This window comes from Heterodontus francisci, chromosome 6, assembly GCF_036365525.1.
Source record: "Heterodontus francisci isolate sHetFra1 chromosome 6, sHetFra1.hap1, whole genome shotgun sequence".
Lineage (NCBI taxonomy): Eukaryota > Metazoa > Chordata > Chondrichthyes > Heterodontiformes > Heterodontidae > Heterodontus > Heterodontus francisci.
The window spans coordinates 10,115,658-10,259,836 of NC_090376.1; the positions used below are offsets into that span (position 1 = coordinate 10,115,658).

Below are 144,179 nucleotides of genomic sequence, written 5' to 3' on the forward strand. Positions count from 1 at the left end.
TCCCATAGACTGGAGGGTATTTTACATATATATAGAACATCCCATAGACTGGAGGATGTTTCATACATATTGAACATCCCATAGACTGGAGGGTGTTTTATATATATGGAACATCCCATAGACTGGAGGGTGTTTTATATATATAGAACATCCCATTGACTGGAGGGTGTTTTATATATATGGAACATCCCATAGACTGGAGTGTGTTTTATATATATGGAACATCCCATAGACTGGAGGGTGTTTTATATATACAGAACATCCCATAGACTGGAGGATGTTTTATATATATAGAACATCCCATAGACTGGAGGGTGTTTTATATAAATAGAACATTCCATAAACTGGAGGGTGTTTTATATATATAGAACATTCCATAGACTGGAGGGTGTTTTACATATATAGAACATCCCATCGACTGGAGGATGTTTTATATATATAGATCATCCCATAGACTGGAGGGTGTTTTATATAAATAGAACATCCCACAGACTGGAGGGTGTTTTATATAAAGAGAACATCCCACAGATTGGAGGGTGTTTTATATATATAGAACATCCCACAGACTGGAGGGTGTTTTATATATATAGAACATCCCATAGACTGGAGGGTGTTTTATAGATATAGAACATTCAATAGACTGGAGGGTGTTTTATATATATAGAACATCCCCTGGACTGGAGGGTGTTTTATATATATAGAACATCCCCTGGACTGGAGGGTGTTTTATATATATAGAACATCCCATAGACTGGAGGGTATTTTATATATATAGATCATCCCCTGGACTGGAGGGTGTTTTATATATATAGAACATCCCATAGACTGGAGGGTGTTTTATATATATAGAACATCCCCTGGACTGGAGGGTGTTTTATATGTATAGAACATTCAATAGAATGGACGGTGTTTTATATATACAGAACATCCCATAGACTGGAGGGTGTTTTATATATATAGAACATCCCCTGGACTGGAGGGTGTTTTATATATATAGAACATCCCATAGACTGGAGGGTGTTTTATATATATAGAACATCCCATAGACTGGAGGGTGTTTTATATATATAGAACATTCCATAGACTGGAGGGTGTTTTATATATATAGAACATCCTCTGGACTGGAGGGTGTTTTATATATATAGAACATCCCATAGACTGGAGGGTGTTTTATATATATAGAACATTCAATAGACTGGAGGGTGTTTTATATATATAGAACATCCCATAGACTGGAGGGTGTTTTATATATATAGAACATTCAATAGACTGGAGGGTGTTTTATATATATAGAACATCCCCTGGACTGGAGGGTGTTTTATATATATAGAACATCCCATAGACTGGAGGGTGTTTTATATATATTGAACTACCCACAGCCTGGAGGGTGTTTTATATATATAGAACATCCCATAGACTGGAGGGTGTTTTATATATATAGAACATTCAATAGACTGGAGGGTGTTTTATATATATAGAACATCCCATAGACTGGAGGGTGTTTTATATATATAGAACATCCCATAGACTGGAGGGTGTTTTATATATATAGAACATCCCATAGACTGGAGGGTGTTTTATATATATAGAACATTCAATAGACTGGAGGGTGTTTTATATATATAGAACATCCCATAGACTGGAGGGTGTTTTATATATATAGAACATTCAATCGACTGGAGGGTGTTTTATATATATAGAACATTCAATAGACTGGAGGGTGTTTTATATATATAGAACATCCCATAGACTGGAGGGTGTTTTATATATATAGAACATCCCATAGACTGGAGGGTGTTTTATATATATAGAACATTCAATAGACTGGAGGGTGTTTTATATATATAGAACATTCAATAGACTGGAGGGTGTTTTATATATATAGAACATCCCCTGGACTGGAGGGTGTTTTATATATATAGAACATCCCCTGGACTGGAAGGTGTTTTATATATATAGAACATTCAATAGACTGGAGGGTGTTTTATATATATAGAACATCTCACAGAATGGAGGGTTTTTCATCTCGATAGAACATCCCACAGACTGGAGGGTGTTTTAGATATATCGGACATCCCACAGACTGGAGGGTGTTTTATATAAAGGGGACATCCCACAGACTGGAGGGTTTTTTATATATGTGGAACATCCCACAGACTGGAGGTGTTATAGATATATAGAACATCCCACAGACTGGAGGCTGTTTTATATATTTGGAACATCCCACAGACTGGAGGGTGTTTTATATATATTGAACTACCCACAGCCTGGAGGGTGTTTTATATATAGAGAACATCCCACAGACTGGAGGGTGTTTTATATAGATAGAACATCCCACAGACGGGAGGGTGTTTTATATATATAGGAAATCCCCTGGACTGGAGGATGTTTTATATATATAGAACAGCCAGAGACTGGAGGGTGTTTTATATATATAGAACATCCCACAGACGGGAGGGTGTTTTATATATATAGGAAATCCCCTGGACTGGAGGATGTTTTATATATAGAGAACATCCCACAAACTGGAGGGTGTTTTATATATATTAAACTACCCACAGCCTGGAGGGTGTTTTCTATATAGAAAACATCCCATAGACTGGAGGATGTTTTATATATATGGAACATCCCATAGACTGGAGGCTGTTTTATATATATGGAACATCCCATAGACTGGAGGGTGTTTTATATATATAGAACATCCCATTGACTGGAGGGTGTTTTATATATATGGAACATCCCCTAGACTGGAGGGTGTTTTATATATATGGAACATCCCATAGACTGGAGGCTGTTTTATATATATGGAACATCCCATAGACTGGAGGGTGTTTTATATATATAGAACATCCCATTGACTGGAGGGTGTTTTATATATATGGAACATCCCATAGACTGGAGGGTGTTTTATATATATGGAACATCCCATAGACTGGAGGGTGTTTTATATATACAGAACATCCCATAGACTGGAGGGTGTTTTACATATATATAGAACATCCCATAGACTGGAGGATGTTTCATACATATTGAACATCCCATAGACTGGAGGGTGTTTTATATATATGGAACATCCCAAAGACTGGAGGGTGTTTTATATATATAGAACATCCCATTGACTGGAGGGTGTTTTATATATATGGAACATCCCATAGACTGGAGGGTGTTTTATATATATGGAACATCCCAAAGACTGGAGGGTGTTTTATATATACAGAAAATCCCATAGACTGGAGGGTGTTTTATATATATTGACATCCCATAGACACGAGGGTGTTTTATATAAATAGAACATTCCATAAACTGGAGGGTGTTTTATATATATAGAACATTCAATAGACTGGAGGGTGTTTTATATATATAGAACATCCCATAGACTGGAGGGTGTTTTATATATATAGAACATCCCATAGACTGGAGGGTGTTTTATATATATAGAACATTCAATAGACTGGAGGGTGTTTTATATATATAGAACATCCCATAGACTGGAGGGTGTTTTATATATATAGAACATCCCATAGACTGGAGGGTGTTTTATATATATAGAACATCCCCTGGACTGGAGGGTGTTTTATATGTATAGAACATCCCATAGACTGGAGGGTGTTTTATATATATTGAACTACCCACAGCCTGGAGGGTGTTTTATATATATAGAACATCCCATAGACTGGAGGGTGTTTTATATATATAGAACATTCAATAGACTGGAGGGTGTTTTATATATATAGAACATCCCATAGACTGGAGGGTGTTTTATATATATAGAACATCCCCTGGACTGGAGGGTGTTTTATATATATAGAACATCCCATAGACTGGAGGGTGTTTTATATATATAGAACATCCCATAGACTGGAGGGTGTTTTATATATATAGAACATTCAATAGACTGGAGGGTGTTTTATATATATAGAACATCCCATAGACTGGAGGGTGTTTTATATATATAGAACATTCAATAGACTGGAGTGTGTTTTATATATATAGAACATCCCATAGACTGGAGGGTGTTTTATATATATAGAACATCCCATAGACTGGAGGGTGTTTTATATATATAGAACATTCAATAGACTGGAGGGTGTTTTATATATATAGATCATCCCCTGGACTGGAGGGTGTTTTATATATATAGAACATCCCATAGACTGGAGGGTGTTTTATATATATAGAACATCCCATAGACTGGAGGGTGTTTTATATATATAGAACATTCAATAGACTGGAGGGTGTTTTATATATATAGATCATCCCCTGGACTGGAGGGTGTTTTATATATATAGAACATCCCCTGGACTGGAGGGTGTTTTATATATATAGAACATCCCATAGACTGGAGGGTGTTTTATATATATTGAACTACCCACAGCCTGGAGGGTGTTTTATATATATAGAACATCCCATAGACTGGAGGGTGTTTTATATATATAGAACATTCAATAGACTGGAGGGTGTTTTATATCTATAGAACATCCCATAGACTGGAGGGTGTTTTATATATATAGAACATCCCATAGACTGGAGGGTGTTTTATATATATAGAACATCCCATAGACTGGAGGGTGTTTTATATATATAGAACATTCAATAGACTGGAGGGTGTTTTATATATATGGAACATCCCATAGACTGGAGGGTGTTTTATATATATAGAACATTCAATAGACTGGAGGGTGTTTTATATATATAGAACATTCAATAGACTGGAGGGTGTTTTATATATATAGAACATCCCATAGACTGGAGGGTGTTTTATATGTATAGAACATCCCATAGACTGGAGGGTGTTTTATATACATAGAACATTCAATAGACTGGAGGGTGTTTTATATATATAGAACATCCCCTGGACTGGAGGGTGTTTTATATATATAGAACATCCCCTGGACTGGAAGGTGTTTTATATATATAGAACATTCAATAGACTGGAGGGTGTTTTATACATATAGAACATCTCACAGAATGGAGGGTTTTTCATCTCGATAGAACATCCCACAGACTGGAGGGTGTTTTAGATATATCGGACATCCCACAGACTGGAGGCTGTTTTATATATTTGGAACATCCCACAGACTGGAGGGTGTTTTATATATATTGAACTACCCACAGCCTGGAGGGTGTTTTATATATAGAGAACATCCCACAGACTGGAGGGTGTTTTATATAGATAGAACATCCCACAGACGGGAGGGTGTTTTATATATATAGGAAATCCTCTGGACTGGAGGGTGTTTTATATATATAGAACATCCCACAGACGGGAGGGTGTTTTATATATATAGGAAATCCCCTGGACTGGAGGATGTTTTATATATATAGAACATCCCATAGACTGGAGGGTGTTTTCTATATATAGAACATCCCATAGACTGGAGGGTGTTTTATATACATAGAACATTCAATAGACTGGAGGGTGTTTTATATATATAGAACATCCCCTGGACTGGAGGGTGTTTTATATATATAGAACATCCCCTGGACTGGAAGGTGTTTTATATATATAGAACATTCAATAGACTGGAGGGTGTTTTATATATATAGAACATCTCACAGAATGGAGGGTTTTTCATCTCGATAGAACATCCCACAGACTGGAGGGTGTTTTAGATATATCGGACATCCCACAGACTGGAGGGTGTTTTATATAAAGGGGACATCCCACAGACTGGAGGGTTTTTTATATATGTGGAACATCCCACAGACTGGAGGTGTTATAGATATATAGAACATCCCACAGACTGGAGGCTGTTTTATATATTTGGAACATCCCACAGACTGGAGGGTGTTTTATATATATTGAACTACCCACAGCCTGGAGGGTGTTTTATATATAGAGAACATCCCACAGACTGGAGGGTGTTTTATATAGATAGAACATCCCACAGACGGGAGGGTGTTTTATATATATAGGAAATCCTCTGGACTGGAGGGTGTTTTATATATATAGAACATCCCACAGACGGGAGGGTGTTTTATATATATAGGAAATCCCCTGGACTGGAGGATGTTTTATATATAGAGAACATCCCACAAACTGGAGGGTGTTTTATATATATTGAACTACCCACAGCCTGGAGGGTGTTTTCTATATAGAAAACATCCCACAGACTGGAGGGTGGTTTATATGTATTGAACTACCCACAGCCTGGAGGGTGTTTTCTATATAGAAAACATCCCATAGACTGGAGGATGTTTTATATATATGGAACATCCCATAGACTGGAGGCTGTTTTATATATATGGAACATCCCATAGACTGGAGGGTGTTTTATATATATAGAACATCCCATTGACTGGAGGGTGTTTTATATATATGGAACATCCCATAGACTGGAGGGTGTTTTATATATATGGAACATCCCATAGACTGGAGGGTGTTTTATATATACAGAACATCCCATAGACTGGAGGATGTTTTATATATATAGAACATCCCATAGACTGGAGGGTGTTTTATATAAATAGAACATTCCATAAACTGGAGGGTGTTTTATATATATAGAACATTCCATAGACTGGAGGGTGTTTTACATATATAGAACATCCCATCGACTGGAGGATGTTTTATATATATAGAACATCCCATAGACTGGAGGGTGTTTTATATAAATAGAACGTCCCACAGACTGGAGGGTGTTTTATATAAAGAGAACATCCCACAGATTGGAGGATGTTTTATATATATAGAACATCCCACAGACTGGAGGGTGTTTTATATATATAGAACATCCCATAGACTGGAGGGTGTTTTATAGATATAGAACATTCAATAGACTGGAGGGTGTTTTATATATATAGAACATCCCCTGGACTGGAGGGTGTTTTATATATATAGAACATCCCCTGGACTGGAGGGTGTTTTATATATATAGAACATCCCATAGACTGGAGGGTATTTTATATATATAGATCATCCCCTGGACTGGAGGGTGTTTTATATATATAGAACATCCCATAGACTGGAGGGTGTTTTATATATATAGAACATCCCCTGGACTGGAGGGTGTTTTATATATATAGAACATTCAATAGAATGGACGGTGTTTTATATATACAGAACATCCCATAGACTGGAGGGTGTTTTATATATATAGAACATCCCCTGGACTGGAGGGTGTTTTATATATATAGAACATCCCATAGACTGGAGGGTGTTTTATATATATGGAACATCCCATAGACTGGAGGGTGTTTTATATATATAGAACATTCCATAGACTGGAGGGTGTTTTATATATATAGAACATCCCCTGGACTGGAGGGTGTTTTATATATATAGAACATCCCATAGACTGGAGGGTGTTTTATATATATAGAACATTCAATAGACTGGAGGGTGTTTTATATATATAGAACATCCCATAGACTGGAGGGTGTTTTATATATATAGAACATTCAATAGACTGGAGGGTGTTTTATATATATAGAACATCCCCTGGACTGGAGGGTGTTTTATATATATAGAACATCCCATAGACTGGAGGGTGTTTTATATATATTGAACTACCCACAGCCTGGAGGGTGTTTTATATATATAGAACATCCCATAGACTGGAGGGTGTTTTATATATATAGAACATTCAATAGACTGGAGGGTGTTTTATATATATAGAACATCCCATAGACTGGAGGGTGTTTTATATATATAGAACATCCCATAGACTGGAGGGTGTTTTTTATATATAGAACATCCCATAGACTGGAGGGTGTTTTATATATATAGAACATTCAATAGACTGGAGGGTGTTTTATATATATAGAACATCCCATAGACTGGAGGGTGTTTTATATATATAGAACATCCCATAGACTGGAGGGTGTTTTATATATATAGAACATTCAATAGACTGGAGGGTGTTTTATATATATAGAACATCCCATAGACTGGAGGGTGTTTTATATATATAGAACATCCCATAGACTGGAGGGTGTTTTATATATATAGAACATTCAATAGACTGGAGGGTGTTTTATATATATAGAACATTCAATAGACTGGAGGGTGTTTTATATATATAGAACATCCCCTGGACTGGAGCGTGTTTTATATATATAGAACATCCCCTGGACTGGAAGGTGTTTTATATATATAGAACATTCAATAGACTGGAGGGTGTTTTATATATTTAGAACATCTCACAGAATGGAGGGTTTTTCATCTCGATAGAACATCCCACAGACTGGAGGGTGTTTTAGATATATCGGACATCCCACAGACTGGAGGGTGTTTTATATAAAGGGGACATCCCACAGACTGGAGGGTTTTTTATATATGTGGAACATCCCACAGACTGGAGGTGTTATAGATATATAGAACATCCCACAGACTGGAGGCTGTTTTATATATTTGGAACATCCCACAGACTGGAGGGTGTTTTATATATATTGAACTACCCACAGCCTGGAGGGTGTTTTATATATAGAGAACATCCCACAGACTGGAGGGTGTTTTATATAGATAGAACATCCCACAGACGGGAGGGTGTTTTATATATATAGGAAATCCCCTGGACTGGAGGATGTTTTATATATATAGAACAGCCAGAGACTGGAGGGTGTTTTATATATATAGAACATCCCACAGACGGGAGGGTGTTTTATATATATAGGAAATCCCCTGGACTGGAGGATGTTTTATATATAGAGAACATCCCACAAACTGGAGGGTGTTTTATATATATTAAACTACCCACAGCCTGGAGGGTGTTTTCTATATAGAAAACATCCCATAGACTGGAGGATGTTTTATATATATGGAACATCCCATAGACTGGAGGCTGTTTTATATATATGGAACATCCCATAGACTGGAGGGTGTTTTATATATATAGAACATCCCATTGACTGGAGGGTGTTTTATATATATGGAACATCCCCTAGACTGGAGGGTGTTTTATATATATGGAACATCCCATAGACTGGAGGCTGTTTTATATATATGGAACATCCCATAGACTGGAGGGTGTTTTATATATATAGAACATCCCATTGACTGGAGGGTGTTTTATATATATGGAACATCCCATAGACTGGAGGGTGTTTTATATATATGGAACATCCCATAGACTGGAGGGTGTTTTATATATACAGAACATCCCATAGACTGGAGGGTGTTTTACATATATATAGATCATCCCATAGACTGGAGGATGTTTCATACATATTGAACATCCCATAGACTGGAGGGTGTTTTATATATATGGAACATCCCAAAGACTGGAGGGTGTTTTATATATATAGAACATCCCATTGACTGGAGGGTGTTTTATATATATGGAACATCCCATAGACTGGAGGGTGTTTTATATATATGGAACATCCCAAAGACTGGAGGGTGTTTTATATATACAGAAAATCCCATAGACTGGAGGGTGTTTTATATATATTGACATCCCATAGACACGAGGGTGTTTTATATAAATAGAACATTCCATAAACTGGAGGGTGTTTTATATATATAGAACATTCAATAGACTGGAGGGTGTTTTATATATATAGAACATCCCATACACTGGAGGGTGTTTTATATATATAGAACATCCCATAGACTGGAGGGTGTTTTATATATATAGAACATTCAATAGACTGGAGGGTGTTTTATATATATAGAACATCCCATAGACTGGAGGGTGTTTTATATATATAGAACATCCCATAGACTGGAGGGTGTTTTATATATATAGAACATCCCCTGGACTGGAGGGTGTTTTATATGTATAGAACATCCCATAGACTGGAGGGTGTTTTATATATATTGAACTACCCACAGCCTGGAGGGTGTTTTATATATATAGAACATCCCATAGACTGGAGGGTGTTTTATATATATAGAACATCCCATAGACTGGAGGGTGTTTTATATATATAGAACATTCAATAGACTGGAGGGTGTTTTATATATATAGAACATCCCATAGACTGGAGGGTGTTTTATATATATAGAACATTCAATAGACTGGAGTGTGTTTTATATATATAGAACATCCCATAGACTGGAGGGTGTTTTATATATATAGAACATCCCATAGACTGGAGGGTGTTTTATATATATAGAACATTCAATAGACTGGAGGGTGTTTTATATATATAGATCATCCCCTGGACTGGAGGGTGTTTTATATATATAGAACATCCCATAGACTGGAGGGTGTTTTATATATATAGAACATCCCATAGACTGGAGGGTGTTTTATATATATAGAACATTCAATAGACTGGAGGGTGTTTTATATATATAGATCATCCCCTGGACTGGAGGGTGTTTTATATATATAGAACATCCCCTGGACTGGAGGGTGTTTTATATATATAGAACATCCCATAGACTGGAGGGTGTTTTATATATATTGAACTACCCACAGCCTGGAGGGTGTTTTATATATATAGAACATCCCATAGACTGGAGGGTGTTTTATATATATAGAACATTCAATAGACTGGAGGGTGTTTTATATCTATAGAACATCCCATAGACTGGAGGGTGTTTTATATATATAGAACATCCCATAGACTGGAGGGTGTTTTATATATATAGAACATCCCATAGACTGGAGGGTGTTTTATATATATAGAACATTCAATAGACTGGAGGGTGTTTTATATATATGGAACATCCCATAGACTGGAGGGTGTTTTATATATATAGAACATTCAATAGACTGGAGGGTGTTTTATATATATAGAACATTCAATAGACTGGAGGGTGTTTTATATATATAGAACATCCCATAGACTGGAGGGTGTTTTATATGTATAGAACATCCCATAGACTGGAGGGTGTTTTATATACATAGAACATTCAATAGACTGGAGGGTGTTTTATATATATAGAACATCCCCTGGACTGGAGGGTGTTTTATATATATAGAACATCCCCTGGACTGGAAGGTGTTTTATATATATAGAACATTCAATAGACTGGAGGGTGTTTTATATATATAGAACATCTCACAGAATGGAGGGTTTTTCATCTCGATAGAACATCCCACAGACTGGAGGGTGTTTTAGATATATCGGACATCCCACAGACTGGAGGCTGTTTTATATATTTGGAACATCCCACAGACTGGAGGGTGTTTTATATATATTGAACTACCCACAGCCTGGAGGGTGTTTTATATATAGAGAACATCCCACAGACTGGAGGGTGTTTTATATAGATAGAACATCCCACAGACGGGAGGGTGTTTTATATATATAGGAAATCCTCTGGACTGGAGGGTGTTTTATATATATAGAACATCCCACAGACGGGAGGGTGTTTTATATATATAGGAAATCCCCTGGACTGGAGGATGTTTTATATATATAGAACATCCCATAGACTGGAGGGTGTTTTATATATATAGAACATCCCATAGACTGGAGGGTGTTTTATATACATAGAACATTCAATAGACTGGAGGGTGTTTTATATATATAGAACATCCCCTGGACTGGAGGGTGTTTTATATATATAGAACATCCCCTGGACTGGAAGGTGTTTTATATATATAGAACATTCAATAGACTGGAGGGTGTTTTATATATATAGAACATCTCACAGAATGGAGGGTTTTTCATCTCGATAGAACATCCCACAGACTGGAGGGTGTTTTAGATATATCGGACATCCCACAGACTGGAGGGTGTTTTATATAAAGGGGACATCCCACAGACTGGAGGGTTTTTTATATATGTGGAACATCCCACAGACTGGAGGTGTTATAGATATATAGAACATCCCACAGACTGGAGGCTGTTTTATATATTTGGAACATCCCACAGACTGGAGGGTGTTTTATATATATTGAACTACCCACAGCCTGGAGGGTGTTTTATATATAGAGAACATCCCACAGACTGGAGGGTGTTTTATATAGATAGAACATCCCACAGACGGGAGGGTGTTTTATATATATAGGAAATCCTCTGGACTGGAGGGTGTTTTATATATATAGAACATCCCACAGACGGGAGGGTGTTTTATATATATAGGAAATCCCCTGGACTGGAGGATGTTTTATATATAGAGAACATCCCACAAACTGGAGGGTGTTTTATATATATTGAACTACCCACAGCCTGGAGGGTGTTTTCTATATAGAAAACATCCCACAGACTGGAGGGTGGTTTATATGTATTGAACTACCCACAGCCTGGAGGGTGTTTTCTATATAGAAAACATCCCATAGACTGGAGGATGTTTTATATATATGGAACATCCCATAGACTGGAGGCTGTTTTATATATATGGAACATCCCATAGACTGGAGGGTGTTTTATATATATAGAACATCCCATTGACTGGAGGGTGTTTTATATATATGGAACATCCCATAGACTGGAGGGTGTTTTATATATATGGAACATCCCATAGACTGGAGGATGTTTTATATTTTCAGAACATCCCATAGACTGGAGGGTGTTTTACATATATATAGAACATCCCATAGACTGGAGGATGTTTCATACATATTGAACATCCCATAGACTGGAGGGTGTTTTATATATATGGAACATCCCAAAGACTGGAGGGTGTTTTATATATATAGAACATCCCATTGACTGGAGGGTGTTTTATATATATGGAACATCCCATAGACTGGAGGGTGTTTTATATATATGGAACATCCCATAGACTGGAGGGTGTTTTATATATACAGAACATCCCATAGACTGGAGGGTGTTTTACATATATATAGAACATCCCATAGACTGGAGGGTGTTTTATATATATTGACATCCCATAGACACGAGGGTGTTTTATATATATAGAACATCCCATAGACTGGAGGATGTTTTATATATATAGAACATCCCATAGACTGGAGGGTGTTTTATATAAATAGAACATTCCATAAACTGGAGGGTGTTTTATATATATAGAACATTCCATAGACTGGAGGGTGTTTTATATATATAGAACATCCCATCGACTGGAAGATGTTTTATATATATAGAACATCCCATAGACTGGAGGGTGTTTTATATAAATAGAGCATCCCACAGACTGGAGGGTGTTTTATATAAAGAGAACATCCCACAGATTGGAGGGTGTTTTATATATATAGAACATCCCATTGACTGGAGGGTGTTTTATATATATGGAACATCCCATAGACTGGAGGGTGTTTTATATATATGGAACATCCCATAGACTGGAGGGTGTTTTATATATATAGAACATCCCACAGACTGGAAGGTGTTTTATATATATAGATCATCCCATAGACTGGAGGGTGTTTTATATATATAGAACATTCAATAGACTGGAGGGTGTTTTATATATATAGAACATCCCCTGGACTGGAGGGTGTTTTATATATATAGAACATCCCAAAGACTGGAGGGTGTTTTATATATATAGAACATCCCCTGGACTGGAGGGTGTTTTATATATATAGATCATCCCCTGGACTGGAGGGTGTTTTATATATATAGAACATCCCCTGGACTGGAGGGTGTTTTATATATATAGAACATCCCATAGACTGGAGGGTGTTTTATATATATTGAACTACCCACAGCCTGGAGGGTGTTTTATATATATAGAACATCCCATAGACTGGAGGGTGTTTTATATATATAGAACATTCAATAGACTGGAGGGTGTTTTATATATATAGAACATCCCATAGACTGGAGGGTGTTTTATATATATAGAACATCCCATAGACTGGAGGGTGTTTTATATATATAGAACATCCCATAGACTGGAGGGTGTTTTATATATATAGAACATTCAATAGACTGGAGGGTGTTTTATATATATAGAACATCCCATAGACTGGAGGGTGTTTTATATATATAGAACATTCAATAGACTGGAGGGTGTTTTATATATATAGAACATTCAATAGACTGGAGGGTGTTTTATATATATAGAACATCCCATAGACTGGAGGGTGTTTTATATATATAGAACATCCCATAGACTGGAGGGTGTTTTATATATATAGAACATTCAATAGACTGGAGGGTGTTTTATATATATAGAACATCCCCTGGACTGGAGGGTGTTTTATATATATAGAACATCCTTTGGACTGGAAGTTGTTTTATATATATAGAACATTCAATAGACTGGAGGGTGTTTTTTATATATATAGAACATCTCACAGAATGGAGGGTTTTTCATCTCGATAGAACATCCCACAGACTGGAGGGTGTTTTAGATATATCGGACATCCCACAGACTGGAGGGTGTTTTATATAAAGGGGACATCCCACAGACTGGAGGGTTTTTTATATATGTGGAACATCCCACAGACTGGAGGTGTTATAGATATATAGAACATCCCACAGACTGGAGGCTGTTTTATATATTTGTAACATCCCACAGACTGGAGGGTGTTTTATATATATTGAACTACCCACAGCCTGGAGGGTGTTTTATATATAGAGAACATCCCACAGACTGGAGGGTGTTTTATATAGATAGAACATCCCACAGACGGGAGGGTGTTTTATATATATAGGAAATCCCCTGGACTGGAGGATGTTTTATATATATAGAACAGCCAGAGACTGGAGGGTGTTTTATATATATAGAACATCCCACAGACGGGAGGGTGTTTTATATATATAGGAAATCCCCTGGACTGGAGGATGTTTTATATATAGAGAACATCCCACAAACTGGAGGGTGTTTTATATATATTGAACTACCCACAGCCTGGAGGGTGTTTTCTATATAGAAAACATCCCACAGACTGGAGGGTGGTTTATATGTATTGAACTACCCACAGCCTGGAGGGTGTTTTCTATATAGAAAACATCCCATAGACTGGAGGATGTTTTATATATATGGAACATCCCATAGACTGGAGGCTGTTTTATATATATGGAACATCCCCTAGACTGGAGGGTGTTTTATATATATAGAACATCCCATAGACTGGTTGGTATTTTATATATATACATATGGAGAGAGAGAGAGAAAATCCCATAGCCTGGAGGATGGTTTATATCTCTTGAACATCCCATAGACTGGAGGGTGTTTTATATAAATATATGGAGCGAGAGAGAGAGAGAACATCCCATAGACTGGAGGATGTCTTCTATCTCTTGAACATCCCATCGACTGGAGGGTGTTTTATATATATAGAACTACCCACAGACTGGACGTTGTTTTATATATAGAGAACATCCCAAAGACGGGAGGGTGTTTTATATATATAGGAAATCCCCTGGACTGGAGGATGTTTTATATATATAGAACAGCCAGAGACTGGAGGGTGTTTTATATATATAGAACATCCCACAGACGGGAGGGTGTTTTATATATATAGGAAATCCCCTGGACTGGAGGATGTTTTATATATATAGAACAGCCAGAGACTGGAGGGTGTTTTATATATATAGAACATCCCACAGACGGGAGGATGTTTTATATATATAGGAAATCCCCTGGACTGGAGGATGTTTTATATATAGAGAACATCCCAAAGACTGGAGGGTGTTTTATATATATAGAACATCTCATAGGCTGGAGGGTGTTTTATATATATAGAACATCCCAAAGACTGGAGGGTGTTTTATATATTTAGGACATCCCCTCGACTGGAGGGTGTTTTATATATATAGAACATCCCATTGACTGGAGGGTGTTTTATATATATGGAACATCCCATAGACTGGAGGGTGTTTTATATATATGGAACATCCCAAAGACTGGAGGGTGTTTTATATATACAGAAAATCCCATAGACTGGAGGGTGTTTTATATATATTGACATCCCATAGACACGAGGGTGTTTTATATAAATAGAACATTCCATAAACTGGAGGGTGTTTTATATATATAGAACATTCAATAGACTGGAGGGTGTTTTATATATATAGAACATCCCATAGACTGGAGGGTGTTTTATATATATAGAACATCCCATAGACTGGAGGGTGTTTTATATATATAGAACATTCAATAGACTGGAGGGTGTTTTATATATATAGAACATCCCATAGACTGGAGGGTGTTTTATATATATAGAACATCCCATAGACTGGAGGGTGTTTTATATATATAGAACATCCCCTGGACTGGAGGGTGTTTTATATGTATAGAACATCCCATAGACTGGAGGGTGTTTTATATATATTGAACTACCCACAGCCTGGAGGGTGTTTTATATATATAGAACATCCCATAGACTGGAGGGTGTTTTATATATATAGAACATCCCATAGACTGGAGGGTGTTTTATATATATAGAACATTCAATAGACTGGAGGCTGTTTTATATATATAGAACATCCCATAGACTGGAGGGTGTTTTATATATATAGAACATTCAATAGACTGGAGTGTGTTTTATATATATAGAACATCCCATAGACTGGAGGGTGTTTTATATATATAGAACATCCCATAGACTGGAGGGTGTTTTATATATATAGAACATTCAATAGACTGGAGGGTGTTTTATATATATAGATCATCCCCTGGACTGGAGGGTGTTTTATATATATAGAACATCCCATAGACTGGAGGGTGTTTTATATATATAGAACATCCCATAGACTGGAGGGTGTTTTATATATATAGAACATTCAATAGACTGGAGGGTGTTTTATATATATAGATCATCCCCTGGACTGGAGGGTGTTTTATATATATAGAACATCCCCTGGACTGGAGGGTGTTTTATATATATAGAACATCCCATAGACTGGAGGGTGTTTTATATATATTGAACTACCCACAGCCTGGAGGGTGTTTTATATATATAGAACATCCCATAGACTGGAGGGTGTTTTATATATATAGAACATTCAATAGACTGGAGGGTGTTTTATATCTATAGAACATCCCATAGACTGGAGGGTGTTTTATATATATAGAACATCCCATAGACTGGAGGGTGTTTTATATATATAGAACATCCCATAGACTGGAGGGTGTTTTATATATATAGAACATTCAATAGACTGGAGGGTGTTTTATATATATGGAACATCCCATAGACTGGAGGGTGTTTTATATATATAGAACATTCAATAGACTGGAGGGTGTTTTATATATATAGAACATTCAATAGACTGGAGGGTGTTTTATATATATAGAACATCCCATAGACTGGAGGGTGTTTTATATGTATAGAACATCCCATAGACTGGAGGGTGTTTTATATACATAGAACATTCAATAGACTGGAGGGTGTTTTATATATATAGAACATCCCCTGGACTGGAGGGTGTTTTATATATATAGAACATCCCCTGGACTGGAAGGTGTTTTATATATATAGAACATTCAATAGACTGGAGGGTGTTTTATATATATAGAACATCTCACAGAATGGAGGGTTTTTCATCTCGATAGAACATCCCACAGACTGGAGGGTGTTTTAGATATATCGGACATCCCACAGACTGGAGGCTGTTTTATATATTTGGAACATCCCACAGACTGGAGGGTGTTTTATATATATTGAACTACCCACAGCCTGGAGGGTGTTTTATATATAGAGAACATCCCACAGACTGGAGGGTGTTTTATATAGATAGAACATCCCACAGACGGGAGGGTGTTTTATATATATAGGAAATCCTCTGGACTGGAGGGTGTTTTATATATATAGAACATCCCACAGACGGGAGGGTGTTTTATATATATAGGAAATCCCCTGGACTGGAGGATGTTTTATATATATAGAACATCCCATAGACTGGAGGGTGTTTTATATATATAGAACATCCCATAGACTGGAGGGTGTTTTATATACATAGAACATTCAATAGACTGGAGGGTGTTTTATATATATAGAACATCCCCTGGACTGGAGGGTGTTTTATATATATAGAACATCCCCTGGACTGGAAGGTGTTTTATATATATAGAACATTCAATAGACTGGAGGGTGTTTTATATATATAGAACATCTCACAGAATGGAGGGTTTTTCATCTCGATAGAACATCCCACAGACTGGAGGGTGTTTTAGATATATCGGACATCCCACAGACTGGAGGGTGTTTTATATAAAGGGGACATCCCACAGACTGGAGGGTTTTTTATATATGTGGAACATCCCACAGACTGGAGGTGTTATAGATATATAGAACATCCCACAGACTGGAGGCTGTTTTATATATTTGGAACATCCCACAGACTGGAGGGTGTTTTATATATATTGAACTACCCACAGCCTGGAGGGTGTTTTATATATAGAGAACATCCCACAGACTGGAGGGTGTTTTATATAGATAGAACATCCCACAGACGGGAGGGTGTTTTATATATATAGGAAATCCTCTGGACTGGAGGGTGTTTTATATATATAGAACATCCCACAGACGGGAGGGTGTTTTATATATATAGGAAATCCCCTGGACTGGAGGATGTTTTATATATAGAGAACATCCCACAAACTGGAGGGTGTTTTATATATATTGAACTACCCACAGCCTGGAGGGTGTTTTCTATATAGAAAACATCCCACAGACTGGAGGGTGGTTTATATGTATTGAACTACCCACAGCCTGGAGGGTGTTTTCTATATAGAAAACATCCCATAGACTGGAGGATGTTTTATATATATGGAACATCCCATAGACTGGAGGCTGTTTTATATATATGGAACATCCCATAGACTGGAGGGTGTTTTATATATATAGAACATCCCATTGACTGGAGGGTGTTTTATATATATGGAACATCCCATAGACTGGAGGGTGTTTTATATATATGGAACATCCCATAGACTGGAGGATGTTTTATATTTTCAGAACATCCCATAGACTGGAGGGTGTTTTACATATATATAGAACATCCCATAGACTGGAGGATGTTTCATACATATTGAACATCCCATAGACTGGAGGGTGTTTTATATATATGGAACATCCCAAAGACTGGAGGGTGTTTTATATATATAGAACATCCCATTGACTGGAGGGTGTTTTATATATATGGAACATCCCATAGACTGGAGGGTGTTTTATATATATGGAACATCCCATAGACTGGAGGGTGTTTTATATATACAGAACATCCCATAGACTGGAGGGTGTTTTACATATATATAGAACATCCCATAGACTGGAGGGTGTTTTATATATATTGACATCCCATAGACACGAGGGTGTTTTATATATATAGAACATCCCATAGACTGGAGGATGTTTTATATATATAGAACATCCCATAGACTGGAGGGTGTTTTATATAAATAGAACATTCCATAAACTGGAGGGTGTTTTATATATATAGAACATTCCATAGACTGGAGGGTGTTTTATATATATAGAACATCCCATCGACTGGAAGATGTTTTATATATATAGAACATCCCATAGACTGGAGGGTGTTTTATATAAATAGAGCATCCCACAGACTGGAGGGTGTTTTATATAAAGAGAACATCCCACAGATTGGAGGGTGTTTTATATATATAGAACATCCCATTGACTGGAGGGTGTTTTATATATATGGAACATCCCATAGACTGGAGGGTGTTTTATATATATGGAACATCCCATAGACTGGAGGGTGTTTTATATATATAGAACATCCCACAGACTGGAAGGTGTTTTATATATATAGATCATCCCATAGACTGGAGGGTGTTTTATATATATAGAACATTCAATAGACTGGAGGGTGTTTTATATATATAGAACATCCCCTGGACTGGAGGGTGTTTTATATATATAGAACATCCCAAAGACTGGAGGGTGTTTTATATATATAGAACATCCCCTGGACTGGAGGGTGTTTTATATATATAGATCATCCCCTGGACTGGAGGGTGTTTTATATATATAGAACATCCCCTGGACTGGAGGGTGTTTTATATATATAGAACATCCCATAGACTGGAGGGTGTTTTATATATATTGAACTACCCACAGCCTGGAGGGTGTTTTATATATATAGAACATCCCATAGACTGGAGGGTGTTTTATATATATAGAACATTCAATAGACTGGAGGGTGTTTTATATATATAGAACATCCCATAGACTGGAGGGTGTTTTATATATATAGAACATCCCATAGACTGGAGGGTGTTTTATATATATAGAACATCCCATAGACTGGAGGGTGTTTTATATATATAGAACATCCCAAAGACTGGAGGGTGTTTTATATATTTAGGACATCCCCTCGACTGGAGGGTGTTTTATATATATAGAACATCCCATTGACTGGAGGGTGTTTTATATATATGGAACATCCCATAGACTGGAGGGTGTTTTATATATATGGAACATCCCAAAGACTGGAGGGTGTTTTATATATACAGAAAATCCCATAGACTGGAGGGTGTTTTATATATATTGACATCCCATAGACACGAGGGTGTTTTATATAAATAGAACATTCCATAAACTGGAGGGTGTTTTATATATATAGAACATTCAATAGACTGGAGGGTGTTTTATATATATAGAACATCCCATAGACTGGAGGGTGTTTTATATATATAGAACATCCCATAGACTGGAGGGTGTTTTATATATATAGAACATTCAATAGACTGGAGGGTGTTTTATATATATAGAACATCCCATAGACTGGAGGGTGTTTTATATATATAGAACATCCCATAGACTGGAGGGTGTTTTATATATATAGAACATCCCCTGGACTGGAGGGTGTTTTATATGTATAGAACATCCCATAGACTGGAGGGTGTTTTATATATATTGAACTACCCACAGCCTGGAGGGTGTTTTATATATATAGAACATCCCATAGACTGGAGGGTGTTTTATATATATAGAACATCCCATAGACTGGAGGGTGTTTTATATATATAGAACATTCAATAGACTGGAGGGTGTTTTATATATATAGAACATCCCATAGACTGGAGGGTGTTTTATATATATAGAACATTCAATAGACTGGAGTGTGTTTTATATATATAGAACATCCCATAGACTGGAGGGTGTTTTATATATATAGAACATCCCATAGACTGGAGGGTGTTTTATATATATAGAACATTCAATAGACTGGAGGGTGTTTTATATATATAGATCATCCCCTGGACTGGAGGGTGTTTTATATATATAGAACATCCCATAGACTGGAGGGTGTTTTATATATATAGAACATCCCATAGACTGGAGGGTGTTTTATATATATAGAACATTCAATAGACTGGAGGGTGTTTTATATATATAGATCATCCCCTGGACTGGAGGGTGTTTTATATATATAGAACATCCCCTGGACTGGAGGGTGTTTTATATATATAGAACATCCCATAGACTGGAGGGTGTTTTATATATATTGAACTACCCACAGCCTGGAGGGTGTTTTATATATATAGAACATCCCATAGACTGGAGGGTGTTTTATATATATAGAACATTCAATAGACTGGAGGGTGTTTTATATCTATAGAACATCCCATAGACTGGAGGGTGTTTTATATATATAGAACATCCCATAGACTGGAGGGTGTTTTATATATATAGAACATCCCATAGACTGGAGGGTGTTTTATATATATAGAACATTCAATAGACTGGAGGGTGTTTTATATATATGGAACATCCCATAGACTGGAGGGTGTTTTATATATATAGAACATTCAATAGACTGGAGGGTGTTTTATATATATAGAACATTCAATAGACTGGAGGGTGTTTTATATATATAGAACATCCCATAGACTGGAGGGTGTTTTATATGTATAGAACATCCCATAGACTGGAGGGTGTTTTATATACATAGAACATTCAATAGACTGGAGGGTGTTTTATATATATAGAACATCCCCTGGACTGGAGGGTGTTTTATATATATAGAACATCCCCTGGACTGGAAGGTGTTTTATATATATAGAACATTCAATAGACTGGAGGGTGTTTTATATATATAGAACATCTCACAGAATGGAGGGTTTTTCATCTCGATAGAACATCCCACAGACTGGAGGGTGTTTTAGATATATCGGACATCCCACAGACTGGAGGCTGTTTTATATATTTGGAACATCCCACAGACTGGAGGGTGTTTTATATATATTGAACTACCCACAGCCTGGAGGGTGTTTTATATATAGAGAACATCCCACAGACTGGAGGGTGTTTTATATAGATAGAACATCCCACAGACGGGAGGGTGTTTTATATATATAGGAAATCCTCTGGACTGGAGGGTGTTTTATATATATAGAACATCCCACAGACGGGAGGGTGTTTTATATATATAGGAAATCCCCTGGACTGGAGGATGTTTTATATATAGAGAACATCCCACAAACTGGAGGGTGTTTTATATATATTGAACTACCCACAGCCTGGAGGGTGTTTTCTATATAGAAAACATCCCACAGACTGGAGGGTGGTTTATATGTATTGAACTACCCACAGCCTGGAGGGTGTTTTCTATATAGAAAACATCCCATAGACTGGAGGATGTTTTATATATATGGAACATCCCATAGACTGGAGGCTGTTTTATATATATGGAACATCCCATAGACTGGAGGGTGTTTTATATATATAGAACATCCCATTGACTGGAGGGTGTTTTATATATATGGAACATCCCATAGACTGGAGGGTGTTTTATATATATGGAACATCCCATAGACTGGAGGATGTTTTATATTTTCAGAACATCCCATAGACTGGAGGGTGTTTTACATATATATAGAACATCCCATAGACTGGAGGATGTTTCATACATATTGAACATCCCATAGACTGGAGGGTGTTTTATATATATGGAACATCCCAAAGACTGGAGGGTGTTTTATATATATAGAACATCCCATTGACTGGAGGGTGTTTTATATATATGGAACATCCCATAGACTGGAGGGTGTTTTATATATATGGAACATCCCATAGACTGGAGGGTGTTTTATATATACAGAACATCCCATAGACTGGAGGGTGTTTTACATATATATAGAACATCCCATAGACTGGAGGGTGTTTTATATATATTGACATCCCATAGACACGAGGGTGTTTTATATATATAGAACATCCCATAGACTGGAGGATGTTTTATATATATAGAACATCCCATAGACTGGAGGGTGTTTTATATAAATAGAACATTCCATAAACTGGAGGGTGTTTTATATATATAGAACATTCCATAGACTGGAGGGTGTTTTATATATATAGAACATCCCATCGACTGGAAGATGTTTTATATATATAGAACATCCCATAGACTGGAGGGTGTTTTATATAAATAGAGCATCCCACAGACTGGAGGGTGTTTTATATAAAGAGAACATCCCACAGATTGGAGGGTGTTTTATATATATAGAACATCCCATTGACTGGAGGGTGTTTTATATATATGGAACATCCCATAGACTGGAGGGTGTTTTATATATATGGAACATCCCATAGACTGGAGGGTGTTTTATATATATAGAACATCCCACAGACTGGAAGGTGTTTTATATATATAGATCATCCCATAGACTGGAGGGTGTTTTATATATATAGAACATTCAATAGACTGGAGGGTGTTTTATATATATAGAACATCCCCTGGACTGGAGGGTGTTTTATATATATAGAACATCCCAAAGACTGGAGGGTGTTTTATATATATAGAACATCCCCTGGACTGGAGGGTGTTTTATATATATAGATCATCCCCTGGACTGGAGGGTGTTTTATATATATAGAACATCCCCTGGACTGGAGGGTGTTTTATATATATAGAACATCCCATAGACTGGAGGGTGTTTTATATATATTGAACTACCCACAGCCTGGAGGGTGTTTTATATATATAGAACATCCCATAGACTGGAGGGTGTTTTATATATATAGAACATTCAATAGACTGGAGGGTGTTTTATATATATAGAACATCCCATAGACTGGAGGGTGTTTTATATATATAGAACATCCCATAGACTGGAGGGTGTTTTATATATATAGAACATCCCATAGACTGGAGGGTGTTTTATATATATAGAACATTCAATAGACTGGAGGGTGTTTTATATATATAGAACATCCCATAGACTGGAGGGTGTTTTATATATATAGAACATTCAATAGACTGGAGGGTGTTTTATATATATAGAACATTCAATAGACTGGAGGGTGTTTTATATATATAGAACATCCCATAGACTGGAGGGTGTTTTATATATATAGAACATCCCATAGACTGGAGGGTGTTTTATATATATAGAACATTCAATAGACTGGAGGGTGTTTTATATATATAGAACATCCCCTGGACTGGAGGGTGTTTTATATATATAGAACATCCTTTGGACTGGAAGTTGTTTTATATATATAGAACATTCAATAGACTGGAGGGTGTTTTTTATATATATAGAACATCTCACAGAATGGAGGGTTTTTCATCTCGATAGAACATCCCACAGACTGGAGGGTGTTTTAGATATATCGGACATCCCACAGACTGGAGGGTGTTTTATATAAAGGGGACATCCCACAGACTGGAGGGTTTTTTATATATGTGGAACATCCCACAGACTGGAGGTGTTATAGATATATAGAACATCCCACAGACTGGAGGCTGTTTTATATATTTGTAACATCCCACAGACTGGAGGGTGTTTTATATATATTGAACTACCCACAGCCTGGAGGGTGTTTTATATATAGAGAACATCCCACAGACTGGAGGGTGTTTTATATAGATAGAACATCCCACAGACGGGAGGGTGTTTTATATATATAGGAAATCCCCTGGACTGGAGGATGTTTTATATATATAGAACAGCCAGAGACTGGAGGGTGTTTTATATATATAGAACATCCCACAGACGGGAGGGTGTTTTATATATATAGGAAATCCCCTGGACTGGAGGATGTTTTATATATAGAGAACATCCCACAAACTGGAGGGTGTTTTATATATATTGAACTACCCACAGCCTGGAGGGTGTTTTCTATATAGAAAACATCCCACAGACTGGAGGGTGGTTTATATGTATTGAACTACCCACAGCCTGGAGGGTGTTTTCTATATAGAAAACATCCCATAGACTGGAGGATGTTTTATATATATGGAACATCCCATAGACTGGAGGCTGTTTTATATATATGGAACATCCCCTAGACTGGAGGGTGTTTTATATATATAGAACATCCCATAGACTGGTTGGTATTTTATATATATACATATGGAGAGAGAGAGAGAAAATCCCATAGCCTGGAGGATGGTTTATATCTCTTGAACATCCCATAGACTGGAGGGTGTTTTATATAAATATATGGAGCGAGAGAGAGAGAGAACATCCCATAGACTGGAGGATGTCTTCTATCTCTTGAACATCCCATCGACTGGAGGGTGTTTTATATATATAGAACTACCCACAGACTGGACGTTGTTTTATATATAGAGAACATCCCAAAGACGGGAGGGTGTTTTATATATATAGGAAATCCCCTGGACTGGAGGATGTTTTATATATATAGAACAGCCAGAGACTGGAGGGTGTTTTATATATATAGAACATCCCACAGACGGGAGGGTGTTTTATATATATAGGAAATCCCCTGGACTGGAGGATGTTTTATATATATAGAACAGCCAGAGACTGGAGGGTGTTTTATATATATAGAACATCCCACAGACGGGAGGATGTTTTATATATATAGGAAATCCCCTGGACTGGAGGATGTTTTATATATAGAGAACATCCCAAAGACTGGAGGGTGTTTTATATATATAGAACATCTCATAGGCTGGAGGGTGTTTTATATATATAGAACATCCCAAAGACTGGAGGGTGTTTTATATATTTAGGACATCCCCTCGACTGGAGGGTGGTTTATGTATATAGAACATCCCACAGACTGGAGGTGAACATCCCACAGTCTGGAGGGTGTTTTATATATATAGAACATCCCACAGACTGGAGGCTGATTTATATAGATATATGGAGAGAGAGAGAACATCCCACAGACTGGAGGGTGTTTTTTTTGTATAGAACTTCCCATAGACTGGAGGGTGATTTCTATAAATGTATGGGACAGAGAGAGAGAACATTGCGTAGACTAGAGTGTTATATCTTCGTGTCTCATAGTTTCTCTTCATGGATGTTAACTATCTCGTAGTTGAAGTTGATCGGGTAACCATGTGTTGGGTGTTGTTAGGAGTGGAGAAGTAAGCTCTGGGGCAAGCAATAAACAGTCTCCTCCAAAGCATTCTCGGGCGGTATTTTACATTCGGTGGACGAAAAATTTAAAGAAAGGAAGAACTGAATTTCTATAGCACTTTTCCTGATTTCAGGAAATCCCAATTACTGCTAATTAAGCATGTTTTTGTAGCTTATTGTAACATAGGAATCACTGCAGCTAATTTGCGCACAGCAACTCCTACGAACAGCATTGCGATAACAACCAGATCATTTTTTTTTCGTGATATAGATTGATGGATTAATATTGTCCAGGACACTGAGGATAACTCTTCTGCTCTTCTATAAGACAGTGCCATGGGATCTTTCGCATTCATCTGAGAGGGCAGGCAGGGCCTTAGTTTAACGTCTCATCCAAAAGACGGCACCTCCGACATTGAAGCATTCCCTCAGTCCTGCACTGGAGTCTCAGCTGAGATTTTTGTGCTCAAGTCTCTGGAGTGGGTCTTGAACCTACAACCTTCTAACTCAGAAGAGAGAGTGGCACACACTGAGCGATGGCTGACACTTTACTTACTCTGGGATGGACAAGCCCCAATTTTCTCTGGTGTGTTTAGTGTATAAGTACTGCAACTTCACACCCTCATGTGTTTCAATGTCGAGTGTCTCAGCCATACACCAATATAACGAAGCTTGTGCATAGGTGGACGCTGGAATTTGCAGTCCAGTTTACTCATTAATAACGGTGAGTGCTGACAGGCTCACTGTTCTTAACGCAAAATCAGGGCCATCATATACGGGATGTCCCACGGGCTGAAGGGCATTACATAGAAAATAATATATAGACCAGAGAGTGTTATATGTCGGATGTCCCATTAACTGAACATCATTCTATATAGGGTGTCCCATGGCTGAAGGGAATTACAGATAGTGTAACATACAGACCAGAGAGTGCTGCTGACAGGTTAACATTGGGCCATTTACTAATACAGGGACATATTGAAGGATTCTGATTCCATCAGAAACCACAAGAATTGTACTGAACTCCTGCCAGCATATGTTTCTGCTCTGAAGCACAAACCAGCCTGAGCTATTCTTTACAACGAATAAAACTGTTTATCATTTTAAAACACATCTGCAACAGGCAGAGTCTATATATGGCAGCAGAGTCTGCGATGGAATCCCCAGAAGCAAAATGATTCGTGATGCATGTTTTAGGTAAACCAAGAATCATTGGGTAAACAGGAGAGCATGAGGCAGGGAGGGGAAAGGCAAATATAAATTCACTATCCAATGGCAGGGAGGGTTAGTAACCAGAGGATACAAATCTAAGATCATTAGTAAAAATACAGGGGAGAAATGAGGTTTTTTTTGCGTAGTAAGTTGTGATCTGGAATGCACTGTCTGAAAAGGCGGTCGAAGCAGATTCAATAGTAACTTTCAAAAGCGAATTGTAAGTGGAAACAATTACAGGCATATGGGGAAAGAACAGAGGAATGGGACTAACTGAATAGCTCTATCAAAGAGCTGGCACAGACACGATGGGCCAAATGGCCTCTTTCTGCGCTGTAAAATTCCATAATTGTTCTTTTAATTTGGTAAACTTTGTTCCACTGCCTTGTGATCTCTTGTATCCCCAGTTGGAATTCAGAAGTGTACCTCCGAGAGTGTTGTAGCCGGCCCTTCACCTCATCTGTGCCAGTAGAGGGACTAGGCAAAGGCTGTGTGGTGGTGATGTTACAGCTGCTGTTCCAAGATCTGTGTTTTTAACAGTTAGAGAACTGCCATGTTCTTTTATTTTTGTAAATATCGGTGGAGGGCATGTTAAAGATTCTGCAAACGGTTGAAATCTGCTGTATTGATATCCCACTACTGTTTACTTTTAACAACAGAAGCAGCTTGTGTTTATATAGCTACTTTAGTGTAATGAAATATGCCAGGGCACTTCACAGGAGCAATTATAAAGCAAGATTTGAGACCGAGCCACATACAAGAGGTATTAGGGCAGTTGATCAAAAGTTTGGTCAAAGAGGTAGGTTTTACGGAGCGCCTTAGAGGAGGAGAGAGAGGCGGAGAGATTTTAAGGAGGGAATTCCAGAAATTGAGCCCAGGCAACTGATGACGGAGCAGTTAAAATCGGGACACTGAAGAGACCAAAACTGGATGAGTGCAGATATCTTGGAGGGTTGTGGGGGTGAAGGAGGTTACTGGGATAAAGAGGAGTGAGGCCACGGAGAAATTTACAAGGATGTGAATCTTAAAATCGATTTGTCATTTATATAGATTAAGTTGACTTATTCAGCAGAATGTTTATTTTTCCGCAGTTCAAAGACTGACGTGATCAGGTCACTGCCTGTTTCACACCCTTCCTGATTTTACGCGATTTTTGCTTTGCATTAAACTCAATGGAAAACAAAATGTTTGGGAAGGAAGGTGTGTAAAACAAGCGACTTTTCCGATCCTATCAGTTCCCGTCAGGAAAGGTGAGGTTAAGTTTATCATTGAGGCTTCTGACCAACCACTAAAAAAAAATCTTCATTCAACAACACCATCCAGGACAAAGTGGCCCGCTTGATTGGCACCCCATCCACCACTTTAAACATTCATTCCCTCCACCACCAACGCATAGTGGCAGCAGTGCGTACCATCTACAAGATGCACTGCAGCAACTCACCAAGGCTCCTTAGACAGCACCTTCCAAACCCGCAACCTCTTCCACCTAGAAGGACAAGGGCAGCAGATGCATGGGAATACCACCACCTGCAAGTTCCCCTCCAAGCCACACACCATCCTGACTTGGAACTATATCGCCGTTCCTTCACTGTCGCTGGGTCAAAATCCTGGAACTCCCTTCCTAACAGCACTGTGGGTGTACCTACACCCCAAAGACTGCAGTGGTTTAGGAAGGTGACTCACCACCACCTTCTCAAGGGCATTTAGGGATGGGTAACAAATTCTGGTAATGTCCATATTGAGAATTTTTGTCAATTAGCAGGTATTGTGCATATAGAGGCACACTCTAGTTTGGAGTGACAGGGTCCATGGGTGGCCCTTGGTTCTGAGCGTGAGAAGGAGATCTGACAAGGTCATGAAAAAAAATGCGCTGACAATTTTATCTTATGTGGTGAACACAACTGATTAAAAATCAATCTCTCACTAGTTCTGTTTATGATAAGCAGGATTAAAAGTGCACAGAAGATTGCAATTGCAGATGGTTGCAAGCAAATGCCGATCTGTTCTGCATGTGTGTTTAGATCCCTCTCACACGTTGGCCATAACACAGATGGAGTCCTGTTTATTAACAGGAAATTTTAAAAAAGAAATAACAGCAAAGAAATGGACAAGAGAAAAACTGGGAGAAACACAGGGCACTTACTCAACTAAATAGCCAAATAAAATTCCCCAGTTGCATTACAACGATGACTGCACTTTGAAAGAGTTGTAAAGCACTTTGGGATGTCCTGTGGTTGTGAAAAGGTGCTTATATAAATGTAAATGTCTTTCTTTTCTCCACTACCTTCCTGAAGGCACAGACTCTTGTCGGGGAATGGCTAACCCAGCAAGCCACCAGTACCTCTTTCAAGTGACTAGTCAACCATGGAGAGCATTAGAACTGAAGCCAGTTTACCCTCCACATAATCTCCACACACACAGGCTGGATAGATCTTGACTGTTGCCATCGTGTAAGGTGCATGATATGGACATAAGAGATAGGAGCAGGAGTAGGCCATTTGCCGAGCCTGCTCCGCCATTCAATAAGATCATGGCTGATCTTCTACCTCAACTCCATCTTCCTGCCCTATCCCATATCCCTTAATTCCCTTAGTACCCAAAAAATCTATCAATCTCTGTCTTGAATATATTCAATAACTGAGCATCCACAGCTCTCTTCGAGTAGAGAATTGCAAAGATTCACAACTCTCTGAGTGAAGATATTTCGCCTCAACTCTCACTCTTATAAACTCCAGAGAACATAGGCCTAGTCTACTCAATCTCTCCTCATAGGACAATCCCCTCATCCCAGGAACCAATCTCGTGAACCTTTGTTCCACTCCCTCTAGGGCAAAAATGACCAGAACTGCACACAGTACACCAGGTGTAGCCTCACCAATGCCCTGTACAATTGTCGTAAGAATAATGATACTGAGTCAGCAGCTGGTATTACATCTCTCCCCACTTTAATTTCCATTGAAGTTAATAGCCAAGGTCTAGCTCACTGAGTGAAGAGAGAGAAATAAACCTCTTACCACTGAGGGTTGTTGGGACGAAGAATGTTTTTGGATGAGACGTTAAATTGAGGCCCCATCTGCTCTGTCAGGTGGACATAAAAGAGCCCATGACACTATTCTGAAGAAGAGCAGGGGAGTTCTCCCTGGTGTCCTGGATTGATATTTATCCCTCAATCAACATCATTAAAAACAGATAATCTGGTCATTATCACATTGCTGTTTGTGGGAGCTTGCTGTGTACAAATAATCTATCATATTTCCTACTTTTCAACACTTGAAAAAGTACGCCATTGGCTGTAAAGCACTTTGGAACGTCCTGAGGTTGTGAAAGGTGCTATATAAATGCAAGCCTGTCTTTCTTCTTTATTTTGCCACAGGGGGTGGTTGAGGCAGAGACAATTGCATCTTTTAAACGCAGAGTGGATGAATATTTGAAGCGGAGGGGAGCGAGCGAGGCAGTAGGATCGCACAAAGTCAGGATCTACCCTCTGCGCTTTCCAACCAAAGCCACTGGATCAGGAATGGGATCACTGGCTGATTTTGTCCTTCCCGATCCATAGAAGTCAGCCAACTCAGCACACTAGAGATTGAAAGGATACAGAGAAAACATTTACCTCTGAGGGACATTTTAAGAATTTGTGCTTGTTTTCATTGGAAAAGTGAGGTGAATTAAATTAAGGTTGGGAAACTGAGTGACGCTAATTCTTCACTAGCATGAAGAATGTACTCCACCTGTGGCCTAACCATTGGCTTGTACAATTTTATTGTTACCTCTTTGGTATTTCAGTTGAGATTTTGGGTGAGAATTTTGCCAAAGCGGGGTGGTTTCGGGATCGTGGGTCCACTCGGGCGGAAGGCAGGACATCCCCACAAGATTGCCAGGAGCAGGCAATTAAGAGCTGGCAGGAGAGGGAGGTGCCAACTAAGGATGGCAGGTGGGCCTTCCACACTGCTGGCCCAGTCAGAGGGTTGGCTGCTGTGGAGCCTCAGCAGCACCACTGAGAGTGATGGCCGCTGCTGAGGCAGAAAGATGAATGCAGAGGTGCCTCAAAATGGAGGCGCTCTCGGAAGGGTGAGCATTATGTACATTTTTGAATGGGCCAAGCAGGCAGGCCCCGGACAATGGAGGGGAAACCCCTTCAGTGTCAGCTTCGGGGCTGCTAGGGTAGACTTTGAAGCCCATAGGTCCCTCCCTGATCTCTATCTCTGATGGTGCCACGCTGCGCAACCCCCCCCCCTCCCCCCCACCAAGGAAGTCGCTGGGACGCTGTCTCCATGCTGGAGTCCTCTCCATGCAGTGGGGGGGAGGGGGGAGAGGAGGGAGTCCCTCCTCCGCTGGCAAAATGCCACTGGCCTGGGAAAATCACCCTTAATCGGTCCTTTAAGTATTCAAGTTGGCTGCCTGTCTCATTTGGTGGGCACTTTTTTTTTATTCTTTCACGGAATATGGGCATCACTGGCAAGGTCAGCATTTGTTGCCCATCCCTAATTGCCATTGACAACTGAATGGCTTGTTAGGCCATTTCAGAGGGCAGTTAAGAGTCAACCACATTGCCGTGGGTCTGGAGTCACATGTAGGCCAGACCAGGTAAGGATTTCCTTCCCTAAAGGACATTAGTGAACCAGATGGGCTTTTTATAACAACTGATGATAGTTACATGGCACCATTACTGAGACCAGCTTTCAATTCCAGATTTTTATTTAATCAATTGAATTTTAAAAAATTAATTAATTGAACTTAAATTCCACCAGCTGCCGTGGTGGGATTTGAACTCAAGTCCCCAGGGCATTAGGCTAGGTGTCTGGATTATTAGTTCAAGCCGCAGCCGTTCCCGGCACTAGGATTTGTCCCTGACAGTGGGACTGGGTCGTGGAGCCATCCTGATGCGGCTCCCTGGCATTTTACCAGCACCCCCCACCTCTGTTCCTGCCACCTAGGGTCCAGTAAAATACTGCCCATTGTGTTTTGGGCAAGAAAGAAACCAGGGGATATGGGGTTGGGAGAGAAAGTGAAGTTGACGTGAAAGATGATGGAGGAGGTTTGAGGGGCCGAATGGCCTACTCATAAAGAAAATAAGACAGACTTGCATATATATAGAGCGCCTCTCATGATTTCAGGTCACCCCAAAGTGCTTTGCAGCCAAAGAAACCACCCCTATTTCATATGAATTTACTAAACCCAGGCTCTGTCAACCCTCCCAAGTAAATGTAAACGATCCCAGGGCACAATCTCGAGGCAGGGTGGGGGGGTTCTCCCTGGTGTCCCGGTCAATATTTATCCATCAACCTACATCAATAAACAAAAAATGATCTAGTCATTACCACACTGCTGTTTGTGGGAGCTTGCTGTGTGCAAATTGGCTGCCGAATTTCCAATACAAAAGTAACAACACTTCAAAAAGAGGTCAATTGGCTGTAAAGAGCTTTGGGATGCCTGGGGTCATGAAAAGCACTATATAAATGGAAGTTCTTTATTCTTTCAGTTTTGGAAGTAAAAGAGGACTGAAGCCCAATTGATTGAATGCCTGGGTGTAAGCAATACCTGCCACACCCCCTCCTTCCCCAGCCAGATCCACTTTAACAGAGCCCTGAAAGCTGCTGGCTTTTCATTAATCTTTGCAGTCTCACATCCTCTCAAGTTATGCAAGAAACCTGAACCTGTCAGTTCAGAGGGATGGTGGGGAGGACCATACCCAGACTCTGCATATCAGGCATTTCTGGGGACATTTGATTTTCTTCCATCAGCTTGGAGCTGCTTGTTTTGAAGGCTGCCTGGTGAAAGATTACCTGTGTTGTGTTACAGGCGTTCACAGATTCCCACACTCTTCAACGTAATTGTAACTCCATCTCCTTGGGCCCTTCTCCTTTCAGTCCCTTCAGTAACAATGGAGCATCTCGCTACTACATACAAGCCTTCCCCATCTGACGTTACATCCTTTCCCACCCACATCTTTAAGAATGGAGGTCCCTAGATTACACGTAGAATCATAGAATGATACAGCACAGGAAAAAGCCATTTGGCCCATTGTCCCTTTGCCAGCCCTTTGAAAGACATTTTAGCCCCACTCCCATACCTTAGTTGTGGCTCAGTTGGTAGCATTCTTGCCTTTGAGCATAAATCACTGGTTAGACCTCAGCGAGCCTATTGTTGTCCAATTTGATACATCACACTTCAGGAAGGGTAGCTAAACTTTAAAGAGGGTGATTTACTAGAACTGTACCAGGGATGAGGGTCTTCAGTTATGTGAGGAGACTGGACAAACTGTATTTGTTCGCCTTACAGCAGAGAAGGTTAAGGGGAAATTTGATAGAGGTGTTCAAAATTATGAAGGGTTTTGATAGGGTAAATAAGGAGAAACTGTTTCCAGTGCCAGGAGGGTTGATAACCAGAGGATACGCATTTAAAATAATAGGGAACATAGAACATAGAACATAGAACATTACAGCGCAGTACAGGCCCTTCAGCCCTCGATGTTGCGCCGACCTGTGAAACCATCTGACCTACACTATTTCATTTTCATCCATATGTCTATCCAATGACCACTTAAATGCCCTTAAAGTTGGCGAGTCTACTACTGTTGCAGGCAGGGCGTTCCACGCCCCTACTACTCTCTGTGTAAAGAAACTACCTCTGACATCTGTCCTATATCTATCACCCCTCAACTTAAAGCTATGTCCCCTCGTGTTTGCCATCACCATCCGAGGAAAAAGGCTCTCACTATCCACCCTGTCCAGCCCTCTGATTATCTTATATGTCTCTATTAAGTCACCTCTTCTCCTCCTTCTCTCTAACGAAAACAACCTCAAGTCCCTCAGCCTTTCCTCGTAAGACCTTCCCTCCATACCAGGCAACATCCTAGTAAATCTCCTCTGCACCTTTTCCAAAGCTTCCACATCCTTCCTATAATGCGGTGACCAGAACTGCACGCAATACTCCAAGTGCGGCTGCACCAGAGTTCTGTACAGCTGCAGCATGACCTCGTGGCTCCTAAACTCGATCCCCCTACTAATAAAAGCTAACACACCATATGCCTTCTTAACAGCTCTATTAACCTGGGTGGCAACTTTCAGGGATTTATGTACCTGGACACCAAGATCTCTCTGCTCATCTACACTACCAAGAATCTTCCCATTAGCCCAGTATTCTGCAATCCTGTTACTCCTTCCGAAGTGAATCACCTCACACTTTTCCGCATTAAACTCCATTTGCCATCTCTCAGCCCAGCTCTGCAGCCTATCTATGTCCCTCTGTAACCTACAACATCCTTCGGCACTATCCACAACTCCACCGACCTTCGTGTCATCCGCAAATTTACTAACCCACCCTTCTACACCCTCTTCCAGGTCATTTATAAAAATGACAAACAGCAGTGGCCCCAAAACAGATCCTTGCGGTACACCACTAGAAACTATACTCCAGGATGAACATTTACCATCAACCACCACCCTCTGTCTTCTTTCAGCCAGCCAATTTCTGATCCAAAGCACTAATTCACCTTCAATCCCATACTTCTGTATTTTCTGCAATAGCCTACCGTGGGGAACTTTATCAAACGCCTTACTGAAATCCATATAGACCACATCCATGGCTTTACCCTCATCCACCTGTTTGGTCACCTTGTCAAAAAGCTCAATAAGGTTTGTGAGGCACGACCTACCCTTCACAAAACCGTGCTGACTATCTCTAATGAACTTATTCTTTTCAAGATGATTATAAATCCTATCTCTTATAACCTTTTCCAACATTTTACCCACAACCGAAGTAAGGCTCACAGGTCTATAATTACCAGGGCTGTCTCTACTCCCCTTCTTGAACAAGGGGACAACATTTGCTATCCTCCAGTCTTCCGGCACTATTTCTGTCGACAATGACGACATAAAAATCAAGGACAAAGGCTCTGCAATCTCCTCCCTGGCTGCCCAGAGAATCCTAGGATAAATCCCATCTGGCCCAGGGGACTTATCTATTTTCACACTTTCCAAAATTGCTAACACCTCCTCCTTGTGAACCTCAATCCCATCTAGCCTAGTAGTCTGTATCTCAGTATTCTCCTCGACAACATTTTCTTTCTCCACTGTAAATACTGACGAAAAATATTCATTTAACACTTCCCCTATCTCCTCCGATTCCACACACAACTTCCCACTACTATCCTTGATTGGCCCTAACCTATCTCTTGTCATTCTTTTATTCCTGATATACCTATAGAAAGCCTTAGGGTTTTCTTTGATCCTATCCGCCAATGACTTCTCGTGTCCTCTCCTTGCTCTTCTTATCTCTCCCTTTAGATCCTTCCTGGCTAGCTTGTAACTCTCAAGCGCCCTAACTGAGCCTTCACGTCTCATCCTAACATAAGCCTTCTTCTTCCTCTTGACAAGCTCTTCAACTTCTTTAGTAAACCACGGCTCCCTCGCTCGACAACTTCCTCCCTGCCTGACAGGTACATACTTATCAAGGACACGCAGTAGCTGCTCCTTGAATAAGCTCCACATTTCGATTGTGCCCATCCCCTGCAGTTTCCTTCCCCATCCTACGCATCCTAAATCTTGCCTAATCGCATCATAATTTCCTTCCCCCCAGCTATAATTCTTGCCCTGCTGTATATGCCTGTCCCTGCCCATCGCTAAGGTAAACCTAACCGAATTGTGATCACTATCACCAAAGTGCTCACCAACTTCTAAATCTAACACCTGGCCGGGTTCATTACCCAGTACCAAATCCAATGTGGCATCGCCCCTGGTTGGCCTGTCTACATACTGTGTCAGAAAACCCTCCTGCACACACTGGACAAAAACAGAACCATCTAAAGTACTCGAACTATAGTATTTCCAGTCAATATTTGGAAAGTTAAATTCCCCCATAACCACTACCCTGTTACTCTCGCTCCTGTCAAGAATCATCTTTGCTGTCCTTTCCTCTACATCTCTGGAACTATTTGGAGGTCTATAGAAAACTCCCAACAGGGTGACCTCTCCTCTCCTGTTTCTAACCTCGGCCCAGACTACCTCAGTAGACGAGTCCTCAAACGTCCTTTCTGCCGCTGTAATACTTTCCTTGATTAACAATGCCACACCCCCCCCTCTTTTACCATCTTCTCTGTTCTTACTGAAACATCTAAATCCCGGAACCCGCAACATCCATTCCTGTCCCTGCTGTACCCATGTCTCTGAAATGGCCACAACATCGAGATCCCAGGTACCAACCCATGCTGCAAGCTCACCCACCTTATTCCGGATGCTCCTGGCGTTGAAGTAGACACATTTTAAACCAAGCTCTTGCTTGCCAGTGCCCTCTTGTGTCCTTATAACCTTATCTCTGCCCTCACTACTCTCAACATCCTGCACACTGGAACTACAATTTAGGTTCCCATCCCCCTGCTGAATTAGTTTAAACCCCCCCGAAGAGCACTAGCAAATCTCCCCCCCCAGGATATTGGTACCCCTCTGGTTCAGGTGAAGACCATCCTGTTTGTAGAGGTCCCACCTACCCCAGAAAGAGCCCCAATTATCCAGGAAACCAAAACCCTCCCTCCTACACCATCCCTGCAGCCACGTGTTCAACTCCTCTCTCTCCCTATTCCTCAGTTCGCTAGCACATGGCACGGGCAACAACCCAGAGATAACAACTCTGTTTGTTCTCGCTCTAAGCTTCCACCCTAGCTCCCTGAATTTCTGCCTTAAATCCCCATCTGTCTTCCTACCTATGTCGTTGGTGCCTATGTGTACCACGACTTGGGGCTGCTCCCCCTCCCCCTTGAGGATCCCAAAAACACGATCCGAGACATCACGTACCCTGGCACCTGGGAGGCAACACACCAACCGTGAGTCTCTCTCATTCCCACAAAACCTCCTATCTGTTCCCCTAACTATGGAGTCCCCACTGTCTAATGCTCTGCTCCTCTTACCCCTTCCCTTCTGAGCAACAGGGACAGACTCTGCGCCAGAGACCTGTATCCCATTGCCTACCCCTGGTAAGTCGTCTCCCCCAAAACGGTATACCTGTTGTTGAGGGAAACGGCCACAGGGGATCCCTGCACTGCCTGCTGGAAAATGAGGAGAATTCTTTTTTTACGTAGCGAGTTGTTGTGATCTGGAATGCACTGCCTGAAAGGGCAGTCGAAGCAAATTCAATAGTAACTATCAGACAGAATTGGATAAAAAAAAAATTTTTAATTCATTCATGTCATGTGGGCATCACTGGCCAGGCCAGAATTTATTGCCCATCCCTAATTGCCCTTGAGAAGGTGGTGGTGAGCTGTCTTCTTGAATTGCTGCAGTCCATGTGGGGTAGGTACACCCACAGTGCTGTTAAGAAGGGAGTTCCAGGATTTTGTCCCAGCAACAGTGAAGGAACGGCGATATAGTTCCAAGTCAGGATGGTGTGTGACTTGGAGGGGAACTTGCAGATGGTGGTGTTCCCAACCATTTGCTGCCCTTGTCCTTAGGTGATAGAGGTCACGGGTTTGCAAGGTGCTGTCTAAGGAGCCTTGGTGAGTTGCTGCTGTGCATCTTGCAGGTGGTAAACACTGCTGCCACTTTGAGTGGAAGGAGTGAATGTTTGGTGGATGGGGTGCCAATCAAGCGGGCTGCTTTGTCCTGGATGGTGTCGAGCTTCTGGAGTGTTGTTGGAACTGCACCCAGCCAGGCAAGTGAAGAATATTCCATCACACTCCTGACTTGTGCCTTATAGATGGTGGACAGACTTTGGGGAGTCAGGAGGTGAGTTACTCGCTGCAGGATTCCTAGCCTCTGACCTACTCTTGTAGCCACGGTATTTATATAGCTACTCCAGTTCAGTTTCTGGTCAATGGTAACCCCCAGGATGTTGATAGTGGGGGATTCAGCGATGATAATGCCATTGAATGTCAAGGGGAGATGGTTAGATTCTCTCTTGTTGTAGATGGTCATTGCCTGGCGTGAATGTTACTTGCCACTTAACAGCCCAAGCCTGGATATTGTCCAGGTCTTGCTGCATTTCTACACGGACTGCTTCAGTATCTGAGGAGTCGCGAATGCTGGACATTGTGCAATCATCAGCGAACATCCCCACATCTGACCTTATGATTGAAGGAAGGTCATTGATGAAGCAGCTGAAGATGAAGATGAAATATTTGAAAAGGAAAAATTTGCAAGGTTTATGGGGAAAGAGTGAGGGTGGGGGAGTGGGAGTAATTGGCTAGCTCTTTCAGAAAGCTAGCACAGGCCCAATGAGCCAAATGGCCTCTTTCTGTGCTGTAAAATTCTATGAAGTCCCACTCAAGAGGTTTGAGCACACAACATTGGTTGAAACTCCCAGTGCAGTACTGAGGGAATGCTGCACTGTCAGTGGTGTATTTTTTCAGATGCAATGTAAACCATCTAGCCTCTCAGATGGATGTAAAAGATCCCAGTACAAGATGCAGGATAGATTTTTAACTTGCCACCTGGGCGTAAAACTCGAGTTGTGGATGGGCTGCCTGATTTTTCATGTCCATGAACTTCACAAGAAGACTAAAAGGGTTAAATTATGAAGACACTTTGCACAGATTAAGCTTGCATTCCCTTGAGCATAGAAGATTAAAGGATGATCTGACTGAGATGTTTAAGATGATTGAAAGGGTTGATAGAGTAAATACAGAGAAACTATTTCCTCTCCTGGGGGAGTCCAGAATGAAGGGGTGGGATCTTAAATTTAGAGCCAGGCCGTTCAGGGGTGATGCCAGAGGGCACTGCTTCACAAAAAAGATAGTGGAAATCTGGAACTCTCTCCCCCAAAAAGCTGTTGAGGCTAGGAGTCAATTCAAATTTTGAAAACTGAGATTGATAGATTTTTGTCAAAGGTATTAAAGATATGAAACCAAGGCAGGTAGGCCAAGTTAAGATACAGATCACCCGTGGTCTAATTGAATGGCAGAACAGGCTCAAGGAAATGAATGCCCTCCTCCTATTCCTATCTTTCCTATATAACAGGAGGTGCACAAAGGGAAACCACTATTCCCAAGCAGAATGGAAATGGTGAGTAATTCTCCTGCCAATCTGCACTGCTGCAAGCGACTAGGATTAATTTGACACACATAATTTGTATTATGCAACCATCCTGCACTCTGCATTTTTCTGGAGAAATAAGCCTGCTTTCTTTCGGGAGATGCTTGGTGGTGTTTCGGACATGAGTTTGGAGACTCTGTTAGTTTATGAGATTGCTGTAGAGACTCTGTTTGCTGAGTAAATAGACTCTGTTTGCAGTAGTTTATGAGTTAAATTAAAACCCACAAGTCTTATCCCGCCTCCAACACATGGGCAGGCAGGGTGGTGTTAGTATTCACAGAAATTGCACCTACCCAATTAGGCTCCTGCCCCGAGGAAGACTGCAGCCCCTCCTACCCAACACGGCCTCCGGTGAATCATATAGCACAAAAGGAGGCCATTCAGGCCATCGTTCATGTACTGGTTCTCTGAAAGAATTAATTTTCATAAATGTAAGGAGGAGCCAGTGGAAATGCTGGGAAAGTCCCTTGTAGGTAGTTTTGGGGGGGAGAAGGGTTAGAATTAGTTTTACTTGATTCTTTAATCTGTTAATAATACATTTATAGCAGTGTATTAAAAGAAATCAGTCACAATTAATCCTAAAACCTTAAGTTATATGGGTTCTATGTGTATTAATTTGGGTATGTCTTAATTATGTAGTTTGCGCCACACAAGTGCCAGGCAATGACCATCTCCAACAAAAGAGAATCTAACCATCTGCCCTTGACATTCAATGGCATTACCATCGCTGAATCCCCCACTATCAACATCCTAGGGGCTACCATTGACCGAAAACTGAACTGGAGTAGCCATATAACTACTGTGGCTACAAGAGCAGGTCAGAGGCTAGGAATCCTGAGGCGAGTAACTCACCTCCTGACTCCCCAAAGCCTGTCCACCATCTACAAGGCACAAGTCAGGAGTGTGATGGAATACTCTCCACTTGCCTGGATGGGTGCAGCTCCAACAACACTCAAGAAGCTCAACACCATCCAGGACAAAGCGGCCCGCTTGATTGGCACCCCATCTACAAACATTCACTCCCTCCACCACCGACGCACAGTGGCAGCAGTGTGTACCATCTACAAGATACACTGCAGCAATGCACCAAGGCTCCTTAGACAGACACCTTCCAAACCCGCGACCTCTACCAACTAGAAGGACAAGGGCAGTAAATGCATGGGAACACCACCACCTGCAAGTTCCCCTCCAAGTCACACACCATCCTGACTTGGAACTATATCACCGTTCCTTCACTATCGCTGGGTCAAAGTCCTGGAACTCCCTTCCTAACAGCACTGTGGGTGTACCTACCCCACATGGACTGCAGCGGTTCAAGAAGGCAGCTCACCACCACCTACTCAAGGGCAATTAGGGATGGGCAATAAATGCTGGCCTGGCCAGTGACACCCACATCCCGTGAATGAATTAAAAAAAAATAAAGAAAACCAAAGTCAGTTTGTTTTAAAAAGTTTAAAAATGTTTGAGAAAAGCTTAAAGGATCCTTTTCTGTAACTCACTGTAATACAGATATGTCAGCACAAAGGCATACGAACATATGAATTTGGAGAAGGAGTAGGCCATTTGTTCCTTCGAGGCTGATCCGCCATTTGATAATATCATGGCTAATCTGATTGTGGTTTCAACTCCACTTTCCTGTCTACCTTCTATAACCTTTAACTCCCTTGTCAATCAAGAATCTATCTAACTCGGCCTTAAAAATATTCAATGAAGCTGCCTCCACTGCTCTCTGAGGAAGAGAACTCCACAGACCAACAACCCTCTGAGAGAAAAATATTCTCCTCATCTCCATCTTTCATGAGAGACCCTAATTTTTAAACTGTGTCCCTAGTTCTAGTCTCCCCCATAAGGGGAAACATCCTCTCAGCACCCACCCTCTTAAGTCCCCTCAGGATCTTGTATGTTTCAATAAGATCACCTCTCATTCTTCTAAACTCCAATGGATACAGGCCCAACCTGTCCAACCTTTCCTCATAAAATAACCCCTTCATCCCAGGAATCAGACGAGTGGACCTCCTCTGAATTGCTTCTAATGCAATTTTGTCCTTTCTTAAGTAAGGAGACCAAAACTGTACATAGTACTCCAGATGTGGCCTCACCAATGCCCTGCGCAACTGTAGCAAAACTTCCCTACTTTTATATTCTATTCCCCTTGCAATAAATGCCAACATTCCATATTTTTTTTATTCATTCAGGGGATGTGGGTGTCACTGGCTAGGCCATCATTTATTGCCCATCCATAATTACCCTTGAGAAGGTGGTGGAGAGCTGCCTTCTTGAACCGCTGCAGTCCGTATGGGGTAGGTAGGGAGTTCCAGGATTTTGACCCAGTGACAGTGAAGGTACGGCGATATAGTTCCAAGTCAGGATGGTGTGTGACTTGGAGGGAAACTTGCAGGTGGTGGTGTTCCCATGCATTTGCTGCCCTTGTCCTTCTAGTCGGTAGAGGTCGCTGGTTTGGAAGGTGCTGTCTAAGGAGCCTCGGTGCGTTGCTGCAGTGCATCTTGTAGATGGTACACACTGCTGCCACTGCGCGTCGGTGGTGGAGGGAGTGAATGTTTGAGGATGGGATGCCAATCAAGCGGGCTGCCTTGTTCCTGGATTTGCCTTCCTAATCACTTGCTGTACCTGCATATTAGCTTTTTGTGATTCATGTACCAGGACGCCCAGATCCCTCTGTACTGCAGAGTTCTGCAGTCTCTCTCCCTTTAAATAATATACAGCTTTTCTATTCTTCCTGCCAAAGTGGACAAGTTCACATTTCCCACATTACATTCCATCTGCCAAATTTTTGGCCACTCACTTAACCAATCTAAATCCTTTGCAGACTCCTCGGGCTGAATTGTATTAGTGCGTTGCACATCGTAGCAGCGCGCCTTGAAGTCGGCGGCCTTCAGGCGCGGATGCGCCGTTGTTGAGTCCCCGGGATATTTCATTTAAATGGAGGGGGCGGAGCGGCCACCCCCGGTACGTAGAGGTGGCAGCCAATCCATCCCCAGCAATGGCGTCTGGCGCCACCACGCAGGTGCTGGCACCATTTTTAAAGGTCTTCAAGCCCTTCCGCCGAATTAACGTTTTAAAAGAAACATTGCTGTAACATTGATTGTAAAAGATTTAAAGAAAGATGAAAGCCCCTCTACCAGCCCCGCAATGACCACACACTTTATTTTTGGGCCTTTCCCACCAGAAAAAATCTTCTTCCCCACCCCCTCCCCCCGAGTTTAGTCTCCTTTGCCTTTCAACCCCTTCACACCATCCCCTCATCCAAGTTATTGTTAATGGTGCATTACAGGGGCTGCTTTAATTATGCGACATCTGTGTTAGCCCTAAGACAGCCATGGGTAAACCAGGGGAAAGAGGAGGAAGAGTCTTCATGGCTTTTCCTGCTCTTTGATCGAACTCCATGTTTACATGCATTAAATGGGGCTTCTGCTGGAGTGACGTCAGAGAGACTCCTCAAAGAAAATTAACCCCCAAGATTGGCTAACGCCAGCACCATTTTTTTTACACCAGCTTTTCCCTAAGGGGAGGCCTTACCATATCTGGCATGTTTGCCTTCATTTTTCAGCCAACTGGAGAGCAGCCCTTGATGCCAGCTGTGGCACAGTGGCTAATGTGCTTGCCTCTGGGTCAGACGGTTGTGGGTCTAAGCCCAACTCCAGACACTTGAGCACAAGATCTAGGCTGACACTTTAGTGCCAATGCTGAGGGAATGCTGCACTCTCGAAGGTTCAATCGTTTGGGTGAGATGTTAAACCACGACCCTGTCTGCTCCCTCAGGTGGCCATAAGTGATCTTGTGGCCGCTATTTCAAAGAGGAGCAGGGAAGTTCTCACGGGTGTCATAGAAATTTGCAATGAGGAAGGAGGCCACTTGGCCCATCATGTCTGTGCCAGCCAACATGTAGCCATCCAGCCTAATCCCACTTTCCAGTTCTTGGTCTGTAGCCTTGTAGGTTACGGTACGTCAAGTGTATCCAAATACTTTTTAAATGTTATGAGGGTTTCTGCCGCTACCACCCTTTCAGGCAGTGAGTTCCAGATCCTCATCAACCCTTGAATTCTCTCGAAACCTCTTCCCTCTTATCGCAAATCTTTGCCCCCTGGTTATGGACCCCTCCATCAAAGCCTTCCTATCCACTCTATTTAGACCCCTCACAATTTTATACACTTCAATTAGGTCTCCCCTCAGTCTCCTCTATCCAAAGAAAACCCTAGCCTATCCAATTTTTCCTCATAACTGGAATTCTCCAGTCCAGGCAATATCCTCATAAATCTCCTCTGTACCATTCCTAGTGCAATCACATTTTCCCTATAGTGCGGTAACCAGAACTGCACGCAGTACTCCAGGTGTGGCCTAACTAGTATCTTAAACAGTTCCGGCATAACCTCTCAGCTCTTATATTCTATGCCTTGGCTAGTAAAGTCAAGTATCCCACATGCCTTCTTGACCACCTTATCTACCTGTCCAGTCACTTTCAGAGATCTGTGGACATGCACTCCAAGGTCCCTCTATTCCTCTACACTCCTAACTGTTCTACCATTTATTGTGTATTCCCTTGCCATGTTAGCCTTCCCCAACTACATTACCTCACACATCTCCGTATTGTTCTCCAGTTGCCACTGTTCCGCTCACCTGACTAGTCCATTGATATCTTATTGCAATCTACAGCTTTCTTCATTATCAACCACACAGCAAAGTATTCATTAAGAACCATACCAATGGCCTCCGCCTCCACACACAGGTTACCCTTATGGTCCCTAATAAGCCCTACTTTTGCTCTTAATGTATTTATGAAAAAAACTAGGTTCTCCTTGATTTTACTTGCCAATATTTTTTCATGCCCTTTCTTTGCTTCCCTAATTTCCTTTTTAATTTCACACCTACACTTTTCATACTCCTCCAGATTTCCTGCAGTTTTGAGCCCTCAGTATCTATCATAAACTTCCTTCTTTTTCTTGATCCTTTCCTTTAAGCCCCTTGACATCCCGGGGCTATGGATCTGTTAGTCCCTCCCTTTTTCTTTCAGGGAACATACTTGTTATTTCTTCCTTGAGTGCCTCCAACTGATCTGGCACTGATTTACCTTTAAGTAGCTGTTTCCAGTCCACTTTAGTTAAAGCACATCTCAGCTTAGTAAAATTAGCTTTTTCCCACTTGAGAACTTCTATTCCTGGTCTATGTTTGTCATTTTCCATAAATACCTTAAATCTAACTGAATTATGATCACTTCCAACCAAGCGCTCCCCAACTGATACCCTTTCCACTTGCCCAGCTTCATTCCTTAAAACTCAGTCTGGTCCTGGTCAATATTTATCCCTCAACCAACATCACTAGAACAGATGATCTGATTGTTATCATGTTGCTGTTTATAGGAACTTGCTGTGTGTTAATTGACTGCCACACTTCCTACATTACATCAAAGTCTGCAGTTCAGAAGTAATTTACTGGCTATAATGCCCTTTGAGATGTCCTGTGGCTTTGATAGGTACTATATTAATACAAGTCCTTCTTTCTTCTCGGTCAGGGCCAGTGGAGCAAGTATGGGACTCACCTGGTATAAAGGCAGCTTCGCTACACATCTAACCCATATTATACATGACTTCAAAGTGCCAGGTACAAAATATAGGGGCGGAAAAAAATGTTCCATTGCTCACTGTTGACATCCCTCACTTCTTTGATCTTTAAAGTATTAAAATGAAAGTGTTTTGGTGGTGAGAAAGTTCAAACCACAGTGTGTTTGTTGGCTGCTGCCATTGTTTGTCTGCCGCAGGCATTCCCCTGTGACTGGCAGCTCGGGTCTGTGTAGCAGCACTCTCCAAATGCTGGGAGCACCAGAGGCAGGTTTCTGGTTCATTCATTGTATTTGACATATTCCTGTGGAACTTGACACTCCTACATTGGAGCTAGGCCATTTAGGAGGGAAATCAGGAAGCACTTTATTCACCTAATGGGTGGTAGAAATTTGTAACTCACCTGTCCCCAAGAGGTTGTAGAGGTTGGGGGTCAATTGAAGCTTTCAAATGTTTGTTAGGTAAGGGTATCAAGGGATATTGAGCTCTGACAGGTTAATGGAATTGAAATAAAAACAGAAAATACTCAGGAGGTCAGGCAGCATCTGTAGAAGGAGAAACAGAGTTAATGGGCAGGATTTTCCCACAGGCTTCGGGACCCCGGTGTTGGACCAAATGTGAGTCCCAAACGTGCACTTGCTAGGAGCCAGACTGGCAGAGCTATTTTCCTGGAAGCAGCCTCCTAACTGGCCGCCTCCGCACTTGCTGTCCTATTTAGGGCAGTGGGTGGGATCCCGACGCTACTGGCCCAATCAGAGGGCTGGCAGCTCTAGAGCCTAGGTAGCCACACCAGGAGAGGGGGGCACTGCTGAGGCTGGTCAGGGATCAGGAGGGCACCTCAAAATGGAGACGCCCTTGGAGGTGTAAAAATAATTAAATATTTCGGAGGGGAAAGGGGAAAGGTAGCAGGTCCCTCAGGTCGGAAGGGGAGCCCCCTCCAGTTGGATCGTTGCAGCCATGGGTGTGGCCTTTCCTGCCTGGTCTACTCTTTGACATATAGAGCCTCCGGCTCCGATGGCTTCCCACACTGCCGCAGGGAGGCCTTCTCTATGGAGCTGGTGGCCTTACCACACAGAGGGTAGGGACCGGTCTGCTACTGGAAAAATGCTGGTGCAGCCACAGAATCATCCCTATTTGGGGCCTTGACTATTTAAATTGGCTGCTCACCTCTGGGCAGCAGGAGGCAATCCATTTCCCAGTCCGCCCTGGGAATCTTCCTCAGCTGCGGGGAATGCGTCAGGAATGCCATCCCGAAGCAACTCCCCCACTATTTTCCTGGCCCTCCCACCTCCACTCCTGCCACCAGGGGGCCGGGAAAATTCATCCCAGCTTTTCAGGTCAATCACTTTTCATCAGAACTGGAAAGATTTAGAGATGTAACAGGTTTTAAGTGAGTATAGAGGCAGGGAAAAGGGGAGAGGGGAAAGAACAAAAAGGAAGGTCTGTGATACTGTGGAGGGCAGGAGAGACAAAAGGGATGATGGTGCAAGACCAAAAGGAGATGGTAATGGGACAAGTAAAGAAACAAAAGATGTGTTTGTAAATGGGAAAATGCGGAATCATTACCAACAGCTGCTGTCCAAAAACAAACAAAAAGCACGAGCAGAGGTTCTGAGCTGAAATTGCTGAACTCAGAAGGGCTATTAAGTGCCTAACTGATAGTTGAGGTGCTGACCCTCCAGCTTATGTTGAGCTTCACTGGAATAATGGCAGAAGCTGAGATCCGGGACGTCAGAGTGGGAGTAAAGAATTAAAATGACAGGCGATTAAAAGCTCACGCTTGCAAACTGAATGAGGTGCTCCGCAAAGGAGACACCTGATCTGTTTTTGGTCTCCCTAGCGTAGAGGAGACCGCATCGTGAGCAACAAATATACTAAATAGAAAGAAGTACAAGTAAATCGCTGTTTCAATTGACGAGCTGTGTCAATTATCCCAACACAAATAGATAAGAATAGAAAATAAATGGCTGAAGATAAACCTATTCATCTATCGAAGCACAGAATATGCGTAATCGTTCTACCATCTAATGGGACTGAGGTGCAGATTAACCATGACTTAATTGACTGGCGGAGCAGGCCTGAGGGACAGCCTGGTTCTAGAATTTAACGCTGTGGCTTGTAACGTTAGACTGAAATTCTAGTGATTTATTCCTTTTTTCCTCTGGGGTTTGGGATTTTACAGATTTTCATCTTAATGGCAATATTACAAGTGGTTGGTCAACTTCTACAGGGGATTAAATTGGTTGGTTAGATGATAAAGCAAATTACAGATATTCAGTGCTTCGAAGGGTGAATAGGTTTTTCTTCAACCATTTACTGTTTGTGTTGGGGGAAGTTTACATGGCTAGCTGGTGTGAATACATTTTGTAGATGGATGTAGCAGTGACTCTGAGAAAGTGTAAGATTCAAATTTACCTGCCCAGCTGCTGCCTCACGTAGCTTGTAACCATAATCATTCGTTGGAGCCCACTGCTTCCATTTGATGTAAGTGGGACTTATAACCTTTATAAAGCAAACCCCTGTGCATAATATAGTCATGAGCACAGCAACAAAGGGCGAATGGTTATTTAATACCCTTCCAAAAGACATTATTAATGCCAAGATAAACATTCCCAGCAGTCCTTTCCTGCACGTAAACGTGTTGCGGGACTGGTCATAAAATGACTAATTTGACCCTTTGTACATTACACTGGGGGTAGAGGTCACTTGTCTGGAATGGCCACTTGAGATTCTTCTGTCGGGTGAAAGTTACCTTACAGTCAAGACAGAAACTTCTTAGTGATTTCTCTGGACCAGTGAGGTTTCATTGTTTAAGTGAGCTGTAAATGTTAGTTTCTGGCATAAGAAAGGACAAAGAAGGAGAATCCTAGTAAGATCTTTCCCATGAAACCATCTCTTTGACCAAACTTTCAGTCACCTCTCCTTCTTTCGTTCGGTGCCCATCTTTTTCTGATGCATCATTGAGTTGACTTTTCTATGTTAAAGCTTCTACATGAATGCAAGTTGTTGTTGATATCAATGGATTCCTCAAGTTGCTTTGGAGGGGCATGGGATCGTCAGAGAGGAACAGGCTGCATTTTTCCTCGCATGTGTAGGAGATATACGAAATTCCAGAGCATGAGAAATCTTAGGAAAATCTCTCTTACATGGGCTTTCATAAAGCTTTAAAACTAATATCTTGTGCACTTCTTATGATAGAAGCTCTGGGAGTTCACAGGCAAATCTTGGATTGTATTAATGATCTAGATGTAGGTGCTGGGGATTTGCAGGCGACACTAAGATCTGTGTGGGTGTTATAATTGTAGACGATGCTCATTTAGTTCAGGTCGATCTTGATATGTTCGGGGATCAGACCCGTGACTGGCAAATGATGTTAAATGTTGAAAAGTGCAATATTGTGCATGTGGGCAACATGCACACACCCTGCAGGGAAAAGTCTTAAAGAACCTTGAGAAACAGAGAGATCTGGGTTTTCTAGCGCAACAATCTCTAAAGGTTCATGAGCTCTTCTATGAAGTGATAGCTAGAGCGAAAAGAGCATTGGGGTGTATCGCTAGGCCAACAGGATGTAAAGGCATGGCATACTAATTTTCCTTTATACAAGACCTTGCTCAGGTGTCACATGGAATACTGAGTGGAATTATATGCTCTCCCCCACAGCAGGTTTGGAGGTGGGGTGAGCATAAAATCTGGTGGGATGGTGGCTGGTGGGGGGGACCCTGCCACCATTCTGCCTCTGCTGAAATTATGTCCGTGGCAGGAAGGCCTGTGAACGACCTTCCAGCCCCATCGCCAATTGAGGCCCTTAACTGGGTAATTAACCCCCAGTTAAGGGCCTCTTCCCGCCACAGCCGCAATTACCTGTGTGGCGGGCGGCCCTGTCGCCGCACGGGAAGCACAGCACAAGAAACCGTGTGGGCTGTTTCCTGGCTACGGGAGAGTGGTGGGGGGAGTGTCCCTTGTTCAAAGGCACAGTGCCTGAACGAGGGACCCGGCATCACGGGAAGGCGGGGGGGGCATCCCACTGAGGGCCACACCTCTGCACTTGCTGCCGACCTCCCCCCCCCCCACAATTGCCCCAGCGACTCCCACTCCGCGAGAGCCCTCCCGCCTTTACCTACCTGAGGCCTGGGTCCAACGCCACTCCTCGGTGTCTGGTCGCTGCAGCTAGAGCTGTGCCTCTGCGGAAGCAGTGGCTGCTGCTGTAGCTGCTGGTCTCTGATTGGCCGGCTGCTCTGCAAGGCCGGGACTTCTGGCGATGGGGTCCTAAATCCTATGGAGGTCACACTGCTGTCCAGTTAAGTGCCTGATAGACACTAAATTCAGCGGGCCTTCTGTAGAAGAGGCGCATGGGGATCTTGGCGTCGGTTTCCCCTGATGCCGAGACCTCCGCCGTCAGCATAAAATTCCACCCACTGTGTCTAGGTATGGTCTCCTGAAATGGTGGGTGGAAAGTGTACAGATGAGAGCTACTAGACTAGTTCCTAGTTCAAAGTATCTCAGTTGTCAAGATAGGCTAAAAGAGTTGGGACTGCACATTTTAGAGAAGCGTAGATTTAGGGGTGATCGGATCGAGGTTTGTACGATGATAAGGGATTAGATTGTGTTCCAGTTGATACCTTTTCCAATTAAATAGGTTAGGGGGGACCAGGAGTCACAATCTCAGGTTGCGTAAGACCAGATCTAGGTTAGTTGTCAGGAGGTGGTTCTTTGCCAGGGGAACAGTGAACCTCTGGAACAGGCTACCGGCTGGTGCCGTGGAGGACAATTCACTGAATTCCTTCAAATGAGAGCTGGACCTTTTCTCACTGATCACCTCTTACAAAAGGGTGGGTGCTGCATAGAATTATCAGGGCCAGACTGATTGCCTGGATTAGCTTCGATTGCCTAGTAGGGTCAGAGAGGAATTTCCAGGTTTCCTCCCTAAATTGGCGTGGTTTTTAAATCTGTTTTTTGCCTCTCCCAGAAGATCACGTTGTTTTGGGTGGAATGGGGAGTGTAGACATTGTGATAGACAAGGTATCAAAATTGTGTGGGATAGGCTGAATGGACCAGTGGGTCCTTTTCTGTTCAATATTGTCCATACTTTTGTATGTAACTGCCCTGCTCTTCTTCGAATAGTGCCATGGGATCTCCCACCCCACCTGAGGGGTCTTTGGTTTAACATCACATCCTTCCTCCGTACAGCACTTCCTAACTACTGCATTGGGAGCATCAGACTGGATTATAAGCTTGACCCTCCCGGAGCGAGACTTGAACCCATGATTCATTCTAGATGATAGAAAATAGAGAGAGCTGCCGTGGGATAGACCACTTCCTGCCATCCCTGTCACTTGATAGAATTGGCAATCCTGGTAGATGGCCTGCACGTGAAAGGCCCACTGCAAACGTCAAACTTTCTGTGGTTATCCAGGCCCTCAATGCCAATTTAGAGCCAGAGACTGCGCACCTTGTTGGAAATCAGCACCACACAGATTTATATGTGTGTATTCAGTACTCTGGGTTGCTGAATTGCTGAATGAATGGTTAAATGAACTGTGCTACAAAGGATTCCAATCTGTTATTTTGAACCCAGCTTTATTGGGTTTTTGTTTTAAGCGTTAAATTTCTTGGCAGTTTTCCTTTCGTCTGTTAACCGAGAGTAGCTGTCCCCTGTTTTTGAAAGTATTTGTCCTCTACACTGGCCGGATCTTCTCCCTGGAGGTCATAAGGTCAGCAGACAACTTTGTCCATCTGAGCTGAGTGCGAGGCTGCATCTCCTAGCATCATACAGCACAGCTTGAGGCCATTCTGCCTATCGTGCCAGTTCTGGCTCTTTGAAAGTGCTATCCAATTAGTTCAAATCCCTTTGCTGCCCTTTCCTCATAACCTTGAGAAGTTTTCCTCCTGATATATCCAATTCCCTTTTGAAAGTTACTACTGAGTTTGTTTCTATCACTATTTCAGGCAGTGTGTTCCAAATTACAGCAACTCGCAGTGTAAAAAAAAATTCTCCTCATCACCCTCTCTGGTTCTTTTGCCAATTATCTTAAATCTGTGTCCTCTGGTTACCAACCTTCCTGCCAGTGGAAACAGTTTCTGCTTATTTACTGTCGCAAACCCTTTCATTATTCTATTCAATCTCTCCATAACCTTCTAAGGAGAACAAACCCAGTTTCTCCAGTCTTTCCCTGTAAATGAAGTATTTAATCCCTGGTCTCATTCCGGTAAACCTCCTCTGCAGCCTCTCTAAGGCCTTGACATCCTTCCTAAAGCTGGTGCCCAGAATTTAAGTCGCTCCATAAAAGTTGCCTCTTTGACCGTGTTTTTTGGTCACCTGCCCTAATATCTCCTTAAGTGGCTCGGTGTCAAGTTTTTTTTGATAATGCTCCTGTGATGTTTGACAATGGTAAAAGAGCTATATAAATCCAGGTCATTGCTAAGAGGAACAGATTTGCCAGGTCGGGATACCGACAGAGGGGCAGATGGGAAGGATGATCGAGGTGTGGGGAGAGGTTCCGGCAACAGCTATCAGTTGAATGTGGAGTCCAGAGGGGAGCTTCTCCTGCTCCTGGCTCCACATTCAGGTAGGTTTTATAAATTACCTCTGTATTTTGTCTGCACTCTCTGCTCTCCCTTTAAGGGACTGATGGTTTGGCCGCATGTGCGGTGCAGTGCAGATTCCAACAGCATTTCGCCCAGTATGGAAACATGGTCCTGCAACGGGCGTGGGACGCTCCTTTGCAAATTTAAATTGAAATCAGCTGCGTCCAATATGTCAATGGTTTGTGATGCCATCGCGTAGAGGGTGCAAGGGCATGAAAGCGGACTCTCCAGTGCCCATCTTTCAACCCCCTCAAAAAAGTCGCTGACCAACCCAATTTCTAGGCCTCCCTGGACTGAATAGCTTTTGGTTTTAAGATCTCTTAGCAACCTTGTGCTAAAGTTACCTTGGATGAATAGGTGAGTCAGCCACCCACTACTGGGTGCTCTGCACCCTCCTAGGCTTGACCAGTGCAGACGTACGACATGGAGTGCGTGTGTGTGTGTATGTGTGGTGGGTGAGAACTGGCAAGATGTGGCTGTTTGTATCTGTGGATTTGTGCTTATAGAGGAATGCCTCACCTTCTCTTGAATGTCATGCCCAGAGAGGGCAAATGTGCGTTAGCTTGAGGAAAGGGTGAACTGGGTACCTTGGTAGTGTGGAATGTGACCCTGAGAAGGGGGGGAGTTATATCAAGCAGAATTCTCACTCCAGATCACAGTGACCCCACTGGAAAGCTCATAGATGAGGATTGGATTGAATAAGAACTGGATTGGCTTTGGCAGATTTCGCCGAGGGTAGGACTGGCCGAGGGCAGGATTGGCCGAAGGCGGGATTGGCCGAAGGCGGGATTGGGATGAGGACAGGATTGGGTTGAGGGCGGGACTGGCTGAGGGCGGGACTGGGTGAGGGAAAAATTGGTCAAGGGCAAGATTGGGTTTGATTTACTTTCCACAAATAGTCAGCCAACTCTAACTCTATAGGTGAGGTATTAGGTGGTTGTTAGTACCTGTAGAAACATAACGATCGAGGACAGAAGAGGAGAAGGTCCTTTGTTGGCCAGGGATAGGGTGGTGCTGTAGGGTCACTGTTAGTAAGAGAGAGATGGACAAACACAATAAGACTACAATTATCAGATAATCAATGCAAAAGACATTTTGCAAATTTGAGTAACAAAATAAGGAATAGTCTGAGATGTTTTTAGAATGTATTTATTTAAAAGTCTTTTAAAGAAAAAAATAGGACATTGTTTTCACAAAAACCTTTATATTTAAGTCTCCACAAAAAAACTTAAAATTCTAAAGTCTTATAAATACTAATTTTTTTCAGATTTTTAAAAATTATTTTGTAGCCTGTAATAGAAAATATATATACAGATTATATCTACAGCCACTGTGTTGCAAATCCGTTGCTACGACAATAGCATTGCCACGGTTCAGGAGCTCAGCAAATGTCTGTTTTTGTTGTGAAATTCCAATTCCTGTCTGTGTAAAGGTCTTGGAGGAACCTGGAGATTCCTGCATTCCTGCACCTGAAAGGACGGAACCAGGAGGCATCCCTGAACCTGCTGAGCTTAACTGCTTCCTCCAGATTTACGTGTTTGGGATTTCAAGCCCCATTTTTGGGTACTAGGTTCTGTGGAACACACCTCCCCTCCCCCACCTCCCTCTCCTGCCATCCCGCATGTCAGATTTCCAAAGCTCCCATCTTTTTAGAATAAATCAAGACGATACCTTCACGAATGCATTTCTCCCCACCCATTCAATGAAAGGCATCGTCCTTTTGCTTTTGTCTCTTCAGCTTTGAGACAAAACCCAATCTCTTAGTCGAACTGTAGCAGTTCTTATAACTCATCGAATCCCAACTATCTTTTTTTCTCGTGGGTAAGGGACGGGAGTGGCGGGGGGAAGGGGGGGGTGGTTAGGGTGGGTAGGGGGAAGGCGGGAGTGGGGTTGGGAGATAGATGGTGGAATCTCGCTGGGGAGAACAGAAGAGTTGTAAGTACCGCAGCAACTGTTTCCTTTTATTGATGTTTTACTGTTTTTCCTCCTCTTCAAATCCGGTGAAAATTAGGACCAGGCTTTCGAAAGGCTTTCAGCCCAACCATCACAAATAGATCTATCATCTTGGCAGAATCCCATCTGAAAGGCATCACGAGGATTTTACACACTTCCGAACCGTCAGGGTAAGGTAATGTTTGCTTTGTCAATAGTCCTCTTCAGTTCATCCAATGTCTCTGCTGGTCTTTATAGAGGGGTGTTGGGGATGGGGGCAGGATGAAGGAAGTGGGGGGAGGGGGTGTAGGGTTCACTTGCAGACGTACCTCTCCACTATCCTCTCACATTTCTTGCATGTCACGTAGCAACACCAGTGGTACTTGCAGTGGCATCTCTCCACCAGCTTCTCCATGTAAGGGTTGTAGCCCCTGCCACAGCACATCAGGGTACAGCTATCGCTGCCATTGGATGTTTTGTTGCACTGTCTGGAACCGAGAAGAGGGGAAGGGATGGAAGGAGAGAAAAACATATCAGGGATTGCTAACAATAAAAGACCAAGGTTTGTTTCATCCAGCTTCCTTTTTTTTTTAATTGATTCATGTGGATGTGGACATCAAGAACAAAGAACAAAGAAAATTACAGCACAGGAACAGGCCCTTCGGCCCTCCAAGCCTGCGCCGATCCAGATCCTCTATCTAAACCTGTCGCCTATTTTCTAAGGGTCGGTATCTCTTTGCTTCCTGCTCATTCACGTATCTGTCTAGATACATCTTAAAAGACGCTATCGTGCCCGCGTCTACCACCTCCACTGGCAACGCTAGCCAGGCACCCACCACCCTCTGCGTAAAGCACTTTCCACGCATATCACTGGCAAGGCCAGCATTTATTGTCATTGAGAAGGTGGTGCAAAGTAGCCTTCTTGAATACAATTGAGTGGCTTGCTCGGCCATTTCAGGGGTCCATTAAGAGTCAACCACATTGCTGTGGGTCTGGCATCATTTTTTTAATTCGTTCTTGGGATGTGAGCACTGCAGGCAAAGCCAACATTTATTGCCCATCCCAAATTTCCCTTGAGAAGGCGGTGGTGAGCTGCCTTCTTAAACCACTGCAGACTGTGTGGTGTATGTACACCCACAGTGCTTTTTTCCTGTAGCTGTTTGCTACAACTGAGTAGTTTACTCGGCCATTTCAGAGGGCAGTTAAGAGTCATTGCTGTGGACCTGGAGTCATATGTAGGCCAGACCGGATAAGGACAGCAGATTTCGTCCCCCCGAAGCCCATTAGTGAACCAGATGGGATTTTAAGACAATGCTGTAGTTTCATGATCATTATTTATGAGACTAGGATTATTCCAGATTTATTCATTAATTGAATGTAAAGTCTCCCAGCTGCCTTAGTGGGATTTGAACTAATGTCTCTGGAGCATTCGTCTAGTCCTTGGAATTAGTAATCCAGTAACATTATTACTTTGCTACCATTACCATATAGGCCAGACCGGGTAAGGATGGCAGATTTCCTTCCCTAAAGGGCATTAGTGAACCAGATGGTTTTTTTTACCAAAATAAATCTAGTAGTTTCATAGTCAGCATTACTGATAGTAGCTTTTTTAAAATTCCAGTTTTATTTTATTTACCAAATTTTAATTCCACAGATGCCTTGATAGGATTTGAACCCACATCTATGGATTATTAGACCAGGATTCTGGCTTATTCGTCCAGTAGCATAATCACCATGCTACCATTCCCAATACAGCATTAATGGCATTAACTACCAATCAATCTCTATCAACAGACCCAGAAATGAGGAACCCTCCTCCCCACCAAATGCGGTGGGAACCATTGAAGCAGATCACCTGTTTACATCCAACCGCATGACGATTTTCCCCCCTTCTCTGACCTGGGGCCGTTAAATCCAATTGTAACAAGCCTACTGTTCTGCTGGCACAGGCCTGAGATCGAACCTGGCCCTTTACTGGCCCTGCTCCTCACTGAATATACTCTCAACCTAACCAGCCAGGCACCAAATTGCTGGGATTATGTTGGCTACCCATTTTGCACGCTGGCCAATTATATTTACTGTTGAAGCCAATTAAAAAACGAATTTGAATTTATATAGTGCCTGTCACGTCTACAGGACCTCCCAAAGCACTTTATATCCAATGAAATACTTTAGAAGAGTCGTCACTGTTGTAATGTAGGAAATACAACATCCAATTGGTGCACAGCAAGCTCCCACCAACAGCAATGTGATAATGACCAAATAATCTGTTTTGTGATGTTGATTGAGGAATAAATATTGGCCGGGACACCGGGGCGAACTCCCCTGCTCTTCTTCAAAATAATGTCTTGGGATCTTTTGTGTCCATCTGAGAGGGAGGATGGGGCCTCAGTTTAACATCTAATCTGAGAGACAGCACCTCTAACAGTGCAGCATGCCCTCAGTATTGCACTGGGAGCGTCAGCCTAGATTTTGAGCTCTAATCTCTGGGGTGGGACTCGAACCCACAACTTTCTGACTCAGAGGTAAGAGTGATATGAACTGCACGACAGACAACAAATAATAAGTAAAATCGAGGGAGTGCAAAATGGATGTTGGATTCAATTGCATTTGTTTGATACTGGGCAGATTGATTAAAATCACCCTCATGGAGTCCTTTGTGGGAGTATTGGGTTTGAAGTGCTCACCATCACCAATATACCATGCCCTGAGGAAAGAGCAGTGTAGTGGGATCAATTAGATAGTTCCTTAAAAGAGCTGGTATATGCACAATGGGCCGAATGGCCTCCTTATGTGCTGCATTATTCTATGATAAATAAAACAGATATTAGAGTCATTCATTTGTTGTTTGTCAGACCTTTGCTGCAGTGTTTGGCTACGTAGCAACAGGAACTGCACTTTGTAAGTAACTCATTGGCTGTAAAGCATTTTGGGATGTCCTGGGATTTGATAAGCTGTGATATGAATACAATTTCTTTCTTTCTTTATTCGCTCCCTGGCTGAAATCAATAAAACTCAACAGAGACTAGGGATTGAATCCTAGATCAGGTTCACTGTCACAACAGATGGTTCATTTACTCAGCACGTTATCAGTGAAGGAGCTGTACAAAGGCACATTAGGGACAGAAGTAGCCCATTCAACCCCTCCGACGTGCTCCACCATTCAGTTCAACCATGGCTGATCTGTACCTCAACTCCATTTACCTGACTTTGCTCCATATCCCTTGATACCCCTTAACCAACAAAAATCTATTAATCTCAGTCTTGAAAGTTCCAAATTGTCCCCAGGCATCTATAGCCTTTTGTGGGAGTAAGTTCCAGATTTCTACCATCCTTTGTGTGGAAAAATACTTCTTGATTTCAGTCCAAAATGGCCTGGCTCTGATTTTAAGGTTCTGCCCTCTTGTTCTTGTTTCTTCCACCAGAGGAAATGTCTCCATATCTATCCCATTGAATACTTTGAACATTTTAATAACCTCGATCAGCCCATCCCTCAATCTCCGATATGTAAGGAAATAGAAGCCAAGTTTATGCAATCTGTCCTCATAATTTAATCCTCTTAGCTCGGGTATCATTGAATTATTCATTGATTTAAAAAACAAGTTCTGATGCAGTATAATTACTGCTAAGGTTACAAAGGGTTTATTGGACAAAATGTTGTGCAGTGTAAGCATGTCTCCTCGATGGAACAATGCAAAATCTTCCAGTACTGTGTAATGCACTGTAACCTAAACAAATGTGTAAACTTTACTGAATTCAATAAAAACTTATAAACAAACCAAGTGCAATACATACATGTCATGAAGCATATGTTAGACTCCACATGCAGCCAATAACCTGCCTAGATAGGATTGCTACAGCTCTTAACTCTTTTCGTATTCCTATAAAAGTCTAGAGTTAGAACAGATGCTTTTGACTCTGCCTCGTCCACCTGGCCAGTTACTATCAATGGGGAGCCAGAGCTGAACTGCATTAACCTTTAATGTATGTGCCAGTATGTTCCAATCTCTCTCCCTTAATGCTCCCTTGGGACGTAGGAGACAGGAAGAGCTTATATTTTCCCAGTCATCACCTGTAAATCCTCAAAGCAGCTTTTGAGTTTAGAGACCTCAGCCCCACCCCGATTACTCATGAACCAGATCCAGTTTGGACATTAAATATCGCGTTTTTTTAGCAGGATAACTGCCTGTGAGTCAGCTACATTTCAGCAGTTCAAAAGACAGAGAGCTTCTTGAGTCACCAGTGGAACTGAACCTGGACAGACTAGTTAGGCATCAGGCTCGATTCCCATGGTCTGCATTAACACAGCTCAATGAAAGCAACAACTGAGGTTGTGTCATTTTATTCGTTCATGGGATGTGGGCATCGCTGGCAAAGCCAGCATTTATTGCACATCCCTAATTGCCCTTGAGATGGTGGTGGTGAGCTGTCTTCTTGAACCTCTGCAGTCCTTGGGGTGTAGGTGTACCCACAGTGCTGTTAGGTAGGCAATTCCAGGAATTTGACCCAGCAACAATGAAGGAATGGCAATACAGTTCCAAGTCAGGATGGTGTGTGGCTTGGAGGGGAACTTGCAGGTGATGGTGTTCCCATGCATCTGTTGCCCTTCCCCTGGTAAGCCAGCGTTTTTCCAAACTGGGGTCTGAGAGACTCCCAGGGGGTCCAAGAAAAAGCAATACGCCAATAAGCAGCAGCCAGAGCGGGCTTGGTACAAGCTGGGCGATAGGAGCAGAATGTGGTCGCCACATGTGCAGCACAGAGAGGGCTGGCTGTCTAACTTCGGAGGGGAGCATGCATGGCAGAGCACTGCGAGCAGCAGGAAGATGGGCAGGTACACCCACAGTTACTATGGCTTGTGAGGGGCACCAGGTGAATTCAACTTTGTTCAAGAGAGGGAAGTTTTAAAATATTTAAAACTCGAATAAAGAGCCCTAAAAGACAAGCTCGCCCAGGTATTTTGAGTATTATACTGTATTGTAATTTAGATGTGGTGGGGGTGGTCCATGATTCATAATCCATTTGGATTAATCCTTTACCCAACAGGTTTGCAATCCACTGATCTAGACAGTAGAGGGTTTGGGGGCTTATTTTGAAAAAGCACCTCCCACAGACACCTTTCTATTGGTGAGGACGGAAAGGACAAGGCTTTGCTGTGTCAGCTATGGCTTAGTTGGTAGCACTCTTGCCTGTTAGTCACAAGGTTGTGGGTTTAAGTCCCACACCAGGACTTGAGCACAAAAGTTTAGACTGAAACGCCAATGCAGTACTAAGAGGGTGCTGTAGTGTTGGAGGTGTCGTCTTTCAAATGAGTCGTTAAACCAAGGCCCCGTCTCCCATCTCAGGTGGACATGAAAAATCCCATGCCTTTTTATTATTATTTTGGGAAGATCAAGGGAGTTCTCCCTGGTGTCCTGACCAATATTTACCCCTCAATCAACATCACAAAAACAGATTATCTGGTCATTATCACATTGTTGTTGTGGGAGCTTGCTGTGCTTATGCTGGCTGCATCGTTTCCTGCATTACAACAATGATTAAACTTCAAAAGTACTTTATTGGCTGTAAAGTGCTTTGGGATGTCCAGTGGTCATGAAAGGCGCTATATGAATGTAAGTCTTTCTTTTCTCTGTGTACACGAGCTATTTTAACAGGGCTTAAATCAGCATAAATAATCTGGTAAACCAGACATAATCTGGCAGCACTCGGCTCACAAAAACTACTTGACACAGAAATGCAAGTCAAAAGCAAGTCTAGAATGCCTATAAAACAGGCCTCCTCCCATATCCCCATCATCCAAGCCAATGGGTAGAATCCCAATGGACCAAATGCATAAAATTGTATAAAATTCCAATGGATCAAATTCTGAATCAACCCACTTTACATTCACTCCAGTTCCAAGAGTGAACTAAACTTTTCTGATTTATATAGAATTCCAATGGATCAAATTCTCAGCCAGTCTCATTGTGAGAACCATTCCCATTTTAAAAAGAAAAACAGAAAGAGATCCGATTTGATTTCTTTTGGGCCTCCTTATCTCGAGAGACAATGGATACGCGCCTGGAGGTGGTCAGTGGTTTGTGAAGCAGCGCCTGGAGTGGCTATAAAGGCCAATTCTGGAGTGACAGGCTCTTCCACAGGTGCTGCAGAGAAATTTGTTTGTTGGGGCTGTTGCACAGTTGGCTCTTCCCTTGCGCCTCTGTCTTTTTTCCTGCCAACTACTAAGTCTCTTCGACTCGCCACAATTTAGCCCTGTCTTTATGGCTGCCCGCCAGCTCTGGCGAATGATTTATATAGAATTCCAATGGATCAAATTCTCAGCCAGTCTCATTGTGAGAACCATTCCCATTTTAAAAAGAAAAACAGAAAGAGATCCGATTTGATTTAATGGGCAACAATCAAGAGGCCTGGATCCACCGAACATGAGTTCAAATCTTGACACTTTGAGAATTTCAATTTAGTTTAAAAGTCTGGCACTAAAAGGCAGATATCAGTAAAAGCTACCATGAAGCTGTCATATTGTCATAAAAACTCATCTGGTTCACTAATGTCCTTTAGAGAAGGAAATCTGCAATCCTTACCCGGTCTGGCCTATATGTGACTCCAGTCCCACACCGACATGGTTGCCTCTTAGCTGCCCTCTGAAGTGGCCTCGCAAGCCATTCAGTTGCATCAAACTGCTACCAGTAGTTCAAGAAACCGGCTTGAACTCGCCACCTTCTCAGGGTAACTAGGGATGGGCAATAAATGCTGGCCTTGTCAGTGACACCCACGTCTCAAAGTTGTTTGTATATCCGACGTACTCGTTTTATCCAGCTGGAAAGGCTGAGTGCACCCGTTAGAGATTTGAAATCTGGGGCACATTCCAGTCCTCAACCAACTCAATGTTGTAAATGTTATCCAAGTACAGAGCAAGGCAAAGCCAAAAAAATACTGGAAAACACTGAACAGGTCAGGCAACTTCTGCGGAGAGAAGGGGAAGGTATCACCATTGGGAGGTTCCAGTACTGAGGAAGGATCCAAAGCTGTTCTCTCCACAGGTGCTGTCTGACCAGTTGAGCTTTCCAGCAGTGTCTGTTTTTGTTTCAGGTTCCCGGGATCTGCAGCATTTTTGCAATTTTCCTCTGCTTAGATCATTGGAAAATGGTCAAACTGCTGCCAAATTTCAACCTCATGAACAGAAGCATGGTTTTGAAATCTTAATTAAGTTTTGTCTAAAATATATGCTTTTGTAAAAGCATTTTCTATTGTGTTTGTTGTCTCAGCTGAGTTGCTGAATGATATATATATATGAATATTTGCAAATTGGCAAATCATATCAATGGTCAGTAGCAATCTCAGTCTATGCAGTACGTGCCTTGGCAATGAGTTGGTAGGCCTATCAGCCTTTCACTCTTGTTAAGGAGGCTGGCAACTGAGTCACTCTAAATCAATGCGCCCCTTCCCTCTCCCCTTCTGAGCTGGCACAGGTCGTTGCTGATACAGACATGGAGACACCAAATCGCATCCTGCTGTTCTACTAGGCGGTGACGCAGAGGCACAGAGAGGGGTGACCATCAGGTCTCCAAGAAATACAGCTCTTGATTGGGCCGCTAAGAGCTGTGCAAGTGACCCACGGTCTTAACCATGCCTCAGTGAAAAGCACTCTCGGTAATCCAGGCTGACACTCCCAGTGCCAGTATTGAGGGAGTGCTGCACTGTCAGAGGTGCAATACTTCAGATGAGACATTGAACTGAGGTCCCGTTTACCCTCTCAGGTTGATGTAAAAGATTCCATGGCTATAATTTCAAAGAAGAGCAGGAGATTTTTCCCTGGTGCCGCGGCCAATATTTACCCATCAAGCGACATCACAAAAACAGATGATCTTGTTATTCCCACACTGGTATTTGTGGGAGCTTGCTGTGCACAAATTGGCTGTTGCATTTCCTGAATTAAACAATGAGCACACTTCAAAAGTGCTTCATTAGCTGTAAAGCACTGTGGGATGGCCCGAGTTCATGAAAGGCGCTATATAAATGCAAGTTCATTCTTACTAAGATTGTTTTGCTTCCAAGGAAAGCGAGCAGGTCTGCTTAACCCAAAAGTGTGCTTCCTCAATAGGTAACGTACATTAAAATGCTTGGTTACATACCCAGGAATCCTTCATATATACTGATGGTTATGATCTATGACATCTAATATTGCTCCACTTTTGTCATTAATGACTTTACAATAGAGCATTAACAGGGCACCTCTTCTCCCCTTTCCATATTAATCACAAGCTTTCTCCATTTACTGATTTACCACAACAGATTTAGCTCATTGGATCTTTGTGGCTCTATTGACTAACTGTGATCATTAATTAATCTGCAGACAGCCTCCAATTACAACAAGTTGTTGCTTGTGCAATTGCTGTCATTGTTACCCACAATGGGCATTCAGAGTGTTGTGCTGTGTTGTGTGTGATAGCAACTTGATTTATTCAGCACCTTTAACATAGTAAAATATCCCAAGGCGCTTCACAGGAGCATAAATCGGACAAAAGCATGACACTGAGCCACACAAGAGAGATAGAAGGACAGGTGACCAATAGTTTGATCGAAGAGCTAGGTTTTACGCAGCTTCTTAAAGGCAGGGAGAGATGTGGCGAGGCGGAGAGGGAATTCCAGAGCTTTTTAAAGCCTCAGCAGCTGAAGGCACGTTTGCCAATGGTGCAGTGATTAAAATCAGGGATGCCCAAGAGGCCAGAATTGGAGAAACGCAGAGATCTCAGAGGGTTGTAAGACTGGAGGAAGTTACAGAGATAGAGAGGGGTGAGGCCAGGGAGAGATTTGAAAAGCGTAGAGTAGTAGTGGGGCTGATATCAGGAGAGGAGATAACTGGACGCAGAAAAGTGAATGGTTTGTAGGTTAGTGACAACAACCGTTGACCTGGAAGTTTTGTTAAGTCATTTGTGTTTCTCTTCTTTAAAAAAGGGAGCAGGATACTCATTAATGCATGGAAAGGTCTCTCCTTAATCACTATTTTCCCTTATGAAAGGCTTTAGTTAAAACATCAATGAGTGATTTAGCAAGCGTTGGATATCATTGTGATATCATTGCCTAGTGACAAAGGGTTGCTAATGACTCCTCCAAGGCTCATCAGTTCAAGCAAACTATCCTCTCTCAAACCTGTTCTTCCTGTCCCCACTGTTTCCCTCTGCTCCAATTTACTTGCATACAACTTACAGCACAGCAACTGGCCATTCGCCCCAACATGTCCAGGCTGTGTTTCTACTCCCACCCTTCTTTATCGAACCCTATCAATTTATCCTTCTATTTCTTTCTCAAGTGCTTATTTAGCTTTTCCTTAATTGCATCCATGTTATTCGCCTCAAGCACTCCATGTGGTAGCGAGGCCGACATTGTTACCACTCTTTTGGTAACAAAGTTTCTCCTGAATTCCCTATTATATTTATTGGTAGCTGTTATATTTATAGAATCATACAGAAGGAGGCCATTTGGCCCATCATGCCTGTTGCCGGCTCTTTGAAATTAGCCCAATCCCCCTATCCTTTCGCCATAGCCCTTCATTTATCCCCTACAAGCATTTGATTAATTCCCTTTTGAAAGTTATTACTGAATCCGTTCCCATCTGTTTCAGGTAGTGCATTCCAAATCACAACAATTATTGCAAAAAAAATGTTTTTTTTCCCTCATGTCACTTCAGGTTCTTTTGTCAATTATCATATATTTGTGTCCTCTGGTTACTGACCATCCTGCCAGTGGAAACAGTTTCACCTTATTTACTCTATCAAAATAGATCATGATTTTGAACACCTCTATCAAATCTCCCCTTAACTTTCTCTGCTGTAAGGAAAACAACCCAAGTTTCTCCAGTCTCACCACTAAACTGAAGTCTATCATCCCTGGCACCATTCTAGTAAATCTCCTCTGCACCCTCTCTGAGGCCTTAACATCCTCCTTAAAGCATGGTGCCCAGAAATAGCTGGGCCTAATAAGTGTATCATAAAGATATAGCATAACCTCCTTTCTTTTGTACTCTATGTCTCTATGAATAAATGTCAAGGATCCTATATGCTTTAACAACATCTTTCTCAACTTGTCCTGCCACCTTCAAAGACTTATGTAAGTCCACCCCCAGATCTCTCTATTTCCCCTATAGAATTGTTCCTTTTAATTTATATTGCATCTCCTCATTCTTCTGACCAAATCAAATCACTTGGCACTTTTCTGCATTAAATTTCATCTGCCCAAGTGTCTGCCCACTTCACCACTCTGCCTATGTCCTCTTGAAGTCTGTTACTATCCTCCTCACAGTTCCAAGTTTGGTGTCATCTGAAAATTTTGAAATTATACCCTGTATATCCGAGTCCAGATCATTAATATATACTAAAAAAGAGCAGTAGTCCTAAAACCAATCCCTGGGGAACACAACTGTATACCTCCCTCCAGGCTGAAAGACAACTTTTCACTTATCATTGAAACCTGAAATATTAACTCTGTTTCTCTCTGCACCGATACTGCCTGACTTGCTGAGTATTTCTAGCATTTTCTGCTCTTAGTTTACCACTACTCTCTGCTTTCTGTCCCTTAGCCAATTTCATATCCGTGCTGCCAGTGTCCCTTTAATCTATGGGCTTCAATTTTGCTAGCTAGTCTGTTATGTGGTCCTATCCTGAGTGGCGTGAAACAGGGCTGTGTTCTCGCACCCACACTTTTTCCGATTTTCTTCTCCCTGCTGCTTTCACATGCGTTCAAGTCCTCGGAAGAAGGAATATTCCTCCACACAAGATCAGGGGGCAGGTTGTTCAATCTTGCCCGTCTAAGAGCGAAGTCCAAAGTACGGAAAGTCCTCATCAGGGAACTCCTCTTTGCTAACGATGCTGCTTTAACATCTCACACTGAAGAGTGTCTGCAGAGTCTCATCGACAGGTTTGCGGCTGCCTGCAATGAATTTGGCCTAACCATCAGTCTCAAGAAGACGAACATCATGGGGCAGGACGTCAGAAATGCTTCATCCATCAATATTGGCGACCATGCTCTGGAAGTGGTTCAAGAGTTCACCTACCTAGGCTCAACTATCACCAGTAACCTGTCTCTAGATGCAGAAATCAACAAGCACATGGGAAAGGCTTCCACTGCTATGTCCAGACTGGCCAAGAGAGTGTGGGAAAATGGCGCACTGACACGGAACACAAAAGTCCGAGTGTATCAAGCCTGTGTCCTCAGTACCTTGCTCTATGGCAGCGAGGCCTGGACAACGTATGTCAGCCAAGAGCGACGTCTCAATTCATTCCATCTTCGCTGCCTCCGGAGAATATTTGGCATCAGGTGGCAGGACCGTATCTCCAACACAGAAGTCCTCGAGGCGGCCAACATCCCCAGCTTGTACACACTACTCAGTCAGCGGCGCTTGAGATGGCTTGGCCATGTGAGCCGCATGGAAGATGGCAGGATCCCCAAAGACACATTGTACAGCGAGCTCGCCACTGGTATCAGACCCATCGGCCGTCCATGCCTCCGCTTTAAAGACGCCTGCAAACGCGACATGAAATCCTGTGACATTGATCACAAGTCGTGGGAGTCAGTTGCCAGCGTTCGCCAGAGCTGGCGGACAGCCATAAAGGCGGGGCTAAAGTGTGGCGAGTCGAAGAGACTTAGCAGTTGGCAGGAAAAAAGACAGAGGCGCAAGGGAAGAGCCAACTGTGTAACAGCCCCGACAATCAAATTTTTCTGCAGCACCTGTGGAAGAACCTGTCACTCTAGAATTGGCCTTTATAGCCACTCCAGGCGCTGCTCCACATACCACTGACCACCTCCAGGCGCTTACCCATTGTCTCTCGAGATAAGGCGCCCAAAGAAGAAAGAGAAAAAAAATACTTTAAAGGTCTATATACATATCACCCTCACTACCTTCATCAACTCTTTCTGTTATTTCATCAAAGAACTCAATCAAGTAGTCAAACATGATATGCTTTTAACAACTCCATGCTGACTTTCATTTATTCATCCAAGCACCAATTAACCTAATGCTGGATTATTGTCTTAAAAAAGTTTCCCATGTTAGGCTGACTGGTCTGTAGTTGCCGGCTTTATCCCTTACCCATTTTTAAACAAAGGTGTAATATTTGCAACATTCCAAACCTCAAGTACCACTCCCACATCTGTGGAGGATTGGAAGATTATGGCCAGAGCCTCTATGGTTTCCACCCTTACTTCCCTCAGCAACCTAGGATCCATCCCATCTGGACCAGGTGACTTATTTACATTGAAGGCTTCCATCCTTTTAAGTACATCCTCTTTATTTTTATCCTGTCCAATTTCTCTACCAACTCCTTTACTGTGACATTAGCAGAATCCTCTTCTTTAGTGAAGACAGATGCAAAGTACTCATTTAGTAATCATACCCTCTGCTCCACAATAAGAATTCCCTTTTGGTCTCTAAACAGTCCTACCCTTCCTTTGACTACCCTCTTTCAAGTCTGATGTTTATAAATGACATGGTTCCCTTTTATGTTACCTGCTAATCAATTCTAATATTCACATTGTCTCTCTTATTTCCTTTCTCAGATCTCTCCTGCATTTTCTGTATTCAGATTGGTTCTCTACTGAATCATGAACCTGACATTTATCATAAGCCTCCTTTTTTCATTTTAATCTTTAGTCATCCAGGAAGCTCCAGCTGTAGATGCCCTTCCTTTTCCCTCATGGAAATATGGCTAGTTTGTGCCCAAATTATCTTCTCTTTGAAAGGCCTCCCATCGCCTGTTTATTGTTTTACCTGCCAATCTTTGATTCCATTCCACCTGGGCCAGATCTCATTTCAACTCACTGAAATTAGCCCTCCTCCGGTTGTGTCTTTTCACATTTGATTTTTCCTTATCCATTTCCATATCTACTCTAAACCTGACGATATTATGATCACTGTTCCCCAAATGCTCTCCCACCGAAACATGCTCCACTTGCCCCACTTCATTTCCCAGGACTAGATCCAACACAGCTTCTTCCCTCGTTGGGCTGGAAGCACACTGATCAAGAAAGCTCTCATGCATATTTCAAGAAGTCCCCTCCCTCTTTGCCCTTTACACTGTTATTGACCCTGAAAAGTTGGGGTTAATTGAAAGTCCCATTATCACTACTCTCTAATTTATGCATCTTTCTGTAATTTGCCTGCAAATATGCTCCTCTATCTCCTTCCCACTATTTGGTGGCCTGTAGTACACACCTAGCAGTGGAACATCTCCTCTATTGTTCCCTAATTCGAACCAAATAGATTTTGCCTTTGAACCCTAAGTATATCATTCCTTTCTAGCTTGGATCAATACTGCCACGCCTCCCCCTCTTTTTTTCCCCCTCTCTTTCCTGAATACATTGCACCAAGAATATTAAGTGCCCCATTCTTCCCTTGTTTGAGCCAATAATGCATGCAATTGGTTCTTGCATTAGGTGACAGTTGTGGCTCAGTGGATGGCCGTTTTGCTTACGTCCGAAGGTTGTAGGTTCTAGTCTCACTCCAGAAACTTAAGCACAACTCCACGCTGGTGATGCTCCAGTCAAGAACTGAGGGAGTGCTGCAATGTTGGAGTTGCTGTCATTTAAATGAGATGTTAAACTGATGGCCTATCAAGTGGATATAAAAGATTGCATGGCAATATTTTGAAGACGCGCAGGGGAGTTTCCTTTAGGGTAGAAGTGACAATCTTTGAGAGAATGTAAAATGACACAGCACAGAAGGAGGCCATTCAGCCAGTGGTGCATGCCGGTTGTTTGGTAGAGCTGTCCAACCAGAAACTGAACTGGAATACCATTCCAATGGCTACAAGAGCAGGTCAGAGGTTGGGAATCCTGCGGTGAGTAACTCACCTCCTGACTCCCCAAAGCCTGTCCACCATCTACAAGGCACAAGTCAGGAGTGTGATGGATACTCTCCACTTGCCTGGATGGGTGCAGCTCCAACATCACTCAAGAAGCTCAACACCGTTTGATTGGCACACCATCCACCATCTTCAACATTCACTTCCTCCACCACCGACACACTGCGGCAGCAGTGTGTATCATCTACAAGATGCACCGCAGCAACTCACCAAGGCTGCTTAGACAGCACCTTCCAAACCACGACCTCTATCACCTAGGAGGACAAGGGCAGCAGATGCATGGGAACGCCACCATCTGCAAGTTCCCCTCCAAGTCACACACCATCCTGACTTGGAACTTTATCGCCGTTCCTTCACTGTCACTGTCAAAATTCTGGAACTCCCTTCCTAACAGCACTGTGGGTGTACACTCCAAGGACTGCAGTGGTTCAAGAAGGCAGCTCACCACCACCTTCTCAAGGGCAATTGGGGATGGGCAATAAATGCTGGCCTAGCCAGCGATGCCCACATCCCATGAACAAATAAAAAAGTAAAATTGTCCCTTCCCCTGTTCTTTCCCTATACCCCTGAAAATTTTGCTTTTCAAGTATTTATCCAATTTCCTTTTGAAAGTTACTATTGAATCTGCTTCCACCGCCCTTTCAGGCAGCGCATTCCAGATCACAACTCACTGTATAAAATAAACTCTCCTCATGTTGTCTCTGGTTCTTTTGCCAATTACTTTAAATGTGTCGTCTGGTTACGGAACCTCCTGCCAGTACAAACAATTTTTTGTTATTTATTCTGTATTCATAATTTGGCACACATTGATTAAATTTCCTCTAAACTTTCTCTGCTCTAAGCAGAACAATCGCAGCTTCTCTATTCTCACCAAGTACTTTAACCCAGGTATCATTTTAGCAAAGCTTTCATTAGGGTTGGATTAATTGGATGACATTCTACGTGAGCTCCCAACTCATAATCAACGCCCTATCATGGATTGAATGAGTGTAATTGTCCTTTAGTGTCAGCCAATGATCAGTGGGTAGCACCCTCATCCCCTCAGTCAGAAGGTTGTGGACTCAAGTCCCATTCCAGAGACTTGAGTGCAAAAATCTACGCTGACACTCCCAGTGCAGTACTGCGGGAGTGCTGCACTGTTGGAGCGTGCTGTCTTTCAGATGAGACATTAAACTGAGGTCCTGCCTGCCCTCTCAGATGGATGTAAAAGATCCCATGATACTATTTTGAGGATGGGCAGGAGAGTTCTCCCTGGTGTCCTGGGAGAATATTTTAACCCTCAACCAACACCATTAAAATAAAAACAGATTAGCTGGTTATTATCACATTGCTGTCTTTGGGAGCTTGCCGTGCGCAAATTGACTGCCTCGTTTCCTACATTATACAAGTGACTTCAAAATGTAAAGCGCTTTGGGATGTCTTGGGGGTCATGAAAGGTACTAGATAAATACAAGTTCCTCTAACCATCTCACCTCTCTTGAGTTCCATTGGAGCCCAGTTTTTCATTCTTCGAACAGAAGTCCGGAGAGCTCTGCAGGTACACCAGCTCGTTCTCACGGATGGGCCTGACATCGATGTCCTTTGGAACCAGCTGCTTCCGTGTGCCCACTGGCCGATGGACCACCCTGGTGGCAGACAGGTACTTCTGCTTGAGGTCCTGGGCAATGCTGCCAAGTTCTTGCAGTCCCTTCCAGCAAGTCTTCACTGAGCAGGAGCCGGAGACCCCGTGACATTTACACTTTATTTCGAGCGATGCCTTCAGAGCCTGGAAGATGCAGAACTGTGTCAAAAAATTGTCAGCCGTAGCTCAGTTGAGCTCGCATGCTTGCCTCTGAGATAGAAGGTTGTGGGTTCAAATCCCACTCCAGAGACTTGAGCACAAAATCTAGGCTCGCACTCCCAGTGCAGTACTCAGGGAGTGCTGCACTGTTGGAAGCATTGCCTTTCAGGTGGAATGTTAAACCGAGGCCCCGTCTGCCCTCTCAGGTGGATGTAAGAGGGGATGTTCTCCTAATGCCCTGGCCAATATTTATCCCTCAACTAACACCACTGAATCAGATTGCCTGGTGATTTATATCGTTGCTGTTTGTGGGATCTTGCTGTGTGAAAATTGGCTGCCACGTTTCCTACATTATAACAGTGACTACACTTCAAAAAGCAGTTCATTGGCTGGAAGGTGCTTTGGGACTGCCTGAGGTCATGAGCTTCTACAAATATATTAAAAAGAGTAACTAAAGTTGGTCCCTTAGAGGATGAGGCTGGGGAATTAATAATGGGAAACAAAGAAATGACAGAGACTTTGAACAAGTATTTTGTATCTGTCTTCATGGAAGATGACACAAAAAAATATCCCAAGAAGAGTAGAAAATCAAAGGGCAAAAGGGAGAGAGGAACTTAAAACAATTACTATCACTAGGGAAAATGTACTAGGAAAACTATTGGGACTAAAGGTTGACAAGTCCCCTGGACCTGATGGCCTGCATCCTAGGGTCTTAAAAGAAATGGTTGCAGAGATAGTGGATGCATTGGTTGTAATCTTCCAAAATTCCCTAGATTCTGGAAAGCACCCAGCAGATTGGAAAACTCCAAATGTAACACCTCACCACCACCTTCTCAAGAACAATTAGGGATGGGCAAGAAATGCTGGTCTAGCCAGCGATGCCCACATCCCATGAACGAATAAAAAAAACTCTATGCAAGAAAGAAGGGAGACAGAAAGCAGGAAACTATAGACCAGTTAGCCTAACGTCTGTCATTGGAAAAATGTGGAAATCCATTGTTAATGAAGTAGTAGCAGGACATTTAGAAAATCATAATACAATCAGGCAGAGTCAACATGGTTTTGTGAGAGGAAACTCTTGTTTGACAAATTTATTAGAGTTCTTTGAAGATGTAACAAGCAGGATGGATAAAGGGGAGCCAGTAGATGTAATGTATTTGGATTTCCAAAAGGCATTCGATAAGGTGCCATATATGATATTACTGCACAAGGTAAGACTTCATGGTGTTAGGGGTAATGTATTAGCATGGATAGAGGATTGGCTAACTAACAGGTAACGAAGAGTCGGGATAAATGTGTCATTTTCAGGTTGGCAAACTGTAACTAGTGAGGTGCCGCAGGGATCAGTGCTGGGACCCTCAACTATTTGCAATCCATATTAATGGTTTGGACGAAGGGACTGTGTGTATTATAGCCATATTTTCTGACGATACAAAGAAAGGTAGGAAAGCAAGTTGTGAGGAGGATACAAAAAGTTTACTAAGGGATATAGATAGGTTAAGTGAGTGGACAAAAAGTTGGCAGATGGAGTATAATGTGGGAAAATGTCAGGTTGTCCACTTTGGTGGGAATAGGAAAGCAGATTACTTAAATGGAGAGAGACTGCATAATACTGCGATACAGAGGGATCCGGGTGTCCTTGTACATGAATCACAAAAAGTTATCAGGCAAGTAATTAGGAAGGCAAATGGAGTGCTGGCCTTTATTGTAAGGGAGATGGAGTATAAAAGTAGGGAAGTCTTGTTGCTACTGTACAGGGCAATGCTGAGACCACACCTAGTGTACTGTGTACAGTTTTGGTTACTTTATTTAAGGAGGGATATACTTGCATTGGAGGCAGTTCAGAGAAGGTTCACTAGGCTGATTCCTGGGATGAAGGGGTTGTCTTATGAGGAAAGGTTGGGCCTATACTCATTAGAGTCAGAAGAATGACACATTAATTGAAACATACAAGATTCGGAGGGCGCTTGACAGGGTAGATGCTGAGGGGATGTTTCCCCTCGTGGGGGAATCTAGAACTAAGGGACACAGTTTCAAAATAAAGGGTCTCCCTTTTAAGATGGAGATTAGGAGGAATTTCTTCTGTCAGAGGGTCATTAATCTTTGGAATTCTCTTCCCGAAAGAGTAGTGGAGGCTGGGTCATTGAATATATTCAAGGCTGAGCTGGACAGATTTTTGATGTACAAGGGAGTCAAGGGTTATGGGAGGCAGGCAGGAAAATGAAGTTAAGACCACAAACAGATCAACCATGATCTTATTGAATGGCAGAGCAGGCTCGAGGGGCTGAATGGCCTACACCTATTTCTAATGATTTTATGATTTCCATATGTTTACCTGTCGTCCGACCTCACTGTTGTGCAGATTCATCAGTTTATTCGCTTGTGATCCGGATTTTTTCATTTTCATCGGCGAATCTGAGAATTTGGATCCCAGCACGATTCCGTAATTCAGGTTGTCATTGCAGCCTCCCCATCGGAATCCTGGCCCGGGAGCCTCAGAAGCCATTGGACCACAGGAGCAGCCAGGGAGGTCTCCTGAAGTGCAGGCTCTGGCTATCGTGTGGCTGATAGCGGCAGCAGACAGAGCATAGACAAACGCTGACTCTCTGGTACCTAGAGTGAGAAGTGAGAGTCGATGAACTCACCCCATGAACAGTGTGAGTTTCAAAACTGTTGCTGATGGGGTGGTGGGGAGCAGACACATTGCACGGAATCTCATCAAGGAATTCCACCCCAGCAACAACAACTTGCATTTATATAGCATCTTTACCATAGTAAAACATCCCAAGGCACCTCACAGGACATTTATCAAACAAAATTTGACACCAGCCGCATAAGGAGATATTTGGACAGGATGGTGATTGGGAAGCGGAAGTTCAACCACCAAACATTTGGGTTGGATGAATGGATGAGTGGGTGAGTGATTACATGGACGGGTTGATGAATGAAAAGTTAGCTGGATGAATCGATGGATGAATGGGTAGATAGATGTATCGGCAGATTGATGAATGGATATGGATGGGTGGATGGAAGAATGGGTTTATGAACGGATTGATAAACTGGTTAACGAGTGGGTTGATGGATGGATTGGTTGAAGGATTAATATAATAGACTATGAATTACCTCAAAATAAACCAGAAAAATGAAATCAAAAGCCAAATTTAAATTACCAAAATATTTATTTCACTAATGAAACTCCTCAAAGAGTATTTTGCTCATCGATAGCTCTGCCGAGAGAAGTTTGATACAACCGAGTGGCTTTCTAGGCCATTTCCGAGGACAGTTAAGAGTCAATCTATTAAGTAAGGGACTGGAGTCACATACAGGCCAAATTGGGTAAGGAGGGCGAAAGGATATTGGTGAAACAGTTAGGTTTTTATGACAGTTCGACAGCTTCATAGTCACTTTTCCAGGCTTTTTGTTTCCAAATTTTATAAAGTAAATTCAAATTTGCAAAGTGCTATGGTGGATTATTAGTTGAGGCCTCTATTAGTAGGGCAGTAACATAACCACTATGCTCTCATCCCATTACCTCTTAGCTCCATAACAATGGGGACTGTACTGCAGTCGCTATAGTAATTTGTCAGCTGTGAAGCTCTTTAGGATATCCTGAGGCAATGATAATGTTTTGTATCAATGGAAGTACTTCCTTCATTTAATATATCAGCAATAACGATTTACCTCTCTCCAGGTCCGGTGGAAAGTAGGGAGCCAGCTCAATGGAAGAGCAGTTCCACCTCATGTCAGAGAAAGTTTTCTGGCAGGTTTTCTTGACCTCTTGAGCTGCCTGAATGATGCTCTGCATGAGGTCCAGATTGCTCCGGCAGAGTTGCTGCTGAGCTGAGACCAGACCCTCCAAGTGCTTGCAGTTCTGGGTCTGATTGAAGGGCATCGCTGGGTCAGTCCTGGCCAGAGCACTGGATGGAAGAGAAATACAAGGGTCAGCCACTTTCAAACTTAGTCCCTTGCAAGATGCGCTTGTTCATGTCTAATGGGGTTATCCATCCCAAACAGTAAGGAGAGGGCCATAAATACAAGTCCAAGTCGCCTGTTTCGGTGGTGTAAATTTCATGTGATGCTTAAGACCTTTAATGCAGCAAAAGATTCCAAGGTATTTCATATTGGGGGGGGGGGGGTGGGGTGGGTGGGTGGGAGACTGAGGGGAAAACAGACACTGAGCAGGATTTTAGGGGAGAGGACTGAATACTTGTTTGAAGCATCAGGCTTTGAGTAGGCTCATTGAAGGGAGAAATGTAGCAAGGTGGAGGGGTGACAGAAGCACATGGCTTTCAAATGGGACCTTTCACCAAAATCCTGTCTGCCTGATCAGTTGGACATAAAAGCAATATTCGAAAAAGGGCAGGGAGGTTCTCTGAGTGCCTTGGCCAACCATCCTCCCTTAAACAACACTGCTAAAGACAACGGCCATTGATCTATTCTTTAGCTGTTTGTGGGACCTTGCTGTGCACAAACTGGTTGCCATGGTTGTTACATAACAGCAGCAATTGCGTTTCAAAATGACTCAATTGGCTGAAAAGCACTGAAACATCCTGAGGATATGAAAGTTGTTCCATAAATGCAAACCCATTCTTTCTGTCTTTCTTCCCTGAGCACAATGACTGAAAGTTAGTCTTAGAGTCATTTACGGCACAGAAGGAGGCCATTCAGCCCATCTGCCAGTGATGATGGGAGGAGGTAGATTGGGAAGGGACAGTAGGCCACTGTTAGCCAGTGTCAAAAGAGCAGAGGTTTAACCATGCAGATAGTGCTGGAGGAAGTTGCAGAGGTTGGATGATGGTGAGGATTTTCAAATCAATTGGGGGTGCAGTGCAGTGCAGGGTCTGTTTATGACATCAGCTGTGGCTTAGTGGGTAGCACCCTCACTTCTGGATCAGAAGGCTTTGGGTCAAGTCCCACTCTCGGGACTTGAGCACAAAATCTAGACTGACACTTCAGTGACAGTACCAAGGGAGTGCTGCACAGTTGGAGGCACTGTCTTTCAGATGTGAAACCAGGGCCCTGTCATCCCTCTTAGGTGGATGTAAAAGGCCACAATGCTAATTTGAAGAAGAGTATGGGAGTTCACCTTGTGGCCAATATTTATCCTTAAGCAAGATCTTCAAATATCTGATTATTATCAAATTGCTGTTTGTGGATGAGAGTTCCTTTGCATGATGAAATGTTTTCCCAATTTCACTCCTGAAATGTCTGGCTCTAATTTTTAGACTATGCCCCCTAGTCCTAGACTCCCCAACCAACAGAAATAGTTTCTCTCTATCTACTCTGTCTGGTCCCTTCAACCTCTTCCTGATGTTTACAGCCCCTGCCAGTTCTGAGTACAATACACCAAGCAGGAACTCTGCAGTTTTTTTAACAAGCTACTCTGTGCTTTGATCTTGATTTTGGTAGTATCTGACATCCAGTATTCACACAATTAGAATAAAAGAGTTTTATAGCACAGGAGGAGGCCATTCAGCCCATCACAGCTGTGCCAGCTCCCTGAAAGCTATCCGCTAACCAGTGGATAGCACCCTCGCCTCTGAGTCAGGATCTGGTGGGTTCAAGCCCCAGATAATTTAGGCTGACGTTCCAGCACAGTACCGAGAGGAGTGCTGCATTCTCGGAATACCGTAGGAAACTCAGCAGCCAATTTTCACACAGCAAGATGCCACAAATAGCAATGAGGTACCTTTCCAGGTGATTCGATTCTTGCTTGCAATGTTGGTGGAGGGATAAATTTTGGACAGGATACCAGGGAGAGCTGTTCGCCCTTCTTCAAAACAGGGCCATGGGGTCTTTTGTGTCCACCTGAGAGGCAGACAAAGCCTCAGTTTAACATCTCACCCAAGGGACAGTACCTCCAACAGCACAGCACTCTCTCAGCAACTGCACTGAAAAGTCAGTCCAGATAACATCCTCATCTGAAATGGGATGTGCACCACAACCTTCTAGGCACAGAGGCAAAAGTGCTACCCACTGAGCAAATGGAAAATTAGGAAGGATTTTACAGTATTTGGAATCTCCGAGCAATTTTCCTGTCTCTATACATGTGAACAGGTGATTCAATGTGTTTAGATGGAGTAACAAGATAAATCCTCTCCAATATCTTTGGATCCTAGTTTTCTAACCCTCTCTCTTGCAACAGGGAGTTGGCCAAATTCTGTCCACATGTGTGACTTCTTTGGGGTTTCTTCTTTGCAAAAGTCTACCAAATGATTTATGCGACAGATGTCCAGCCAGGTTGGGAACTTGGGAAAATAAAACTGTCTGTTGGAGAATATGGAAAAAATTTACTGCTTGCTTTGAGGGAAGTTAAACTGCTCCCCAGGACATTGCAATCAGGCGTTATATCGCATCAATCTGTCTAACTGCAAGCGGACTGTTGTTTTTTAATTCGCTCCCACTCCCGCTTCTCCCCCCGTCTCCTTTCCACGCATACCTCTTCCCTGTGGGTATTCATCACGTGCATTTACACAGGCTGGGATGGTGTAAAATTTATTTTTTTGGTTGGTTAATGAGGCTTGGGGAGCTGGCTGGCTATTGTACAACCTGTCCGCTTTTCATTTGCACTGGCACTGGCAGCCATGGCTCAGTTGGTAGCATTCTCGCTTCTAGGTCACAAGGTTCTGGGTTTAAGCCCCACTCCAGGACTTGCACATTAAAATCAAGGTCAGCACTCCAGTGCAGTATTGAGGGAGTGCTATGTTGTCAGAGGTGCCATCTTTTTGGATGAGGTGGATGAGGTCCTGTCTATTCTCTTAGGTGGACATAAGAGAACCCATGGCACTATTTTGAAGAAGGGCAGGGGAGTAGTCCCCAGTGTCCTGGCCAATATTTATCCCTCAATCAACATCACAAAAAACAATCATGTTGTCTTTATCACATTGCTGTTTGTGGGAGCTTGCTGTGCAGAAATTGGCTGCTGCGTTTCCTACATTACAACAGTGACTACACTTTAAAATAAGTACTTTGTTGGCTATAAAGTGCTTTGAGACCTCCAGTAGTTGTGAAAACTGCTGTATAAATGTAAGCCCCATTTCAAAGTCTTGAGCACATAATCCAGACTGCCACTCCAGTGCCAGTACTGAGGGAGTGCTGCACTGCTGTCTTTTGAATGAGGCACTAAACTGAAGCCTGTCCGCCTTCTCATGTACATGTAATTTGATCCCATAGCACTATTTTGAAGAAGAGCAAGGGAGTTCTGGTCAATGTTTATCTCCAAGCTAACATCAGTAAAAAAATTATCTGAGAATTTCACGTTGCGGTTTGTCGGAGCTTGCTGTGCACAGATTGGCTCCTGTGTTTCCTACATTCCAACACTTCAAAAGTACTTCCAAGCTCATAAAGCACTTTAGGATGCCTTAAGGTCAGAAAAGGTCCGATATTAATTTCTTTCGTGCTTTTGTTCTTTACTGGCCATTCTGTGCCAACCCAGTGGTTGAATTCCACCTCCTGTGTGTGTGGCATGAAGATTGCACTGACCCAGTATCTGCTCTTGTCAGCAATGGGTAGCAATCAGGAGAACCAGGGACCCTAGCTGATTTTTAACCTCAGGGATATTAAAAGGAAAATTGCAATGAACCCATAGCCGAGATCAGGTAACTCAACACAGCCCCAGGGCACTTCACTGTGGTAGCCCATTTTATAACTGATCCTATTTAAGGGAATACATTTTAACAGATGAAATAGACTCTGATGTTTAAAAAAATGTGTCACAGATGCAACACGAGGATATGATCTTAACTAACTTGGTACTAAAAAATATTTGGTAATTGGAATTTTGTCCTTTATCGAATGCAGGTTCTACTGGCAATTATTGATCGTCCCCTGGTCACAATTGACATCCTATGTGACTGTGAAAAGGTAAACTTTCCCTCCTTGTCCTTCTCGACCTGTCTGCAGCCTTTGACATGGTTGATCACACCATCCGCCTCCAACACCTCACTACTGTCGTCCAGCTGGGTGGGATGGCACTCGCCTGGTTGCATTTTTATCTATCTAATTGTATCTAGAGTATCATCTGCAATGGCTTCTCTTCCTGCTAATGCACTTCTGGTCTCCCCCAAGGAACTATCCTTGGCCTCCTCCTATTTCCCATTCCCTCTGCTCCTTGGTGACATCATCCTGAAACATGTCAGTTTGCACATGTACACTGATGACACCCAGCTTTACCCCACCACCACCTCTTTTGACCCCTCCACTGACTAAATTGTCAGGCTGTTTGTCCGACATCCAGTACTGAATTAGCAGAAATTTCCTGCAACTAAATACTGTGATGACCGAAGCCATTCCCTTCAGTCCCCACCATAAACTCTGTTCCCTCACCACCAAATCCCTCTGCCTGGCAACTGTCTGAGGCTCGCAATCTTGGGGTCATATCTGACCCTGGGATGAGTTTCCGAGGACACATTTGTGCCATCACTAAGACCACCTATTTCCACCTCCATAAATCGCCTGACTCAGCCCCTGGTTCAGATCATCTACAGCTGAAACCCTCATCCATGCCTTTGTTACCTCTCGACTTGACTATTCCAATGCACTCCTAGCCGGCCTCCCACATTATACCCTCTGTAAACTTGAGGTCGTCCAAAACCCTGCTACCTGAGTCCTAACTCACACCAAATCCCATTCACCCATCACTCCTGTGCTCGCTGGCTCCCAGTTAAGCACCGTCTCGATTATAAAATTCTAATCCTTCTTTTCAAATCCCTCCATGATCTCTCCCCTCCCTATCTCTGTAACCGCCCTCTGCACTCATCTAATTCTGGCCTCTTGAGCACTCCCCGATTTTAATCGCTCCACCATTGGTGGCCATGCCTTCAGCTGCCTTAGCCCTAAGCTCTGGAATTCCCTCCCTAAACCTCTTTGCCTCTCGACATATAAGATTCTAAAGGGGCTGTATAGGTAGACTGAGAGATTACTTCCGCTGGTCGGGGAATCTAAAACACAGGGGCAGAGTCTCCGGATAAGGGGCCGATCATTTAGGACTGAGATGAGGAGAAATGACTTCACTCAACGGGTTGTGAATCTTTGGAATTCTCTACCCCAAAGGGTTGTGGATGCTCCATCGTTGAATACATTTAATAATGTATTGGGATAGAGAGATTTTTGGTCTCACAGGGAATCAAAGGGTATGGGCAGCGGGCAAGAAAATGGAATTGAATCCTAAGATCAGTCATGATCATTTTGAAAGGTGGAGCGGCCTCAATGGGCCATATGGTCTACTCCTGCTCCTATTATTTGTGTTCTTGTACCCCTCTCTCCTCCTTTAAGACGCTGTTTAAAACTGATCTCTTTGACCAAGTTTGGTCATCTGTCTTCATATCTCCCCACGTGGCTCAGTGTCAAATTTTGTTTGACAACATTCCCGTGAAGCACCTTGGAATGTTTTACTACAGTAAAGGAGCCAAATAAATGTATAAAAGTTGTTCCTCTGAGAAGGTGGTGGTGAGTCTCCTTCTTGATTTGTTGGTAATGGTTTTGATATAACTGAGAACATAAGATATAGAAGCAGAAGTAACCAGACGGCCCCTCCAGCCTGTTCCGCCACTTAATAAAACCATGGTTACTTTTACTGACACCAGCTTTTTATTTCCAGACGTTTTAAACTGAATTTAAGTTCCTAAAATGCCACATGGGATTTGAACGCTTATCCTGTGAATAGTAGCTCGGACCTCTGGATTACCAGTCCAGTACCTGGCAAACCCAACTGAGCAATCAAAATCAAATTTGCTTATGGATCTGTCTAAGACACCCTAGCCCTGAAACTCCATTGTCGTTCCAGTGTGATTCCATCGTAACTAAAGTCCCTGTGGTGTACATAAAGCATATGGAGTTGTGTGTATCAAGTACAAAGGCTCTGGTTGCATATGGCAAGCAGTAATTGTCATCTCACACACAGTGACTGGGTGAAGGTACGGGGGATGGCAGGGAAGCAATTGGCAGAGCTCCATCTCAACATGGGGAGTCACAGAACCTAGATGGGGTCTCAGGCCCAGTTGGGTGTGTTTGGGATAAGGTTTATTCTTTGACCTTTGGTGCAGTGGATTAGTGTTAATGGAGAGGGTTCGGACAATGACACAGGAATGTAAGGTTTGCAATTCACAGTTATCAGTCCACTGAAACATAAACCCACACTTAAAATGCATATATAACTATACACCCCATATGCACACACAAACATATCATACATACACATATGATACATATCGACATCATACACGTACACACACTTGTTACACACACACACATACATACACATGCGTATACACACATATACATGCACATCATACACAAGTGAGAAACATCACACATACATACACACATTGGGCACACATATCACACATACACACATTATACACACACATGTGTGGCACACGCGGGGATACTTACAGCCATCGAATGGCACCACAGACCCTTGAGTTGAACAGCAGGGCAGAAACACATGCCAACATGCAACAAATGGCCAGTCTCATTCTGCAGACAGCGTCAGAACCAACCAACAGGAGGAAAATCGTCCCAAAGCGTCTCCAAATTCGAAATGACCCCTTGTCAGCTCAATGTCTAGTGCCAGGAGCAAAGAGATAAATCTGGAAAGCATAAGTTGGGGGGTGGGGTGGGGGGGGGGGGTGTCAGTCATACAGTAAACACAAATTACACACTGCTAATATTGAAACACTTTCTACATTTCTCCCCCAAAGCACTGACTCAAACCGAGCTGCAGCTCCACAGGCAGCAGCACTCCTCCAATCCTCACCCATGTGATGCTTCATGTCAGGCAAAGCAGGACGTTGCTAGTAGCAGGACACAGCTGTGGCTCAGTGGGCCGTGCTCCTACCTTTGTGTCAAAAGGTTGTAAGTTTATGTCTTGCTCCTGTGACTTGAACATGCAATTGTGACCGATGTGCTCATGCAGTACTGAGCTTCAACCCTAGCTACCCTCTCAGGTAGATGTGAAAGAGACCATAGCCAATATTCCAAAGAAGCACAGGGGAGCTCTCTTCAGTATCCTGATCAATATTTATCCCTGGATCAAAATCATTTGTTGTAAAGAGTTTTGGGGGGACATGGAAGATGCTATATCAATGCAATTTTTTTCTTTAATGAGTTTACAAATAGGTGGTGACTTTAGAATGTTAATATTAAACATGAGTACTGCACTGGAGTATCAGACTGGATTATGTGCTCAAGTTGCTGGAGTGGGACTTGAACCCACAACCTTCTGACCCAAAGGTGAGAGTGACACTGAGCTAAGGCTGACACCTAATTTTAACTGCACAAAATTAATTTTTAATTGAGCCAACGTTGTTATTTGGTGGCACCCTACTAAGACAAAACAGCTTGACAAATGATGGGCTTGCAAAGGGAAAGGCCTTCACGACAGTTGTAGATTTTGTCCCTTTGACTAGGGTTACATCTGGAGAGAATATTTTGAGCAGTGTAACACTGGGGGGTAACACCGGTTGTTACAAGACTGTTATCAATGGTGACGATATCACACAGAAAACTAAGTCGCACAGTCAATCTCGCAGAATGTCAGTCACGGAAGAAGTCACTCACAAAAGAAATAAATCTTGCAGCATTCAAGTCCCTATTGGGATTGTCACCAAAACAATGATTGTTGATAAGGTTGTGTATTTCTTCTGTCATCACACCAAGTATTGGCTGAATACTGGTAAGCAAAGCTAACCAGACACTGTTTTAGCCACGTGGACCAATTTTAGTAGAAAATGCCTCACACACAATAGAGCTAAATATACGTCACATGTGTCTATCACTTAACAACCTCCCACCACCATTCAGTAACCAAGGGATTAAAGCACTCACAATGATTAACTAACAATTGCACACTTTTGCTTTTTGTCTTACCAATTTTACCAACAAGTTCAAATGCCCACCCCGTGCGAATGAGTATTGAGATCACATGACCGACTATTTTATTTACTAATCAAAAATGCAATTAGCCACACCTGAATTCTCAAACATGTAGCTAGTGACTAAAGTTTTGGAGAAAACTGATCTACATTAATGTTAACTAACCAGACGTTGTTTATTCAGGGGAAATAGTCAAGTATTCAAATTTGTTAAGAGAATAGATAAATTATAAACTGATTATATGATCCAGTCCTCACATACTCAAGATCAAGGTTTCGAGATCAGAGAACCTAAGATACCCACTGCAGAGGCTTGAGTAGATAAACTAGGCTGGCACACCCATGCCAGTACTGAGAGAGTGCTGCATTGCCAGAGGTACTGTCTTTTGGATGAGACATTAAACCTCGTGCCCATCTGCCCTCTTACGTGGATGTAAAAGATCCCACAACACTATTTTGAAGGGGAAATAGTTCTCCCCAGAGTCCTGACCAGCCACAACACATTTAGTGATAATGTGCAAGAATGCAGTTGTCGTGGAATAGCTTTGTGCATCCAATTTTTGATTTGGTAAATTGTTAGTCATAGATATTATTGGAGGGCGCAGTGAGCTTGCAAGTTGTCCGTTTAAATACGCATCCTCAATTTTGACTTAAGTCACCTTTATCTTCCTGTTTAAACTGAGTCTGGTTTTTGGGCCATTGATGTCTGCACGCCACTCTTGTGCAATCTTACATGGAATGGGGAGCCCATCTATGCAGGTTCACTGGGCTCCTCTTTATTACAGAGCTATGTAGAGATGGCAAAGACACGGGATCATCTCCCTGTGTTTACAACACCAGAAACCCTTATCCTGCAACCTGCACTTTCATGGGGCTGTGTTGTTGGAATATGGGAACCAGGGATGTGGAGTGCAGCAGTGGTGAGAGATCTAATTAGCTGGATGTAACATTGTTAAAGCATCTCTATGCTGGTGGAGTCAAAGTCTGGACCCTCTGCAGGTAGACTCAATCCAGACAGCACGGCAGTGCCCACATAGCATCATAGAATCAGAGAATGGTTACAGAAGGAGGCCATTCAGCCCATTAAGTCCGCACTGGCTCTCTGCAAAATCAATTTAGCTAGTCGCACTACATCGCTTTTTCCCATAGCTCTACAAATTGTTTCTCTAATTCCCTTTTGAACACCATACCCTCAGGCAGTGCATTCCAGATCCTAACCACTGCAGCACCAATTGGCAAGCTCTCTCAGAGATGGCAGGGTGTCAAAAGAGTCATAAAGTTATTATGGCACAGAAGGAGGCCATTCAGCCCATTGAGCCCATGCTCTCTGTAGAGCAATCTAGTCAGTCCCATTCCCCTGCTCGATCACCGTAGCCCTGCCAGTCTATTTCGCTCAAGTGCCCATCCAATTTAATTTTGAAATCATTGACTGTCTCTGCTTCCATCACCCTCGTTGGCAGCGAGTTCCAGGTCATTAGCACTCGCTGCATAAAAATGTTCTTCTTCACAACCCCCCTACCTCTCTTGCCCAAAACGTTAAATCTTTGTCTCCCAGTCCCTGTACCATCAGCTAATGGGAGCAGTTTTTCTTTCTCTACCTTATCTAAACCTGTCATAATCTTGTACACCTCTGTCAAATCTCCCATCAACCTTAGCTTCAAGGAGAACAACCCCAGCTTTTCCAACCTAACCTTGTAGCTAAATCCCTCGTCTCTGGAACCATTCTGGTAAATCTCCTCTGCACCCTCTCAAGGACACTCACATCCTTCCTAAAGTGTGTGACCAGAACTGGACACAATACTCTAGTTGTGGCCTAACCAGAGCTTTATAAAGGTTCAGCATAACTTCCCTGCTTTTGTACTCAATACCTCTATTTATGAAGCCCAAGATCCCATATGCTTTGCTAACTACTCTCTCAATATGTCCGGCCCAAGATCTATGCACAAGAACCCCAAAAAGAAATGTCACACTGGTGGTTGTGAGATGTTGGTTAATGGATAAATATCAGCAGGTGACTAGGGAGACCTCCCCTGAAAGAGTATCATGGATATTCTTATATCCACCTGAGGGAGCAGACAGGACCTTGGTTTAATGCCTCATTTGAAAAGTGGCACTTTAAACAGCGTAGCACTCTCTCAGTACTGCACTGGGAATATCAGTATAGATTATGGCATCTCCAGAGTTGGATTTGAACCCATGACATTCTGACTCAGAGGTGAGCAGCGACTGGCACTCTGTGGTTGCATTGAAGAGGTGGTTAACTAGTTCATCCCTGACCTAGGGACACTCAGGAATAACATAAACACCATTGACAAATCCTTGAAGGTGAAGAAAGGCCACTCGGCCCACATGAGAGTGCAGCTGGGGCACTTGGAACCACATTCTAGCGAGCCTTCAGGAAAGACACGGAGAGGAAAAAGAGGAAAGCTGGGAGATTCCGGCTCTCTTCAAGGTATTTGGATATATAAGAAGTGGATAGAGAGGGGCCAACCTGTGAAATGGCTTTTGTAGCACCAACTGCTGCGTATGACAGTGGTGTCTCTGTAATTGGCAGTGTGCAGAGCCCAGTTTAGCAAAGGGCTCACACAAAGAGCCTCAAATTACACAAAATTATTCACAACAATTGGAGTACGAGTCAACGCCTTCATTTTTCCACACCAATTCCCTCTCCCTACTGGGGCAGCACTTACTGGGGGTCAGTTCTACAGGTGCCTAACCCACCAGCCATTGTTCACATCCCAACTCGCTGTCAACGGTCTTTTTAGCATTGAACAAGCCAACTCCTATCCATGTCCAGAGTCATCATACACGCAATTCCCACCTCACTGGACTGATCTTTCCTTTTGCTAACCCAGAGGCACTGAGGTTTTTTTTTCATTCATTCATGGGATGTAGGTGTCACTGGCCAGGCCAGCATTCATTGCCCATCCCTAATTGCCCTTGAGAAGGTGGTGGTGAGCTGCCTTCTTGAACCGCTGCAGTCCATTTGGGGTAGGTATACCCGCAGTGCTGTTAGGAAGGGAGTTCCAGGATTTTGACCCAGCGACAGTGAAGGAACGGCGATGTAGTTCCAAGTCAGGATGGTGTGTGACTTGGAGGGGAACTTGCAGGTGGTGGTGTTCCCATGTATTTGCTGCCCTTGTCCTTCTAGTTGGTAGAGGTCATGGGTTTGGAAGGTGCTGTCTCAGGAGCCTTGGTGCATTTCTGCAGTGCATCTTGTAGATGGTACACACTGCTGCCACTGTGCATCGGTGGTGGAGGGAGTGAATGTTTGTAGATGGTGTGCCAATCAAGCGGGCTGCTTTGTCCTGGATGGTGTTGAGCTTCTTGAGTGTTGTTGGAGCTGCACCCATCCAAGCAAGTGGAGAGCATTCTATCACACTCCTGACTTGTGCCTTGTAGATGGTGGACAGGCTTTGGGGAGTCAGGAGGTGAGTTACTCGCCACAGGATTCCTAGCCTCTGACCTGCTCTTGTAGCCACGGTATTTATATGGCTACTCCAGTTCAGTTTCTGGTCAATGGTAGCCCCTAGGATGTTGATAGTGGGGGATTCAGCGATGGTAATGCTGTTGAATGTCATGGGGAGATGGTTAGATTCTCTCTTGTTGGAGATGGTCATTGCCTGGCACTTGTGTGGCGTGAATGTTACTTGCCATTTATCAGCCCAAGCCTGGATATTGTCCAGGTCTTGCTGCATTTCTACACGGACTGCTTCAGTATCTGAGGAGTCACGAATGGTGCTGAACATTGTGCAATCATCAGCGAACATCCCCACTTCTGACCTAATGATTGAAGGAAGGCCTCTCCAAGTGGAGATAGATTCTCTCCTTCAGAATTTTCTCCAATAGTTTCCCTACCACTGATGTGAGACTCACTAGTTCCCTGGCTTATCCCTACAAACTTTCTTAAATAGTGGAACCACATTAGCTGTTCTCCAGTCCTCTGGCACCTCCCTCGTGGCCAGAGAGGAATTAAAAATTTGGGTCAGAGCCCCTGCAATCTCCACCCTCGCCTCCCACAGCATCCTGGGACACAAATCTTCTCAAAGGTAGCTAAAGATGGACAATTATGTCCCGGAACTTCTACCGACACCACAGTGTCAGCAAAAGAGTTGGAGGCAGGCAGGGCTCATGGCACTTACTCAGCAAGCCAAAGAAAGTTTATTTAAACAATCTGTTTAAGACATGTTTCTATGAACTTGGCAAGCGGAATTTAGCAATGTCTCCCAATGAAAGCAGGGTTATTTCTCTGGCAAAATGCAGTTAGTGGAGGATGATTGCATGACACAAATTATGGCCGGGATTTTATCCGGGTGACAGGAGTCTCGGCCACTGGCAGAAGAGCCGGCAACAGCTCCACATCGCCCCCTCTGGGGAAAGCCTGTCGTATGATCTGCCAATTAAGCACATCAGAGGACAGCGGGGGGCCTCTCACAGGATCAAGGACCCCAGCAACGGAAGTCCCGCCTGCTGAGAACCGTCAGTCAATCAGAGGCCAATCCGAGCCCGGCAGCTCTTTTACTGAGCAGCGCCACCGCAGAAGCAGTGGCTGCTGCTGGTATTGGACTCACCGGTAGCTGTGGATCGTTGAGGGATCCAGGCCACAGATGAGTCAGGCAGGAGGGGTTTGACGGGGGAGGGAAGTGTATGGGGTTAGCAGCAAGGTCGGGGGGCTGGCTCTCAGTGGGCACCCCCCCACCTTCCCAATGCTGGGTGCCTTTTTATGAGGGACCCCACCCCCGGAGCCGGCAAGCAACCCGCACGCGGTTGCTTGGCATGCTCCCAGTGCGGTGACAGGCCTGCCTGCCGCTGGGCTCATAACAACAGAGGTAGGTTGAGGCCCTTAATTGGCAGCGGGGCATGCAGGCCGTGCACAGGTCTCCCTGCCCCGGACTTAATTGGAGTGGTGGCAGGAAGGTGGTGGGGTCCCAACCCGCCAACATCCCACTTAATTATATGCTCTCCCTGCCTCAAAACCCGCTACGGAAAAGCAGCTGCTGGCGACATCCAGGCTGGTCATTCCAGGCGGTGACTTCAACTGCATCATTGATGCAGCTGGACGATCCGGCAGTGACGACAGCAAACTGGACACTACATCCAGATTCCTAATGGAAATGGTAAAAGATGCCGAACTGCACCACGTCTTCAGCAAACCCTGCAGATGGAGCACAGCGTAAATACACCTGGTCAAGACCGGACGGGTCTGCCCGTTCCACGATTGACTTGCTGTTTGTGTCCCGTGCTGTCATGGTCAGATCCACCGACGTCCAGCCAGTGTTTTTCTCTGACCACTGCCTCCTGCTGGCCGACTGTCATCTACAGGAGAACCAGCAGGTTGGCAGGGGGACATGGAAGCTGAATGTAACACTGCTAACCCCAGGGAACGTTGATAACTCAAAAGGGATTACAAAGGTTGGACAACTGTGAAACCCCTCTCTGAGTCTCTGCTGCACTGGTGGGAAGCCAGCAAGGTGAATATCAAGAGCTTCTTTATCCTCAAAGGTGTTCAGAAGGTGAGAGAGAGACAGAGGGAAATGTCCCGACTCCAGAAAAGAATGCAAAATCTGCTCCGGCTGCACACGATGGGGGTCGAGGCCAAGGAGGATCTCCAAGAGCTGAAGAGCCATCAGGCATCGCTCTTTGCCACGGAGGCCTCCAAGATCATCTTCTAGTACAGAGTCCACTCCGTTAAGTTCTTCCAAAAGGTACACAGAGAGAGCTCTGTGATCAGCAGCCTGAAGGAAGAGGATGGCTCAGTCACATCTTCGCAGTCTGACATGCTAAGGATCAGCAAATCCTTTTATGCCGGGCTGTACAACGTGAAGCCCACGGACAGCACGGCTTCCCAGTCCTTCTTGTCATCTATCACAGAGGTCTCAAATGACAGCATGCGGGAGAGTCTTGACAAACTGCTAACTCTGGACGAGCTGACAAAGGCCGTCAGGACCAGCGAGACGAGTAAAACTCCCAGAAGCGATGGCTTACCGGTTGAGTTGTATTCGGCCCTGTGGGACTGGGTCGGCCCAGACCTGCTGGAAGTATACGAGAGTATGCTTCTGGCCGGCAGCATGTCAGAATCCATGAGAAAAGGCATCATCACCCTCATCTACAAGCGGAAGGGGGAGAGGGCGGAAATCAGTAATTGGCGGCCCATCTCACTGCTTAATATTGACTGCAAGATTCTGTCCAAAGTTATCACCAATTGGGTCAAGTCTGCTCTGGAGTTGGTGATTCACCCTGACCAGACCTGTACTGTGCCCAGCAGGAATATCTCTGATAGGCGATCGTAGCCCTGAGTAGCGCGAGACTATGTAAGGGACAGGAGGGTGGACACCTGCCTCATCAGCTTGGACCAGGAGAAGGCTTTCACACATCTACATGATGGACGTGCTCTCCAAAATGGGGTTTGGGGAGGGAATCTGTAATTGGATCAAACTGCTCTACACAAACATCAGTAGCACAGTCTCAATCAATGGGTGGGAATCAGAAAGTTTCCCGATCCAATCTGGAGTTGGACAGGGCTGTCCTCTCTCCCCTGTCTTGTTTGTTTGCTGTATTGAACCCTTTGCTGAGTCTATTCAGAAGGATGTGGGCATAAGAGGGGTGACAATCCCAGGCAGTGCAGGCACTCAGGTTAAAGTGTCCCTGTACATGGATGACGTCGCCGTCTTCTGCTCGGATCTGCTGTCTGTGCGCAGACTGATGAGCATCTGTGACCAGTTCGACCAGTTCGGGAGCCAAAGTAAACCAAGGCAAGAGCGAGGACATGTTCTTTGGGAACTGGGCTGACCGATCATTTGTCCCCTTCACCGTCAGGTCAGACTACCTAATGGTACTTGGGGTATGGTTCGAAAGGGCCGGGGCGTGCACCAAAACCTGGGAGGAGCGAGTAGCCAGGGTACACCATAAACTGAGCATGTGGGGGCAGCGATCTCTCCCCATTGCAGGTAAGAACCTGGTCATCAGGTGCGAGGCGCTCACGTTGTTGATGTACGTGGCGCAGGTCTGATCCAGACCCCACTCCTGCACCGTGGTAGTCACCCGAGCCATTTTCCACATTTTCTGGAGATCCAAAATGGACCGGGCCCGGAGGGACACGATGTTCAAACCTCTGGATAAAGGGGGAAAAATGTATCCAACATAGCCCTCATCCTGATGGCCACCTTTGTGTGCGGCTGCATCAAACTATGTGTAGAACCCCAGTACACAAACTCCAAGTGTCACTACGAGCTGAGGTTCTATGTGTCCCCGGTGTTGCGAAGGATGGGCCTGGTCACATTGCTGTGGAACGCTCCATCCAATTGGACCGTGCCTTATCACCTATCCTTCGTGGAAAAGTTTGTGCAGAAAAACACCTTTGACCACCAATCCATCAGGCAGTGGTCTGAATGGAATGTCCTCAAGGCCCTACGGGAAAAGGAGATGGTGGATCCTTTTGGATGGTTCCCCCAGTAGACTGCCAAACCGGCTACTTTTCCCGTAGGGCCTTGAGGACATTCCGTGCAGACCACTGCCTGATGGATTGGTGGTCAATGGTGTTTTTCTGCACAAACCTTTCCACGAAGGATAGGTGATATGGCACGGTCCAACTGGATGGAGCGTTCCACGGCAATGTGACCAGGCCCATCCTTCGCATTTGGCAGAATGCCTCATCGCCAAAACTTTCAAACAAGCACCAAGGCATAGCTTGGCTGATGGTGAGAAGGGCCCTCCCCGTCAGATCCTTCCTGCACACCCGGAATCTTACCGCCTCTGCACGCTGCCCTCAAGGTGGCTGTGGTGGGGAAGAGACGGTTGTCCACCTCCTTCTGGAATGTGCCTTTGCAAAGCAGGTGTGGAAAGAGATGCAGTGGGTTTTGTCAAGGTTCATGCGAGCAGCTCCGTAACACAGGAGTCTGTGCTCTACGGGCTGTTCCCAGCGATGCACACCGAAATAAACATCAACTGTTGCTGGAGGACCATCAACCCATTGAAAGATGATCTTTGATTTGCCAGAAACATGCTGGTCTTCCAGTGCAAAGAGTTGTCCACGACCGAGTGTTGCAGACTGGCACATTCCAAGGTCTAGGACTACGTGCTGAGGGATGCACTAAAGCTTGGGGCAGCCACTGCAAAGGTTCAATGGGGAAAGACCACAGTGCAAGGTCCTCCCACCATAGTGAACCGAGGGGCTGGAACCTGTGTAAAACCCCTCGGGCTGTATACACCAAAATATGGTTTTGCTGTGTAATGCAAATCTACATTGCTTGTAAAATGGAAAGGAAGGGGTGTGAGGCAACTCACGTTCTGTATTGAAGAAAACTGATTTATTTTGTACTTTCTGGAATGTCAACTTGGAACTGTTTTGTAATTTTTTTTTTACAGATTTTTATGAATAAAATATATTTTTGAGAAAAAAAAGTCCACACATGCAGCCAAATATTGGCGGCCGTGTTAGTGACGCCCATATCCTAAGAATAAATTAGAAAAAGTAACGTATATAAAGCTCAGCTGAGAGGTGGAATGACTTTTAGCAGCAGACACAAGCACATGGACAATTGCAGTGAACACATTGGTGGATAAGCTGGTAAACGGTCTTGCAAAGTGGTTTACTGGGACAATAGTGGGTTTTATTTCCTAAGCACTATTTTTAGCCACGCCAGTTCCCAAATGGAAAGAAGATCCTGTTTGCATGTTCCTAGCACAATTGTTAACATAAGTGAGATAACGACCTGTTAAATTAGCATAGTCTGGAATGAATGTGAAGTCATTAAGCTCTGTGCTAAAAATAGCCCAGAGACATTTGAAACCCATCAATATTATCACTAGGCCTTTTTAGCAGATGGTCCCCAATACACTTCAGGAAAAAACATACTTAAAATCAATGCATTTTAACACTATGTGATAGTGGGTTTTATTTCCTAAGCACTACCAGTCATGGATGAGCTGGACATACAGCCAACCAAATCAGAACTCAGTGATGCCATTGATTCTCTAGCCAGCGGAAAAGCCCCTGGGAAGGACAGCATTACCCCTGAAATAATCAAGAGTGCCAAGCCTGCTATACTCTCAGCACTACATGAACTGCTATGCCTGTGCTGGGACGAGGGAGCAGTACCACAGGACATGCGCGATGCCAATATCATCACCCTCTATAAAAACAAAGGTGACCGCGGTGACTGCAACAACTACCGTGGAATCTCCCTGCTCAGCATAGTGGGGAAAGTCTTTGCTCGAGTCGTTCTAAACAGGCTCCAGAAGCTGGCCGAGCACGTCTACCCTGAGGCACAGTGTGGCTTTTGTGCAGAGAGATCGACCGTTGACATGCTGTTGTCCCTTCGTCAGATACAGGAGAAATGCCGTGAACAACAGATGCCCCTCGACATTGTTTTCATTGATCTCACCAAAGCCTTTGACCTCGTCAGCAGACGTGGTCTCTTCAGACTACTAGAAAAGATCGGATGCCTACCAAAGCTACTAAGTATCATCACCTCATTCCATGACAATATGAAAGGCACAATTCAACATGGTGGCTCCTCATCAGAGCCCTTTCCTATCCTGCGTGGCGGGAAACAGGGCTGTGTTCTCGCACCCACACGTTTTGGGATTTTCTTCTCCCTGCTGCTTTCACATGCGTTCAAGTCCTCGGAAGAAGGAATTTTCCTCCACACAAGATCAGGGGGCAGGTTGTTCAACCTTGCCCGTCTAAGAGCGAAGTCCAAAGTACGGAAAGTCCTCATCAGGGAACTCCTCTTTGCTGACGATGCTGCTTTAACATCTCACACTGAAGAGTGTCTGCAGAGTCTCATCGACAGGTTTGCGGCTGCCTGCAATGAATTTGGCCTAACCATCAGCCTCAAGAAAACGAACATCATGGGGCAGGACGTCAGAAATGCTCCATCCATCAATATTGGCGACCACGCTCTGGAAGTGGTTCAAGAGTTCACCTACCTAGGCTCAACTATCACCAGTAACCTGCCTCTAGATGCAGAAATCAACAAGCGCATGGGAAAGGCTTCCACTGCTATGTCCAGACTGGCCAAGAGAGTGTTGGAAAATGGCGCACTGACACGGAACACAAAAGTCCGAGTGTATCAGGCCTGTGTCCTCAGTACCTTGCTCTATGGCAGCGAGGCCTGGACAACATATGTCAGCCAAGAGCGACGTCTCAATTCATTCCATCTTCGCTGCCTCCGGAGAATACTTGGCATCAGGTGGCAGGACCGTATCTCCAACACAGAAGTCCTCGAGGTGGCCAACATCCCCAGCTTGTACACACTACTGAGTCAGCGGCACTTGAGATGGCTTGGCCATGTGAGCCGCATGGAAGATGGCAGGATCCCCAAAGACACATTGTACAGCGAGCTCGCCACTGGTATCAGACCCACCGGCCGTCCATGTCTCCGCTTTAAAGACGTCTGCAAACGCGACATGAAATCGTGTGACATTGATCACAAGTCGTGGGAGTCAGTTGCCAACGTTCGCCAGAGCTGGCGGGCAGCCATAAAGACAGGGCTAAAATGTGGCGAGTCAAAGAGACTTAGTAGTTGGCAGGAAAAAAGACAGAAGCGCAAGGCGAGAGCCAACTGTGTAACAGCCCCGACAAACAAATTTCTCTGCAGCACCTGTGGAAGAGCCTGTCACTCCAGAATTGGCCTTTATAGCCACTCCAGGCGCTGCTTCACAAACCACTGACCACCTCCAGGCGCATATCCATTGTCTCTCGAGATAAGGAGGCCCAAAGATTGATTGATATCGTTTGTGTCGAAAGGCCTTGGGTTAAGTGCCCTGTTAAGTACCGCATCCATTTTTAACACCAAAAAAAACCTGCATTTATATAGTGCTTTTCAGCACATCCCAAAGTGCTTCACAGCCGATTAAATACTTTTGAGGTGTATTTAATGTTGTAACATGTTTGTGCACAGCAAGCTCCCACAAACAGCAATGAGATAATGACCAGATAACCTTGCTTTAGTGATGTTGGTCAAGAGATAAATGGTGGCCAGGACACAGGGGAGAGAACTACCCTGCTCTTCTTTGAATAGTAGTATGTGATCTTCTGTTCATCGACCTGAGAGTAGATGGGGCCTCAGTTTAATGCCTCATACAAAAGATGGCACCTCCTACAGTGTGGCACTCCCTCTGTACTGAACTGGGAGTGTCAGCCTGAATGATGTGTGCAAGTCTCTGACTGGCCTTGAACCCATGACTTTCTGACTCAGAGATGAGAGTGCTACCCAAGGAGTCAAGTCAGTGTCTTCAGATGGCGAAGGTTCTTAAAATGAAATAATGTTTTCATGGGATTGTTGGTGGACGATTAAACAACAAACAGGAGGAGGAGGAAGCTCCACAAATATCCCCATCCTTAAAGAAGGGGGAGTCCAGCACATCAGTGCAAAAGATAAGGCTGAACCATTTGCATCCATCTTCAGCCAGAAGTGCCGAGTGGATGATCCATCTCGGCCTCCTCCTGAGATCCCCAGCATCACAGATGCCAGTCTTCAGCCAATCCGATTCACTCCACGCGATATCAAGAAACTGCTGAAGGCACTGGATACTGCAAAGGCTATGGGCCCTGACAACATTCCAGCAATAGTACTGAAGACCTGTGCTCCAGAACTTGCCGCACCCCTAGCCAAGCTGTTCCAGTATAGCTACAACACTGGCATCTACCCGGCAATGTGGAAAATTGCCCAGGTATGTCCTGTACACAAAAAGCAGGACAAATCCAACCCGGCCAATTACCGCCCCATCAGTCTACTCTCAATCATGAGCAAAGTGATGGAAGGGGTCATCGACAGAGCTATCAAGCTGCACTTGCTCAGAAATAACCTGCTCACTGATGCTCAGTTTGGGTTCCATCAGGGCCACTCAGCTCCTGACCTCATAGACAAAACATGTCCAAATATGGACAAAAGAGCTGAACTGCAGAGGTAAGGTGACCGAGTATGGCATCAAGGAGCCCTAGCAAAACTGGAGTCAATGGGAATCAGGGGGGATACTCTCCGCTGGTTGGAGTCATACCTAGCACAAAGGAAGATGGTTGTGGTTGTTGGAGATCAATCATCTCAGTCCCAGGACATCACTGTAGGAGTTCCTCAGGGTAATGTTGTAGGCCCAACCATCTTCAGCTGCTTTATCAATAACTTTTCCTCCATCATAAGGTCAGAAGTGTGGATGTTCGCTGATGATTGCACAATGTTCAGCACCATTCATGACTCCTCAGATAATGACCTAGCCCGTGACCAGATGCATCAAGATTTGGATAACATCCAGGCTTGGGTTGATAAGTGGCAAGTAACATTCGCGCCACACAAGTGCCAGGCAATGACCATCTCCAACAAGAGAGAATCTAACCATCTCCCCTTAATGTTCAATGGCATTACCATCACTGAATCTCCCAGTATCAACATTCTGGGGGTTAGCATTGACCAGAAACTGAACAGGATCAGCCACATAAATACTATGGCTACAAGAACAGATCAGAGGCTGGGAATTATGCGGTGAGTAACTCACCTCCTGACTCCCCAAAACCTGTCCACCATCTTCAAGGCACAAGTCAGGTGTGTGATTAAATACTTTCCACTTGCCTGCATGGGTGCATCTTCAACAACATTCAAGAAGCTCGACACTATCCAAGACAAAGCAACCCACTTGATTGGCAACCCATCCACCACCTTCAACATTCACTCTCTTCACCACCGACGCACTGCTTTGTGCTGCTCATGGATATGATTGCCTATCTATGGGACAGGCAGGTGGAGACCTGCCTCATCAGCTTGGACCAGCAGAAGGCTTTTGACAGGATATCGCAGACCTATATGATGGATGTGATCTCCAAAATGGGATTTGGGGACGGAATCCACAATTGGATCCAACTGCTCTGCACAAACATCAGTAGGGCAGTTCCAATAACTGGGTGGAAATCGGAAAGTTTTCCGATTAAATCTGGAGTCAGGCAGGGCTGTCCTCTCTCCCCTGTCTTGTTTGTTTGCTGTATTGAACCTTTTGCCGAGCCCATTGGGAAGAATGCTGGCATTTGAGGGGTGACAATCCCAGGCAGTGGTGGCACTCAGGTCAAAGCCTCCTTGTACATGGACAGCGTCGCCGTCTTCTGGTCAGATCCGCTGTCAGTTCGCAAACTGGTGAGCATCTGCAACCAGTTCAAACTGGCCTCAGGAGCCAAAGTAAACCGTGGCAAGAGCGAGGCCATGTTCTTTGGGAACCTTCAACAACAGGTCCAGACTACCTGAAGGTGCTGGGGATATGATTTGGAGGGGCCGGGGTGTGCGCCAAAAAACTGGAAGGAGCGAGCAGCATGATGAAACAGAAACTGGTCATGTGGGAGCAACGCTCCCTCTCCAATGCAGGTAAGAACCTGGTCATCAGGTGCGAGGCACTCCCAGTGTTGCTGTATGTGGTGCAGGTCTGGCCCATACCCCACTCCTGCGCCATGGTGGTCACCCGAGCCATCTTCTGCTTTATCTGGAGATCGAAAATAGACCGTGTCCACAGGGACACGATGTTCAAACCTCGAGATAAAGGGGGGAAAATATATACTCAACATTGCCCTCATCCTGATGGCCACCTTTGCGTGCGGCTGCATCAAGTGGTGTGTAGACCCCCTGTACACAAACATCAAGTGTCACTGCGTGCTGAGGCTCTATTTGTCCCCGATGTTGCGGAAGATGGGTCTGGCCACATTGCCGCAGAACGCTCCATTCAGTTGGACCGTGCTGTACCACCTGTCCTTCATAGAAAAGTTTGTGCAGAAAAACATCTTTGACCACAAGTCCATCAGGCAGTGGTCCACGCTTAACGTTCTCAAGGCCCTGCAAGAAAATGAGATGTTGGATCCTGTCGGATGGTTTCCCGAGCAGACTGTCAAAATCATTTTGGCAGAATGCCTCAGTGCCAGAACTTTCAAATAAGCACCAAGACGTAGCTTGGTTGATGGTGAGAAGGGCCCTCCCCGCCAGATCCTTCCTGCACGCCTGGAGTCTCACCGCCTCTGCACGCTGCCCTCGAGGTGGCTTCGGTGGGGAAGAGACCATCGTCCACCTCCTTCTGGAATGTGCTTTTGCAAAGCAGGTGTGAAAAGAGATGCTGTGGTTTTTGTTGAGGTCCATCCCGAGCAGCTCTGTAACACAGGATTCAACTCTACAAGCTGTTCCCAGGGACGCACACTGAGATAAACATCAACTGCTGCTGGAGGACCATCAACTCGGCGAAGGACCCACTTTGGTCTGCCCGAAACTTGCTGGTCTTCCAGAGCAAAGAGTTGTCCAATATCGAATGTTGCAGACTGGCATATTCCAAGGACCAGGAGTACCGTGCTGAGGGACGCACTGAAGCTTGGGGCAGCTGCTGCAAAGGCTTAATGGGGAGAGGCCACTGTGTAAGGCCCACCCACCATAGTATAATCAGGGATGGAAACCTCTAAAACCCCTTGGGCTGTATTCACCAGAGAATATTTGATCTGTAATGTAAACCTGAAATGGCAATTGTAGTTTTTGTACCTTATGTACTGTATTGAAAGAAATTGATCTGTATTGCATTTTATGTAATGTCAAATTTGAATTTTTATGTAATGTACTTTTGCCAAATGTTATGAATAAAGCATATTTTTGGGAAAAAAGGAAATATTTACTCTGTCTCTACACTATCAACTTGTTCTATCAACTTAAATGCCTCAATTCAAGCATCAAAAACCACAACTATAATTTACATAGTGTCTTTAACATAGTAAAGCATTCGCGACTCCTCAGATACTGAAGCAGTCTGTGTCCCTATGCAGCAAGACCTGGACAACATTCAGGCTTGGGCTAAGTGGCAAGTTACATTCGCGCCACACAAGTGCCAGGCAATGACCATCTCCAACGAGAGAATCCAACCATCTCCCTTGACATTCAATGGCATTACCATTACTGAATCCCCCACTAGCAACATCCTAGGGGTTACCATTGACCAGAAACTGAATTGGAGCTGCTACATACATACCGTGGCTCCATGAGCAGGTCAGAGGCTAGGAATTCTGTGGCAAGTAACTCACCTCCTGACTCCCCAAAGCCTGTCCACCATCTACAAAGCACAAGTCAGGAGTGTGATGGAATACTCTCCATTTGCCTAGATGGGTGCAGCTCCAAAAACACTAAGGAAGCTCGACACCATCCAGGACAAAGTAGCCCACTTGATTGGCACCCCATCCACTACTGGCGCACAGTGGCAACAGTGTATCCATCTACAAGTCCCCAAGCCTTGGCTCTTGCGAATTTATATGTAAGCTCACCTGACTTAGATAAGTCCCAATGACGAAACCGCTTGTTCAATAGAAGGACAGGAAACCTACCTTTTTACAATACTCAGTAAGAAAAAGGAAAGAACTTGCATTTATTCCATTGCTTTTCACATCCTTGGGACGTCCCAAGGTGATTTATAGCAAATAGATTATTTTTGACGTCACTATTGTTATGCACAGCAAGATCCCACAAATGACCAGTTGGCTTGCCAGGACACTAATTCTCCTGCTCTTCTTTAAATAGTGCAATGGGATCATTTACCTGAGCAGGCAGACGGGGCTTCGATTTACCATCTCAGAGGAAGAACAGCACCTCCAGCAGTACAGCACTCTCTTAGTGCTGCATCAAAATATTAGCTTACATCAAGACCTGGAGTGGAGCTTAAACCTACAACCTTCTGACTCAGAACTAAGAATGTTCCCATTGAGTCATACTGACACTTGACTTGGTAACACTAGTTATGATGATCTCAAATGCACTCCCTGATAGGGCAACAGAAGCAGGTTCGATAACAACTTTCAAAAGCAAATTTGATGAATTGGATAACTCTTTCAAAGAGCCAGCACAGGCACAATGGGCTGAATGGCCTCCTTCTGTTCTGTAAGATTCTATGGCAATGCATTTCTGAACAAGTCAGACACAAAACCAAACAAAAAAAAATGACATGTTTCAAAATGAGATGCAACATGGTGCCATCATTTTTGTTGAACGTTTTTGGGTTCATCTTTCTCCTTTCCTCTATTGCCAAGATGGGGAACTACAGGCCTGTTAGTTTCACGTCATGAGTAGGGTAAATGTTAGAATCTATTATAAAGGGTGTGATGACTAGGCACTTAGAAAATAATGATATGATTGGGTAGAGTCAACATGGATTTATGAAAGGGAAATCATGTTTGACAAACCTGTTGGAGTTTTTTTGAGGATGTTACTTGTAGCATAGATAAAGGAGAAGCAGTGGATGTGGTGTATTTGGATTTTCAGAAGGCTTTCGATAAGGTCCCACATAGAGGGTTAGTAAACAAAATTGGAGCACATGGGATTGGGGTTGTATAATGATATGGATTAAGAATTGGTTAACAGACAGAAAACAGACAGTAGGAATAAACGGGTCATTCTCAGGATGGTAGGCTGTTACTAGTGGGGTAACACAAGGATCATCAGTGCTTGGACCACAGCTGTTCACAATCTGTATAAATGATTTGGATGTAAATAAATGTAATATTTCCAAATTTGCTGAGGACACAAAACTAGGTGGGAATGTAAATTGTGAGGAGGATGCAAGAGGCTTCAAGGGGACTTGGACAGGCTAAGTGAATGGGCAAGAACATGGCAGATGGAATATAATGTGAATAAGTTGGAAATTATCCATTTTGGTAGAAAAAAAGCAGAAAGACAAGAGTATTTTTTAAATGGTGAGAGGTTGGGAAATACTGATGTTCAAAGGGACCTGGGTGTCCTTGTTCATGAGTCATGAAAAGCTAGCATGCAGGTGCAGCAAGAAATTAGGAAGGTAAATGGTATGTTGGCCTTCATTGCAAGGGGATTTGAGTACAGGAGTAAAGTCTTGCTGCAATTGTATAAAGCCTTAGTGAGACCACACCTGGAGTATTGTGTACGGGTTTGGTCTTCTCATCTAAGAAAGAATATACTTGCTATAGAGGGTGGTGAATCTTTGGAACTCCTGGCCACAGAGGGCTGTGGAAGCTCAGTCACTGAGTATGTTCAAGACTGAGATCGATAGATTTCTACATCAAGGGTTACAGGGATAGTGCAGGAAAATGGTGTTGAAGTAGAAGATCAACCACAATCTCATTGAATGGTGGAGCAGAATTGAAGGGCTGAATGGCCTATTCCTGCTCCTATTTCTTGTGTTCTTGTGAGTGCAACGGAGGTTCACCAGACTAATCCCTGGGATGGCGAGATTGTCTTATGAGGAGAGATTGAGGGAACTGGGCCTGTATTCTCTAGAGTTTCGAAGAATGAGAGATGATCTCATTGAAACTTACAAAATTTTTACAGGGCATGATAGGGTGGATGTAGATAGGATGGTGAGTCTCGAACCAGGAGACACAGTCTCAGAATAAGGGGCAGGCCATTTAACACTGAGATGAGGAGGAATTTCTTCACTCAGAGAGTGGTGAATCGTTGGAATTCTCTACCCCAGAGGGTTTTGGAAGCTGAATCATTGAGCATGTTCAAGACAGAAATCGATAAATATCGATTAATCGATATTAATGACATCAAGGGATAGCTTGAGAAAGTGGCTTTGAGGTAGATGATCAGTTATGATCTAATTGAATGACAGAGCAGGCTCAATGGACTGAATGGCCTTCTCCTGCTCCTATGTTCCTAAGATACAAGGGGCTGGTTGCTAAAATAGCCATCCTTGCCATTGAAAGCCGAGCGAGTGTTAGCAGGCTATTCCACCATGGAGAGCATCACAACCAAACCCCCCGATTCTGTCCTAGTCAATGTCCACCCCCACACATTGTGGGCAGGATTTTGAGTTTGGGGTCAGGACACCAACGTCAGGGTCAAATAGGGGTCACAACCCCACACTGTGTGGGGGACCGTTACCCGGCAGTGATTTTCCTTGAATTGGCCAATTAGACCCTGGAGGGCAGGCTCGCCATCCAATTAAGGACAGCAGGTGAGCTCACAAAGCTGGAGGGCCAATAGGAGGCCCTCCAGCTTGGAAGGAGCAGCAGGCTGCCTTTTCAGGAAGTGAGAGACAGGGTGCCTCCAATGGAAGTGCCTTCTCTCCAACTTTTAAACATTTTAAATAAAAAATGCCCTTAACAACCAGGTCATCGCTGTAGAGGGTACACCTTCCAGAGGGCACTGGCAGCTACCACCGCCAGGAGGCTGCCTCCAGGAGTTGGCCTAGTCCACAACAGCTCAGGGGTCCCAGAGGTCTTAAGTGGCAAAGGCTTCTCGGCCTTTTGGCTAAAATCAAGTGTAGTATCTGTTCTTATCAGTACTTACTTGGCAGAGGAGAAACCATGATCAGTGGCTTTTGATCCTGGGTCAGCTTTGAGTAAAATGGCTACAACCAACCTTCGCGCTTCAGGCCAGGGAGTGCGCAACACCGTTCGGGTGGTGGTGAAGGACAAGGAAGAAGATTCACCAGTCGATCGCACCTTCTTCATCAAGAAAATCCTCATCGATTGCTGCGGATTCCAAGCTACGGACATCTTCTGCCTGCAGGATTTCCCCAGCAGTGGATACTTCGACGTGACGTTCCGGAACGTGGCGGGATGCATCAAGTTCCTGAAGGTGTTCAAGGAGAAAGGGGACCGGGCGCCACTGTCAATCCTCACAGCGGAGCCGCTCTTCACGCTTCCGTCACAACGGGACCGGGTGGTGACGATTCACCTCTACAACCCCCATGTTCCGGTGGTGGATGTACTCACCTTTCTCGCCAGGTACGTCGAGGTGGCCGGCAGCAGCACTGATGTCAAGGACCCCTTTGGGATCTGGACCAGCAAGCGGCAGGTCAAGGTGACCTTGAAGGTCGATGCCAGTGGAGCCATCATCCACCCTCCCTCCAGCTTCACTATCGGGGGAAGTCGAGGCTTCTTGTCTATGCGAGGCTGCCCAGAGTTTGTCGCACCTGTGGCAAATCTGGTCACGTGGCAGCCAACTGCAGCATGGTTGTCTGCAAGAACTGCAAGTAGGAAGGCCATCAGACCAAGGACTGTAGGCAGAGTAAGTGCTGCAACTTGTGCGGTGAGGCAGGCCACCTCTACAAAACCTGCCCCAAACGCTGCCTCAGTTATGCTCAGGCTGCAAGGTCCAAGGAAAGGCCGGAAGAAGGAATGACGAAGGTGCCCGGGGCTGGAAAGGAAATAAGCAACCCTCTCCGCAGCGAGGAAAGTCAACCTAAGAAGGAGAAGAAAGGGGAGGCAGCTGAAACCAGCGACCCACCACCTACGCCTGGGAACCCCTCCTCCACAGACAGAATCAGTGGAGAAGGAGGCAGCAGATTGACAAACAGGTCAGTGGCAAGTGGTACAAAAGAAAACCACAAAGAAAAAACTTCCAAAAGCAGAACAGGCCACCACCCAAACCAGTGGCAAGAGGAGGCTACCGTCTGAGACAGACAACAACAGCTCCTCTTCACTGGACGAGGAAGTGCCGGAACTACGGCACCTTCAAAAGAGGCGGCAGAACTCGGAGCTGGTAGATAAAGCCCCCCAGCCCCTGGGCACTGGAAGCTGTGATAGGCCCAGCGTGCCCCAAACCAAAGCGCTGAACCTAGCGACATGGCCAGCGCATCCCAGCTCCGGGACACCGAGAGCAAAGGCACGTCTGGCGCACTCCAGCTCCGGGAAGCTGGGAGCAGTGATGTTTTCGAGGAGGAACAGAGGGGAACAGCAGAGGACAGCCCAATCCTTGCTGCGTACAAGACCACCCACCCACCCCCACCCCCCTGCCGATGTCACCCCAGCAGAACAAACCCTGCATGAAAAACCAGGAGGGGTTTCCGAGCCCAACAAACATGAAACAGCTTGTGTACACGATGGGTATGCAGGAACATCCCGAAGGACTGGGACTAGCAAGGACAAATGGTGTGGGAAGCAACAACTAACTTAAAAAAAAAATGGGTATAAGGATTGCTTCAATTAATGTGCGTAGCATTAAATCCACTACGCGATGTGTTTCAACCTTGGATTACCTCGCCAAGGTCAAAGCCGACCTACTGTTTCTGCAGGAGTGTGGAATACCACACCTCAGCACCTACAGGCAGTGGTCGCGATGGTGGTCCCAGGGGCCATCGATCTGGTCAGGGGGTGATGATTCCCGTTCCTCCGGCCTGGGTATTCTGCTGCGGGGAGGTAACTTCACCATCTCCAAAGTTAAGGAGGTGGTGGGCGGTCGCCTCCTCGTAGCAGATGTAATGTACAACAACGCTCCGCTCCGGTTGATCAATGTGTACGTCCCGGTTCAATACAGCGAGCAGCTGACCGTCTTCCAGCAGCTCGCACTGCTGCTGGTGACGTCCAGGCCGGTCATCCTAGGCGGTGACTTCAACTGCATCATCGATGCAGCTGGAAGATCCGACAGTGACGACAGCAAACTGGACGCTACGTCCAGATTCCTAATGGAAACAGTAAAAGATGCCAAACTGCACGATGTCTTCAGCAAACCTGCAGACGGAGCACAGCGTAGATACACATGGTCAAGATCGGACGGGTCTGCCCTTTCCAGGATTGACTTCCTGTTTGTGTTCCATGCTGTCACGGTCAGATCCACCAACGTCAAGCCGGCGTTCTTCTCCGACCATTGCCTCTTACAGGCTGACTGTCACTTACAGGATGACCAGCGGGTTGGCAGGGGGACGTGGAAGTTCAATGCTATACTGCTAACCCCAGAGAATGTTGAGGAACTCAAAAGGGATTACAAAGGTTGGAGGACCGTGAAACCCCTCTTTGAGTCTCCTGTTCACTGGTGGGAGGCGATCAAGGAGAACATCAAGAGGTTCTTTATCTTCAAAGGTGTTCAGAGGGCGAGACAGAGAGAAATATCCCGACTCCAGAAAAGTATGCAAAATCTGCTCCGGCTGCAGTCTATGGGGGTCGAGGTCAAGGACGACCTCCATGAGGTGAAGAGCCAGCAGGCCTCGCTGTTTGCCACAGAGGCCTCCAAGATTATCTTCCGGTTCAGAGTCAACTCAATTGAGCAGGATGAGACGTGCTCGCATTACTTCTTCCAACAGAGCTCTGTGATCAGCAGCCTGAAGGAAGAGGATGGCTCGGTAACATCTTCGCAGTCTGACATACCAAGGATCAGCAAATCCTTTTATGCTGGGCTATATGACGCGAAGCCCACAGACAGCAGAGCCTCCCAGTCCTTCCTGTCATCTATCACAGAGGTCTTAGATGACAGCATGAGGGAGAGACCGGACAAACTGCTAACTCTGGATAAGCTGACAAAGGCCGTCAAGTCTTTTGAAACGAGTAAAACTCCCGGAAGCGATGGCTTACCGGTTCAATTGTACTCGGCCCTGTGGGACTGGGTCGGCCCAGACCTGCTGGAAGTATACGAGAGTATGCTCCTGGCCGGCAGCATGGCAGAATCCATGAGGAAAGGCATCATCACCCTCATCTACAAGCAGAAGGGGGAGAGGGCGGAAATCAGAAATTGGCGGCCCATCTCAGTGCTTAATGCTGACTACAAGATTCTGTCCAAAGTCATCGCCAGTCGGGTCAAGTCTGCTCTGGAGTTGGTGATTCACCCTGACCAGACCTGTACTGTACCCGGCAGGAAGACCTCTGATAATCTTGCGCTACTCAGGGATACGATCGCCTATGTACGGGACAGGAGGGTGGACACCTGCCTCATCAGCCTGGACCAGGAGAAGACTTTTGACAGGATATCACACACCTACATGATGGACGTGCTTTCAAAAATGGGGTTTGGGGAGGGAATCTGCAATTGGATCAAACTGCTCTACACAAACATCAGTAGCACAGTCTCAATCAATGGGTGGGAATCAGAAAGTTTCCCGATCAAATCTGGAGTCAGACAGGGCTGTCCTCTCTCCCCTGTCTTGTTTGTTTGCTGTATTGAACCCTTTGCTGAGTCTATTCAGAAGGATGTGGGCATAAGAGGGGTGACAATCCCAGGCAGTGCAGGCACTCAGGTTAAAACCTCCCTGTACATGGATGACGTCGCCGTCTTCTGCTCGGATCCGCTGTCTGTGCGCAGACTGATGAGCATCTGTGACCAGTTCAAACTGGCCTCAGGAGCCAAAGTAAACCAAGGCAAGAGCAAGGCCATGTTCTTTGGGAACTGGGCTGACCGATCCTTTGTCCCCTTCACCGTCAGGTCAGACTATCTGAAGGTGCTGGGGATATGGTTCAGAAGGACCGAGGCATGCACCAAAACCTGGGAGGAGCGAGTAGCCAAGGTACAACACAAGCTGAGCATGTGGGAGCAGCAATCTCTCTCCATTGTCGGTAAGAACCTGGTCATCAGGTGCGAGGCGCTCACATTGTAGCTGTACGTGACGCAGGTCTGGCCCATACCCAACTCCTGCGCTGTGGCGGTCACCCGAGCCATTTTCCGCTTCATCTGGGGATCCAAAATGAACCGGGTCCGGAGGGACATGATGTTCAAACCTCTGGATAAGGGCGGGTAAAATGTACCCAACATCGCCCTCATCCTGATGACTACCTTCGTGTGCGGTTGCATCAAGCTGTGTGTAGACATCCAGTACGCAAACGCCAAGTGTCATTACGTGCTGAGGTTCTATCTGTCCCTGGTGTTGCGAAGGATGGGCCTGGTCACATTGCCGCGGAACGCTCCATCCGGTTGGACTGTGCCGTACCACCTATCCTTTGTGGAACAGTTTCTGCGGAAAAACACCTTTGACCACCGATCCATCAGGCAGTGGTCTGCACGGAATGTCCTCAAGGCCCTACGGGCAAAGGAGATGGTGGATCCTATTGGATGGTTCCCCGAGCAGACCGCCAAAGTCATTTGGCGGAATGCCTCATCACCAGAACTTTCAAACAAGCACCAAGATGTAGCTTGGCTGGTGGTGAGAAGAGCCCTCCCCGTCAGATCCTTCCTGCACACCCGAAGTCTCACCCCCTCCGCACAATGCCCTCGTGGTGGCTGTGGTGGGGAAGAGACGGTTGCCCACCTCCTTCTGGAATGTGTCTTTGTGGAAAGAGATGCAGTGGTTTTTGTTGAGGTTCATCCCAAGCAGCTCTGTAACACAGGAGTCTGTGCTCTACGGGCTGTTCCCAGGGACGCACACCGAGATAAACATCAACTGCTGCTGGAGGACTATCAATTCGGTAAAAGACGCCCTTTGGTCTGCCCGAAACTTGCTGGTCTTCCAGCGCAAAGAGTTGTCCACGAACAAATTTTGCAGACTGGCACATTCCAAGGTCCACGACTACGTGCTGAGGGACGCATTAAAGCTTGGGGCAGCCGCAGCAAAGTTTCAATGGGGAAAGACCACTGTGTAAGGTCCCCCCACCAAGCTGAACTGAGGGGCTGGATCCATGGGAAACCCCTTGAACTGTATCCAGAAAATCTTTGTTTGCTGTAAAATGTATATGGCATGAAAAATGAAATGGAAGGGTTGTGAGGCAACTCACTCCTGTATAGAAGGAAACAGATCTCTTGGGCACTGTTTGTATTTTTTGACTAGGTGCTGTTTGGAACTGTTTTGTAATGTATTTTTTTACAGATTTTTATGAATAAAGTATATTTTGGAAATTTAAAAAAATCTTAAGAGGCAATTTAACCCCCTTAACCCGCCACACTACCAGAAGGATGTGGAGGCTTTGGAGAGGGTACAGAAGAGGTCTACCAGGATGTTGCCTGGTCTGGAGGGCATTAGCTATGAGGTGAGGTTGGATAAACTCGGATTGTTTTCACTGGAATGACGGAGGTGGAGGGGCGACATGATAGAGGTTTACAAAGTTATGAGCGGCATGGACAGAGTGGATAGTCAGAAGCTTTTTCCCAGGGTGGAAGAGTAAGTTACTAGGGGACATAGGTTTAAGGTGAGAGGGGCAAAGTTTAGAGGGGATGTGCGAGGCAAGTTCTTTACACAGACGGTAGTGAGTACCTGGAACTTGCTGCCGGGGGAGGTGGTGGAAGCAGGTACGATAGCAATGTTTAAGAGGCATCTTGACAAATACATGAATAGGAAGGGAATAGAGGGATACGGGCCCCGGAAATGCAGAAGGTTTTAGTTTAGGCAGGCATCAAGATCGGCGCAGGCTTGGAGGGCCAAATGGCCTGTTCCTGTGCTGTACTGTTCTTTGTTAATTGGCTACCCGCCACATATGGGCAGGTAGCCCTGCTGTCACCCCCTCCAAGAAAATGGCTCGGGGATGGGATGATGTTGGCAAAGTGGCATGCTGAATGGCAGCATGAATTTCTGTGCCCACCCACCTTCATGCTCACCCCCATCGGAGACTAAAGATCTATCCCTGCGTCACTAATTAGTGATCAGGAATAGGAACTTTGGCTTTTTTTATGCTCAAGGATACTGAGTCAAATGTAGCCTCCCAATGCTTTATAGAATCATAGAATGGTTACAGCACAGGAGGAGGCCATTCTGCCTGTTGTGTCCATGCCTGCTCTCTGCAAGACAGGATTGCCTATCCTCCAGGATTCTCCTGGAGTCTCCAGGACATTGCTGTGAGAAAAACCCAGGACAAAAATTCATAGGAGCAGCAAACAAAATTCTGTTTTTTTGCTTCATTTTCTTTGAACACTTTGATTTATTAGTCCTAAAAATATTGGAGATTATGAAGTCAAGATTAATCCAATTGAGTAACAAACAGTCTGTTTCCTTTCCAATTGGCTGTGGGAAGGAATTAGGATGGACTAATGACAGGAGTGTCGGTGGGTGGGAGGTCATGTGATGAAACCTCCAGGAATGTACCCAGCCAGAGTTGGCAACTCTACAATGCAGAGGTTTGGAGACTTGATATTGAATTGGATTGGATATATCAGTACAAGAGTTGCGTTTGCAAATATCAGTACGAAAGGAGGCATATTATATGTGGGAATGCTGAAAGGCAGGTCATACAAGAAGGAAAAGGCAGCATTTTCTAAAAAGCAATAGCAGTGAAGATAATATAATCAGGCTGATTCCTGCCCAGCATGATGTGAATTAAAATCGAATGTCGTTAGCCTCAAAGTCTTGCAATGATTCTAATTGTGCAGGAGCAAAGATGCAAACCCATTACCTTACTTAACGATGTGAAAAGTAGCATGCCTTTGAAGAAAATGCAAAGTTTTGTTTATTGCAGAGCTGTGCTCGTGTTCCCATCAGAAGAAACACTTGCTATTGACGAAGAGAATAATAATGGTGGTTGTCGACCAAAGGAAGGATTGGCTTGTGCTTTGCTGGCTTGATGGAACAAAACTGATTACGTTGCATCTAATATTTACCAGCATTGAGTACAAAAGAAAGGAAGTCATGCTAACACTTCATATAAATCACTTGTTCAGCCTCAGCTGGAGCATTACGTTCAATTCTGGGCACCACACTTAGGAAGGATGTCAAGACCTTAGGGGAAAAAGGAGCTTGGAGAAGGTGCACAGGAGATTTACTACAATGATAGTAGCAAAGAGGAACTCCAGTTACATGAAGAAACTAGAAAATCTAGAATTGTTCTATTTAGTACATGGAAGGTTAAGTGGAGATTTAACAGAGGCAACTAATCTATGCTGGTATCTATAGTCCAAACGAGTCTCCTCCCATTTCACCGCCCTCATCTCAGCATGTGTTTCTATGTTTTAGTTTTAACTGCATTTCAAATGTAATTTATTTCATGCGAACCCTTTTGAGATGTTTCTCAGCATCATGCTGTAGAAATGCAAGGCTTTCTTTACTTAAGATATTATATTATAGAGTAGAAGTTGATGTTGGCAATGTTAATACGAACATAAGAAATAGGAGCAGGAGTAGGACATACAGCCCCACGAACCTGCTCCACTATTCAATAAGATCATAGCTGATGTTCTATCTCAACTCCATCTTCCCACATTATCTCCATATCCCTTGACTCCATGAGTGTCCAAACAATGTTAGCATATAACCACTTAGATCAACTTCCTCTCTTTGCTATTTTACTGAAAAGGTTAAACAACCAGTTCATTGAGACTGGCCGGGTGGATTGCAATGGTCTTTTCTAGTCCTCTAAATCCTCATGTTTTTATCTAACAGGTTACCGACTCTGTCATTCTCTCTTCATTATTGTATTGGAAAGTTTTAAAAGGAAAAGGCCTCTTAAAACATTTGCATGGAGGAAATTGAGACAAGCACTTTAAGCATTTGTGTAATGCCACAAACAGTATTAGACACAACCCAGTAACCCTCTCACACACCCCTTCTGGGTTTAAATCCACTATCTTTTGCTATAATATTTCTGTCACTTTAAAAGTCTAACAAAATATTGATATGGGGAAGGAGAACCTCACTGTACTTCCTCAGGCACAATGATTTCATTGAGCAAGTCACAGTCTCACAATGAGGAAACTTTGCATTTGATTGAGATGTTTTGTGTAACCATTTACACATTGTAAACTAATTGTCCCTTTTTACATAAAGCAAGATTAACCATAAGTTTTTTTTTCTTATTCACTGGCAAGGCTGCCTTTTAACGCCCGCCTCTAGTTACCAGAGAAGGTGGTGGTGGTCCTTTTATCTTGAACTTCCGGTAACCGCTTGTTAGGTCACTTCAGAGGGCAGTTAAGAGTCAACCACATTGGTGGTCAACCACATTTAGCCACAGGGCTAAATTGTGGCGAGTCGAAGAGACTTAGTAGTTGGCAGGAAAAAAGACAGAGGCGCAAGGGGAGAGCCAACTGTGCAACAGCCCCAACAAACAAATTTCTCTGCAGCACCTGTGGAAGAGCCTGTCACTCCAGAATTGGCCTTTATAGCCACTCCAGGCGCTGCTTCACAAACCACTGACCACCTCCTGGCGCGTATCCATTGTCTCTCGAGATAAGGAGGCCCAAAAGAACATTGGTGTGGAACTGAAGTCACATATAGTCCAGACCGGGTAAGCATGGCAGGTTTCATTCGCTGATAATGAACCAGTTTGGATTTTGGCAACACAGCTTCCGGGTCACATTTTGGAAATGTTTTCAGCTAGAGCTCAGTTGGTAGCACTTTAACCTCTGGGTCGGAAGGTTGTGGAGTCAAGCCCTACTCCAGAAACTTGAGTACAAAATCTAGGCTAACACTTTAGTATGGTGCTGAGGGAGTACTGCACTGTCACAGGTGCTGTCTTTCAGATGAGGCATTAAACTGAGGCCCCATCTCCTTTGGGTGGATGTAAAAGCTTTAGTGGCCCTGGTGTCCTGGCCAATATTTATCCCTCGACCAACATCATTTTTTAACAGGTTATCTAGTCATCTGAGATAAAAACAGAAAGTCCTTGAAATACTCAGCTTATCAGGCAACACCTGATTGGTTCTGATGACCTGAAACATTAACTCCATTTCTCTCTCCACAGATGCTGAGTATTTCTAGCAATTTTTCTGCTTTTATTTCAGATTTCCAGGATCTGCAGTATTTTGTTTTTGTTATCTGGTCATCCATCTCATTGTGATGTGCAAATTGGTTTCTGCATTTCCTACATTATAATAGTAACAACACTTCAGAAGTAATTAATGGACAGCGAAGTGTTTGGGACATCCCAAGGTTGTGAAAGGCGCTATAACAATGTAAGTTCTTTCTGTGAAAACTCATTACGAGGACAATCTGCATTTATATAGCACATTTTGCACTGATAAAACAGAAAACAAGTGGGTCACAGGAGCAGAGTTAGGGAGGGTGGCTGTAGTCATTGCTCAAGAGAGAGGTTTGGAGGAGAGGAGAGATAAATGAGGGAATTCCAGCGTGTGGGGCCCAGACACACCACTAATATTGGAGGTAAGAACATAGGGATAGGAGGAGGCCATTCAACCCCTCAAACCTGTTAAGTCATTACTGATCGGTATTTTAATTCCATCTACATGCATGGTGCATGTTCCCTTAACTAACAAAAATCGAGTGTTGAAAGTTTCAATTGACCCCAGCCTCTATAGCTTTTTGGGGGAAGAGAGTTGCAGATGTCAACTACCCTTTGTGTGAAAAACTGCTTTCAAACATCACCCTTGAAAGGCCCAGTTTTTTTGTCCTGGACTTGCCCCACTGGAGGAAACGGGTTTGCACTTGAGGTTAAAGGATGTCAGAGGACTGGAGAACTTAAAGACCGTGACACTCCTTACCTCCCTCAGCCTGTACTCCCCTCCAACAGTCTATAGGCTCTGCAAAGACACAGCTTGGTAACGCCAAACCCATTCCTTCTCTATCAATTCATCTCCGGTGACAAGTTTCACTCACTGACACTGAGTTTCACAATGCAAAAAAAAAGGCAACAATTTTCGACTCTGTTCCTTTCTTTCAAGCCTCTGTGTGTGGGGAGGTCACAGTAAGTCATGGTTTAATCCCCCAATGTTTAATATTGCTATAGTTTACGGAGAGTTTAATGTGGATGAAAGTTGAGACCAAGCATTTGATAAGCTGCACGTTGCTTTAAAACGCGGAAAGGGAGCAACTGGAGGGAAATGAGCAATGCGGGGGGCACTGAAACCCTCCTCTAAACGCCCCTGATTTTACTTGAGAGGGATTGAAACATTTTGGATTGAACACAATCCCACATCCGTGAGGCAACCTCGAGAGACTCTTCCAGATTTATATCCTATCGGATCAGCTCCAATCTCCCCACTTATTCATGGAATTTACCGCCCAGAAAGCGGCCATTCGGCCCTACAGCTCCGTGCCAGCGTTTATGCTGCACACGCGCCCCTTCTCTCCCTGACTCCATCCAACCCAAACTTAATCAAAGTCAACCCAACTTTTCGTCACTTCTAGCTCATTCCTGGAACAATGTTTGCACAACTCTGACACTGCGACAGTGGTTTATTAATGGGGGAGAGGGAGAGAATAATCTACAGCTCACAAAAGCAGAGAGAAATCAAGGGATTTGATGGATTCGTAATTGGATTTGTTGGGAACGTTACGAATTCGGTTAGTTTACGTGTTCGATCCCACCTACACCGTGTCGCAACCAGACAATTAAAAAGGGAACTAATTTCATTGTAATGATGGTGCAATGTATAGTATATTACCTGGGGTCGCCCTGTTAACAAGGCAACACCTATTGCATCCCTTGTAAATGTTATCAATCCAGTTCATTACCGAGCAGATTAATATCTTGACGACTGGCAACTAACCAGGAAAAATGGTAATTGTTCCTGTCTGCTTTGAAAAGGTTTTAACTGCAGGAAACGATGACGTGAAATAATGATTGAGTTTTTGTTAGAAGTCAGTTTGTACTTCAAGGATTAAAAGGGAAGTTTAGGAGCTGACCCAAGGTTCCTGCGCCCACCACCACCACCCCCCCCCCCCCCCCCGTCTCCCTTTCTGTCTCCTTTTCCAAAGTGCTGTCGAAATAATATTTTATTCCCACCCCGAGTTAAGGGCTTTTTCATTCGTGGACCCCCAGCAACGGAAATGCTGAGCTAACTTTTAATCGCGGTGAAAATGTACACATCCCACCCGTATAATTTATTACCCTGGCTATTTTACATTTATACTGAGCAAAAAAATGTGATTTGTGACATGTTCCTCCCTCCCTCTTGGTCACTCGCTGTAAAGTACAGTCAAGGACTCCTCAATTACTCTGAAACTCATCAAGCCTTTCGGAAATTGACAAATTGGGAGTCTAGGGGGGACGGGACGATTGTAATCGAATTTTAAAAATCGTTAATATAGACGCAATAACAATCCAATGATAATGCGAGGGGTTCAGGGAGGGGGGATGAAAGTTGCACTTTCTTTGGTAAATTCTATGGAACTTTTACCTACTACAATTACTACCCCCCCCCCCCCCCCACTCAATCCTACCTTCAGTTTCAGTGTTGTCCCAGCGAGTGGATCCCAGAAAAGTCTGTAGACTTTGCATTAGAAAGGCGCCAGTACTTGAGTTTAAATCCAAATAGTCCAACAGTTGGGGATTCTTGCTTGAAGTCTGTCTCCGGATCCACAGCCCGACTCTTCGCCTCTCTCTCTCTCCCTCTCTGCACTGTGGTTAATCTGAATACCATCCACCAAGTGCCTCTCCTCTCTCTCTCTCTCTGTCTCTACTGCCAGATCCTGGTTATATCGGCTCTACAACCTCCTTTGAAGTCGGATGATGTCAGGCGTTATTTAGCATAACAAAGGCGCTCCTGATTTAGCGCTAAAAAGAGCTGGAATGTTTGATCGGAAGACCATGAACCCCTGCCCTCCATTCCCCCTCCCCTCCCCTCCCCTGCCCTGCCCTCCCTCCCACTGCCCCTCTCTCCATATCAGACAGCCAGGTAGATACCACAGCCTTTGCTCCTCCACAATTGTTTCTGAGAGCAGTGCCGCTCCGATTCAATAAGGATCCAGAAGTTGTAGGCGAACCGTTCAAAAGCGTTCGATGAATCTATTCACTAAATTTTTTTTAAAATTACAACTTCTGGAAGATAACTGCAAAGGAAACGCGTAACACGCAACCAGAAATGGTAAAAACTCAGGCTGTTTCTCTCTCGGATTTAGAACTTTTGTGTGTGTTTCTCCCAAGACATTCTCTCAGTCCCCCTGTCACTCAGTGAATATCTGCCTCTCCGTTCGCCTGTTTCTCTGAATTTATTGCTGTCTCACTCTCTATTCCCTTAAACTCTCAATTTCTGCTACTCTCTCTGTGATTCACTCTCAGAGTTTATCCCGGTCTAGCTCTGAATTGTTTTGCGAGTTTCACTGTTAGTCTGTCTGTCTGAGCGAGTTTATCCACACTCTAAAACTACCTCGGTCTCTCAGTCACTCTGTCTCCTGTCACTCCCTCTCCCTCTCAGTATCTGTAAGTTTCTCTGTGAACCTCACAGCAAGTCTCTGTGTATCTTGGTTTTGGTCTCTCCTTGGATTTTTCTAACGCTTTCTCATTAGTATCTGGAGGCTGGGTCATTGAATGTATTCAAGGCTGAGTTAGATAGATTTTTGATCTACAAGGGAATCAAGGGGGCAGACAGGAAAGTGGGGATAAGGCCACAATCAGATCAGCCATGAGCTTATTGAATGGCGGAGTAGGCTTGAGGGGCTGAATGGCCTACTCCTGCTCTTATGTTATTATGTCTGTCAACCACAACTTGCATTTATATAGCTCCTTTATCAAGTTGCATTTATATATTGCCTTTAGTGTAGTAAAAGTCTCAAAGTGCTTCAGAGCAGCGATTATCAAACAAAATTTGACATCAAGCCGCATAAGGTGATATTTAGGTAGATGACCAAACATCTTGGGTTTTGTGCCGAGTTTTGAAATGCAGTCAACAATGGAGTCTGGTGGAAGAGTGAGGTAAAAGTTTTTGTTTTGGTCTTATCATTTTAGTGAAAAAGGAACACCCACATTGTACAATCTGATGGGTTTGAGGAGAGGGTCAAATGAAAGAAGGGACTGTTGGTACTGGGGACAAGGGAGAGATTGACCAGGAGAATCTCTCATCAGAAAGGATCTGCCTCACAGCTCGGGCAACTGACTGAGCTGCTAGACCCCACTCCTCTATTCCCTTCAGCTTCTCCTTGTTCTCCTCTCCACCTTGTTCCTCAGGAATCTCCAAGACAAATCCCCTTTGAATAACTGCACCGTGGAGTATTGGAGAAAATGATGATGAGACTGGGAAACAGTTTCTGGGCTGTGCTGAAAGAGCCCTCCAGACCTGTCCAGACAATGGAACCATTGCATTAGGACAGTGGTTCTGAAGTGTTTTTGGTTGAAGGAGCTCTTTTCAAATGGATTAGTGATCACAAACACCCTCAGACCTAAATTTTAATACTGCACAATACTCATAATACCTAGGCAAACTTGTATTTTGGTGCCTTTTCTCTTCTTTAAACATGTAGTACTTTTAGAAAACTCCCCTCTCTTGACCCATGCTGAACTCTCCTAGTGGAGGGGTGACATGATAGAGGTTTACAAAGTTATGAGCCCTTGGTAACTGTGGGTCTACCTGACAATCTTCGCACTGCTCTCAATGCTCTGCCATGTACGCTCCCCTCCGAGGTGAGAAAGCCAATCCATTCTGTGCTGCATTTGTGGTAACCACACTCTGCTCCTGCCTCCCAGCTCTTTGCGGACTGCTCGATTATGTCACAGACACGCTGGAATGTCCCCGCGGATCCAGTTTGTGACAGGTTGGGATTCTTTTCTCCAGTAAAAAGGCTGAGAGGTGACTTAATAAAGATCTTTAAAACTATGAAGGGGATTCGTTAGGATAGATGGAGAGAAGGTGTTTCCTCTTGAGTCCAGAACTAGGGACCATTATGTAAGATAATCTCTAATAAATCCAGTAGGGAACTCAGGATAAATCGCTTTACCTACAGAGTGGTTAGAATGTGTTACCAATGACGACATGGAATAGCTGAGGCAAATAGCATAGATGTATTTGAGGGGAAGCTAGATAAACACATGGAGCTGGATTTTACCTGGTGGTCCCCTGCCGCTCAGCGACGGGAGCAGGATTTAAATATGTTAATTAATGAATTACTTACCTACCTGCTCCTGTCAGCCGTCCCGCTGCCATATTCTGGCAGGTTGCCGGGACTCCCCCGCCTTTGGATCTCCGGAGATCTGATGCAGGACACTGGTAGGGAGGGGTGGGGGAGGTTGGGATTGCAAGGTAAGTTGTTTTTGGGGGGAGAGGGCAATCAATAAAGTGTTTAGACATTGGGGGAGGGGCTTGGATCATTTATTAAATTTATCAAATTAAATTTGTAATGTCCATTCCCTTAAAATTGTAAATTAAACTGAAGGGCTGGAGCCCTTTAGAAATGGCACCGGCGCTGCTTGCGATTGCCGGGGTTGGAGAAGCCACCCCCACCCCCCCCCACTTCATCAGGGGTGGAAGGGGGGGGAGGTCCGCCCCGTCTATGTAAGCGAGCCGCCGCACTAAATATCACGGCAGCTCCGCGGAGTACATCTCACACATGCACCAGCGGCAAGCTGGAAGAATTCAGCCCCTGGGGTAGCAAAGAAGAGAAGGATATGCTGACAGGGTGAGATGATGTAAGGTAAGAGGAGGCTTGTGTGGGCAGAGGCCAGTTGGGCCGAATGGCCTGCTTCTGTGCTGAAAATTCTAAGCAATGGCTATATCTGTAACTTCCCCCAACAGCATGTTTTTTCTGAGCTGTCTGAGCTCCTCCAATTCCGGCCTCTTTCACATCCCTGATGTTGATCACTTCACCATTGGCGGCCGTGCCTTCAGCTGCCAAGGGCATAAGCTCGGGAATGCTCTCCCTAAACCTCTTCACCTCTCTACCTCTCCTTCCTTCTTTAAGATGCTCTTTAAAACCTGCCTCTGACCCATCTGCCCTAATGTCTCCTTATGTGGCTCGGTGCCAAATTTTGTTTGACGTATCTTGGGATGTTTTGCTGCTTCAAACATATAAACGTAAGTTGTTGTTGTTGTTGACTTTGCTACCAGGAAAGGGGTACTGACCCACATCACCCACTAACACCAACAACAGCAACTTGCATTTATATAGCCCTTTAATATCGTAAAAACCTCCCAAGAGCATTATCAAACATAATTTGACACTGCATAAGAGATATCAGGGGCAGATGACCAAAAGCTTGGTGAAAGAGGTAGGTTTTAAGGAGCATCTTAAAGGAGGAGAGAGAGGTGACAAGGCAGAGAGGTCGCGGGAGGGAGCTCTGGAGCTTAGGACCCAGGCAGCTGAAGGCAGGATGCCAATTGTGGGTGAATGAAAATTGAGGATGCACAAAATACGAGATTTGGAGGAGTGCAGAGATCTCGGAGGGTTGTAGGACTGGAGTAGGTTACAGAGTTAGGGAGAGGCAAAGCCACGGACAGGTGGAAAACAAGAATGAGAATTTTAAAATTGAGGCATTGCCAGACCAGGAGCCAGTGTAGGTCAGTGAGCAAAGGGGTGATGGGTGAATGGGACTTGGTGCAAGTTAGGACATGGGCAGCAGAGCTTTGATCAAACTCAGGTTTGTGGAGGGGTGCAAGATGGGGGGCTGACCAGAAGATCATTGGAATAGTCGAATCTGGAGGTAACAGGATCATGGGTGAAAGTGTCAGCAGCTGATGAGCTGATGCAGGGACAAAGGCAGGTGATATTACAGAGGTGGAGATAGGAGGCCTTGGTGATGGAGAGGATATTGGGGACAAGCCCTCAGCTTAGAGCTCAATAGGACACCAAGGTTATGAACGGTCTGTTTCAGCATCAGACATTGGGCCAAGTGAGGGGGGCGAATGGAGTTTGTGGTGGGGACTGTAAATAATGGGTTCGGTCTTCCCAATATTTAATTGGAGGAAATTTCTGCTCCTCCAGCACGGAATGCTGGATAAGCAGTGTGACCAATCAAAGCCAGTTGAGGGCACGAGTAAAGTGATGTTGAGGAAGTCATAAGTGGATGTGTGGAACCTGACATTGTGTTTTCGGATAATGTCAGCAAGGGGCAGCAAGTTGCATGTGGAGCAAATAGAAGCCCTTCCTGTTCAGAACCAGAACTGCTCTGTGATGGGGCGCATGCAGCACTGCAGACATGCAGTAGGTGGGTACCTTACATCTGCTGGAATCTAGCAATGCAGGCAAATCCCGAGGCTCTTTCTTCCTGCTTGTCAGCCTCTGTGGGGAAGGTGATGAACTATTAACATCTCACACTAGTGAGATATAGATGACTATGTGGGGGGTAGGATCAGTAAGGTCGCGGATGACACAAAGATTGGCCGAGTGGTTAACAGTGAGGTGGAGTGTCTTAGGTTACAGGAAGATATAGACGGGATGGTCAAATGGGCAGAAAAGTGGCAGATGGAATTTAACGCTGAAAAGTGTGAGGTGATACACTTTGGAAGAGTAATGTGACATGGAAGTATTCAATGAATGGCCTGACACTGGGAAGTTCCAAGGAACAAAGGGACCTTGGTGTGCTTGTCCATAGATCTCTGAAGGCAGAAGGGCAGGTTAATAGGGTGGTGAAAAAGGCATATGGGACACTTGCCTTTATCAATCGAGGCATAGATTACAAAAGCAGGGAGGTCATGTTGGAGTTGTACAGAACTTTGGTAAGGCCACAGCTGGAGTACTGTGTGCAATTCTGGTCGCCGCATTATAGGAAGGATGTGATTGCATTGGAGGGGGTGCAGAGGAGATTCACCAGGATGTTGCCTGGGATGGAACATTTAAGCTATGAAGAGAGGTTGGATATGCTTGGGTTGTTTTCGCTGGAGCAGAGAAGACTGAGGGGTGACCTGATCGAGGTGTACAAGATTATGAGGGGCATGGACAGGGTGGATAGGGAGCAACTGTTCCCCTTAGTTGAAGGGTCAGTTACGAGGGGGTCACAAGTTTAAGGTGAGGGGTGGGAGGTTTAAGGCGGATTTGAGGAAGAACTTTTATACCAAGAGGGTGGTGACGGTCTGGAATGCCCTGCCTGGGAGGGTGGTGGAGGCAGGTTGCCTCACATCCTTTAAAAAGTACCTGGATGAGCACTTGGCACGTCATAACATTCAAGGCTATGGGCCAAGTGCTGGCAAATGGGATTAGGTAGACAGGTCAGGTGTCTTTAATGCATCGGTGCAGACTCGATGGGCCGAAGGGCCTCTTCTGCACTGTATTATTCTGTGATTCTGTGATTCTAGTGCAGCAGTGACCTGCTGGATCACCACGTGTACAGCAAACTACTGGAACTTATTTCAGCAGAAGTGGTTCAGAAGGAACTGGATTCATAAAGGTTAAGAATCATGGTGACCCTCACTGCCTCATTGCAGTGGAGTCCAAGCCCTGTTGTTGCAAAGAAAGAAAGGCCTACACTATCGCACAAAGTCAAAATTACTGACCTGAATCATCGACCCAAAACGTTAACTCTGCTTCTCTCTCCACAGAATGCTGCCAGACCTGCTGAGTATTCCCAGCACTTTCTGTTTTTATTTCAGATTTCCAGCATCCGCAGTATTTTGCTTTTGCAAAATTACCCTTTATCTGTCTGTCTCTTTGCATCTGCCCATCACTTTCTGTCCATCAATCTCTTTCTGTCTGTGTATCTGTCTATCTCTATTTTTGTTTCAGTCCTCCACTTTTCATGGCTTGCTTTTCTTCTATCCAGACACACACGTTCAGTACTGAGGAGATCTGCACTATCAGCAGTGCCAACCTTTGGACAGAAACCCCATCTGCCCTCTTGAGTGGCCATAAAACTTTCCCTGGTGCTATTTTGAAGAAGAGCAGGGGAGTAGCTCCCAGTATCCTGGTCAATATTTATATGTCAACCAACTGGATTAATACAGATTATCGAGTCATTATCTCATTGCTGGTTGTGGGAGCTTGCTTTGTGAAAATTGGCTGCCACATTTCCTACATTATAACAGTGACTACTTCAATGGCCCGAGGTTATGGCATATAAATGCAAGTCTGTCCTTTTGCTTGTATGTTAGTCATGAAACAGAAGTGTGTGCAATACATCAGAGAAATAAGTATTTGTTATATTGTGTGTTTTGTAAAACTCGGCCTACATGTCATCATTTCCACTTTGAATGAAAATCTGTAGAAGTATTTCACAGATGTCACTCAGGAACATAGGAACAGGAGGAGGCCATTCAGCCCCTTGAACCTGTTTTGCCTTTCATTGAGATCATGGCTGATCTGTATCCGAACTCCCTCCACACCACCCTTCCCCCCCCCCCGCCCAACTTGGCTTCATATCCTTTTAAACCTTTGGCTAACAAAAATTAAAAATTCTTAATTCAGTTAGTATCTTTTGTGGGAGAGAGTTCCAAACTTCTACTGTCCCTTTCATGAAAAAGTGTTTCCTAAATTTTTTTTTTAGAACATTACAGCGCAGTACAGGCCCTTCGGCCCTCGATGTTGCGCCGACCTGTGAAACCATCTGACCTACACTATTCCATTTTCATCCATATGTCTATCCAATGACCACTTAAATGCCCTTAAAGTTCTCTCCTGAATGGCCTGGCTCTGATTTTAAGGTTATAGCCCCTTGTCCTAGGCCCCCCCAACTTCAAAAGAAAGTTACTCTCCATCTACCCTATCAATTCCTTTCATAACCCTAAAACCTCAATCGAATCATCCTTTAACATTTTATATTCTACCTCAGCCTTAAAAAATATTCAAAGACTTTGCTTCTGCCGCCTTTTGAGGAAGAGAATTCCAAAGATTCGCGACCCTCTGACAGAAAACATTTCTCCTTGTCTCTGTCTTAAATGGGCGACTCCTTATTTTTAAACAGTGACTCCTAGTTCTAGATTGTCCCACAAGAGGAAACATCCTTTCCACATCCACCCTGTCAAGACCCCTCAGGATCTTATATGTGGTGCCCAGAACTGTGCGTAGTACTCCACATGTGGTCTAACCAGGGATTTGTATAGTTTAGCAAAACTTCCTCCCCATAATATTCCAGCCTTCCAGTTATAAAGGTTATGAACAGGATTGGTTTGGGATCATTAGTAACAAATAAGTACTCACTTCTGAATTTTAAATATCACTACATTTTCAAATAATTAAACATATTGAGCTCATGATCCAAACAATATTTGGTGATAATTTTTGGGTTTGATCTGAGCAATCTGGCATGGACTGGTTGGGCCTGTTTCCGGGCTGTATGTTCTATTTAATCAAGTTTGTGTAATATTATCTGGACGCATTAAGAATGTTTATGAAATAGAAGGCTGTTTCTTGCCGTCCTCCATGACGCAGGCACGTTACTTATCATTGAATTTTCTTCAGCATCAAAGTAAACTTTAGAATTTGAGCCTATGATCTCTCCCAATCCTGACTCTGAATGGGTTTTGAATTCAGAAATAGGTAGCAACTTATCGCCTAACTCAAACTCGTTCATGACCTTGTCACTGTGAGTAATAGGATCTACTGCACTAATTTAATACCACCCTTTTCTCATTTGCTCCCATTGAGTATCCTCTATTTATATGTTATGAGAAGCTACAGGATTAATGGCCCTTATGCCATGATGTGGAAAATCTGACCATTACAGCAAATCCAACACTAACTTATTGTTCATCATAAGCCTTTATGTGTCCTAAATTCACAAACATATTGGCCTGGATTTTACGGTCAGCACTGAAGTGACGGCACTCGCAGCTTCCGTCGAAGAAAGCAGCCCACAAAGATCTAGAGCTCTCTGTCACATGGTTCTTCCCCTTTCCTGACATTAATTTGAATCTGGTGACAAGTCAGGGGGATCTCTAGGCATCCAGCAACAGTGATGTCATCAAGTAGGGAAGTATTCTCTCAGACAGCAAACCAGGAAGTCAAGGATTATCCTTCATATTTTAATCTCATTTTACAGAGAGTGAAATAAAGATAGCAAGCTATGGCTCAATAGGTAGCACTCTCGTCTCTCAGTTGCATGGTTCCAGGTTTAAGTCCCAGTCCAGGACTTGAGCCCAAAAATCAAGGCTGACACTCCAGTGCAGTACTGAGGGAGTGCTGCACTGTCGGGGTGTTGTCTTTCAATGAGATGTTAAAGTGAGGCCCTATCTACCCTGACAGGTATTTAATCCATGACACTATTTTGAAGAAGAGCAGGGGAGTTCTCCCCGCTGTCCCGGCCAATATTTATCCCTCAATCAAAATCACATAAACTGATTATCTGGTTATTATCGCATTGCTTTTTGTGCGAGCTTGCTGTACACAAATTGGCTGCTGCGTTTCCTATGTTGCAACAGTGACTACACTTCAAAAAGTACTTCATTGGCTGTAAAGTGCTTTGAGATGTCTGGTGGTTGTGAAAAACACTATTTAAATGCAAGTCTTTCTTTTTCATACACATGGAATTCAGGTAGAAGCTGAAATATCATAAACAATTTTGTAACATTATTATTTAAAAAATATGTGGCTTTTTATCATAATGGAGAAATTTGACATTCCACAAATATAAAATCAGTTTTTCTGGGCCATTGAGGCTGGGCATTGAAGATCGCTATTAACACCAGTGATATTGCAGTGGGAGCAGTCTTACTCCAAGTTGATGATTCAGGCTTCGAAAGGCCAATTAGCCATTTTTCAAAAAAATTAAACAAACATCAAAAAAATTCCACAATAGAAAAGCATTAAGAATCCTACTAGTCCTTCAATATTTCGAATTTTATGCTAATAACGGGCACCGAGAAATTCAAATCTACACTGACCAAAACCCCTTAACATTCCTGGAAAATTTCAAAGTTAAAAATGCAAGACTGCTTTGATGGAATTTACTTCTTCAGCCATTTTAATTATGAATTTAGTTAAAAACCCAGTTGCACCTCATTCGACAAGGAATAACTTTTTCAAGGGTTTTGGTCGGGGGGCATTCTGTTACTTCACACCTATTCATCTTGGTTTGGGCTGTGGAGTCAGTCTGTCTACAGAATCTTTGTTGGTTCATTCCTGTAGATTGGAGCCATCAATATGTAATGGGCTTCATTCAATTTCAATGGGTTCTCCCCAGAGCTAATTCATCTTCAACAGACGGATGTGTTTACTGACAGTACAGGAGGGGTCACCTGACCTCTACTCCATTTTGTCTGTGGTACAAAAGTGCCCATTTTCTTGTGGTTCAGTTCAACAGTTGACTTTTATTTCATAATTCCTCCTGCTCATTGTTTATTTCATCACGGCTCCTTCTGAGCATGATACCTCCCCACAAAAGGGAAAAAAATGAAATTCCTGAGTATTTCATTTTTTGTTGTTTCTTGCTTTTTTGGAAAGAAGGAAAGTAAGATATAGAATAGCACACATTTGTATACATTCATCCTATGCATTCCTCAGGCTTTCAGTCATGGTTTCTTTACAGGCTTTTTGGTCAGACAGTGTTTTACATTTTAGACAAGGCATCTGCTATAATGTTGTTCTTCCCAGCGATACGTACAATTTTTAGGTTGAATGGCTGGAGAAGTAAACTCCATCAAAACAGTCTGGCATTTTTAACTTTGAATTTTTCCAGGAATGTTAGGGGTCAGTGTCAATTTGAATTTCTCAGTGTCCGTTGTTGGCATAAAATTCAAAATGTTGAAGGGCTAGTAGGATTCTTAATGCTTTTCTCTTGTGGATTTTTTTGATGTTTGTTACATTTTTTTGAAAAATAAGTAATTGGCCTTTTGAGGCCTGAATCATCATCTTGGAGCAAGACTGCTCCCACTCCAATATCTCTGGTGTTAATAGCGATCTTCAAGGGCTTGTTGAAATTTGGGGCTGCCAATACTGGGTCATTTTATAGAAGGATTAGAGGGGAGAAATGTTTTCACCCGGCAAGTGGTGGGTATCTGGAATTCGCTGCCTGGATTGATGGTGAAGGCAGAAACCTTCAACTCGTTGAAAATGTACCTGGACCTGCACCTGCACCTGCACCTGAAGTGCTGTAACCTGCAACAAGGTGGGATTAGAATGGATGGCTGGTTTTTTTCAGCCGATGCAGACTCAATGGGCTGAATGGCCTCTTTCTGTGCTGAACTTTTCTATGGTTCTATGGTTCATTTTTTAAGATTGCCTTCAACATTTCGAAAGCGAGCTGGCAGTGCTCTGAACACTTTTGCACTTTTCTTCAAGTCGGTTAAAGATGCAGCTAGGGTGCTGAAATTTGGAACAAATTTTCAGTAAAACCCACACAGTCAAAGGAAGTACATTATTTCTTTCTTTGTTCTGGAAACGGGGAAATCTACCAGCGCTTGCACTTGTGCTGCCCTTGGCAACACCCGACCTTGGCCTACAATGTGGCCTAAAAACGTTACTTTAGCCTTAGCGAATTCGCTCTTTGCTAAATTGGCCGCTAGGTGGGCCTTTTGTAAACCCTTAAAGATTTCCCTTAAATGTTTCAAGTGGTCTTCCCAGGTATCACTGTAAACTAACAAGTCATCCAGGTAGATGACACAGTTATTTAAACCAGGTTCATGAGTCTTTGGGAAATTGCTGGAGCCTATTTTTAAACCAAATGGCATTACTTTACATTGGTATAAGCCATCTGGGGTGACAAATGCTGAAATTTCTTCTGCTTGGGTGGTCATGGGGACTTGCCAATATCCTTTCAATAAGTCAGTTTTACTGATGTAGTGGAGTTTCCTACTCGGTTGATGCAGTCCTCTATGGGGGATTGGATGGGAATCTGTTCTTGTTACTGCATTGACTTTCCGGTAGTCAATGCAAAGTCTGTCGGGTTTGGGTACCAATACAGTAGGGGATCTACAGCTGCTTTGGCTGTGTTCAATTAAATCATTGTCCAGAGTGTATTGGACTTCCTAGCGGACCTGAGCCAATTTTTTGGGGCTCAGTCTGTATGGTGTTGTTTTATTGGTGGAGTCTCTCCTACATCTACATCATGTATTGTTAAGTATGTGCAATTCGGTTTGTCCCTGCAAATTTCGTTGAAATCCCTTAGCAGTGTTGCTAGGTCCTGTTTCTGCTGTTGAGAGAGAGAGAGTTGAATATGGTGTCTAGTCTCGTTAATATTTCTGCTCTTTCCCATTTTCTGGTGGGGGCTTCAATTTGAGATTTTTCTGGGTTCTCTTCCCGGTCTAATTTGTCTTCACTAGGGCTGTCTTCCTCTACTGCTGTTACTGCCTGATATACACTTGCTGGTCTATCTGATTCCCAGCTGTGGTATTGTTTTACTATATTGATGTGGCACAGTCTTTGCTTTTTACTCTGACCCGGGGTATTAATCAAGTAATTCACATCATTCCCCTTTTTCCTTATGGGTCATTAAATCTGGCTTTTAGAGATTCGCTTTGCATTGGTAGCAGTACCAGATCCTGGACACCTGGTTTAAATTTTCAGGCTGCAGTCTTTGGGGGAAATTTTATGGGCCCTGCGAGAGCAGCTTTGGTGCGTGCGGAGTGACTTAGTTAGGCGTGAGTTGTTTTTTCGTATTTTTGATGGCGGGTTTTTCTATCGCAATTCAGTCCGCAGCGTGTTTGCGGCAGTCTGGGGCTCCGCCTGCACAGTGGCTGATTGCAGCTTTGCATGCATTTCCATACCAAAAATACGCATGACCCTACACTTAGTTCAAATTAAGTCCTATCTGCCAGATTAAGTTAGCGGCGAGTGGTATTCCTGGGCCACCCAGTTCATGTTTGTTTAAAGGTGGCTTTGTTCAGTTGTGTCTGAGGTCAGTGTTATCATGTCTTGAGCTCATCGGCACAAGGAAAGCCAACGTTGGAAAGATTGTCCAGCATCAAGGAATTACCCGTCTCACATAGGAAGCTACAATGTTACAGCACTTTGATGTGACCGGCAGATCAAATCTGGAATTGCAAAAATGCCTATCCAAGGAATGTAAGAGGGCGACCACATAACTACAATTGTAAGGCACGTCGGTAAGGAAAGAAGTGCAACATCTTCAAACAACAAACACCCATTGTTGAAGACTGTAGGCTCAAATGATAAAAGGACACTGGACACTTTCAGAAATGCATTGCAAGCGTCAATGCATTCCTGCCAATAGCCCTCCAATTATCATTTTCCTTTTCAATTGAAACGAAGCAAATGATTTACGAGAGTGCATCAAATATTAAAGCAAATAAATATGTATTGAAACACGTTTGATATGTGTGTACAATGTTTACAACACCTGAGCCACCTTCGTGCTCAAAATAGTTTTCTCCAACGATGTCTAGGTGCTACCCGACATTAGCAGCTGAGATGGAGGTAGTCTGCTCAGTGCACTGCCCCATTGCTCTGGATGACCGTGGCGGGCATCCTCTGGGGCCCTACTGGGCGTCTGCAGCAATGCTGATTGAGTATCCCCCGTGTGCTCGCCTGCTGGAGGTAAGGCGCCAATGTTGGGGGAGAATGAGACGCTGCTTACCCTGGGGGTGTCCTGAGAGGAATGCAGCTGGCACGCGCTCATCCTCCATCTGGGTGCATAATGGCACCTGCCTGTTTCCCTCAGGGGAAGGAGCACCTGGAGGAAGGTCCAGGTTCCTTGTCCCCCTCTCACATAGACTCTGCTGCATGGAGCCCACGGCTACAACAATGGAGTGCAGGTCAGAGCGGATATGGCTCGAGTGCTCAACCAGACACCACAGAGCTCGCCAAACTCTCGACCGAGGAAGCCATATGTTCATATGCCTGGGACATGGCCAACGTCATGGCTTGCATAGACTCCTCCATGGCACACGCAGAGTCACATATGACCTCAGGCATCTCTGACATTTTCCACATGGGTTTGCTGCACATCCAGAAGACTTCTCATAGTAACATACAGACTCATCATGAGTGTGGAGCTGAGGAGGGGCCTGGTCCCCAGCAGTCCTCTGATTGTCAGGGGACCCGGCTGGCACAGGCTCTCTCAGCTGCTGAGACGTGTCTGTGTGGGTATATCTGCGCTGGCGGAGTGGAAGAAGAGGCCAGTGACAGTGCAACCTCTGGGGAATTGGCTTCATCTTCCTCCCCAGAGGAGGATTCTTGGGTCTCGCAGTGTTCAGACTCTTGAGTGCGGGCACCTGCAGTGGAGACACAAACAGAGGCACTTTAAGCATCAGCTGAACACAAATTCACACACTTTTCTTTGGTTTGCACATATGGCTGCAAGATTGAAGATGACATGCCATCCTTACACCTTGAAGATCCTGTCTCGCCATCTGTGGTGGCTCTGCCTTCCCCCTCTCTCGCTGTTTCTGCAGCCTCCTCCTCAGCTGATGTTAGGATTCTGATGTTTGGGACACCTCCACCTGTCTTTTCCCATTCCTGCTGGTTGTGGGTGCATTTATCCCGCAGGAGACCATGCAGATTTAATGACATATCAAAAGTGGCATCATACCCATTGTATATATACATCAACATCACTCATTCCTTTCGCACAACACATCCAAGCACATAAATAATCCCAGACGTCAACTTTGCACACACTCATTTAGTGTATGGTACCAAGGCTGCTCATGCATTCCACTACATGCCTTGTCTGCCCTCTATTTATTTTATTTATTTAGCAAATGTAAATCCCCGGAACCAAGCGATAACCTCCTCATTTGCTGAATTTAAGATGATTAGTCCGCCAGTCTGTAGATGGGACACTCCTCGGAAAAGTGCAGTATTGTTTGTGTCTCCACAAATGCATTTGTAATAAATGCTGGCCTAGCCAGCGTCACCCACATCCCATGAATGAATAATTTTTTAAAAAGGTCCCAGCAGTGGAGGTTGGCTGCACAGGGGCCCTGGCTTATCTTGGACCACTCTCACTGCGGTAGTTCAAAGCCTACCATTCAACAGATGGGATTTGTCACAATGAACTTGTTAGTGACTTCCCGTATTTCCCATTCCTTGATCCAAAGGACGTCTGCTGGTAGATCTTGCTCAGGAATGTTGCCCTACATGGGGCGCCGAGATGGAAGGCAGGCGGTAGGTGGATTGAACATGTCATTATGGAATGGTAGGTGAGGTGCAGCTTATGGGTTTTAGTCAGTCGGCGGATGTGTGGGGCAGTGATGTTTGCAAGGACAGGAAGCCAGGGGAGAGGTGTTGAGCGGAGGGTTCCATTTATGATGTGCATTGTTGCATTCAATTGAGTATCAACAAGATGACCTGTGCCAGACAGGTGCACAGTGACGAACGGTCATAGACCTGAAACGTTAACTCTGTTTCTCCCTACACAGATGCTGCCAGACGTGCTGAGTAGGGCAAGTCCTGAGGCCGGAGTGTGGTGGCAGTAGCGCCCCCTGTTGATCCAGCAAATTTGGTGAATAGGTTGATTCTGGTTTTGACCTTTGCTGCTGAAGTACAAAGTCTTAATCTAAGTTTGTTGGGTTGGGACCATGCTTTAGTATCTGACCATCCATGTAGATATGCAATTCTTTCTTGGCTTTGGCATTGTGGAGGTGGAATACACTGGATATGGTTTTAGAGGGATTCACTGTGAGACACCATGTGCTGCAGTAGTCCGTCAACTTTGTAACGTCTTCGTTAAGGATCTGGTCCAGGGTGCAGAAGGATGGATCTTGGGTGGAACAACAGATGTCATTAGCATCGATGAACTTGTGAGACGTGGTTGTTGGCAGGTCATTTGTATATATGTTGAACAGCGTTGAGGCTCGCACTGAGCCCTGTGGTAGTCCATTGGCCATGTACTTCTCCTTTGTCCAAGGAAAACTAAATTGTCTGTTGTGAAGGAGTGTTTCAACAACTGTCCCTCTGTCTTAAACACACAGTCCCAAAAGATATTTTATTCCATTATGAGAAACGCTAGCAATGGGAAGTTAAGTATCAGAGACCATTTCGCAACTCCACCCCCCCACCCACTCCCTGCCCCCATCACCCCAATTCCCTCAGTGAACTGGAACTGGTGCTCATTGTGCCTTCCAGCTCTGCTTGTGTGGGTTAGGGCAGAAACAGTGTGAGTTACAGATAGCAGAGCAATTAGCTTTCACTGTGAGCTATGAAATTTAATTCTTGCTCATAGGAAAGGCTCCGATAAAGCACTTAGGCCGTTGTCACTCGGGGGTTATCAGTTCTTCAAGTCTACAAAGGGTGAGCTCCAAATTCCTCGGTAATCCTTGATACCATGTCAGTCTAATTATAGTGATCCTGCTCTCAGGCTGACATAGGCAGTACAGAGCACAACATCATCCTGACATCAAGCATAGTTACCAAGGCTGTCACTTGGTCCGTTTTCAACTCTGAGAGGTCAATGACGGTGCACTTTTGAACAGTAATTGGACGCCTGAAGTCGATTTTTTAACATAAAAGCCAACTTTGCAATGATCTAAAGACTTCACCGGATCACATCCTATAGGAGTTGGAAGTTAAATATCAGCTACCGTCCTCCCTACTGCAACCCATCCCTCTCCCCCTGGACCAGATAACAAAAGAATTAATCAAAGCAGGTTGTAGGTTTTCAGATTGGGCCCTTAGAGAGGGATGCCGGGGGTGGGGTGACCAGTCATCAGATTTCTGTCCTCAAGGGGATGAGGATTATCTTGTGCTGCAAGTGCAGTGTTTCATGATTTCTCTATTGATTGACCAATTTATCTTCCCGTCTACCCCTTTGGGTGGCTGACAATACCTTTCGAAAGCTAAGACAAGAAGGTCACTGGGAGTGTGTCAGTATTTACTGGGGGTCCCTGGGAATGTGTCAGTATTTACAGGGTGTCTCTGGGAGTGTGTCATTATTTACTGGGTGTCTCTGGGAGTGTGTCAGTATTTACTGGGACCCTGGGAATGTGTCAGTATTTACAGAGGGTCACTGGGAGTGTGTCAGTATTTAGAGGGTGTCTCTGGAAGTATGTCAGTATTTACTGGGGGTCCCTGGGAACGTGTCAGTATTTACTGGGCGTCACTGGAAGTATGTCAGTATTTACTGGGGGTCCCTGGGAACGTGTCAGTATTTACTGGGCGTCACTGGAAGTATGTCAGTATTTACTGGGGGTCCCTGGGAATGTGTCAGTATTTACAGGGTGTCCCGAGAGTGTGTCAGTATTTACTGGGGGCCCTGGGAATGTGTCAGTATTTACTGGGCGTCGCTGGAAGTATGTCAGTATTTACTGGGGGTCCCTGGGAATGTGTCAGTATTTACAGGGCGTCCCGAGAGTGTGTCAGTATTTACTGGGTGTCTCTGGGAGTGTGTCAGTATTTACAGGGGGTCCCTGGGAATGTGTCAGTATTTACAGTGGGTACCTGGAATATGTCAGTATTTACAGAGGGTCACTGGGAGTGTGTCAGTATTTACAGGGTGTCCCCGGGAGTGTGTCAGTATTTACAGGGGGTCTCCTGGAGTGTTTCAGTACTTACAGGAGGTCCCTGGGAGTGTGTCAGTATTTACAGGGGGTCCCCGGGAGTGTGTCAGTATTTACAGGGGGTCCCCGGGAGTGTGTCAGTATTTACAGGGTGTCCCCGCGAGTGTGTCAGTATTTACAGGGGGTCCCCGGGAGTGTGTCAGTATTTACTGGGTGTCTCTGGGAGTTTACAGAGGGTCAGTATTTGAAGGACCTGTCCCACAAAGAAATATTGGAGAATTCGGGCTGCTGGATGAATACCTTTCCTCAGATACACAATTCTAGGAGCAAGTGGAGAAAGTGTACAAGCTGTAAGGGGCCAGTAGCTTCTCGAACCTGCGGGCATGGGGAGAGCAGCTGGAAGTTCAGTGGTTTTATAGTCTACTGCTACCATACCTCTACTCCCTGACCGCATTGTGGGAATGTTCTAATCATGTTAAAGCTGGTATTAGCCATGGCCATTTAGAAACTGATAGGAGTTGTTCCACTTAACTGACAACTTGATAAGTGGATGCTTGGGCTAAGTGGGAGGGAACTGCAAATTACGGCCTCCACACTTCCACCTTCTCTGCTATAAAGTGGAGGGCTAACATTGATTGCAACTGCAATTGGCAGCCTATGTTTTACAGCGGATGTACTTCGATATCGTTTAGTGTGAGGACACAGGCAGTAAGTATCTCCCCGGCAATTCTCTCCCCCACCCGATCCGACTATTTAAAAACACCAAACGTACCCAAGCTGTGTATTACATTGCTGTTTAATAATTGGATAATTCCCCATGCAAGACAAAGCACACTATTTTGTCCTTGGTTAAGCTTCAGTTATGATCCTATGTCCAGTTTGGGTCTCCTCACGTGATTGGTGATATTGAGGCTTTGGAAAGAGTGCAGAAGAGGGTCACTAGATTAATACAACTCTAAGGAAAGACTGAACAGGCTAGAGCTTTTTTCTCTGGAAAAGAGAAGAGTGAGAGGTGACCTAATATAGGTCTTTAAAATTATAAAGGGATTTGATAGATTAGGTGTTTCCATTTGTGGGTCAGTCAAAAACTAGTGGTCACAAATATAAGGTCATTAATAGATCCAGCAAGGAGTTCAGGAACTTCTTTACCCAAAGGGTTGTTGGAATGTGGAACTTGCTACCATATGAGCTACTTGAAGCGAATAACATAGATGCACTTAAGGAGAAGCTAGATAAGCACATGACAGAGAAAGGAATAGAAGGGGATGTTGACAGGGGTAGGTGAAGAGGGGCGGGAGGAGGCTCATGTGGAACATGAACACTGTCACAGACCGATTGGACTGAATGGCCTGTTCGCGTGCTGTAAATTCTGTGTTATTTCCAGTTGTGGTCCATCAGGGGAGATAAGAGGGCCAATGTCCTGGCTAATCTCTGAGCAGAACAGCAGCTGGGCAAATGCAAATGCTGAGTGTGATTTGTTATATTTATTACAGTATCTTTGGTTGAAAGATGTGCAACTCACCAACTCATCTTCCAAACCCGTGACCTCTACTACCTAGAAGGACAAGGGCAGCAGATACATGGGAACATCACCACCTGCAAGCTCTCCCCCAAGTCACACACCATGCTGACTTGGAACTATATCGCCGTTCCTTCACTGTCACTGGGTTAAAATCCTGGAATTCCCTTCTTGGATTGCAGTGGTTCAAGAAGGCAGCTCACCACCATCTTCTCAAGGGCAATTAGAGATGAGCTGGTCTTGCCAGCAATACTCACATCCAAGGAATGAATTAAAAAAACATAATTTGCATTTATTCCAGGTTTAGGTTTAGGAGGGAATTCCAGAGCGTAGCACCTAGACTTCTGAAGGCACGGTCATCAATGGTGGAGTGCAGGAAATTGGGTGATGCGCAGAGATTTTGGAGGATTGTAGGGCTGCGGAAGGTTACAGAGATAGGGAGGGGGTGAGGCCATGGAGGGGTTTGAAATCAATTATGAGAATTTTTAACTTGAGTCATTGGTTGATACACTCGGACTTTTGCGTTCTGTGTCAGTGCGCCATTTTCCCACACTCTCTTGGCCAGTCTAGACATAGCAGTGGAAGCCTTTCCCATGCGCTTGTTGATTTCTGCATCTAGAGACAGGTTACTGGTGATAGTTGAGCCTAGGTAGGTGAACTCTTGAACCACTTCCAGAGCGTGGTCGCCGATATTGATAAATGTAGCATTTCTGATGTCCTGCCCCATGATGTTCGTTTCCTTGAGGCTGATGGTTAGGCCAAATTCGTTGCAGGCAGCCGCAAACCTGTCGATGAGACTCTGCAGACACTCTTCAGTGTGAGATGTTAAAGCAGCATCATCAGCAAAGAGGAGTTCCCTGATGAGGACTTTCCGTACTTTGGTCTTCGCTTTTAGGCGGGCAAGGTTGAACAACCTGCCCCCAGATCTTGTGTGGATGAAAATTCCTTCTTCTGAAGACTTGAACGCATGTGAGAGCAGCAGGGAGAAGAAAATCCCAAACAGTGTGGGTGCGAGAACACAGCCCTGTTTCATGCCACTCAGGATAGGAAAGGGGTCTGATGAGGTGCCGCTATGCTGAATTGTGCCTTTCATATTGTCATGGAATGAGGTGATGATACTTAGTAGCTTTGGTGGACATCCAATCTTTTCTAGTAGTCTGAAGAGACCACGTCTGCTGACGAGGTCAAAGGTTTTGGTGAGATCAATGAAAGCAATGTAGAGGGGCATCTGTTGTTCACGGCATTTCTCCTGTAGCTGGCGAAGGGAGAACAGCATGTCAATGGTCGATCTCTCTGCACGAAAGCCACACTGTGCCTCAGGGTAGACGTGCTCGGCCAGCTTCTGGAGCCTGCTTAAAGCGACTCGAGCAAAGACTTTCCCCACTATGCTGAGCAGGGAGATTCCACGGTAGTTGTTGCAGTCACCGCGGTCACCTTTGTTTTTATAGAGGGTGATGATATTGCCATCGCGCATGTCCTGAGGTACTGCTCCCTCGTCCCAGCACAGGCATAGCAGTTCATGTAGTGCTGAGAGTATAGCAGGCTTGGCACTCTTGATTATTTCAGGGGTAATGCTGTCCTTCCCAGGGGCTTTTCCGTTGGCTAGAGAATCAATGGCATCACTGAGTTCCGATTTTGTTGGCTGTACGTCCACCTCATCCATGACTGGTAGAGGCTGGGCTGCATTGAGGGCAGTCTCAGTGACAGCATTCCCCCTGGAGTACAGTTCTAGGTAGTGCTCAACCCAGCGGTCCATTTGTTTGCATTGGTCAGTGATTATGTCCCCTGATTTAGATTTGAGGGAGGCGATCTTCTTGATGGTTGGCCCAAGAGCTCTCTTCATGCCATCATACATTCCTCTGATGTTTCCGGTGTCTGAGGCCAGCTGAATATGACTGCATAGGTGTTGCCAGTAGTAATTTGCGCAACGCCTAGCTGTTCTTTGTGCAGTACTTCTGGCTGCTTTAAGTGCTACGGATGTTAACTCGCTGGGGGCTTTCTTGTAGTTCAACAGTGCAATGCGCTTAGCGGCTATGACATGTTCCAGCTCTTCATTATGAGGTTGAAACCAGTCTGCATTCCTCTTCGCACATTTGCCGTAGGTGGTCAAAGCTGACTCATAGATGGCGTCTCTGATGTGGGCCCACTTGGTCTCAGCATCCCCTGTGGGAGTGTTTTGAAGGGCTGTTACAAGTGAATTTAGAAATTTTTGTAACAACTGTGGATGAGAAATTCTGCTCATGTTGATGCGCGGGTGGCCCTTCTGCTTGGAGTGATGCAGATTCTTTGGTTTGAGTCTAACCTTGCTGCACACCAGGGAGTGGTCGGTGTCACAGTCCGCACTGTGGAAGCTGCGTGTGATTTGAACACTGTTTAAGGAGGCTCGCCTTGTGATGATGAGGTCTAGCTGGTGCCAACGACGCGATCTTGGGTGCCTCCATGAAACCTGATGACAGGGTTTAGTGTGAAGGAATGAGTTGGTGATGCAGAGGTTATGATAGGTACACAACTCAAGAAGATGTGGATCAGTTAAGCATAGCAGGAACTCTCTGCTGTTCCTCACATGTGCTGCCTACAAGTGGGACACTTAGTTTGATGCAGTTACATAAGGGGAGGTACAGCGTATGGTCTAATGCCGGGCTGCATCTTAGGTCTTTACACAAAACCAGCCACTAACCATCAAAGTGGTGAAAATCCCAGCCACACTGCCGCTCCCATCCTCTCCCGGGCTCGACCTCAAGTTTCAACCCTCCTGACAAATCTTTAGTATTCTCTGGGGAATGCAACTTAACTATAATTTATGGTTGGTTTGCCTCTATGCCACACAGAAAGGAACAGGCTGCATTTAAAAAGGAGATGGAATTGCATTAATCCACTGCCTTATCACGTCTGGAACACTTTGCATGCAATGAATTATTTTGAAGGGTGGAGACGGTTTCCAGAAATGAGGTGAAAGATGGTTAATCTGTTCATGGTGGCTTTGGAGTTCTCTACCCCAGAGGACTGTGGATGATCAGTTATTGAGTATATTTAAGACTGGGTTCGCGACACTGAGAGAATCGAGGGCTATTGCACTAAAGTGGAGTTGAGGTAAAAGATCAGCATGAATCATAGAAATCTATGGACTAGAAGGAGGCCATTCGGCACAGTGTGTCTGTAAATGATCGATCCAGCCTAATCCCACTTTCCAGCTCTTGGTCCGTAACTCTGTAGATTTTGACACTTCAAATGCATATCCAAGTGGTTTTTAAATGTGATGAAGGTTTCTGCCTCTACCATCCTTTCAGGCAGTGAGTTCCAGCAACATTTTCTCCACAACTCCCCTCTAATCCTTACTTTAAATATTTTAAATGTATGCCCCCTGGTTATTGACCTCAATGCTAAAGGAAATAGGTCCTTCCTATCCATTCTATCTAGACTCCTCATAATTTTCTACATCTAAATGAAATCTCCCCTCAGCTTCCTCTGTTCCTAAGAAAACAACCCTAGTCTATCAATCGTTCCTCATAGCTAAAATTCTCCAGCCTTGGCAACATCATCATAAATCTCCTCTATACCCTTACTAATGCAATCACATCCTTCCTGTAATGCGGTGACCAGAACTGTACACAGTGCTCCAGCTGTGGCCAGACTCGTGTTTTATACAGTTCCAGCATAACCTCCTGCTCTTATATCCTATAATGAAGGGAAGACTAATGAAGGGAAGTATCCCGCATGCCTTCTTAACCCAGGCGTGAGAGGCTGTACGGCCTACTCCTGTTCCTATTTCTTATGCTATTATTGTTAAGGATGGAATGTTGACCAGAACAGTGAAAGAGCTCCATGTCCTTCTTTAAATCGTGGGATCCTTAATGTCCACCTGAAGCAAATGTAACCAAGGACTAACACTGCGATGGCCAAGCCAGGACTAAACTTACTATTGGCTCCATCCTTTACCCACTGACCTCCCACTGCCTTAAACGGATCTGCCCAAGCTCTTCTCGGTGAACAACGTCCTCCCTTGGTCCTTACCTCCATCGCCAAGCATCAGGAGTTCATAGAATGTTTTTAATTTCAAAATTTCAGACTATCCATTCAGCCACCTCAGCCTCCTTCTCCATTCTCTATTTATGCCAGCTTTGTCCTTACCTGAGTCCCATCAATAATTCATCTCCACAATAGCAGCAGCCTCCCCTCTCACTCACTCAGGCTAAACTTAATCATACCCAATACTGATGTCTGTTTGGTCATATCATAGTCACCACCAACTGTTGCTCCCTCTGTACAGCAGCACCTTCCTCCACTTTTACTGCATCCCCTGTATTACTGAAACCCTTCATCATTTGCACTCAGTCCTAATTCCTACACCCCTGTCCTTGCAACTTCCAGTGACTTCAAAATTCTCACCCTGGTTTACAGGCTCCCTCCACAGCTTGAATGGCTGTATGAAAAGCTGTGCAGTTTAATTGCAAAGGAAGAGTGTAATAGACTACAGGGAAAGGCAAGGAGATAGGATTAAAGTTAATAGCTGTGGCTGAAGAGATAGCACTGGCTTAAGCAAAATGGGCCAGAATGGCCTTCTACCTCCGCTGTAATTATGATTCTATGACATGACCACCCCCCCCCCCACTGCATTTTTGTCACCTGTTGTACCAGTACTTTGACTAGAAATATTAAACGTGAGGTATCACAGCAATCTTATATACCCACTGCCTGATATTCAGTTCCATTCACTCCAGGATCTTTTCCATCCACCTGAGTTTAACATTCAGCTGGAAGATGGCACCTCTCTCAGTACCACACTGAGTTAGGGGTTGCCAACCAACCAGAATTGACCAGGACTCTCTAGGAATTGAAGATTAATCTGCAGGACACTGCTGTGAGTCAGCCCTGGAGAAAAATTGTAGGAACATTGGAAGCTGCTCAAACCTGAGCTAAATCGCCCAACACCAGTGTAATTATCCACTGAAGGCCTCTGGAGTGCCATCATGATTAACTTGAATTTTGTGCTCATCATGGTAAGGGATGTGAGTGCCTCCAATTCCGGCCTCTTGCACATCCCTGATTTCCTTCGCCCCACCATTGGCGGCCATGCTTTCAGCTGCCTAGGCCCTAAGCTCTGGAATTCCCTTCCTCTCTGCCTCTTTCCTCCTTTATCTGCCATGATTGTTTTGAATGGATGAGCCATGTGGTCGACTCCTGCTCCTATTTCTTATGTTCGTATGAGTAGAAAATAATGTCTCTTCGGAGGCCTCTGAGAGACAATTGCACTGGTATTAGGCCATACAGAGCAGGGTTGCTGTAGGTTAAGCAGCTGAGTTTGTCATCCTTGTGTGTCAGCTGTAGCTCAATGGGAGCACTCTTACCCACAGCCTTCAAAGCCCACTCCAGAGAATTGAGTGCATTATCTAGATGATGAGGGGGTACTGTGGGGGTGCTGCCTTTTGGATGAGACATTAAAATAATGACCCTATCAGGTGGATCCCCTGGCACTATTTTGAAGCTGAACAGGGGAATTCTCCAATATTTATACCTCAACCAACATCAATGAAACAAATTGCTGTTGGTGAGTGCTTGCTCTATGCAAATCAGCTGCTGCAATTCCTACATTATAACAGTGACTGAACTTCAAAGGTACCTCATTGACTGTGAAGCGCTGTGGAACGTCCTGAGGTTGTGAAAGGCACTATAGAAATGCAAGTTGTTCTTTCTAACTCACCACAGGCAGAGGACTGAATCTGGGCCTTCTCAGACATGTTTGACCTAATTCTGCAGAGATCCTAAATGAGCCATCGCAGACCCAATTTAGCCAAATTACATGTAACCTGAGCACACATGATATAAATAGGATTCCATACCAGAAGCTATAGAATGCATCATTTATTCCATTTCACAAAGGAGATGTGTGTCACTATCCCATCATACTTCCTTCACTTAGCAATAAACACTGCACTTAACAGCTTCCTGTACAGGTTCTTCCATATTCCCACTAGGAATAACTACCGTGCAGCAATTACTTATTTGTCGCTGGGTCAAAATCCTGGAACTCCCTTCCTAACAGCACTGTGGGTGTACCTACCGCACATGAACTGCAGCGGTTCAAGAAGGCAGCTCACCACCATCTTCTCAAGGGCAATTAGGAATGGGCAATAAATGCTGGCATAGCCAGTGATGCCCACATCCCATGAATGAATGAATAAAAAAAAAAATTGTCTCTTTACTCCTGGAAGTAAATCCTCCTTTGCTCAGGTTGTCAAAGAAAAAACGATTCAGTAAACAAATCCAAGTCTTTTTTACTATTATTTTGATTTCTAAAAGACAGGAATCAAGGATACATATCTGGACATGTTCGGAATGGGGTTGTAGGTTAATTCCTTTAAAAAATAATAGGAATTGCATGTAGGTGGTGGGTGTTAGTTGTTACTCTTGGCTCTGTGACAGAAGGTTGTGGGTTCAAGTTCCAAAGATTTGAGCGTGTAATCTTTGCTGACACTCTGAGGCAGGTGTCTTTCAGCTGGATGTTAAACTGAGGCCCAGTCCACCGCCTCTCAGGTGAATATAGAAGACAGTGGCGTTATTCATGAAAACCAGGGAGAGGTGTGCTCAACCACCATCATTGCTGTTTGGGAGACCTTGCTTCCTTACAACATTGGCTATGAAGCATTCTCCTTTTAAAGTTAAGGAACATTTACAGAAAGAACACTTATAAACCCACTTTCACAACTCAGGATGCTCCAAAGCGCTTTCCAGCCAATGAAATACTTTTGAAGTGTAATCAGGTAGGAAACGTGACAGCCAATTTGTGCACATCAAGCTCCCATGAATTGCAATGTGCTAATGACCAGATCATCTGTTTTAGCAATGTTGGCCAGGACATTGAGGAGAAATCCCCTGCTCTTCTTTGACATAGTGCATCCACCTGAGAGGACAGAGAGGGCCTTGGTTTATCATCTCATCAAAAAGATAGCACCTCCAACATTGCAGCACTCCCTCAATGTTGCACTGGAGTATCAGCCTAGATTTTGTCCTCAAGTCTCTGGATGGGACATGAACTCATAGACTTTCCCTGACCCAGGCTTTGGGCCATTGTGAAAGGTGCTGCTTTTCATCAATTATAGCACTCCCCTTACCACCACCTCTAATAACCCCCTCCACTGTCTCTATTTTGTCAAACTGCTTGTCCGACATCCAGTCTAGGATGAATCAAAATTTAATCTAATTATGCATTGGGAAGACTGAAGCCAATGTCTGTATCCTGGGGTGGTCTATATACTGCAGTGATCTATATACTGGAGTGATCTATATATTGGGGTGGGGGTGGTCTGTATGCTGGGGCAGTCTATCTGCTGGGGTGGTCTATTATGCTGGTTTGGCCTATATGCTGGGATGGTCTATATACTGTGATGAGCTATATACTGGAGTGGTCTATAGGTTGGGTGGTCTATATACAAGAGGGTTTATGTTTAGTTTAGTTTAGAGATACAGCACTGAAACAGGCCCTTCGGCCCACCGAGTCTGTGCCGACCATCAACCACCCATTTATACTAATCCTACACTAATTCCATATTTCTACCACATCCCCACCTGTCCCTATATTTCCCTACCACCTACCTATACTAGGGGCAATTTATAATGGCCAATTAACCTATCAACCAGCAAGTCTTTTGGCATGTGGGAGGAAACCGGAGCACCCGGAGGAAACCCACACAGGGAGAACTTGCAAACTCCACACAGGCAGTACCCAGAATTGAACCCAGGTCGCTGGAGCTGTGAGGCTGCGGTGCTAAGGTATATAGTGGCATGGTTTGTGTGTATTTGCTGGAATGGGCTATAAGCTGGGATGTTCTATATGCTGGGGTGGTCCACTATGCTGGAGTGGTCTATAAGTGGGGTGGTCTATATACTGGCGTGACTTATATACAGGAGGGTTTATATGCTGGGGTGATCTATACATTAGTGTGGTTTGTCTGTGTAGGTCGGGGTGGTCTACATTACGGGCTTGTCTACATGCTGTGGGGTGGTCTCTATGCTGTTGTGGTCTATATCCAAGAGGGTCTATATGCTACAATGGTCAATACGCTGTGGTGGTCTATGTGTATAGGCTGGAATGGTTTCTATAATGGGGGGTGGTCTATCTAGTGGGGGGTGGTCTGTATGCTGGGTTGATCTATATGCATGTCAGTATGATATTTCAAACTAAATGTTTCGTGCTATTGAGGGTGGTGATTCTGCCGTTTGGAGGAGGGATTGAATCGAGTACGGGGAACCGACAGGATAGGTTTTAATTGTTGACATGTTTCATCTTAAGTTTCCATTTAATTTGATTCTTCGCCGTTTGTGCAAATTATTAAAACATTCTTTCCCTGCTTGTGTTTAATCTTTCTCTGCGTACGTTGAATCTTTTGCTCACTTTATTTCCTCTGTAAGCGGAGCTAACCACCCTCCCTCATTCCCTCCAGTCCAGTTATTCCGGTCCCTCCCTCCTACCTCTTGTCAGTTTCTCTGTAAAATACTGTATCAGTTGGCTCGTTGGTCTAGGGGTATGATTCTCGCTTAGGGTGCGAGAGGTCCCGGGTTCAAATCCCGGACGAGCCCTGGCTTTTAACGCTTACAAAAAATATATATAATTTAGTCTGTATTGAAGAAACTGTAATTTAAAAAAAAAGCCTTTTCATTTAATGACATTGTTTTATTGACATAAAACACTGACGGTAATTTGAAAAGTAAAAGGCTCCTGGTCGGATTTGAAGTTAGGAGCTCTTGGTTGCAAAGCTTTAGAATTTTATAGCGAATCAATGATGAAAATTGGGTGTAATCTGGGCCTGAGCGGTGATTCGATACATTGCTGCTGTATATTGTTACACTGTATCCAGGACAACAGTGATACAGTAACAAAACTACGACTGGGCCCCCGGGACTTCCCAGCTTTTGTTTCTCATCTACCGGCCCATTCATCTGTGCTTTGGTTACTCTCTTAATTTGCTTTGAGTTACTCTGTTGTCTTAGTCTTTGCCAGTGAGATAAAGTGTGAGCTAGCAAGAAGCAAAGGTGGGGCGGGGGTCAATGGAGAGAAGGGGAACGAAAGAGTAATTAACAGATTGCATTGAAAAGGAATTCAATGGGTTTTTTTAAATTATCTGTATAGAGCCTTACAGAAAAAGAAAAACAAGTGTAGAAAATTATGAAGGGCTTCGATAGGATGGATAGGAAGGACCTATCTCCCTCAGCACGGAGGCCATTAATTAGGGGGCATTGATTGAAAGTAATTGGTGGAAAGAGAGTGTGGGAAAATGGCGCACTGACACGGAACACAAAAGTCCGAGTGTATCAGGCCTGTGTCCTCAGTACCTTGCTCTACGGCAGCGAGGCCTGGACAACGTATGCCAGCCAAGAGCGACGTCTCAATTCATTCCATCTTCGCTGCCTTCGGAGAATACTTGGCATCAGGTGGCAGGACTATATCTCCAACACAGAAGTCCTTGAAGCGGCCAACATCCCCAGCTTATACACACTACTGAGTCAGCGGCGCTTGAGATGGCTTGGCCACGTGAGCCGCATGGAAGATGGCAGGATCCCCAAAGACACATTGTACAGCGAGCTCGCCACTGGTATCAGACCCACCGGCCGTCCATGTCTCCGTTATAAAGACGTCTGCAAACGCGACATGAAATCGTGTGACATTGATCACAAGTCGTGGGAGTCAGTTGCCAGCATTCGCCAGAGCTGGCGGGCAGCCATAAAGACAGGGCTAAATTGTGGCGAGTCGAAGAGACTTAGTAGTTGGCAGGAAAAAAGACAGAGGCGCAAGGGGAGAGCCAACTGTGCAACAGCCCCAACAAACAAATTTCTCTGCAGCACCTGTGGAAGAGCCTGTCACTCCAGAATTGGCCTTTATAGCCACTCCAGGCGCTGCTTCACAAACCACTGACCACCTCCAGGCGCGTATCCATTGTCTCTCGAGATAAGGAGGCCCAAAAGGAATTGGTGGAAAGATTAAAGGAGAGTTGAGGAGTATTTATTTTCATCCAGAGGTTGGTGGAAGTCTGGAACTCACTGTCTGAAAGGGTGATCGAGGCAGAAACCCTCATAACAAAAAAAAAACACTTGGATGTGCTCTCAAAGTGCTGGAGCTACAGATCAATAACTGGAATTTGGGATTAGGCTGGATCTTTTTCAGCCAGCATGGACACATTGAACCAAATGGCCTCTTCCTTTACATGCCGTAAATCTTTGTACGTTTCTTTTATGGTTCTATGTTATCCTGCCCTCAGGCCATTCCAGATCATTTCAAAACAACAACTTGCATTTATAAAGCATCTTTAATGTAGAAAACTTCCCAAGGTGCTTCATGGTGGGTAAAATTGACACTGAGACATGCGATAGGGGTGACCAAAAGCTTGGTCAAAGTGCAGCCTGTTTAATGTCTCATCTGAATGACGGTACCTTTGACAACCAGAACTGAGGAAGTGCTGCACTATCAGAGAGAGTGTCAGCCTGAGTTACATGCTGAAATCCATGGAGCAAGGGGAAAGCCCACCACTTCCTGACCCAGCAGTGAGAGTGCTACCCACTGAGCAATAGCTGACAATTAAAATCTAATAGCGGATCATCAGCACATGCTCAAACCTTCAACCTCTATCACCCAGAAAAAGGCAGGAGGCACATGGGAACACCACCAGCTGCAAGTTCCCTTCCAAGCCACACACCATCCTGACTTAGAACTATATCGCCGTTCCTTCAAGGTCATTGGGTTAAAATCCTGGAACTAACAGCACTGTAGGTGTACCTACACCACATGGACTGCAGCGCTTCAATAAGGCAGCTCACCACCGCCTTCTCAAGGGCAATTAGGGATGGGCAATAAATGCCGGCTTTGCCAGCAACGCTCACATCCCATGAACAAATAAAAATAATACATGGGCAGGTTGGTCAAATCAAATATCTCGGCCGGTCTGCTCGGGTGTGTAAGTCTATCCCACTCTGCAGGCAGTTTTCAGGGAGCTTCCAGCTGCACCATCCACAACTAAATGTGGGGCAGCTGCGCAGTTAGTTCACTCTCCCCAAGACCCGGGCTGTAAAACAAAAGCGGCTCAGTTTCTGAGGTCAGTGAGTCAGTTACAGTGCATTGGCCTGAACATTAGAATTGCCATTGAGAACAGGCTGTCACAGATCTTTATCCTGAGGTATTCCTTGAATGTAAATTGCTTACCTACTTTCTGGTTGCTGAGACTGTTTATGAACCAGGAGCATGGCAACTGGGAACAGGAAGTGAAAAGAAACTCAAAGAGAAAACAGAGCTTGCATTTACTTAGAATTACATCAGATTGGCCATTTAGCTCAAATGCTGTTTACAGAAGATATTAAGAGAACAGATAGGGCAGCTAGAAACTATTTAAGCTGGTTGGGGAGTTTAGGACTAGGGGCAATAGTCTAGAAAATAGAGCCAGGCCTTTCAGAAGTGAAATTAAGAAACACTTTTACACACAAAGGGTGGTAGAAGTTTGGAACTCTCTTCCACAAATGGTAACTATTGCTGTGTCAATTGTAAATGATCTGAAATTGATAGATTTTTGTTATCCAAAGGTATTAAGGGTAAAGGGGCGAAGCCAGGTATATGGAGTCAGATTGCAGTTCAGTCATGATTTCATTGAATGGTGGAACAGGCTGGAACTAAACGGCCTGCACTTGTTCCTGTGATCCTATAAAGCCTCCTCCCACTCCTCTTCACCTAACCCTAGCAGCATAACCTTCTATTCCTTTCTTCCTCATATGTTTATCTAGCTTTCCCATAAATATGTTATTCACCTCATCTACCCCATGTAGTAGTGAGTTCCACATTCTCACCAATCCCTGGGTAAAGAAATTTATTAGTGACTCTCTTATATTTATAGCTCTTAGTTTTGGACTAACCCACACGTCCACCCAATCAAATCCTTCAATAATCTATGATATATATTAGCAACTTCATGATATCTCGACCTTAGACATTAGAACAGGTGATCAAATGATTGGTAAAAGAGACAGGTTTTAAGAAGTGTTTTGAAGGAGGAGTCAGAGGTGGAAAGGTTTACGGAGGGAATCCCAGAACTTAGGGTTGAGGTAGTTGAAGGCTTGGCCGCCAATGGTGGAGTGATGAAAATCGGAGATAATCAATGGGCTGGAATTGGAAGAGTGTAGATATCTTAGAGGGTTGTAGGGCTGGAGGAGGTTACAGAGATGAGGAGGGGAAAGGACATGGAGGGATTTGAAAACAAGGATGAGAACTTTAAATTTAAATTTTTAATTTCCTACATTGCAGCTTCAAATGTTCTTCAGTGTTGGTAAGGTGTTCTTGGATGTCCTGATGTTATGGCAGGTGGTGTAAAAACGTAAGGTTCTCCTGCTTTGCAACTCTATCAGAATCATGTCGCAACAATTCACATACAATGAACTACTTTAGAAATGCAATCAGCGTTCTTATTAGACAAACATAGCCATTTTTTGCAGAGCAAGATCCCAAAAAATACAATTAGTTGCACGGCCAATTAATTTTTCTCTTAGCTGAGAGAGGAATGCAGACTGTGAATGCTTGGTTCATCTTTGAATAATTTGTTGACTGTATCCTAACTTGTAACGATTCATGTTCAGCCCTGTGCTCTTGACATACATTATCTCCCAGTCCAGCAATGCCTCAAATTTAAAATTCTCCTCTGTGCATTCAGATCCCTCCACGGAGTCGCTCCTTCCTATCTCTGTAACCTCTTCCAGCCCTACAACCCTCCGTGATCTCTCCACTCATCTGATTCTGGCCCTTGTGCATCCATCACTTCTTTCGCTCCACCATTGGCGGCTGTGCCTGCTAATCCCTAGACTCTGGAATTCCCTCCCTAAACCTCTCTGCCTCTCTACTGTTTTCTCCTCCTTTAAGATGCTCCCTAAAACCTGCTTCCACCTGTCCTGCTATCTCATTAGTTGGCTCGGTGTCAAATTTTGTCTGCTAATGCTCCTGTGAAGCATCTTGTGATGGTTTACTGTGTTAAAAGCGTCACATAATTGCAAGTTGTTGTTATATACCATGTTTCATGATATTAGGGTAGCCAATAAGATTAGTCAGTAGGAAATGCGATTGCCAATTTGCACGCAGCAAGCTCCCATGTTAAACATGCTTATATAAACGCAAGTCATTGTATTGCTACAAGATTTTAATTGTATAGAATAAAAATCACTCAAAATGAAATCAAAAGTGCTCCAGTAGAATAGGCCGGCACAATCTGTGGATAGAGAGAGTCACAGCTCTGCTCACAGGTGAAGCACCGATGACAATGACACACTGGATGGTAACATGATTCCCCTTTAAGAAAAAAAGTTTGGACATACAAAGAGATAAAGTCTTTGATAAAAATGTCTTTATGTTTATTGTCATCACCTGATTTTCAAATATAAAAAAAGTGTAACGATTACATGGTGGGACGTCTTTTATCATTATCTGGTTATTTAGAGTAAAACACATGATAGCAGTGGGAAACCAAATGATATACTAATTGTACTGTCACTTTCATTCTTGGCCCCGTTGCACTCTCAATGTTTACATTACAACTCCATTGCGATAGTTCTGAGGTTTCTTGGACGTGAATGCTAGCATCCATTGTCTCTGATTTGTCAAACTGCTTGACCACCATCCAGTACTGGATGAGCAGAAATTTCCTCCAACTAAATATTGGGAAGACCAAAGCCATTGTCTTCACTCCCCGCCACCAACCCTGTTCCCTAGCCACCAACTCCATTCTTCACCTTGGCAAGTGTCTGAGTCTGAACCAGACTGTTCATAACCTCGGTTTCCTTGCAGTGCTGGTATTTGACCTTGAGATGAGGTTCCGGCCACTCAGCACTCCATCGCCAAGACTGTCTATTTCCTCCTCCATAACATCATCACCCGACTCTGCGCTGGCACAGGTCATTGCTGCTAAAACCCTCATCCCTGCCCTTTTTTACCCCGAGACTTGACTATTTCAACACACTCTAGGCCGGTCTTCCACATTCTACCCTCTCTAAACGTGATGTCATCCAAAACTCAGCTGCCTGCAACCTAATATGTCAAATTTTGTTTGATAACGCTTCTGTGAAGCGCCTTGGGATTTTTACTATGTTAAAGATGCTATGTAAATGCAAGTTGTTGTTGTTGATTTTGTTCAAGTTGACAGTGCTGCATTTAACAACTTACATAAAATTACATTGAGTTTATAGCATAGATACAGGTCAATTCAGCCCAACAGGAGTCTCCACGTCGGTATTTATGCTCCACACGAGCCTCCTCCCACCCTGTTTACTTCATCTCTCCCGATCAACATATCCTTCTATTCCTTTCTCCCTCATATGTTTATCCAGCTTCCTCTTAAATGCAACTCCGTGCACCTCAACTACTCCATGTGCTCACGAGTTCCTCATTCTCACTACTCTCTGGGTAAAGAAGTTTCTTCTGAATTCCTTATTGGATTTATTAATCATATGTTAACAACATTTGGTTTTGGACTCCCCACAAATGCAAACATCTTTTTTACATTTAGACCGTCAAACATCTTTATAATTTTAAAGCTCTCCTAATTTTATAGACCTTTATAAACTTGTATTTATATAGCACCTTTAACGTAGTAAAACGTCCCAGAGTGCTTCACAGTAGTGTTATCAGACGAGCACTAGCACACAACAAGAAGTTGCACCTTATGTAGTAATCTCCTCTGAGTTAGTGAGTTCAGGTTTAACTCCATGACCTGACCACACAGTGCAAGCCAATACTTCAATACATTACTAAGGGAGCGCTGCATTTATACAATCATAGAATCATAAAATGGTTAAAACACAGAAGGAGGTCACTCAGCCCATTGTGTCCATACTAGCTCTCTGCAAGAGCAACTTAGCTTGTCCCACTCTCCTGCCTTTTCCCCATAGCCCTGTAAATATTTTCTCTTCCGATAATTATCCAATTCCCTTTTGAAAGCCACGATTGAACCACCACACTCCATATCCTAAACACTCACTGTGTAAAAAGGTTTTTCCCTCATGTCGCCTTTGCTTCCTTTGCCAATCACCTTAAATTGGTGCCCTCTGGGTCTTGACCCTGCAAACAGTTTCTCCCTGTCTACTCTGCCCAGACCCCTTGTGATTTTGAACACCTCTATCAAATCTCCTCTCAGACTTCTCTTTTCTAAGGAGAACAGCCCCAGCTTCTCCAGTCTATCCAGGTAACTGAAGCCCCTCGTCCCTGGAACCATTCTCGTAAACC

The 144,179-nt window shown here is 44.1% G+C and overlaps 1 protein-coding gene, 1 non-coding gene and 1 pseudogene across 2 annotated transcripts; 2 read left to right on the forward strand and 1 right to left on the reverse strand.

Annotated features, from left to right (window-relative positions):
• Window positions 1–52,662: 52,662 nt before the first annotated feature.
• wnt11 (wingless-type MMTV integration site family, member 11) lies at window positions 52,663–110,946 on the reverse strand. The gene is made up of 6 exons (XM_068032770.1): window positions 110,612–110,946; window positions 79,413–79,609; window positions 72,702–72,937; window positions 71,356–71,633; window positions 68,713–69,005; window positions 52,663–53,875 (listed from the first exon to the last, which is right to left on the reverse strand). Exons 2-6 carry the CDS (start codon window positions 79,493–79,495, stop codon window positions 53,701–53,703), a joined length of 1,065 nt encoding a protein of 354 aa, XP_067888871.1. The 5' UTR covers window positions 79,496–79,609; window positions 110,612–110,946; the 3' UTR covers window positions 52,663–53,700.
• Window positions 99,098–99,232, forward strand: LOC137371627 (U2 spliceosomal RNA; annotated as a pseudogene).
• Window positions 110,947–137,443: 26,497 nt separating the features above from the next.
• On the forward strand, window positions 137,444–137,515 carry trnap-agg (transfer RNA proline (anticodon AGG)). Its single transcript has one exon. It is a non-coding gene; the product is annotated as a tRNA-Pro (tRNA).
• The last annotated feature ends 6,664 nt before the right edge of the window (window positions 137,516–144,179 follow it).

Bases quoted from the DNA above. Each gene is read 5' to 3' on its own strand.
- wnt11 (XM_068032770.1), bottom strand. From the start codon at position 79,495: ATGAGACTGGCCATTTGTTGCATGTTGGCATGTGTTTCTGCCCTGCTG. The intron at 72,938-79,412 runs GTAAGTATCCCC...TCTTCCATCCAG, and splicing joins TGTGGTGCCATTCGATGGCT to TGCTCTGGCCAGGACTGACC. The intron at 69,006-71,355 runs GTAAACATATGG...TGCATCTTCCAG, and splicing joins ACAGTGAGGTCGGACGACAG to GCTCTGAAGGCATCGCTCGA.